The sequence below is a fragment of the Tamandua tetradactyla genome, chromosome 8 (genome assembly GCF_023851605.1).
Source record: "Tamandua tetradactyla isolate mTamTet1 chromosome 8, mTamTet1.pri, whole genome shotgun sequence".
Lineage (NCBI taxonomy): Eukaryota > Metazoa > Chordata > Mammalia > Pilosa > Myrmecophagidae > Tamandua > Tamandua tetradactyla.
The window spans coordinates 19,411,829-19,532,702 of record NC_135334.1 but is presented as its reverse complement, the minus strand read 5'-3'; the positions used below and the strand labels follow the sequence as shown (position 1 = coordinate 19,532,702).

Sequence of the window (120,874 nt, the reverse complement as noted above, 5' to 3'; positions counted from 1 at the left end):
AAGTTAGCATTCTTCCTGATTAAGTGCATGCAAATCTAGGCACTTGTATTCAATGCATTCCAGCCTGGTGAGCCATTCATATCTTCTATTTTATAGGCCATCTTGCTTTGGGACTCTGTAATCTTTAATGATCAGTAAGTGAGATTTCATCTCTGCAAAAGAAGTTAACCTGTATATTTTATCCTTCACTTGTTGCAGCTGAGTGCCCTTGGAAAATGATGGATGAATAGCCCTGACAACCTCTGTTTATTGTTTAGAATAAGCTTGACTCGGAGTTGATGGTTGCCTACCAGTAAAATCTGAAGAAAAATTACTAGGTGCTATAGTGTACCTGGCCCACTCCCCACCCCGACCCCTCCTGCCACCACTGCCATGCCACCATCACACAGTATTGCTCATGCACTAGGAAACAAGTTAGATAAGGCCAGCTGTGAATTTTTTGTTATAATGGTGTACTTAGAATTGTTATAAATTCTTTTGCCAGAGATATTTCAGTTGCTTTCAGAAAATATCTTTGAGGCCTCATTTAAATTTCAGAGATGGTCATCTTTTATTATCAATCTCTTTGATTGGCAAACATTGTTGGTCAGTTCATAAGTATTAATAAGTGTCATTCAATGTGGTTTTCAAAGAGCCAATGCCATTTTTCTCATAATTAATCCATATGTATTGGCATTAGCCCAAATCCAGTGTCTAGAATGAGTAAGTCCAGTGCAGAAATAAATATAACTAAAAGCAAATAATATTAATTACTTTCAAAAAATGGGCTCTAAAGCCTTTTTTTTTTTTGGCAATCTAATCTCCTGATGCACATAGCTTATTGTTAAATGATTATCGTGATAGCAATAAATATGAAAAATTTTAGAAATGTTACATCAGGGTTTTTTTTACAAATCTGTTTTCGGGAATGAAAAACTAACAGACTGCACAAGCATCCCATTTTATGAAAGTTAGCCCAAGTGTCCAAGAATGGAGGTCCCAAGGTGGCAAGAGAGGCAAGCTTCCAGATGTGGTGCTCCTAAGAATTTTTTCATTTTTCATGTCTTTACTGCATGTTCTGATTAAGAAAAGTTTTCAGGAACGTAACTACTTGTTCTACATCCACCCCATCTGTTTCAAGGATTCTGCTGCAGATAACGTTATTGAAAGGAAGAATGCAAACACAGCACAGCCTTAGATGCAACCACCTTAGTGAGTGAGATCTAGGAGGTTGGACATCATTCAATCCGTGGATAAGTGGTAGAAACAACTCTGCTACAGAAATATCTGGAATCTCCATGGTAGACCATGCAATGAAACAAATGATCAGTTGTAGAGAGCTTATAAATGTATTGATGTTTTGTAAAACCAAAACACTAATACCACAGGTTCAGTTCTCCAGGAAGCAGATGCCAGGATAAAGTTGGGAGTGCGAAAAGCACATGTGAGAGTAACATCAGTGAAAGTAAAAGGGAATTAAGTCTGGGCAGAAAAGGCCATCAGACCATGAGGCAGACCTGACAGAATCTGCCAGCCCAATAGGATGCTCCACAGCAAAGATTTCTCGTTAGAGAACTACCACCTGGGGCAGAATGGGCTTTTTGCCACTGCTTTTCTCAGTTTTTGATTGGAGGATGCAAGAAGAAGACCATGATTTCAGCTTGAACACTGAGGCAGATGCTGAAGGAGCCAAAAGTTGGAAGCTGCTAGCTAATCACACTCCTTGTAGCCGGGCAAATCTGTTCTTGAAGGTGAATCTGAGCCGTACATCTCCATGTCTGCCACAGATTGCCCCTTGCAATTTGTAGATTCAATTCTCCATGCCTGCTCAGAGAACAGTTCCTCCAGGGCTGTGGTGGGCCTGTCTTCCTGAGAGGAAACTTAGAAGACAGAGGTGAGGGGATGAACCATATCCACTGTCACTGCAGCTGATTTCCAGACTACATCTGGTACCCATTGCCTCCCTCCTCCACTATCCATTCTGAATTTCCCTCACCCTTAACAATCACCTTGCTGGTCTTGGTAGCTAACCTAGTGTTGTCACCCAAACTTTAAATCCTGTGTAGTCTGAGTTCTTGATAACCACCTGGTTCTGATGCTGGGGTTACTACCCTTGCCCATCATAGTCACAGTTGGGCAAGTAAGTCCCAAGAGACCACAAAGTGTGTCAGCTGAGATCCACACGTATTATCCCTTGCACCCATTGGGTAAGCAGCCCTACCTCCTCCTGCTGATCAGAGTCAGTTATTTCTAACAAGATTCATGTTGCCTGCTGGTCTTTGGACACAAGAAAACCAATGTGCCCAGGCAGCATCACAGCCATAGCTTATAGCCCAATGGGACTCTGGCTATGTGCCCTGGTGAAGAGTATGCTCTCTTGAAGACCAGAACATAAAACATCCAGAGATGAGGAGTCTGGAGCCCCCCAGCAATCACTGGGAGTGGCTGGGAGTGATCATTGCTTCCATATCTGGGCTCCCAAGTAATGTATCCTTCTTCTTGAGGCCACTGCACCATACAAAGGTCTCTGATTCAGTGCATATATAGCATCCTGTAGTATAGCTCTGCATCCTCACAAGGTATTTGTCTTTAAGATGGGACTCAGCTGCTACTGCAGTAGGTCATTTCTGTGCTCTATCAGGCTGGCATCTTCTATGTCTTACTAGTCATGCTCTAGTCAATGGATCCTATTGTCACGGGCCCACTCTCACACCTCCTTTTCTGTAAAGTGTCTTCCCTCGTCAGATGCTGTTTTGCATGAAATTTTAGAACTAAGGATCAGGTATTCTATAAGCCTCTCATTGGTGGTACAGGCTGAAGCCCTGTGAATGGAAAGACATACCTATAATAAGATGACAAGTCCATTCCTGAGAGAAGGAATTCCTGGCCTTACCAGGATGAATATGGTCCAGTGGAGTCAATTTGCCACTTGTGGCCCATTGGCCTCCTTTAAGGAGCAGTGACATTCTAAGGACTCAGCTTTGGACTCTGCTGTTGGCAGGTGCGTCACTCAGAGGCAACAATAGTTAGACAAACCTTGCTTGGGGGAGTTCATGCCACTGGATCCATGCATAGCCTCCATCCCTGGTGCTATGGTCACTCTGTTCTTTTGCCTGTCATGTCAACACTGATAAAAGCTGCTTCACATCAATTGGCCAAGTCACTTTGTCTACTTGGTTGTTTGGTCCCTAATCTATAGTCCTGGCTTTCTGATGCATTTTAACATGTGATGCAAAGATCGTCACACTTTGTGCCCATTCCCATCTGTCTATACACATGTCTTTACCCCATGCCTTCTTGTCACTGATTTTCTGATTTTTTTTTCCTTCCAGACTCCTGTCTTGCTGGTCTTGTGATTCACAAGTGCTATTCATTTTCTAACCTTAGAACACTTCTCTGACACAGTTTAGATGACCAGATTACCCAAAACTCCACCCACGGAGACAATGTTCCCTTGCCACTGTCTTTTAATTCATCCCTGAGTCAGCCTATATATAGCCACCATTTGATTTCGGTTTGCAACTGCATGCCAAGCCAACCCATTCCTTACACTAAACTTAGGTGTTTACAGCTAGTCATACGCACCCCCCCACCACCACCCCTGATATAACTATGGGTTCAATCTAGTTTGGGCGTCACTGGTGCCGTGTGATGGGTGATATGGAGTCTGGGCTGTCTGCTCAGGCAGCTTGCTCATTGTCATTCCCAGATATACTATTTCCATCTTATAATAGACTGCTGCTGAGTCCACCTGTTTTGTGACTTGCTGGGTCCAACAGAACCCAGCTCATGTTCAAAAGTTCTGGGCACATGGTCATATGTCTTTTGATCAAACATTTATTTCTAACAAGGCCCAGTAGTATGCCAGGAGTTGTTTTTCAAAAGACATGTAATTATTTGCTGCAGATGGCATAGCCTTGCTCCAGAACCCCAGGGGCTTGTGGTCCACCCACTAGAATCTGCAATAATCTCCACACTTCATCTTGCCACTCCTCCTCCACCCCCCCCACCTCCCCCCCACCACCATATCTCCAATGTCAGAGTCTGATGAACTGAATGGCCTGAGTGGCAGGGCTGCTTTCATCACAGCCTGGACCAGCTACCAAGTTCTTTCATATTCTTTGCCAAATTCCATCTCACCTGGGATATGGGCTGTTTTTTATAGGCATGGAATGTGTTGCCTCCAGAACCCATAGAGGTTTACCAAGTGCTGTGCTTCCTTCTTTGGACAGAGGCTGCAAGATGCAGCAATTTGTCTTTTGCTTTGGAAGGGATGTCCCAGCATGTCCCTGACCACTGGATCCCTAAAAACTTAAAAGTGGCAGACCACAAATCTTTGTAGTATTTATCTCTCACTTTCTAGAGCACACATGTATTACCAAAGCCTTCTGGAGCATATGTGTCTTACATGTTAGCCACCTCTCTCTCATCCTCCCAGGTCTGCATGACGTCAACGATGTAATGAATCAATGTGATGTTCTGCAGGATGTCTAGACAGTCCAGACCTCTTGCATTATATTATGAAAGAAGATGGGAGAGTTATCATGGCCCTGGGGCAAGACGCTAGATGCATATTGATGTCTGTTCCATGTGAATCTGAACTATTTCTGATCCTCATTACTGATTCAGATAGAAAAAATGCATTTGCCAAATGAATGGCCACATATCATGTACATGAAGCCATGTTAATCAGCTCTAGCAAAGATTCATCAGCACAATAGGTCAACTGGGGCTACTACTTGGTTTAGCTTGCAGTAGTGTATGGTGATTCGCTAGGATCCATCTTGGCCAGTTAGATAGAGATATGATAGAGATCACCACCCCTCTTAAATATGGCACTAATTTTTACTAACCTTCTCCCATCCCAGGATGCCATACTCTTTTTGATTTACCACCTTGACTAGAGTTGGGGAAGAGTTTTAGAGGTTTCCACTTGCCTCCCTCACTCTGACAGCTCTTAATCCACACACCAAGAACCCAGTGTGTCAAACACCTATATATTTGGGAATGGGAACATGACATACCTAGGTAATTCTGAAGTCCCTGTGGATCTACTGTAGGCTGGCCTTTGGCCAGGAGTGCCACTCAAACAGGGTCTTTGAGTATCAACATCAAATCAGACTCCTTGCCCAACAGACCTCAAAATGTCTAGGTATTCCTCTTTACCCGGTCTGCAGTCACTTAAGTAAATGGCCCTAGGTCTTTGGGGAAGAGAAATGGGAGAATCATTACTCGCATGGCGTTGCACAGTCCTTCCTTTTGGGAACCTGGTTACCTTGTCAGTTTGTAAATTCCAGACTTGAAAACTGACTCAAAAAATGAGCAAGGGACCATGACTCTTTTATTGGAGCAACTGCCCTCAGCCTTTGGTTCAACCATCCCTGCACTTTTTTATTATATATATTAAGCAATACCTTTGTTGTCTGCCATCTACTTTGTCCCTAGGCAGGCCATGCTCTATTAACTTTCTCTATAACTCTCTACACATCAGGCCCTTTGGCTGGTACTCTGACCTTGTCTGTCATTGTGAAAATTATGACTACCCACCCCTTTCCCCCAACCCAGCTCTGGCAGAAGAGTGCCACCTCCTGGCCTCAACAGCTTCAGGAGCCCCATCATCCCTATTGCCAACAGAGAGCCGTGTTCTGTGACCGCCTCAGCTGCCATCAGCCCTGGCCTGCAGAGGAAGCCACCACTAAGCGCCCCACAATGCTGGGATGCCCCCTGCCAGCATATCCCTGCTGGCCTTGGTGAGGGGTGTTTCTTCTGGACCTTCCCATAAGACACAATCCTCTGGTGGTCTCTCTGCCATGCATGACACAGCTATGCAACTAGGCTCAACTTCCCTGGGCCTTTTAATCCCTGTCTCTACCATCTACCACAGTAAGTCAGGCATTTCAACCTCACTCAGTATGGGCCATCACTTTTTCCAGGCTTCCAGCCGTTGTTTTAGCCATGAATTCGCACCATCCACCAGGGTCCTTGCCATGGTGTTAAAACTTGACCTTGCAGCTCCTTAGGGTTACAGTCCCTTTCCCCCATTCTCAAGCCCAGCATGGCCCTGGCTGTGTTATGAACAGCTAAATCCTGATTAAATGCCCAGCAATCAGGGGATGGGGAGGAGGGGCTTCTAATGTGGCAGCTGTTGCCTGATGAGGAAAAGCCCTCTCTATTGTCCTCCTGCACTGGGAGACATTTTAGCTCTCAATGCAGAGAGTGAAACATGTCTGAAGGCTCAGAAGGTCTGATGAATCTGAGGAGTCGAAATTGTTGGCAGCATCTACCCAAATATCTCCATGCCCTGTGTCAGGGTCTTCAGCACTCTCTCCTAGGCCTTGGACTTGGGCAGAACAAAGCTACCTCAGTGAAGCACCTGACAAAGTCCTTGTCAGCTCAGCAAGGCTTTCTGGAGCAGACACAGCCCATAAGAGGAGTGCTGCTTTGGGTGGACATTGCCAGGCCATTGGCCAGGGGGCTGCCCAATAAAAAGGGGGACCTGGCTCACACACGGAGGCTCATGGCTGGAGGCTGGAGACCAATAGGCTTCCCTCATCCTCCTTGAAGGGGGGATCTGAGTGGTGTGTCCCATGTCTGCCACAACCAAACTAACTCAAATCTCAAAAAGTCTAAGAAGCTTGAGAAAGCAATGAAAAGCATTCAGCCTTTAAAGTCCATGCTACTCATTTTTAGGGAAGTGTATTGTCAAATGACTATTTTCTTCCAAGAGACACGTATTTATAGAGGGCCATATATTTGGGGAGCTGTTTTGTTTCTGTTTGGGGAGAGGGCTGTCTTTCCTCCGGTCTAAAGGAGGAAATCTATTCCACCTTTATAAAGCACAAGTACGGCAGATGACCAGCTCCGAGCCACCCCTCCCCCCCCCCCACCCCGCCCTGGTCAAAATCCTGTCAGAAACCTGTGCTCTCCTCACACCGACAAAATAAGGCCTCCCCCCTCCGCCTACAAGGCATGAGCAGAGATTTTTGTCATTTGTCCACCTGTGATCACTGAGTGATCACCCAGAACACGTCTCGGCTGACCGGCCTCCCAGCCCAACAAGCAGTGGGCCAGGTCTGGCTCTTGTCGGGACCCTCGTGCCCGCTTGCACCCGGATTCTGTCATTTGGCCTCGTTTGTGCCACCATCCTGTGTATCCATTTATGCTTAGACGACATTCATCCCCGTTGCAGTCCAACCTCAAGGGGGATAAAGCATTTAATACGCTAAAAGGACCGAGATATAAATATACTCGAGAGCATGAAGAAAGAAGACCAAAGCAATTTTTATTACACCACTAGCAGTTTTTTAAATAGAACCAACTATTTTGCTTCAAGACATTTCAGTTGACTACTGGACTAAAACTTTAATAAAGATGAAGCAAGGCTGGCGCGTCTCCGGCTGAGTCTTGGATTTGAGTGAAAGTTTATTTTAAAGAGGCACCTCCAAACTAGATTCTCAGCTCCATAAATGTGTGCCTCTTCGAAGAAAATAGTCATTTGACCTCTGTAAGTAAATATATGTGGAGGATTCACAATTGTAGTGAGGGAGTAAAATCAGTGTGCCAAACCTACTTACTTGCATTATCACAGATTTTAAAGGAAAGACGCTGAGTAATAGAGGCTTAAAAATGTGTTTGTCTCACTTCAAAATGGACAATTTGCTCAAAATTGGAATTAATGTGTTTCTTTACAGCCAGTATTTAAAAGTCTGGTTAGAGAAAGATTGGGAGTAATTTAAAAATTCTGATCTACAGAGGAGTTTTTTTTTTCCCCCTGCAACATTCAAATGATTTCTTTCCTTAAGAGATTTTATTGTAAATATTTTGAACAATAGACTTAGTTGATGCTTTAGCCAATCTGCCTCATTCCGTGTCCACAGGATGCTTGGCAGCTTTGGCCTAACACATTTTTACCTTGTACACAATATCTTTTATGTTATCTACTTACTGCAGATTTTCGTAGGATGGGTCTGTCTGCCTCTCCCTCTGAGGACCCTCCCTGGGCACCCATGGAGGTTTACAGGGCATGGTTTGGGTTTTCCCTTGTGGAAGCATCATGCCCTGATCTGGCTGCCTCACTGGCGTTTTCCCAGAAGGGGCCTGGCTCATCACGCTGCCCAGCGGTGCATCAGAGAGAAAAAGGAAGGACTAAACCTAGAATAGTTTGGGAAAGTTTCTTTAAATACCTCATACATACCTGTGAAAAATTCGAGTAGGGTCTATCTGTGGCAGCTGTTCAAAACCAGAGAAACAAAAAAGGACTTTAGTAGAAAACCAACTTCATTTAAATGTCGGAGGCAGCGCTTTGTTTGGAGTTTTAGTCCCATGCCGGCGGATGCTAATTCTGTAATATTATACAGTTGCCTTTTTTTGGGTACAAAGGTAGAAGGGGGGGTTTCTTTTGTGTTTTTCAGTGCAAAGTGATTCCGATCAGAAAGGACCAAGGTTTCAGCTCCAAGCAGCTGACATTTCCATCTGAATCTACTTTTTTTTTTAAGGGGCGAAAAAAGGTCTAGTTTTTCAGGAAAAGAACCTCCCTACGCAATCCTGAAACTGATCTTTAGATTTACTTTTTCTTAATCAATAGGAAAAAAACTTGATTGCAACTCAAAACTTTTCTGACTCTAGAAGCGCAAGACTAACTGAATTTTTGGTTTTGAGAGTAAGGGATTCAGACATCATTTCAAGAATCAGAAATAATTGGCAGCAAGTGGGGGAGAAGTGACATGAATTCTTGTTTTGCCTAATTTCATCCTGGTTTACCAAGATTTGGCTTAATATTTCTGACTCAATTCCTCCAGTCTCTGCAGAGCAGGTTAGTGACATTTTTCATAAATACGAATGTTTAAATGAATCCTCCTTCTTGCTCTCTGAACTATTTCCCTGGGGCTCACATCTTAAACCTCTGCTGTATCTCCTTTTGCTAAAGCCGTGTGTGATCTCTGCTAAAGTCTTAGTACAGCGTTCAGTGAAAGCGACAAATATTTCATACGTGCTTGAAATGTCAACGTGTATGTTGACAACCGAAGTTTGGCATTATAATTCTCACTGCCTTTTCGTGGAAGTTTTGGCTAAGGAACTGAGACAACTTCAATAATATCGGAAGAGTTTTATTTTTAAGAAGAACATCAGGAGCCAGCATCCTGGTCTCTCCATGCACGTTGGTTCTTACACAAGTGTACGTATAAATTAGAGCTTGCATCGGTGTTTGCACCTCTGCTTTGCAGAGCGGCACAGACTTTGCTGATGCTAACGGAGGGTAGAGCTGCCGGTTCAGCAGATCGTAAACTAGAATGCCTCCGGGTTCATTTTGTTTTGTTCCTTCTTCAATTAATTCGGTGGAACAAATTGCTCGCTTCATGCACTGGATTTTATTTTTATTGTAATTCCAGGGAGCAATCCTGGTGTGTGTTTTTCAAATTACCAATGTATGTATCTCTCATTTCACTGCGGAAAGTCAATGGACAGAGTCTTATAGTACCCGTGAATCTGGTCAGTACTTAAAAATGTTGGCTGGCGCTGTGCTCGAGGAAGGGGAAGACAAACTCGAAATCCCCCTACCCTGTAAAAATAGGTTGCATTTTCATCAATTTTATTTGATCTGAATGGAGAGTGGTTGTGAAAGTCAGGAGAGCCAGATCTCATAGAGGGCTCAGCTTCTGTTCCAGAGACACAGCGCAGGGCGTGCATCTATAGAATAACTGAGTTCAACTTTTCAATGCTTTTGTAGTTGCAGAGTAGGTATGTCTTCCTCTTACTCACTGCTGCTCTCACAGATTCTATATAATCATCTGACAGTTTGAGTGATCTCATTACACTTCCGTCCTGGCTTCTTTTGGGCATCTAATTTGCCCTTGAAGCTTGAACTTCCATGGCGCTGCCAGCTTTCAGGGAATTTCCCCCCCGACCCAAGATCCTTGATGTTGTTGTGTGAATTTGTTCTAAGATGGTTGTGATGTGTCATGGGATTTGCTACCAAACACACCTGGTGTTCTATTTACTCTGGCAATCTGGGGACTTTTTTCTTTTTCTTTTTAAAATTCCAGGATGAATTATTCATCACTACTTAGAATTTGGGTCTCTTTCATCTTCGCGCTTGTGTGGTACCAAGGTGAGTACTACCGAATTCCATAAAGCTCTTGATTAGCCAGCTCTTGAATTTATAAAGAGGCACTTTTGTTGGAACCGTAATTGTAAGGGCAGGTGTACATGTGTCTGCAGATACAAGAAAAATGTAAATTAAATTCTGTTGTCAAAAGTAAAATATGTTAACTTGGAATGACGTTCACTCGTGTTCCCACTTTTTCTTTATGAAGTTTGAATCTAATTCGTATATACCAGGCTGCCCTATTTTCATGTAAATTATTTTGTAAATAATGTAAATACTTTTTTTAATGTTTCTTTTTTAATGTCATTCTGTTGAGATGTTCACATACCATATAATCATCCAAAGCATGCAATCGATGGTTCACAGTATCATCATATAGTTGCGAATTCTTTTCTTTAAAGTAACGTGAATTATTTTCACCACATGCATATGGGTAGGTGTGTGTGTACCGCCTGCACGATGATGGATTCCCAGAAAGGCATTTAACTTGTGGCACAGAGTTCAAAGAATTTACTAGTTGTAGCCCAAACTCAGGAAGTTACAATGGCATTGAGGCCAATGACTTGGGTTTTTGTGGCCTTTTATAAGGCCTCAGATCTACAACTCCAAATGAAATAAGAAAATAATCCCCCTTAGTGATTCCAATTTTTTTTTTTCATTATCTAGCATTGGCTTCCTGGTCAGTGAAAGGCCACACACATTTCTTTCTATTGCTTTATGTTGTTGTTGTTTTGATCCCAGTTTTGCTTTAGATTTTAACAAGAAAGATGGGAAGGTCTATGCAGATTTTAAGCATCTATGACCAAAATTTGAAAGCATCTTTGTTTGTTTGCTTAGTTAAGCTGGCACATGATAGAAGTCTAAGATGAACAGATCTGTAAGACACATGGAGCCCTAATACTTTTCCAGGGTTGAGGAAATGTAAGCAATTGTAGCCGATCAACCATAGTATGAAAATGCCATAATAATTAAGAGTCCCACACACTCCAACCTCCTGTCTATGCCCATAGCAAGTGCATTTATTTGGTGAAAGTAAACATCTGAGAAACATGGTTATATTCACTATGAAATTTCCGGCCTAAAGGCAGCATGTGAAGGAATATTTTTTCCTGCACTAAATCTGATGCTTTTGATAGGCCATGCTGCTAACGAGTCATATTTTAATAACAGTACTGGTTTCTGATGTGGAGTTTATACCTACTCCCTTTTATTAAGCAGCCCTTCTAATTTGTTTATTCATTCAACAAGTACTTATTATTCACCATGTTAGGTATCCTTCTTATTTGTATTATTCCTGGGATTGATCATTTTTAACTGTCCACTCAAAGTAACCAGCTAATTAGGATTGCTCATGAACAGAGAATCCTGCAAACTTGCCTCATCTTTGGAGCAGAGAGAGAAGTTAGGGATGGTTCCCCTGGCCATGGTTTCCTGACTGTTCCTTTAAGAGTCATAGGTTTTCCATTTCCTAGGCAAACTGGTCAACACTGCCCAAAATACCAATTAATCCTTCCACTAGAGTGATTACAACTCAGTGTGAATTAAGCTCTTATTCACACTTGGCCGTGATGCCTAAAAAGTGACCCTCTACCCATAAATCCATGATGGGTTTATTATTATTAATTTAATAAAATTCATCACCATACACATTTAATAAGTTCTTGGGTATAATGCTATGATAGAAATTATAAAGAGATTTTTTTTTGGGGGGGGCATTCCTACCTTCTAGGAATTTGGAATTTGTTGCTTTGGGGTACAAATACAAATGTTAGAAAACCCTTTCTCGCCTCTTGATCATAATATCAATAAAGCACATTGGCCAGCTACAGCACCTTCTGAAGGTGAAAATTTGGTCGGCTTCCCAGAAACTTCAGGGGTCTGGGGCGACAATGCTTACACACTAATGGCCCGACCGGTTTCCTCTGCTCTCCTCGGACGCCGAGCACTTGGAAACAGATCAGCCTTCCAGCCTGGCCGGTCTTCCCCTGCTCCCTGCTCCCAAACTAGAGAAGTTTGGGGCTTTGCCAGACACTGCTGTGATGCCTTCTAGCCTCTCTGTGTTCTCTTTCACCTGAGCTGTTGTCTGCTCGCTAAAAGATTTCCAGAGAAACAGGAAAGTCCTTGGCCAGTTGCTCAGCTGCCTATCGGCACCATCAGCACAGAGTGAGGACTCTCCCAAGAAGAGGGTCCTGAGCAGAGAAGGGGTGCAGCAAGCAAGTACCCTAAGAACTGTGGCCAGAAGCCCCAAATGGATTTGACACTGCCCCTGAAAACTAACGAACAAGATTTTTAAAACAAAACAAAACACATCAAGGAAGAAAAAAAAAAAAAAAGATGCTCTATTTTCATTCAAGAGAAGAGATGAAAGACGCAGTGGAGAGTGACACCCAGAATGCAGATCATTTCGGAAACTCCCACTGGGCTTGGTAGATGCTGGGGCATTGCTAAGTTCTCTGGCCAGACTGGGTCAGACCTCATGAGAGTCTGGATGGGAAACTTCTGAGAAAAAGCTGAGTGGCCAGGAGAGGGGGTTACGCTGTGGCAGAGTAATGCCCTGTCTGTATCGTGACTCTTGCCTTTTGACCAAGAAATGAGTCCTGAGCTGCTGCCCCAAGAATTCTCAGCGCCCCCAACTTGCCAAGCCCCAGGGGAGCTCATGTACATCTTCTGTAAACAGGAGTTGGGCAGAGAGACTTCTTACAGGACGACACTCAATCCAGGTCATGCCAAAGCCAGTAACCACAAACTCCCTCCTCCCACTTTTGTGCAGGTTCCAGAGATTGTTTATTTCCTTCTGGGACCTGGTATCTTCTCCCTGTGCAGAGCAGGAGGGAGGGGACTCCTCTGAGCAAAAGACACGGTAGCAGAATTCTTGAGTTGCTTCAGAGCCTTGGGCCGTCTCCTCCACACCAGGCCTTCCAGTGAAGCCCTCCTAAGCCATCCCAGACCAACAGGCTGCGCCTTCATTCTCTGAGAGCTCCAGGCGGGGGTGATTTCGCAGCATTCAGCCAGTCTTAACCCACTCCTCTCCCAAAAATACACAGATGCACAGAATTGAAAAACAGGGTGGTTTCTCCTAAGGGAAATGGCATCACTCCCCTCCTTGGTTTTCCCAGAGACAGAAGATAATGAGCAGTATAGATTAGGTTTAGGATCAATGAAAAGACAGGGTGACTTGCATTTCATTTGCAAGATTCGCCGAAAGAAGCTGGCTTTGGTAGGTGGGAGATTAGTTGCCTCCCCAGTGGAAGAGGGAGCTGCCACCTGCCTAACCACTGTGTCTCTTGACAGCTCAGCCCAGGGAGCTCATGTATCCCTTTTGGCAGAACGACACCAAAACTCCTAAAGTAGACGATGGAAGCTCATCTGAGATTAAGTTGGCCATCCCAGTTTTCTTCTTCGGCATTCCTTACCGCACTGTCTATGTAAGTGGAGAAGCAGCCCAGCCGTCGCTCTGTGGCTCTTCCTTTTGTTCGTCATTAAGGAAAGCATTTTAAATACCTTCTTCCAGGGTTTTGGGAATGGGGGTCTCTTGGCAGTGAAAATGACAACTTCTGAGATTTCATGAGCTGATAGGTTTTATGATTTAGAAAGTCACAGGTATATTTAATGACTGATGTTCACAGTAGAGGAGTGTACTGGGCAATAAATTGCTTCTGTGGATGATTAAACACAGAAGTGAAGCAGAGGCCCCAATGCCAGGAACGTTCCTTCTGCTACATGACAAGATAAAAAGACACAATGAACCATAACAGGAACAATGTCACTCTTCTCTCCCTTCTGGGGGTGTGAAAAGTTTAGGCATCTGCTGTTCTTGGCCGCCCTCCCAATTCAGAGCCGAATTCAGAGTAGAGAGGTGATTATAAATTATATGACCAATTATATTAAGTCCCCTCATCGAGTCTGTCTGTAGAAATGTCAGAGGACCCCATCATCAAACCTGCACTAAAAAATAAAAAGATACCATTTGCTGTCAAAGGTCTCCTGGGCCCCTGAGTTCTCTGGTTACTTTCTCAGGACACTGGGTTTGCTTCTAGTGAGATCGTTACATGTTGAAAGGAAGGTTCCAGGCAACTGAACCAGTCTTCATACTTGACCTTAAAGAAGTGGGTGAGGCACGTGGAGATCACACGAGATCCCATCCCATTCTGTGCCCTGCATGGGCACAGAATTCAAGCACATCTACCTCTGCCCTTCTCTGTACCTGGGCACTCCATCTCTCCCAACTTTTGATTTATAGTTCAGGGCTGATTCCCATTAGAAAATTCCTTCTTCCTTTATCTAATAGCGGTTCTTGAAGTGTGGTCCCTGATCCTGCACCGTCAGCATCCCCACTGTTAGAGCTGCAACTTCCCAGGCTCACCCCAGACTTCCTGAATCAGAGAGTATGGGAATGGGGCCCAGGGATCTGTGTCTAACATGTCTCCAGGTGATTCTGATGCCCACAAAAGTTTGAGAAACTCCGATCTTAACTACAGACTATCATGCAAACACAAGTGAGTCCTTGCCAGCTTCCTCCGATAGCCCTGTGTGTTAATTACACCGATCACTCCCTGGCAAACACAAAGCTTGGTTATCCTGAGATGCTTTTTATACTCTACTCACAACAGACCTCTGTGTCTGTAATAGCTGATTTTAAGTTCTGGAATGAGTTGATCTGATTTGTAAATGAGAGGGGAATCCAGGACTTCCATCTAGAAGCCTCAGTCTCTCAGGCTTTGAGGATAAAAGTTTTTTAGTTAAGTTCCATTGCACTGAAGAATTCTTGCCCCTGCAAAAGGAAGGTCCTAAGTTTGAGGCAGAGTTTCTACTGCTTTGAGCAGCACCGTCTTTTCCGAGCCTAATCGGCTTTTATTGTCTTTATAGCTCGGTCTCCAGCTTTCTTTTCAAAATCCCCACTCTTTCTTCTAAAGCAGGTTGACGTGCCCTGGGCCCAGGTTACAGATAACTTACCTCTAGGATCTGGGCCACTGTTAATATCCATAAAATTATTGATAGTATGCACATAACATATGATTGGAAGGTGTGGGAAAATTATCTCAGATTCCCTGTATTGAGGAATTGCAAGGATTCCCAACACAGGAGTTTCTGCTCTTGAACCCATACAAGCCAAGGGGTTAATTGGCCTTATCTGTCAACATGTATGGGTGCAGGTGCAGGCAGACAGAACTATTTACAGATTTGGTGTAAACTGAGTATATGTATAGGCCTTCAATTTGCAGTTTAATAATTTAATAAATTTGCTAAGCCATTTACAAACCATGAAGCAATCACAAGACAGGCATTTACATATATAATGTGAAGTATTCCTGTCTCAATTCTAATGCAGCGACTGCACAAAGAACCCATCAGACTGAAAGAGCAGTAATGGAATTAGGCATCTTAGGTCTTAACCTTGTCCTTGCTCTAAGTACTGAAGTGTGGTGTGGCATCAATAGAAGCCCTTTAAATGTTTTGTCCAGAACAGGGTATTGTTCGTCCTGCAATTTAAGTTTGATGATGAATGGAGTATTTGATTTAACTTTCACTGACGGTTCTCTTTTGTCATATGGGTCAAACTTTAATAGAGAGCTCCTCAAAACATTTTTTTTATTCAACCTTTTGCTCCCAGGTGTTTTTCTTTTATCTTTCTGTTTATTTTACATCTGGGACTCTGGATCCTTATTGCTCGCTTACCCCCTGCCCAGCCCCAACACCTACCTACACACGCCATGCTCAGTACTCTCTCTCTCTTTCTTTCATACGTGCGTATACACTTTCTCTCTCTCTCCCACATAACCCAGTAGCATTTGATAAGTGTAAACAGCGATAGGACAGAGAACATGAGAATGAGACTGATTATTAATAAGAAACAAAGCTGAGGACAAATTGAAAGTGAAAGAAGACCAATGAGTGCCTGGAAGTAAACGAGCCTCCTCGCTTTAGCAATGGAAGCCGGTGTTTGGGTGTTCTAATTCAGTAGCTCGAAAGTTGTTTTCATTCATGTGATTAGGCGGACGTCTCTCTTGGTTTGTGACTCCGAAGTGGTGACGGTTTGGAGCTCACTGTGCAGAACCTCTCTTCTTTTCTGTAGGTCAATAACAATGGTGTTGTTTCCTTCAATGTGCTGGTGAGCCAGTTCACGCCGGAGTCCTTCCCCCTGACGGACGGGCGGGCCTTCATTGCCCCGTTTTGGGCAGATGTGCACAATGGAATCCGAGGCGAGATCTATTACAGAGAGACCATGGACCCTGCCATCTTGATGAGAGCCACCAAGGACATCAGGAAGTACTTCAAAGACATGGCAACCTTCTCTGCCACTTGGGTTTTCATTGTCACGTGGGAGGAAGTCACGTTTTATGGAGGGAGCAGCACCACACCTGTAATAATTCAAATTTTCCGTTTTCCACTTCTCAGCCCGACGCCTAATTCTTGCCCATCTTCATTGCCATGAAGGCGCCTCCTCGGTAGGGCAGAGCAAATGTCAGTGTCCTTGGGTGAGAGCAGTGAGTTTTGCCCTCCCCTTTCCAGGAAACAGGGAAATATCAGACCTCCTAGTGCAGTTAGCTGTGACATTTCAGGAGATGTGTTACCTAATAACAGCTCATTATGACTGTCTAAAGAGTTATTTCCTTGCAATTGGTAGCATTCTTATTTAGCAAGAGGCACTGAGATATATTCTAGGACTCATGAGTAAGAACCCATCTAGGAATCCAAAGGTCCTTTCCTCTTGTCAGAATCACAAATGCCTCTCCACATCGCTGATTTCCATTTTTTTACAAAACCAGATAGGAAGAGGAAAATGGAGTGCTGGACCTTGGCACAAATGACCTGCCTCATTTTATTATGTGATGCCCTTTTTATTATTATTATTATTGTTATTACCAAGGGCGAAAATTATTCATGTTTGATGTTAATGAGAGTGGGCAGTTAAAGCACTTCGTGAATAAGGTTTCAACATCTGCTCTGAAATCCCAAATGAGCAGTCAAATAAGAAAGATTATCACTGGCATTATTGTAGAGTTAATCGACTTTCTACATAAAGGGACAGATCACAGTTCTCACGAAAGCCTGCAGCTTGTTTGGGTGACTTTGGAGGTGGAGGTTTTTGAAATAGCAGATGCATCTTCACCGGCGTAATTTCCAGTAAACAAAGACACTCAAAAATCTGCCCTCTGCTTCCTTAGGATTATTTCCAATGCCACCTGTTTCCCAGTTTCCTTGGCCATGAGTCAGTTGTTTAAGGGTGGAATAGAAACTACTGAGTTAGAGGCAGAGGAGGAAAAGTGCTGGGCTTGCAAATCATACCTGCAATCCAGTAAGCATGCTGTGTTTAAGCACTTTCTGGCCAGAGCATCAAGAAGCACTTTAAACGTAAAATGTTCTGTAGAACAGAAAGACGCAAGCTTAAAGAGTGGATGCATTGGCTAGAAATAACCTCTGAAGACGCGTACATTTCCCTCTGTTGTGTTATGGATTGCTAACGACTCCTTGGGTGATGTTTTATGTCCTTTAAGCCTCATACCTTATAGCGTTAGAATGCAGGATGCCAGCAATCAATAAATTTCAGTGTCGGTGGAAAAAAAAAAAAAGAAGAAGAAATGCCCATCAAATGCTGACCACCATTTTAAAAAAAACCTATACTGGCAATAAAAATGGCAACATAATTTAGATACTTTCAAGTTTTACTTTGAAGTGAATTTCTGGACTAGGTGAGAACTCTTTCTCTGAGGATGAATGGGGTAACATCTAAGTGCTTTGCACTCCTTGGAGAAAAAGACCATACATTCCTCCAGAGCTGCATTGTCCCTGTTCTTGGAATTGGCCCCACCTTTCCCACTTCTCATTAACCTGGGCTTCCCCTTCTGTATAGGAACACCTGTCATCAGGCAGACTGAACACTGGGCTTCAGAGATCCTTAGAGGCACAAAATGTCATGGAAGCCCAATAGAAAGAAAAGGGGATGGGGATATGTTTACTTCAAGGAAGGAAATCCCAATATTTATTGAAGGATTACTCTGCTCCTGGCACTAATAGTCTATTTTTGCGTGTCAATTAGCCTCACAAAAATGTTCTGCCATTAGCATTATCTTCACTTCAGAGGTGAAAAGCAGGCTCAGAGAGGTGAAGTAATTTGTCCAAGGGGCTCAAAGAGGGGTTCAACCCTTGCATGACGCAGAGCTGGGTTCAAACCAAAGTTTCCAGTTCCAAGTCCTGAACCCCTTCCCCTGCTGTCTGCTCGGAACGCCTCTGAAGCAGGAAAAGTTTTTTCTAGAATGAGAAGGGTGGTTTTAGAAATACAAACCCAGTAGAGTCTTAATACTAAGGTGCAAGAAGCCTGTAAGTGTAGGTGTGGGTGCACGAGAGAATGAGCGTGTGCAGGAGGGCTCATAAGCACGCATGTCAGTGGTCAATGGTGGTATCGTCACGTTCTGGAATGTTACAAGAATGGCTGGCCTGTTTTTGTTTGTTTGTTTGTTTTTTGTTTTTGTTTTACATGGGCAGGCACCGGGAATGGAACCCTGGTCTCTGGCATAGCAGATGAGAATTCTGCCACTGAGCCCCCATCCTGGCTTGGTTTTAAGATTGATTTGGGGGATCAGAAATAGGTTGCTCTCAAGACCTACAGGCCAAAGGAATTCAAGAGCAGGGATTCACTCCCTGCAGGGCAACCCTGTTCAACTTCAGTCCTTGCGTGACCTTGACTTTGCACCTGTCCCTTGGGCCTCACCCTGCTCATGACCTTATAGTAGTCCTGAGCTGGTGGCTCACCCACCTCTGTGTCCCGCTTTCCCCTGCGGTTGAATGGGGCCAAAGAACGACAGCATATACCTGGGCAGCTTTATCATCAACGCCATCAGCTGCGGCAAGAACAGAGCTTGGGAGAAAGTTCTCCTTCACAGAAAGGGCTTTTCTTTTCTCGCGCCTTGTCTCTGCCCCTGGAACTGTCTAGGATGAGGAGATTTGGGGCTTCCAAGATCCTCTACCCCAGTTTGATTACACAGGATAGGGATTTGGGCCTTCCTCTGGGCAAACAGAATGCTCACCCAGGATGGTGTCAGGTCATGGGGAAAGTGCTAGGTTTGAATGGGAAAAGGTCAATACGGCCTCTCCCTTTACCTCTACTTTTCTTAAGTTTCCTGAAAACTTCTGTCAAGGGGAAGGGATGAGCGAAGGGAAGTAGTAAAAGGAGTTTGCTAGAGCTTATTTCAGAAAAATGTGTGTAACAGTTTTTTGAATTTATATTATGTCCAGGGCCTAAAAAAATCTTCAGTTCAGCCAATGTGTAATTCCAGTGCACTGAGGGAGGGGCTGGGAGCTCTGGCTGGAGTCCCCTCTTTTGTTGCTGAGTCTTTGCAAAATTTGCAGAAACTCATGCCCCTTTGTCTCAGTTTTCTTAGCTCTAAGGTGGGAATGGGCCAAAAAACCGCCCGACTGGGGTTAGTCCAAGGTACAGAGGAATGTGGAGCTCTTTGCTGATGTAAGTGGCACATTAGTGCCCAAGGAGAGGAGCAAATTTCTCCCCACAAAGCGCTTCCTAGAAAAATCACGTTCCGACTCCCGTTTAAAAAAGGGAGGGCATCTCATCAAGATTAGCAGTGTTTTCCGGGAAGAGAGAAAGCACCATCCAGGTCTCCACTTCTGTCATACCAAGTAACATTTGCCCCTAACCCACCCCCACCCCTCTGTGAGAACCAGCGCCCGCCTCCTTTCCCCAGCTCGGCTCTTTCCCGTAGTTTATTATCATGCTGCCATCTATAGGTGCTCTCGTAGCATTGCATGAGAATTTTCTGTCTGGTGGAGAAGTCAGAGACGTGAGAGGGACGCTGAGTCAGACTCCGGGCTCTTCTCAGGCAGTTTCTCTTTCACGTGCACAATCCCACATGCCTCGCTTTCCCCACTGCAGGCGAGAACAAATTCAGAGAGGAGGCAGAGCAGGGAGGCCGGGCTGCGCACGGGGCGGGTCTGGGAAGGGATCCCCAGGGAAGCGTGAGTCAGAGACCCTCCCCTCCCACGCTGCAGGTGAACACGTTCCAGGCCGTCCTGGTGTCTGATGGCTCCTACACATTCACGCTCTTCAATTACTATGAAATTAACTGGACCACGGGAACGGCGAGTGGCGGTGATCCCTTGACCGGTCTTGGGGGAGTGATGGCACAGGTAAGGTTGCTTCTCCATCCCATCCTCCCACGCACTTTTTAAAAACAGTTTTTAATTGTGAAATATAAAATACATACAAAAAAAGCAATAAATTTCAAAGTGCATTGTAACAAGTAGTTAGAACAGATTTCAGAGCTTGGTATGGGTTGCAATTCTACAGTTTTAGGTTTTTCCTTCTAGCTGCCCTAAGACACTGGAGACTAAAAGAAATATCAATATTAGGATTCAGGAGTCATACTCATTTGTTAAATCCTATCTTTTCTGTTATACTCCTCCTACTCCTTTGATCTTTCCCCAATCTTTAGGGGTATTTGGGCTCTGCCCATTGTAACTTTTTCATGTTGGAAAGGGTGTCAATACCATGAGATAGGGGGATGGAACTAGTTGGTGCTCTGGAGAGACTGGCCTCTCTAGACTTCAGGACTTATCTGGTCCAGAACATATCTGGAGGTTGTAGGTTTCTGGAAACTAATAATAGTGTGTGAAACTTTTGTAGACTCTCAGAGAGAGCCCTAGGTGTTCTTTAGGATCGACAGGAATGGTGTAGTTGGGGTTTGGCAAACCATGGTAATAGCAATATCCAGCTGAAGCTTGAATAAGAGTAGCCTCCAGAGCAGCCTGTTGACTCGACTTGAACTGTCTCAGCCCTGATATCTTATTTTGTTACATTTCTTTTCCCCGTTTTGGTCATGAAGGTATGGTTGATCCCACAGTCCCAGGGTCAGACTCATCCCTGGGAATCATGTCCCATGGGGGCGGGGGGCAATGATTTTACTTTCCTGCACATTTTTTAATCACTGCATCTGTTGACACTGCTCAGCATCCTGGAGGGAATCCTGCCAATAGCATTTGTTAGAGAAGCATACCAGATCTTGTTGGTGGACCAAGAAGGCTAATCTTGCCCATTTTTTGCCATCTTGACCCAGGTATGGGATGGACTGGGCAGGTATTTCTCACCCAGAGTGATGGCTCCAGTGACCCCAGGTAAAGGGGTCTCTCTTTCTTCAGGTGTGCTGGATTCTGAAAATGAGGACACATTAATCAACGGGGGTGGCCTATGCACTCCAAAGTCTCATGTTGCTTCTGTGCTCCAGGCAGGATTTAATGGTGGAAACCTCACCAATTTCTTCAGCCTCCCGGGGTCAAGAACTCCTGACATTGTGAATATCCAAGAGACCACAAACGTCAATGTTCCAGGCCGCTGGGCATTTAAAGTCGACGGGAAGGAAATTGATCCAGCCAATGGCTGCACCTCCAGAGGTAACGGCTTTCCCTCTTCTTGGTGGTGGCAGAGCAGGGTTGGTTTAGTTTTGATTGACAGGCAGGCTTTTACGCTGCGGGGGTGGACTCCTTGTTGATGCCTTCCTCTTTTGACATCTCTCAGCTGGGTAATGGAGATCAAGGTAATTTTAGCAGGCGCATTCTTCACCCCAGGAGCTGAGACCCTGCATTTGTGACACTATGGTTTTTTCAGTCCCCACCCAGGCTGTGAGCAGACAGCTCCCTGTTCTCAACAGCCCCAGAGGGGACCTGGAGCTTGAGTTGTTTCTCAAGCCAGAGGGACAGAAGGAAACCCTCCTGTTTAAAATCATTTCTGTGGTTGCTCCTGCCATTTCCCCCTTTAAATTTTTCTCATCTTTCCTCTTGCTCCACCATCTGCACTTCGTAGTTCCACTGGAGTGGGCGAATTTGGAACATCGCCAAGCCCTGTGAGGGTAAATCAGCGCTTCCTAGTACAACTAACTCCAAAGAAAGGAAAAAAAAAAAAGAGCATCATGTCTTTGGGGTAGCTTCTCTCCTAAAATCATCTGAGCAGCAGCTGAACATACAGGAACTAGGGGAGAATCCAAGTTGGCCTAAGGTGAACCAGCTGTCGCTCAGCCCCAGTGGGTTTCCTCTAGACCAGCATCAAAAGTTTGGTGCCATCTCTAAACTATCAAAACCTCTTTGGATGTGCAAAATAGCCCAGGATTCTCACAGGAACATCTCGGTTTATGAGATTCCTGCTTCTTACATCTCCAAAAGTATTCAGAAAATTGGGTTTCTGTTAATATTTGTGCATCCAGGAGTGGAGGCGATAGCAACTAGAAATAGGAAATTGTTCATCCATCCATCCATCCATCCATCCATCCATCCATCCATCCATCCATCCATCTATCCATCCATCTCTCCAATGGCCATTTTGAGAGCTCCAGTGAGGTAGCAGCCACTCTATTGGGGTGCTGGAGATGAGCCTACATTGTCACTACTAGAGAGGAGGCATCTTCAAGAACAATGAAGACACGTATTATGATGGACCCAATAGACATGAGCTCCGGGTGCTAGGGAAGTATAAAGGAAGATGCAGGGAAAAGCGTATTTACTAGATGTTTCCAGATCTCTAAGAAAGTGTTGGATTGGGAGGAAGGTTTCAGGACATCTCTTTCTCTTACCAGATAGAAAGTGTGGCCTGGGGGCCTGCACACCTTGACTTCCCTCTTGGCTCAGCTGTAATTTCTTTAATATACAGACATGCCACATTCACATGGTCTGAAGGACCCACACCTTCTGCCCCCTTTGCCTACCTGTGATCAGGCTTAAGAACTTCGCTCTAAGCAAAGGTCATTTGTGAAGAGGGAGTGCCTGGGCATCCCTGCTTCTGTGCACTCAGTGAGAAAGTCCCCCATGCCTAGAATAGCAAATAAATGTTTTGGAGCTAAGCCGGCATTAAACTGGATAGAAAAGAATTTGGTTCCAAAATTCACCAGGATTTCAAAGATTGTGTCCTCCCTTCTGCCAGACTATAAATACAGCCTCACTGAATGTCCATGAAAGAACCAGCCAGGGGTGCTTTATCTTTCTCCCCTCCATGCCTGAACTAGGGACCTGATAAGTTACAGAGTCTTGCCCAAATGCCTCTCCCTCTTTGTCCAAGCATCACCCAGCAGAGTAGCTGTGGCTGTGCAGCATGATTGCCCAGTGACAGCCTCTCACCTGAGACCAGGGAATGAAATGCTGTGAAAATGGAAAACATTGTCTGGCAGAGCTGAGGAGTTGGTCAGGTGCCAGCTGTGTACAAAGTCCCCATTTTGACTTCATTCTTTTCCTCCTGAGTTATGGGCTTGGGTTTCATATAAGGGACAAATTCAATATCCTTATACAGCCTGCGATGCATTTTTATGTGCTTCTGGACATATATCAATCTAATGAGATTGGGATCTGGCCTGGCTTATTACAAGGCAAGTGTTGCATAGAGGTGGTTTATTATATTATCATTTCACAAACAAAATTATCTCAGAGAGTCTGCCTTTTGGTCAAACCTCCTCTATTCAAAGGCATTTCCTCTCAATTTATTGGAAGCCTGGAAAAGTGGGACTGGAAATGATCCCAAGAAGAGGCTGTTATAATCTATGTGGCTCTGGACTAGTGCCCAAAAGTGATGAGGCCTGAGGGGCTTCTTCTAAGGGTTGGTGCTTATGATCCACTGGGAATGTGACTGAATCTGTTATCCCATTTTTGGACCCTATTCTCAATGGGTATGAAACACTTGCCTATTGAGACATACTTGTTCCTGTTGGCAGATACAGAAAGGACCACTACTGAGGCACTCATGCCATCTGCTTGGGTTAACTTGCAGCTTGGTATTCAACTCTATAAAACCCTGAGAAGTCTCAGCCAACCCTACAAACTACGGTCACTCTTCGTGCATGACATTATTGATTTTGTGTCTTTGATAGCTTTCTCTTTGGGCTGCCTTTAATTTACAAATGCTTCTACCTCTAATAAGCATTTGCCAGTTTTGTATAGCATCACTGTTCTCCATGAGACAAGGATGAGAAAACAGTGTTATCCCCGTTTTACAGATTAGGAAAACCAAGACACACAGACATCGTCACTTGCCTTGGAAGGTGATTGTGACTGTTGTCCACTTCTCTTGAGGCACAACCCAACCAAGAATCAGACCACAGCAACCCTATTTCAATAGAAGGTTGATGTTATCAACTAGAATCTTAGTTTGCCTGAACTACTAGCACAAATGCCACACAATGGATTGGCTTAAACAACAGGAATTTATTGTCTCCTGGGAAGCCTCCTGGAGTCTGTAGCATTGTGGTACTGGCCCGACACAGTCCTTGGAGTCCCTTGGCTTACATCTCTGCCTCTTGTCACATGGTGATGTCCTCTCCTTTCTTTTCCGGGTTCCTGCTGACTTTTGGCTTCTCTCTGTGACCTTCTCTTTAGAAGGCCACTGTAGTAAGAACCACTCTCTCTCAGTTGGGTCACATTTTAACTAAAATTAACATCTTCAAGAGGTCCTATTTCCAATGGGTTCACACCCATAGGAATACAGATTAAGAACATGTTTTTTCCTAGGGTACATGACTCAATCTACCCCAACTAGCAAATATCAATGTTTTTCGGTCTTGTTTAGTGGAGGGGGAAGTTCATTTATTTAGGGAATTGTTTTTACAGTTGGAATGTCTACCAAATAAGTAATAGTGACTATTTTAAAAATGAGTACAACCCTTAAAACAATTCTACGCCCCACTCCTACTTCGTTTTCCTATTGACCTAATTTTGTCATATTGTGTCCAAAGAGAGAGAAACAGTGGCCTTGAGCAGGGCCTGGAGTGGAAGAGAAGACAACATGCATAGGTGTGAGCTCTGCTTATGTAGCACTGCAGGAGCTTTTGCAGGGAAGGATCCAGGGTAGAGGATACAGGTATTTCTGGAGGTGCCAAGCCAGGGGTCAGCCCTTTCCAGCATCTTCCCAGGGAGCCTTGGAAACAAACTTCTGTGTCTGACTCCTGATTCACACTTCTAATCTTTGTTGGCACATATAAGCTCCCAATATATATTTTGTGAATGAATGGATGAATGGACAAATAAACAAATGATAAACAGTTTTGCTAAGTTACCTCTGGGTAAGCTGGATCATCCTCAGAATACCCTCCCTCCTATTCCTGATAGTGAGGAAATAATTCCTTCCCCATGGATTAAAGACAACATGTCTTTCCTTGAATGAAGGTTTGCTCACCAGCTGTGGAGACAATAATGCCAAGAGCTTGGGTTTTGGATTCAGACAGACCTTGCTTTGAATCTTGGCTTCACCATTGACTTGCTGAGGGAAGTTGGAAGGATTACTCAAGTTCACTTAAACCTCAGTTTTATCATTTGTAAAATGGGGTTGCAATACCTATCTCATAGGGTTCTTGGGTGGATTGAATGCTGCAATGAAAAAAAAAAAGTCCTTAGCCCAATTCTTGGAACAAAGACTAAGTGCTCAATAAATGTTGGCTCTTGTGTCATTATTTCTCAGGACAGTTCCTCCGGCGAGGGGAGGTGTTTTGGGATGACCTGAACTGCACCATCAAGTGCCGCTGCCTGGATTTCAACAATGAGATCTACTGCCAGGAGGCCTCCTGTGGCCCCTACGAGGTGTGCGAACCCAAAGGCAAATTCTTCTACTGCAGTCCCTTGGAGACCAGCACGTGCGTGGTGTTTGGGGAGCCACACTACCACACTTTTGACGGCTTCCTCTTCCACTTCCAAGGCTCCTGTGCCTACCTCCTGGCCCGACAGTGTCTGCAGTCTTCCAGCCTCCCCTTCTTCAGTGTGGAGGCCAAGAACGAGCACCGAGGGGGCTCAGCTGTCTCCTGGGTGAAGGAGCTCTCTGTGGAGGTGAATGGCTACAAGATTCTTGTCCCCAAAGGAAGCTATGGAAAAGTCAAGGTGAGGCCCTCTCTATCCTGCAGGGGCAATGGAGAAGCTAAAGATGCTTCAGCCTGGGGAAGAATTTCCCAGATTTGCAAGTTCCGCTGTTTGTCTCTCCACAGTACCAGAGAGATGTGTGGCTCTTTCCTTTTTCATGTAAACTTTTTAAATTGCATAATATAACATATATATAAAGCAAAGAAATAAAAAAGCAATAGTTTCCAAAGCACTCTTCAAAGAGTGGTTACAGGACAGATCCCAGAGTTGGTCATGGGCTACCATACAATCCTCTCATGTTTTTCCTTCTAGCTGCTCCGGAATATAGGCGGCTAGAGGGCTTATATTTTTTTATCATCACAATCGACTTTTTTTCCCTTCTTTTTTTGTGAACAATAACATATATACAAAAAAGCTATAAATTTCCAAGCACAGTACCGCAATTAGTTGTAGAACATATTTCAAACTTTGACATGGGTTACAATTTCACAATTTTAGATTTTTACTTCTAGCTGCTCTAAAATACTGGAGACTAAAAGAGATATCAATTTAATGATTCACATTCATATTCAAGTCCTATCTTCCATGTATAATTCCACCATCACCTTTGATCCTTCCATACCTCTCATTGGGGTTGTTTGGGCTATGGCAATTCTAAATTTTTGATATTGGAAGGGTCTGTCACTAATATGGGGTGGGGAGATGACACTCTCTGATGTTCTGGAGAAACTGGGCTAAGTTTCAGGACTTATCTGGACCAGGGACCCATCTATAGGTTGTAGGTTTCTGACAAGTTACTCTAGTGTGTGGCTCTTTCTTGCTTGCAAATATAGTATGAAATGCTTTACTAGCCCAAATTTTATCTAAGCAAGAGCTAACCTGAGTTCTGTGCTCCACATGCCTATCTTCCTTGTAACTTAAAGTACATTTCTATTTCCTCATAAACCCTAGTATATACATACACTCTCTCTCTCATACACACACACACACACACACACACACACACACACACACACACACATGCATGGCTCAGAAGTAACTGAAAAGAGACATAAGTTCAGCTTTCTGTGGTCCTGGCTTGCATTAGTTGGAACCCTGTACGACATTCAGGAGATGGTGTGACCAAAGAACAAATCCTTAATTCAGTTCAGACTTTGATTTGCAATCCTTACTGCACTTCACCTTTGACCCTATTTTCCCCTAAAGTGACTGTTTCTTTCCCAGAGAAATCTTCAGATTGATGGATGCTTCCAGAGGCACCAGCTGTGCAGGGACTTGGAGGAGGAGGGTGACTTATTTAGTAAGCCCTGAGTGAGAGGGTCTCATGAAACCTTTGTCCTTTGCCCAGAGCAGAATTCTCCTCTCCTGGCTGGAGTAAGAGAGGACCTGGGACTCTGCCAATCTGTTTAGCCTATACAAATGATTCTCGTCATTGCCCACCTGGATTTCAAGCTCAGGTGTTGACAAAAAAGGGAGAGCAAAAAGCTACAAGCCATTACCAAATTTTTGCAAGCCCCAATTTTTGTAATGTTAACAAAGAGCTTGTCGTCACCACATATTTATTCCAGCATCAACCCCATGCAATCCCTAATCCTTATGAATGGAGGTCATTGCAGAGATTACAAACCAGGACAGACGCCAATGCAGGGATTCCTTTCTTTCTTTTCAAAATGTGTATTGTAGTTTTAATTGATGTAGTGTGCCCAACAAAAGGCAGGACTGAGGAACTAATTCCACTTTTTCTGGCTCTGCCTTTCATAGGTCTGTGCGGCTTATCAGTCTCATAATTAGAAAAGTGAGCTTTTACTGTGGCTGACATACCAATTTGCTTGTTGTTTGGTTAGTCTCTCTCGGGAGAGCGCTGCATATCAATTCAAAGCAAAGAGACGGGGTACAGAAGTTTGGAGTTTTTCCATTTCAAATTTATACTGTGCTCTTGAGCACTATACTAATCCTCATAGATAGATGCTAACATCTCAAGCTAGGAAAAGCTTCACTAGCTCTCCCGTACTTGCCAGTAGTGTGGGGATGATGTGGATGATTTTGTTTGTAGATGAAAAGGAAAGCTTTGTGTTTATCCCTATTTTCCATTTTGATTTAAATTATTTTTTCCCTCACAGCCAGACTGTTTTGCTTCTTAAAAGGAAAGGGGCACTGTCTCTTCTTTCAGGCTCAGCCACTCTACTAATTTTGTGTGGCTCTTTCCAGCGTCCAAACTTAGGGCATGGATTCCTCAATTTTCTGTAGCGACAGGGAGATGTGGATGTGAATATAAATGTTTCAGAAAGAAAAGGTTATGCGATGCCAACTGCAAACTAACAATGCCTTCCTTTTCCTTTTGCCGAATGGCTTCTAAGTGTCTCTGAATACACCTACTCTCTACTGGGGAGAATGGCTTGATGGTTGGCACAGCCGCCACCTGAGGTGAAATGAGGGCAGGCAGGGGAGAGGTATGGGAGGCAGGAAGGAGCCCAGGATCCCTGTGGGGCTGCTGAACTTTTTACATACACTGTGTCTTTCCAATGACAGGGACCCTTTCTCCATATGCTGATATTAAGAGCTGGGTTCTGCATAGAAATTTCCCCCTTTGAACTGTTCTCAAATAATAAAAATAAAGTTTGGGATTCCATATACTAATGAGAGCCAAAGAAAGCCAGAGTCCCTAAAATCTATACATGTAAATGCCTCCTAACTAAAACTTAGCAGTTTTAATTTTACTCCTCCAGGTAAAGGTAAGTAGTATGGGATTCTCCAGTGAGAAGGGTTGCTCGGTCCATCATGCTTTTGAAGAGCTCTGACTTGGGGGTCAGACAGGGTTAAATCCCTGTGTCACCAGCGCGATGGAGTGGCCTCTTAAGCCTCATTTCCTTCATTTGTAAAATGGGGTCTTTGTGTCCAGGGCACTTGGGCTGCAGCCTGGCCTGGCCGCCTCGCCTCAGCGCTGGGACAGAGGCTGCAGGGAGCAGTGGTAAGGGCATGGCTTAGGAGCCTGGCCGGCGGCAGCCAGGCCTTGTCACTTATAAGCCATATTGGTCCTGAACCTCAGATTCCTCATCTGTAAAAGGTGAAGCTGATATGGACCTTCCGAGGCTGCCATGAGGATTAAATAAAATAGCCACATGTACGATGCCTAATGCAAAGCACACAGTAGGTGCTCAATATGTGCGGTTCCACCCTGCCATTCCCCAGGTTCTAAGCCCTCCACTTCTGTGATTCTACATCTCTCCTCAACCCATGCCCCTCCCACAGCCTGGGAGAAACACTTGAGGAAGGAAATAAGTAGAATACAGAAGAAGGGAAAGCCAAGGGGTGAGGCTAGTCCAGCTTTGGCTAACCAGGAGTATATGGTTCTGATTGAAGGTGGGACTGGAGGAATAAAATGAGGGAATGAGATATTCTTGTTGGGATAAGAATTCTCCAGCAGCTCCTATTCTGAGCACTGTGGGGTAGAGTACAATGACTGGATAACTTGTGGTTCAAACTGAGATACTTGTGAGAATGGAGGAGGGTGTTATGACCAACTATGCCAGGGAGAAAGCGGTAAACTGGGACTTCCTGCACTGGGGTCAGCCTAGGTACAAGGTCAGTCTGAGCAGGAAAACCAGATGAGCAGTTGAAATATCCAGAGACAGTCTACCTCCTGGCTTCAGCTTTGAGACACAGAAGACTTGGCTCCTTCTTGACAGGAGGTTAACTGAAAGGAGAGGAGAGAGGCTGATGTGTCCAGCATTTAAAATTATACCAATCTTGAGGAAGATTTCATTTCCCACATTTCAGTATAGAATGATACATAATAATTGCCTAGTACCCTTGGTAGGTGACCTTCCATATAGGCGGGCTTTTCTCACCCTTGTTGGCTAAGCCTCCTCTTAAGAGATGAGGATGAATTAATCAACCTCTAGGTTTTTCTTTCTAGTTTTGGCTCTTGGCAGAAAAATTTATTTCCCCAGCCTATTTTTCTTGTCCTCTTCTCCATTTAGTCTTATGAATCTCTAGAGACAGAAAATGACACATGCTGTCTGCCTCGGTAGTTCTTGGGAGAGATGCTCAGATAATCTACTGTCTCCCCACCTAGACATTTCCAAAAGAAGGAAGAATGGTCTCAGGAAGAACCCTTGCCCTTCCCAGGTTCCAAAAATCCTTGGGTCCAAGGAAGTCAGGAAAACATGTGTACACCTACAATGAAGCCCAGCTAGGACTGTTTTAGGACTAACCATTCCATTCTAACCCACAAATAGGAGGGCCTGTGGCTGATAGGTATGTTACGTATGGAACCAGAAAATTAGCACTCCCTGTCAAGAGACTTGTCAAGACACCAGTTCACATGAGACTCTTCCTTGATTATTCTCTCCTCTCTGACACCCCACTGCAGAAAATCACCAGGTCCTGATGATTGTTCTCTGTAAGTTTGTGCCTTCTCGTCATGTCTGTATTCAGTTTAGGCTCATTCTTCATCACCCACCTGGACTCCTGAGCAATTGCCTCTCTGGTTTCTCTCCTTCTAATCTTGTCATACTTCAATATGCCCTTAACGCTGGACTTTCTAAAATGTAAATCTATGTCATTCCTTTGCTTAAAACCCGTCAGGGGCTCTCCCTAAAGAATAGGACTCCGAACTGTTTCTGTTTTGATTTGTTTCTAATATGTTTCTAAAAGGCCCTCCAAGAGCTATTCTCAACAGAGAGGCCAGAGTAATTCTTTTAAAACAGAAGTCAGGTCCTGCTGATTCTTTGCTCTCAACACCCACTTGTCTCTTAGTCTCGCTCAGTGCCAAAGCTGGGAAGGCTCCATGTGCCAGCTGCTATTATCTCTCTGACGTCTTCTACCACGCCTGCCACCCCCCACCCCCCGCCTTGTTCTCTCTGCTCCAGCCACACGAGCCTGCTCGATTTCCTAGGAGCAACGGTGCACACTCCAACTTCGAGCCTGGCTGGACCCCTTTGTGTGGATAATGGTGAGGCTTGCTTCCTAGTCTCAAAGTTCCCTTCCCAGGGAGGTCTTCCCTAACCACCTATTCAAGATTAGAAACCCTCTTCCCTGGCACTCCTGATCTCATCGTTTGTTTTCTGTTTCTCCATAACACTTCTCTGGTATATTTTCCTTTTTCATTTTGTCTGCTGTTGGTCTCTCCAGCTGGAGTATAAGCTCCTTGAGGCAGGGATTTGTCTGTTTTGTTCATTGCCGATCCCCAACTCTTAGAACAGTGCTTGACATGCAGAAAGGGCCACATGAATCTTCGTTGAATGAATGGACCTTGCCTGTGTCCCCTTGCCTATGTCCCCTCGCCTGTGTCCCCTCACCTGTGTCCCCAGCTTTGGCTTTGGCCACTTCTTCCCTCTGCAGTCCAGTAACATCCAGTGGCTGTCCCCATACACACACCATTGTTTGTAACCATCCCAACTTTATGCTCTTGCCCTCGAATTCCTTGCCCCCTACTCTTTCTTTGGTCACTTCTTTAAAGACTCAGGTTAGACTTAACTCCTCTTAAGAGCCTTCCATGACACCCACAGTAGGAGTTCACTTACTGGTCCCCCATTGCTTCATTGATTAATTTGTATTTAAAACAGTAAATACATAAATATTGATTTGTATTTCTTTTCCTCAGTAGACTGAGAACTCCTCCAGGGACAAAGGCAATTATTTTTTCATCCTTTATTTTTCAGCAACTAATAAAAGTGCTTGGCACCCAGTAGGTGTTCAAATGGTATTGCTGAATAAGCGATTAGATGACATAGTGCTGCTATCAAAGAACTCACAGGGCGGCACACTCAGAGAATAAAACCAGGGCAGCCTCAGAAGCTAAGTTGTGTCAGACCATCCATAGTACATATTTCAGTTGGGAGGAGCGGTCAGTGGGTGGGAAAGGCAGTCGAGGGATCATGGAAAATTTGTGACAAGTTGAGACTTAAAGAATAAACATAGAGGAATAAAGAGGAAGAATGAAGTGACTAGTCTTTCAAGAAAAGACCTGAAGCAAGCTCTAGGGCTAGCCAGGAAGGGTTGACGACCACCTGGTCCTCAGAGGACTGTCTGGTCTGGGATGTCCACTAGTGGCACTAAAAATGCCAAGTCTACTGCGACTCAGATGCACAGTGATCAGGCTGACCCACCACCAGCCTGGGCTCCGGGACTTCCTCCAAGTCTCTGTTTAAGTAGGAGGGAAGCACCCTGGAGCCTGGATATTTGGGGTGGCCCTTCTCTCTGGAGCACTGAGTTGTCCTACCTCCCTTGCCTGACATCTGCTGGAAACCATGGCCTTGGCTCCTGCTCACCTGCCTTTTACTATTACTGTTGTTGGCAGGTTAATGACCTAGTGACGTCTTTGCCCATCACCTTAGACTTGGGGGCGGTGAAAATCTACCAGAGTGGCATGTCTACTGCCGTGGAAACGGATTTTGGGCTCTTAGTGACGTTTGACGGCCAGCACTATGCCTCCATTTCCATCCCAGGCTCCTACATAAACTCCACTTGTGGGCTCTGTGGGAACTACAATAAGAACCCACTGGACGATTTTCTGCGCCCGGACGGCAGGCCAGCCATGTCTGTCCTGGATCTCGGCGAGAGCTGGCGCGTCTACCACCCCGACTGGAAGTGCGACTCCGGCTGCGTGGACAACTGCACCCAGTGCGATGCCGCCACCGAAGCCCTCTACTTTGGCTCCGACCACTGCGGCTTCCTCAACAGGACGGACGGCCCCTTGTGGGAGTGCGGCACCATCGTGGACCCCACAGCCTTCGTCCACAGCTGCGTGTACGACCTGTGCAGTGTGCAGGACAACGGCACGCTCCTCTGCCAGGCCATCCAGGCCTACGCCCTGGTGTGCCAAGCCCTCGGCATTCCGATTGGAGACTGGAGAATCCAGACCGGGTGTGGTAAGCTACCCCAGAGGAAGGGGGGCCGGGGGTGGGTTTCAGGGCTCTTCAAAAACGTCCTGATTGAGACAGAATGCCCAAGAATGAGCTTAAGCACAAAAAAATTCTGTACTTCAATTAGTATTATAGTAAAGTTAATTTCTTAGTTTTTTAATTGTTCTGTGGTCATGTAAGATGTTAACATAAGGGGTAGGTGTGTGAAAGGTACACAGAAACTCTGTACTATTTTTACAGTTCTGCTGTAAGTTTAAACTTATCTCAAAATAAAGGGCTTTTAAAATGTGGTGACCTAAAAAAAAAAAGAATGAGCTTAAGGTTGAAATACTACAAGTGAAAAAGAACCAACTATAAGAGGATCCTGACACACACACACACCCAATATTATAGCCAAAAAACAAGGAACCGTTGATTAATGCTCACAGTCTGGAAGCATGGAATGCCTGGCAGGAAGTGTATGGCCGTGGAAGGCCCCATACCAAGGGGTGGCAATCCCACAGTTGAGTGAGGAGGTAGGGTTTTCAAATATGGAGGGGCCACCTTTGTGGCTGTGAAGCGTATGCAGAAGCTAGCTGGGTAATCAAAACCAGCCTTTGGGAGAATAATTCACTTTCCAGGTATAGAACCTGCAGCATTTCTTCCTTGGCTCTTTCTTCTCCATTTTTGGTTGCTTTAGGGTTTGTGCACTTTTCTCTGAAACATTTCAGCTTTCGCTGTTGCTGGTAGAAGAAAGGGTTACTGCAGGGAGTAGAGTGTTCCAATGAGAAAGCCCCTTCTCTGAAATGCTGAATGGTTAGGAAAAGCCCCAGCAGTGTGTATGTGTGTGTGTGTGTGGGGGGGGTGATGGCGGGAATCAGGTTCTGTTTGTTTGTTTGTTTTGGGGGTGCCTGGTCAAGGAATTACATCCAGGTCTCCCGCATGGAAGGCGAGCTTCTATCACTGAACTGGTTCTTTTGAATTATACTTTTGGATTAGTAATGGTTTGAGACCATTTAGTTGTCTCATTTTTTCCCTCTATCTCTTTGAAATCTATCTCTCTCTCCCTAATTATGTAAAACTTAAACAAACAAAAGGCAAAACAACAAATAGCTTCTCTGAATTTTGTTTCCTTTCTGGTCCTTGACTTTCTCCATATGAGTATGGAGAGTATCCAGATAATTATAATCCATGCATTGGAGAGTGTTATAGAGATAAGAAGATATACGTTTCTTTAAATTCCAAGGCCTGAGGGAATTTTTTTTCCCTATTTGTAGAGGCAGGACTCACATATATCATCATATATCAGATTCATGCTAATTTTTAGAGTATTTGGTTAATCTACAGAAAAGAGAGTATGTTTTCTTCCTCTGTGTCAGACCAACCTTTATTCTGCCCTAAGCAGATATGGAATGTTCCTGGACATGTTCCAAGTTGATATTGAATGTGGCTTCTCTTTGATCCTCGTATAATCCAATAGCATCCAAATTACCTAACTACATTCTTACCTTTAACCATTTCAATTTTTTTTCTAGTGGTACTTTCCAATCTTCCACAGTTTTCTCCCAGGCTTTGCTTCTCTCTCTCTCTCTCTCCCTCTCTCCCCCTCCCTCTATGCTGTTATGTTCGTGGGATGCATTATATTTAGTTCAGAGCGCTATTTTACTAGGTCCTCGAGCCCCTGCATGTTGGCTTCAACCAGACCCAAACATTTACATAAACTCGGATGTAGTTAAAACGAGAACAGAAGATCCCTAAGGCAAGAGAGTCCTTCAGGAGGTGTCTAATTCCGGTCCAGTGCCTTGGAAGGAAGGCTATCAAATCTTCTGTCAGCTTCTGCAAAGACCCGATCAGTTCAGTTCTGACTTTAACTAGAGCCCAAAGGGTAAGGATAATCCTCTTTAAGATAATCCTTCAGGCACAAGTCATGAGTTCGGGGCCCTGGCCACCTATAATTCTGACTATCTGACTACAAATTTGAGGGTTTCCACTACCCTCTTGGGTTTGATAACTCACTAGAATGACTTACAGAACTCCCTGAAAGCTCTATATTTACAATTATGATATTTACTTTGTTACAGTAAAATAAGAAATCCAAAGAAAAGATGCATGGGGTGGGTAAAGTCTGGGAGAGTCTCAAACAAAAGCTCCCATGTCCCCTCTACATGGAGTCAGAATGCATCACCCCTGGCACAGCAGCCATATATTTTCTCAATCATGGAAACTCATCTTGGCTTTGAGTGTCCACGTGCACACGGGTCTCAATCTGTAGGCATGTCTGATGGACTCAGTGTCCACGTGGTTGAACTCAACGGGCAGACCTGTCTCCTCCCAGAGGTCAGGGAGGCAGGGCTGATGTGACACATGATGGAGCGTGAAGCCCCACCCCCCTAGCCACCTGGTTGGCCTCTCTGGTGGGGTCGCCCTGCCCTGAGACTGCAGGTGTGGTTGGCCCCTCCCTATGATCTCATTAGCATATGACCTATCAGGTGTGGCCGCGGGCCCACCAGGAAGAACAGAAGACACTCCTGTCACAGGAAATCCCAAAGACTCAGATGTTTTGCTTCCCTAGAAACTGAGGACAAACACCAGCCAAGCTTTTCACTATACTGCAGGTTGCCCCCTAGTATTTAGGTATAGTTCCTTTATCTCACACACAAATCAATTCAGACATCCAGGGTTCATTTTTATTTTTAATATTGCAGGAATTAATTTCCATAGCCTTCCTTGGTAGGCTTTGGGTATTTTAAGTACTTCCTTGTTAGAAATTCCACGTTTTCTGATTACTCCTCTGACAATTAAATTTTTCATTTCTTCTGAAATTTGGATTTCATTTCCTTCTAAGAAGAAGCCATGTTCTTTTAGATCAAGTCAACTTACATGTCCATCAATTGAAGTTTCTAGCTTGCTAAATCACCAAGCCTTAACTCAATCTTGACTACTCAGTCTAGCCGAATTAGGAAAGTCACCAAAAATTCAATTTCGGTCAAGACGATCCAACTAGAATAAAAGCTCACAATTCAATTATATCGCTCATTGGCCATTAAGGATGCAGTTGGGCTCATTTTCACAGATGTGACCTTAAGCCTATCTTCCCTGAATGAGTGGCGGCCACTCCGCCCTCACTCATGGCGCTCTCTGATCTGGACAGGGCTGTTCCTCCGGGGCTCGGTGCGGGCGGATTCTGGACGCCTGGCGTTGGTCCGTAGCCCGATTCTGGACGCCTGCGTCGGTCCGTTCCCTCATCACGCTCTGTTCCTTTTCCCCTACGTCAGTGTCCACCGTGCAGTGCCCGAGCTTCAGCCACTACTCGCTGTGCACCAGCAGCTGCCCCGACACGTGCTCGGACCTGACGGCCTCCCAGAACTGCCCCACGCCCTGCACGGAGGGCTGCGAGTGTAACGAGGGCTTCGTCCTCAGCACCAGCCAGTGCGTCCCGCTGCACCAGTGCGGCTGCGACTTCGACGGTCACTATTACACCATGGGCGAGTTCTTCTGGGCCACGGCCAACTGCACGGTGCAGTGCCTGTGCCAGGAGGGCGGGGACGTGTACTGCTTCAACAAGACCTGCCGCGGCGGGGAGGTGTGTGCGGTGGAGGACGGCTACCAGGGCTGCTTCCCCAAGCGCGAGACCGTGTGCCTGCTCAGCCAGAACCAGGTGCTGCACACCTTCGACGGTGCCGCCTACGCCTTCCCCTCCGACGTCTCCTACACCCTCCTGAAGACCTGCCCCGAGCAGCCGGAGTACCTGGAGATTGATATCAACAAGAAGAAGCCCGACGCCGGGCCGGCTTGGCTCCGGGGCCTTCGGATCCTGGTGGCCGACCAGGAGGTCAAGATAGGAGGAGTCGGGGCCTCGGAAGTCAAGGTAAGGCTCCTCGCTGCTTTGAGGGTTTCCCGTGCGGCACACCAAGTGAAGGCGCTTGCCGTTCTCTTCAGTCGGCCTTTCTGCCTCCAACCAGGAGAGGGCGACAGGTGGGAGACGGGAGCACTTTCTATCAGACCCAAATAGGAGTCTGTCAGGTGGAGAAATGGACTGAAGCTGATTGTCTCCAATTAGATAAAGCAGGAGTAGCTCGCCATAATAGCAGATACTTAAAGACCACTTAGTATGTGCCAAGCACTGCTCTTAGCCCTTCGTAGGTATCGGGTATCACATTTAATCTTATGAGATAGATATTATCCTCATTCTACAGAAAAGAGGACTGAGATAAAGAGAGGTTTAGTACCTTCCCTGGGGACACACAGCTATAAAATGAGATTCAAACCCTGGCAGTTTGCCTTCAGAATCTGTGCTCTTTTATTTATTTATTTATTTTTGCTATTTTATTTTATTTTATTTTTTATTAATTAAAGAAAAAAAGAAATTAACACAACATTTAGAAATCATTCCATTCTACATATGCAATCAGTAATTCTTAACATCATCACATAGATGTATGATCATCATTTCTTAGTACATTTGCATCGATTTAGGAAAAGAACTAGCAAAACAACAGAAAAAGATATAGAATGTTAACATAGAGAAAAAATAAAAATAATAATAAAAATAAAAAATAAAAATATATAAAAAAGAAAAAAAACAAAAGACAAACAAACAAACAAACAAAAAACTATAGCTCAGATGCAGCTTCATTCAGTGTTTTAACGTAATTACATTACAATTAGGTAGTATTGTGCTGTCCATTTTTGAGTTTTTGTATCTAGTCCTGTTGCACAGTCTGTATCCCTTCAACTCCAATTACCCATTATCTTACGCTGTTTCTAACTCCTGCTGGACTCTGTTACCAATGACATATTCCAAGTTTATTCTCGAATGTCGGTTCACATCAGTGGGACCATACAGTATTTGTCCTTTAGTTTTTGGCTAGACTCACTCAGCATAATGTTCTCTAGGTCCATCCATGTTATTACATGCTTCATAAGTTTATCCTGTCTTAAAGCTGCATAATATTCCATCGTATGTATATACCACAGTTTGTTTAGCCACTCTTCTGTTGATGGACATTTTGGCTGTTTCCATCTCTTTGCAATTGTAAATAATGCTGCTATAAACATTGGTGTGCAAATGTCCGTTTGTGTCTTTGCCCTTAAGTCCTTTGAGTAGATACCTAGCAATGGTATTGCTGGGCCATATGGCAATTCTATATTCAGTTTTTTGAGGAACCGCCAAACTGCCTTCCACAGTGGTTGCACGATTTGACATTCCCACCAACAGTGGATAAGTTGTGCCTCTTTCTCCGCATCCTCTCCAGCACTTGTCATTTTCTGTTTTGTTGATAATGGCCATTGTGGTGGGTGTGAGATGATATCTCATTGTGGTTTTGATTTGCATTTCTCTAATGGCCAGGGACATTGAGCATCTCTTCATGTGCCTTTTGGCCATTTGTATTTCCTCTTCTGGTAGGTGTCTGTTCAAGTCTTTTTCCCATTTTGTAATTGGAGTGGCTGTCTTTTTGTTGTTGAGTTGAACAATCTCTTTATAAATTCTGGATACTAGACCTTTATCTGATATGTCGTTTCCAAATATTGTCTCCCATTGTGTAGGCTGTCTTTCTACTTTCTTGATGAAGTTCTTTGATGCACAAAAGTGTTTAATTTTGAGGAGCTCCCATTTATTTCTTTCTTCAGTGCTCTTGCTTTAGGTTTAAGGTCCATAAAACCGCCTCCAATTGTAAGTTTCATGAGATATCTCCCTACATTTTCCTCTAACTGTTTTATGGTCTTAGACCTAATGTTTAGATCTTTGATCCATTTTGAGTTAACTTTTGTATAGGGTGTGAGATACAGGTCCTCTTTCATTCTTTTGCATATGGATATCCAGTTTTCTAGGCACCATTTATTGAAGAGACTGTTCTGTCCCAAGTGAGTTGGCTTGACTGCCTTATCAAAGATCAAATGTCCATAGATGAGAGGGTCTATATCTGAGCACTCTATTCGATTCCATTGGTTGATATATCTATCTTTATGCCAATACCATGCTGTTTTGACCTCTGTGGCTTCATAATATGCCTTAAAGTCCGGCAGTGTGAGACTTCTAGCTTCGTTTTTTTTCCTCAAGATACTTTAGGCAATTCGGGGCACCCTGCCCTTCCAGATAAATTTGCTTATTGGTTTTTCTATTTCTGAAAAATAAGTTGTTGGGATTTTGATTGGTATTGCATTGAATCTGTAAATCAGTTTAGGTAGGATTGACATCTTAACTATATTTAGTCTTCCAATCCATGAACACGGTATGCCCTTCCATCTATTTAGGTCTTCTGTGATTTCTTTTAACAGTTTTTTGTAGTTTTCTTTGTATAGGTTTTTTGTCTCTTTAGTTAAATTTATTCTTAGGTATTTTATTCTTTTAGTTGCAATTGTAAATGGAATTCCTTTCTTGATTTCCCCCTCAGCTTGTTCATTGCTAGTGTATAGAAATGCTACAGATTTTTGAATGCTGATCTTGTAACCTGCTACTTTGCTGTACTCATTTATTAGCTCTAGTAGTTTTGTTGTGGATTTTTACAGGTTTTCGACGTATAGTATCATATCGTCTGCAAACAGTGATAGTTTTACTTCTTCCTTTCCAATTTTGATGCCTTGTATTTCTTTTTCTTGTCTGATTGCTCTGGCTAGAACCTCCAACACGATGTTGAATAATAGTGGTGATAATGGACATCCTTGTCTTGTTCCTGATCTTAGGGGGAAAGTTTTCAATTTTTCCCCATTGAGGATGATATTAGCTGTGGGTTTTTCAGAATCTGTACTCTTAACCCTTGTGCTGTACTGACCCTCTAACCCTTAGTTGGAGATCCTTGTGGAGAAACATAAGGAGTGCCTGCCAGGGTGCCTCCTGCCACTGACCTGGTCTAAAATATCCATCATTAGGCATCCAGGCTTATAGATCATCAGTTCTAGAAGGAATCATAGAAATCATCTAAAGTAACTCCTCATTCTCATATGAATATCCTAAAGGCCCAGAAGAGGGGCGGCAGGCCCCAACTAAGTAATGGCAAAGCTGGGATGGGGTGGGATTTCTCCCTCTTCTCAGTCCAACATGCATCTCATATCACATAAAGTCTAATTTGAAAAACATGTCTATACCCTACTGTATATACATCCACAAACTCAAAGAGTTGGGTTTTGATTCCCATTGACACATGGGCAGAGATTAATCTATTAAAAGGATAGGTGAAAGGTGCATAGGTGGATGGATAGCTAGATAACTAGACATGCACTCTGTTTCCCCAGGGGACTGAGACAAAGGAAAGGTAAGATTTGAAGGGAAAGGAAGGCTCCAGGAAGATTAGGAAACTGGAGGAGCTGACTATGAAAAAGTACCAAAATAGAAATGTCAGGCACAGAAGGAAGCCACACATCTATGACGTTTTTTTTTGCCCACATTTTAATTTTGTTTGAGGGCTACCTTGGAGTCTTGCACACGCACAAATAAGCAGCAAATATGTTCAATCAAACGGATCCAAAAAGAAACAGCGACGCCTGTGAGAAACAGCTGGTGTCTGCACATTTTCCATAGACCATCAGCTGCTTGACGCTCCTCAAAGCCATAGTTCTGAAGTAGAACCATTTCTTTATTCTGCAGCCTAGAAAAATGTGGGTGCTCTATGTGTATGCCGTATCGATGATAGTGGACGGTGTACTGACGATAGTGATTCATTTTTCAGTTGAATGGTCAGGAAGTGGAATTACCTTTCTTCCATCCTTCGGGGAAGCTGGAAATTTATCGAAACAAAAACAGCACAACAGTGGAGTCCAAGGGTGTTGTCACCGTCCAGTACACGGACACAGGCCTGCTGTACATCCGGCTGTCCACCGCCTACTTCAATTGCACTGGGGGGTTGTGTGGCTTCTTCAATGCAAATGTCAGTGATGAGTTCTGTCTCCCCAATGGCAAGTGCACGGACAACCTAGCTGTGTTCCTGGAGAGCTGGACGACCTTCGAGGAGATCTGCAATGGGGAGTGTGGGGACCTGCTGAAGGCCTGCAACAACGACTCGGAGCTGCTCAAGTTTTATCGGAGCCGCTCCAGGTGTGGCATCATCAACGACCCCTCCAACAGCTCCTTCCTGGAGTGCCACGGGGTGGTCAACGTCACCGCTTACTACCGCACCTGCCTCTTCCGCCTGTGCCAGAGCGGGGGCAATGAGTCCGAGCTCTGCGATTCCGTTGCTCGCTATGCGAGTGCGTGCAAGAATGCCGACGTGGAGGTGGGCCCCTGGCGGACCTATGACTTCTGCCGTAAGTTGGGGTTGCGTTATGGGGGTGGCTATGGAGCGTGGAAATAGATGAGTCCCTGGATCTGCCTACTCAGGGTTTCTTTTCCTGATGGAATTGAGCTATAGGACAATCTAATTGTCGGGTGTACCTTCTAGAGTCCGACCAGTCCCCTGAAAGATCCATCACCCCAAACCAGAGTGCTTCTCACCTTTAATTTTCAGTTATAGAACATCACTTCATTGCAGAAAAATCAGGCATCCATTGACTCATGGTTTTACCTAGCTTAGGGTAGAGACCTTGCCTTTTCTAAGGAGTAGTTGGCATCTCTGCACCATAGAAAATGAACAGAAACCTTTCTAGTGGCTCTGTAAGTGCCATCTCTCTTGGCAAAAAAGGGACCCATTCATTGGGACCTGAGGTGATCCATCAGGGTGTGGTTCACTGTGAAATGTCTAGCACCACTCCCCAGGGCAAACCTAACAGTGGCTATTTAACACAGTAAAAAACCATTTTACTGGGTATTCATTTCGTCCCCTGAGTATCTGACCCCATCCAGCAGGCCAGTGGCAGCACTTCTAGTAATTAGAATTGCTGGAAAGACCTCGCATGTAACACACTTGATTAGAAGAGCAAGTGGCTGAGGGGATGGGACTCATGCCTAGAGCAAGAAGCGTCTCACCTGGACTTCAGCAGGCGTTCCTCTCCCACCAAAAAGATGGGCCCTAAAAGAAAGCCCTGCCACCAATAGAATTCTATCCTCTGCATCTGTATGTCTGTCTTCCATTATATTTCTTCCTGTTTGAGTAGGTGTGCTTATTTTTTAACTTTTTATTTTGAAATCATTTCAAAATTACTGGAAAGCTGCAAGAATATCTATATACACTTTACCTAGACAAGCCTTATGTTAACATTTGCCCCATTTGTTTTATTGTTTGCTCTTCTCTCTTGTTCTCTCTCTGTAAAGACATGGATAAATATAAACCCTTTCAAAGGAATTTGCTTACATCACGCCTCTTTATCCCTAAATACTCCACCATGTATTTCCTTAGATTAAGGATATTCCCTTACGTAACTACAATATACTTACCAGACTTGGACATTTAACATGGATGAAATAACTTAATATCCATATTCCAATTTGTCGGTCGACCCAGTAATGCCTTATATGGCTTTTTTTGTAGGGGAGTGGGGTTGGGGGAGGAGTTCATATAGGATCTAGTCAGGATCGCATGCTGCATTTAGGTGAAATGTCTCTTTAGTCTCCTTTACTCTGGAACAGTTTCCTAGCTTGCTTTGTCTTTAATGACACTACTGTCTTTGAGGAATATAGCCACCCTCCTTCGAAATATGATGTCCATCCATTTGAATTTGGTGCTTCTCGTGATTAGATTCAGGTTTTGAATCTAACTCACCTGGTCAAGAGGCTGTTGACTTTCTCTACAGGATAGTCCTTATCTTGTTCCCTTGCAATTAACAAGCAGGTTGTGGAGGAGATACTTTAAGACCACGAAAATATCCTGCTCCTCATGGAAACTTCCCTCGTAGACATGGTGCCCACCAATGATTTTGCCTGTATCAGTCTTAACCATAATGGTTGTAAAATGATGGTTTCCCAATCCAGCACTCAGAGCCCTCCCTTCTCCCCATCATCTCTATCTCTCTATCTAATCATCAACATGGATTTATAGATTCCTATTTTTATCATGGTTTATTTTGTAAAGATTAACTTTTTTTTTTTTTCCTGACTCTGTCTCCTTTATTGAGGCTGCCCTCGGCCTCAGTTTCCACACCTGAGAAGACGCGGGACCCAGCCCGGAAATGCCCGGGAGGGCGGTACCAGGCCAGGGGCGGCGCCACCGTATTAACTTTTTTGGTATTAAAATTATTTCAGATTTGCCTGTGGCAGGCCTTTCAAGCTGGCCCCTGTGTCCTTTTGGCATGCCTCGTTCATTTTTTTTTTAAACACTCTCTTATCTTCCGGAATAACAAGATGCTTCACATTCACCTTTTATCTTCCCTGGCCCAGTCTGGATTCAGCCATTTCTCCAAGATGCCCTGACTTCTTTTGGTGGGAGATGTTATTAGAAGCCAAGATCTGAGTGTGGTATACTCATTGCTATTGAAATGCCTTTGCTTTGCCTCGATGCTTTTTCAATGGACAGAGCCAAGAACTACACACACACACACTCGTGCGTGCACACCTATGCATACTTGTCTTGCCTTAGTTTTAAAAGCTCTTAGCTTGGGAAGTCAGAGAAGCATGTGGAGGGCTTGGTGGCTGTCATTTCAGGGAAGGGTGGTTATGGCCCTGGAAGCTTTAGCCACACTCAGGAAGAACTTCTTCCTGCTGGAGGGCCCCATGCTCTTTACTTTTTGAGCCCAAATTTCAGTCATGGCTCCTGACCCTGCAAGGGTGGCATCTTCAGGTATGAGGTGGTTCATAGGGGAGGAGAGGAGAGGGGCTGTTGAAGTACACCCAGCAAAACTGATCAAGAGGCAGAGAATACACCCACAAAAATGGAGCAGATGCTAAGAATCAGCAAGCTGGAATTCAGGGAGCATAAAGCCATCTACGGGAGGAGAGAGGGCCCAGCATTTCTCTTGATCACCACATCTAGTGAACGCTTATAATACTTTCCCAAAACTTTCTGTTTAGCCCATCTCCCAGCTTTCTCTTCTGTCCTGTCTCCAGCTTGCTGAACGTGATTCCTGTTCCTCCTCCATTCCCAGCTGTCTTAGTTGTGTTTCGGTCACAACACAGGATCACCGAGCAGCCTCCATACCAAATCCATTTTGTTGCCAGGCCGTGTCAGTGCCAACCTTTTAGGCTACTGACTCCTAGCTGGCAGGCAATGTTTCTGGACTGTTTTTGTACCGCGCCGACCACAGTTTGGCAGCAGTGTGAGCACCAAGCAATAGCCTCCTGATGGTGCTGATTACCTCTCTTCCTTCGTGCAATAGCTGCTGAAAATAGCTCCTCACCATTCCTCTGCTGGACCAGCAGAACTGGAGGAAGCTCTTATAAGTGCCTTTTTTTGGAGAGAGATGTGGGTAGAAGCCACGCAGAGCATGGCTTCCTCAGGCGAAGGGCCAGGGCTTAGACTTAAATCAACCCCCAGCATGCCTCATCCAGACCTTATGTGTGGGTCTGGGGAGAGGGACTTAGAACCTTCGCATTTGTTTAAGCAAGTCTCCAGGTCCTAAGGGATTGATTTGGTTGGGGGGTCTTGGCATGGGCAACAGCTACAAATCAGAATTCAATCTTCTTTGAACCTAGAGAGAGACAATCACTGTCTCTCTGTTCAGACATTTTTAACCCACCCTCTTGCTGGCAGAGTCAGGCTGTCCAATTAAGCAATTTTGCAGAAGCATTTGAGGGGCTGGGGGATGTTTTATTACTCTATGTCTGTATGTTCCAGACTTTCAGACAATTCAGACAACACAGTAAATCATAAAGTGAGAGCCATTTAAATAAGTCATGTTATTTGCTATTACCATAAACCTGCAGTCAGTGTTACAACATTCATAATTTAGAGAAAAATGTGAAAATCTCTCCATACAGACATATTTAATCAGTGCTGAACTAGCCTTCAACTCCAAAGCTGTATGGTGCTATAGTCAATGGGGAGGGCAGTGGGGAGTGGAGATGGTCCTTTAGCCAGAGAAAAAAAACATTTGCTTCCAGTACACAGTGCAGAACTATTGAGTTGGTACTTGTGGGCAGAGCCGTTATTGCCTTGCAATTTATTTCTCTGTAGTGTCCTTCATGTCCTTGAATTGTAAAATACTGTTAAGGGGCAATGGGAGGTCTAAGAGCCAAAGAAAGTTTTAAAGGCAAGATCTTTTTCTCCCACGAGACGGGGGGAGATCAGAGCTCTAGACTTCACAGACTTGAAGGAAGATTTCTTCTGCACTCTTGGGATCTGTCCTTGCCCTTGAAAATGTTGACAAACCAAAGTAATAGAAATGGGAGGCAGGTGGCCCGCACGCGTGAGCAACACGTGATGTTATAAATTGGTGTGCTGGGCTTTTTAACTCCGAAACTTGGTGTATCGAGAAAGGATTCCTGATGGAAGTTCTATTTGAAATGACCCCTTAAAGATGGGTAGGATTGATTTGGCTTTGTGGAAGGACATTCCAGGCAGGGGAAAGAGTGTGGAGAAGACAAGGAGGCAGAGCTGAGCCTGGCCCAAGCAGAGGGTGGGGAGGGGATGGAGGAGGATACAGGGCACCCATGGCAAAGAAATGGAAGACAAAAGAAAAGATGATGAAACAAGTCAGAGAGTAAAAATACTTGCATAAAGCCTGGGAAAATCTGGTAAATCTAAAAGAGGAAAGGACACAAAGTCATTGAGCCTCTACCACGGGATTATTAATCTTCAAAGCAACCCTGCTAGGTATCTTCCTTATCTTAGGAAAGAAAGAAACTGGAGCCCAGACTCATTAACTAACATGTCAAAGATTCGTGGCATCCCCGGGCCTCCCTGGGCCCAAAGCAGGTGCTCTCCCCAGTACATCCCCCTGACTCTCCAGAACTCTAAGTTTAGAGTCCAGAGACCTTCATTCAAATCCCAATTTTGCTACTTATTAGCTGGATTAAGTTAAGTCACTGCACTTCACTTTCCTCCTTTCTAAGACAGGGATAGCAGGACCAACATTACTCTCCATGTTGCTGAGATAAGGTGGGCAAAAGTGCCAAGGATGATGCCTAGCAGGTGGCAGGTGCCTGATGCATGCTCACAGAGTGGAATCCACTCTGTGCAAAGCTAAGTGCACTGGAGGAGCACGTGGTGAGGGGCTCGCTGGGCCTCTGATGGCCCTGATGGAGGATGACAGTGACACCAATCGCGTATCATTCATGTGCCCCTATGCTGTACAAACAGGAGCATGTATGCATGTGCAGACATACGCACTCACAGATACACACACACACAAGGCATACCCATGCACACTCATGCATGTGGATGTGCACATGCACCCCCACACACTCCCATCTCTGACTTCTGTTCCTTTCTCAAGCCTGCCTTCTCTCTTGCCCACCCTCAGCTCTGGAGTGCCCTGAGAACAGCCATTTTGAGGAGTGCATGACGTGTATGGAGACCTGTGAGACCCTGACGCTGGGCCCCATCTGTGTGGATAGCTGCTCCGAGGGGTGTCAGTGTGACGAGGGCTACGCCCTGCAGGACAGCCAGTGTGTCACCCGGAGCGAATGTGGCTGCAACTTCGAGGGCCACCAACTTGCCACCAATGAGACCTTCTGGGTGGACCTGGACTGCCAGCTCTTCTGCTACTGCAACGGCACCAACAACAGTGTCTACTGCGAGACCCTCCCCTGCAAGGATGACGAATACTGCCTGGAGGAGGGCGGCCTGTACTACTGCCAGGCCCGCACCGATGCCTCCTGCATCGTCTCAGGCTACGGCCACTACCTGACCTTCGATGGCTACCCCTTTGACTTCCAGACCAGCTGCCCCCTCATCCTGTGCACCCCGGGAAACAGGCTGAGCTCAGACACTTTCCCCAAGTTCATTGTCATGGCCAAGAATGAGGACCGTGACCCATCGCTGGCCTTGTGGGTCAAGCAGGTGGACGTGACTGTGTTTGGCTACAGCATCGTGATCCACCGCGCCTACAAGCACACCGTGCTGGTGAGTATCTCAGGCCGGACCTCCAGGAGTGAGGCACAGGGTCCCGTGTCAACTTACCAGGCTGGAACTCAATCGGGTTGCCCCTGAGTCCAAGGAAAAACCGTGAGCTATTAGAGCAGAGTTTCCTGGTAACTTTCTATCACATTATGTTGCAGAGAAGGAAACCTAGGCTCAGAGAGAAAAATGATTTGCCCCAGTCACAGGCACCTAATTAGAAGCAGAGCTAGCTCTAGAAATGGTGCCTTTTATTCTGCAGCAGAATACACTGGAGAGAGCACAGACTTTGGAGAGCCCAGACCTTGGTTTGAGTTCTAGCTGGGCTACTGCAGTGTGGCCTTGGGCAGTCATTTAACCTCCTAGCTCAGTCACTTCATCTATAAAAGAGAGCTCATGCCTTGCACAGGTGAGGCATCTAGAAGTTCACCTGTAAACGCTACTGTTGTCCTAATCCACCTCCTCCCTTTTCCCTCTGCCTCTTCCATTCTTCACTGTTATTCCTGCAGAATCACGGATCCTCACTGAAGCCCTCAGAAACTCTCCAACACTCTCTTTACCCACCTGGACCTTCAGTTCCTTCTTCATGCCCCTTTCTACTCTTTCAGCCAAAGAGAATTCCCTCTGTCCTCGAAGACACATGCAAAACAGGGCTGAGGAGTGCCATGGAGTCCCTGCCGTCCAGCCTGAGCACACCATTCTTAGCAGGTCCATCCGTTCCTCAGCCAATGCCTGGCTCTGAACATAAAACACTAGCAAGCGAGCCATCTGCCTCTGTCTTCAACTTTTTGGGTGAGCTGATTTAGGGTGTTAGCCTTCATGCCATTATTCTCACAAGTCCATGTCATAATTTATCATCTCTAAAGGGACTGTTTCATCTTGCATACATGCTCTTTAAAAACCTAGGATGTTATTAAAGAGTTCCCTGGGCAGTGACACTGATTTCTGTCCTTCCTTGGGACTTCCTTAACACCATTCTCTCCCAAAGAGGCTCCTAAGCTTCTTGAACTGTTTTTTCTTTCACATGCATTGGGAAATCTGCCTTCTTGGCACCTAAGGTCCTGTTCCGCTAGGTCCATCGTTCCTCTTCTTGAATATCATGACTCTCTGTGTTTCTCATAACAGTTGGTTCCTGTAACCATTATTGCATTAGCTGTGCTGTATTTTTTCATGAGGTATATGTCTAACTCCCTTAATATTAATCACGGACTTTTCAAGGGAAAGAGCCATTCATAATTCATCCTCATGTGTGCACATAGTATATGCAAAACATTTTGCCAAATAATACATAAGTGAGATGACATCGTAACCCCTTTCTTCCAAGGTCCTGTCATTTTCGTTTTGCTGCTGGTCACTTCTGCAGCTATCTTAGAGATTAAATTGCCTTCATAGCAAATTAGGAATGAATCAAATGTTTTGTTTTTTAGCCTCATAAGATTTCCCACAGGTGTCTGGACCACTGAAGATGCCCATGAGAATAACTTTCCTCCATTCGATTAACAGCATATGTGTTCAAACTAATCTGTCAATCATTTTGTCCATGTGGCTTGCATCATTGTTGGCCTTTTCTCCTTTTAGCCTCATCTGATGTATTTCCACTCTTAGATTCGTAAATTTGCAGTTACATATCCCCTTGACATTCAATGCTCTTTCCCCTTTCTATCTTAACAGGTTTTTTTTTTTCTTTTAAAATATAATCTGTTCATAGGTAATGCCTATGTGGTTTATTATGAAATACCATTTTCTGCCTTGGGTTTCCTGCTCTGAGCATTTACCTGTATAGATATCTGATGCTACATGTGCTGTTTTCTGACCTTTCCCCGAATATTTTCAAATAGAAATCATCAGATCCCTATGCACACTTATTCTTTTTGTGATGCTATCCTTTCTCTCTCCTTCCTAGTCACTGCTTTCCACGCTGGGTGTTTCTCTCCCTTCCCTTCCTCGTTAGGAAGATCAGTTCACCTTCCAAGTTAGCATCCCCCTTCAGTCTCGTAAGAGGCTCTCGTGGCTAGAGTCAAACCGTAAGACCATGCGGTCAGTGGCTTCCTCACAGGAGATGGAGAGGGAGCAAGTAATTAGAGAGTACTGAGCATCACGGAGGACAGACCCCTTGCCAGGACCCTTCTTTCTATGCTATCCAGATGCCCTCAGTGCTCGAGCTGGGAGCAGAATAAGTAGCTTTCAAATTGCTGACAGGAAGACAAAGTTCAGGATGCACTGGAGATGCTTTCCTTTGGGGGCCTAGGGGAGAGATTTAGCAATCACTTTGAATTATTAATATGCATGACAGGATCTGCTTATTCAGTGATTTGCATTTGTTTTTCCCATGATGTTATTATTAGTCACTAACTCTCCCCAAACCTTGGGAATAATGGCTGTGAGAATGACACTGTGAACTGAAGTGTAGGGCAGAATGCAGCCAGAGCCACAGGTCATTGCTGGGGCACTCGGCAACAGGGGGTGACATAGCAGTGATTCCTTGGGACACAGGGTCCCTCTAGGACCCTGCCCTAAGCAGCACCATAGGGTGTGGGAAATCCATGAAGACAAGGGCAAACAGAAATCAATATGCCAGCCTTCTAGCAGGGCAGGATACAGGGTTGCGTGAGAGAAAGTGAGCTGCTCCCGAGTACAATGCAGGAGCCACGACTCAGTCTTCTCAGCCCAGCACTCGACAGAGACAGCCTCTCTCTTGCCATCTCCCTCCAGGACCAGTCCAGAGTCCAGTGGTCCAGGCCAAGGGGGAGGTTTGCAGGAGCTTCCTGGCCTGTCTCCTGTGTCTTCACCACCTATTGCCAGTGCTGTGGCCAGGAGGGAAGGGTGAGGTTTTGAGCCTCACTCTAGCTGTTCAGTTTGACAAGCTTGTACTGACACCTCTCCTGAATCAGACCCTGGGGCGTAAGAATGAATCAAAATACAGCTTCTATCCTAAGAGAACTCAGAGTCTAGGAGGAGAGACCGCATTTTAACAAGTCATGCCCATGTAACATGAAGTGCTACAAGAAATGTACATACAGTGTTCTGAGAAATGATCACGGCGATGACTATACAACGATGTGATGATACTGTGAGCCATTGATTGCACACCAAGTATGGAATGTTCATGCATTAAGAATGTTCGTGTGTATGTTGATTGATTTTATTAATAAAAACTTAACAAAAGAAAGAAATTTACATACAGAAGGGCTGTGAGGAGGGCACAGGGAGAGGTTGCCTGAGCCAGCCTGGGGGGCTTCAGGGAAGGTTTCCTGGAGGAGACGGCGCAGAGCTGAGGCCTGAAGGAGCACATCGGACAGGCTGAGGATGAGGGAAGGGTATTTTAAGAAGAGGAAACATCAGTGACTAGTCCAGAGGGGTACCAAAGGGAGGGGTTTGAGGAGACTTCCGAACAGTTCCTACCAGGAGACATAAAGCAGGAGGCTGCGAGTGGCGGCCATAGAGGCTGTTGAAGCAGACCTGGGCCAGGGGTTCAAAGGAAAACTCTCTACTCAAAGTCTAACCTGCAGCCTCATTTCTCATACTTAGACATTTTGGTACCTTTCCCACACTCATCCCCTTTCGTCTGTGCTTTTTCTCTTCCTCCTCCGCAGCTGCCTCCTCCACCATCGAGCTCCGTTTCCATACCAACCTCTCCCTCTCTCCCTGACCCCTTCTTCATCCCTCTCTCTCTCTATCTCCACTTCTCACACACGGAGAGAACCGGGGCAGGTACCGCAGGATGGAGGGGGGATACCCGGGGCTTCAGAGTGGAGAGAAGCCGAGCCCACCTGCGTGAGTTGGGGAGGGGCGCCATTCTTTTCTCAGGGTTCTCCTTGGCAATGACAGAATTCACAAGCCTTTTAGCTTCAGTTCACTTATATCACAATATTGGAACACGGGCGACAAGTAAAGAGATTCTTCAAGAGTCAAGACGATGAGACTCAGAGCTGAGGCAGTGGCAGTGGGTGAGGGAGGCGAGAGACTAAGGCAGTCAGGAGGGAAGGTGTTGCTGCTTAGAGAGCAACCTTAGTACACCCCACAGAAGCAGCCCTCTACTTCTCCCAGGTGAAACACCAGCTCTCCTCTTTGCCCTCGCTGCAGTTCTCAAAGTGGCTGAGTGGGGAACCTCTTCTTTGCACTGGGTACTAACCCAGTGATGGTCTATAGGATTTGACACCTCTGAATCAAAATATTTCAAGGGCAGTTCCAGAGTTCAGCACTAGGGGACTTTCCTGTTGTCTGAATGTAAAATAGATGGGAGGAAACACACGAGGAAACACGCATCAAGTGCCTTCTCTGAGCGAGGCATTGTGCTGGGCTCCAGCTGACAGCGAGGAGAAGGTAGCTGTAAGCTCCATGAAACTTGGTTCCTGCCCTCAAGGTGCTCTTCAATCCTGTGGGAGAGATAGAAATGTACATAGCCAACCCTAACCTGAGGCCGGCCGGGATGTGTGCTTCAACAGTGCAACTGAACACATAATGAGCTTGGCTCAAGGTAGAGATGAACACAAGAGAAGTAGAAATCATGCTCTTCAGCTGCCAAGATGAGGGACTGATTAATTCTGACCACAAGCTGGGAAAATCCTGCTTCACAGAAGAGGTGACATTTGCACGGGTTCTGGAGAATGAGAGGGAAGATGATGGGTTGAAGAATGGCATTCTAGAAGGGGGAACGGCAATGTCAAGTCATCCTTTCAGGGGGAAAAGAAACCCCAAAGGAATTAATAAGTTGGGACTTGCTTACAATAAATCCACAGTAGAGCTGGAAACAGAAAACACAGGAGTTCTAGGCATTTTCGTCTAGATGTTAATTGAATTCTTATTACCCTTTCATTACCTTGGAGAAAACAAGTTGAACTCCTGGGGGGAAATTATGCTATGTAAACAGAAGGCGCTGAAGTAAATAGGTGTATTAATGCACAAAAGACAGTCGTTTAAGTCAGTTCAATTCCTAATAATAACAGTTGACTGACAGTCAGAACACTAAATGCGCAGTGTTACATTCAACCTACCTAAGCCCCCCCTCTGGGACCGCCTCCGGAGCCACGGATCACCCCAAGAGCTGGGAAACTTCTGGGCCAACTGTGTTTCTCCCCTCAACCCTCTCTCTCTCTTACAGGTCAACAATGAACGGCTCTATCTGCCCCTGAAGCTGGGACAAGGGAAAATAAATATATTTTCGTTTGGCTTCCACGTGGTGGTGGAGACGGACTTCGGTCTGAAGGTGGTGTATGACTGGAAGACCTTCCTGTCCATCACTGTCCCCCGGGCCCTGCAGAACCGCACCCTCGGCCTCTGCGGCCGCTATAACGGCAGCCCCGACGACGACCTGGAGATGCCCATGGGCCTGCTGGCATCTAGCATCAGTGAGTTTGGGCAGAGCTGGGTGAAGAGGGACACCTTCTGCCAGGTGGGCTGCGGGGACCGCTGCCCTTCCTGCGCCAAGGTCGAAGGTTTCTCCAAGGTCCAGCAGCTGTGCAGCTTGATCGCCAACCAGAACGCTGGCTTCGCTAAGTGTCACAGCAAGGTCAACCCCACCTTCTTTTACAAGAACTGCCTTTTTGACTCTTGCATTGATGGGGGCGCGGTGCAGACTGCCTGCAGCTGGCTGCAGAACTACGCCAGCACCTGCCAGACCCAGGGCATCGCCGTGACCGGCTGGAGGAATTACACGTCCTGCGGTGAGTCCTTCCTTCCGTTTCCGTCCCAGCTCTTTACATCTTCTCCTCATGCTTGATCTGTGCAGGGAGGCCAGAGTTCCAACCCCACAGAATTCAGAGCAAATCAAGTGGAGCACTTTAATGATATGCACGTGGTAAGTGTGTTACCTGAAACAAGCTATGTAAGCCTCCAGGACTTCCAGAGCTTTATCTCTAAAGTGGGATTAATGCCACTTATTTTTTCACTTTGGGGATGAAGTAAGATCATGTATTAAAGCCCAGAGCCCCATGCATGATATTTGGACTCGGTGAATATTCAATAAAAAGCTGGCAAAAGAGTAATGAGTTTAGTTAGTTAATAGTCAATTCAGGAACCTCATGGGCCCATCATTGTGCCAATAATTTACATACGTTTTCCAAATAGGTTATTCAGTTTGATTCATGTATATCTTGCATCAGTTTTTGCACTTTTGAACAGAGTAGAATGTTAAGAGCATTAGAAAAGGGATTAGAGCTCCTGGATTCCAGCCTTAGCCCTGTCCTTAAAAATCTGTGTGACCTGGGAGCAATTCACTGTTCCTTCCTCGTTCTGAGTTTACCTCTTCACAGAGAAGCAATAAAACTGCTACACCATTTATGCTACAGACACCTTAGGAGGATCAAATTAGGCAATTGAATGCATAGCTTACACCACTCCTGCTAAGTGCTTTTGTGGTTATATTAATGGCTTGCTCTGAGCCAAGTCCAGTGCTAAACACTCTCTCAACATTCTCTCGTTTAATCTTCTCCATAACCCAATTAGCCAGGAGACACTGAGACTCAGAGGAGTTAAGTACCTCGCCTAAAGTCATAAAATCTCAGTGGCAAAATCAGGATTTGACCTTCAAAAGCCCCAAACCCAAAGTCTTAATCTATACACTATACTGATGAACCACGTACTGGAATAATTTGCCTGTGTTTTAGCACATCAGAATAGGAAAAGGTTGGGAAGAGAAACTGCTGTTGGTCTTTGGTCAACCTTCCTGGATCTATTTTCCCATGTCTATCTCATTAACTATAGCCAATTTCTTTTAGAAGTTCGGACTATATAAAAAAGGCTACAAATTGGTGCTGAATTCATAGAGCTCAAATAAAGGATTCAACAGAGATTCCAGAGAATAAACTTCCTTTTCCTCCTAGAAAAGGGAGATTTGAGTGAAAAGCCAGAAACGGTGTTGTGGTTTAATGTTTACAGTTAGTTCGCATTCCACATAACTGGATTCATGTAGATTGGGGAGGGAAGAAGTCTGTTGGGGGGAGGGAATGGAAGAGAAGCCAATGCCATTTCATCCAGGCTTAGTCCCTGAGTGAAGAGCCTGGGGAGGTGGGGTGGGGGGGCGTAGGGCAGTAGGGGGTGGCTGTTCAGATTAACTGGCCTCTGGTGACTAAAATAAAATAAATAAGCCTATTAAAAAAAGTCAGTTGCTGGATAAATGCCCAGAGCCTCTCTGGATTCATTGGGGTCAGCACAGTAGAGATGGAGAACTTGCCTTCCTCTAAATCAGGAAACCAGGCTCTGAACCCAGAGTCTAAAACTGGTGCAGGGTGGGGAAACCATTTTGGAAAGACAGACTCTGCCTGTTTCCTCTTGAGTCCTACTACAGGGAATTCTCCCTCTTCACCCGGAGCCGTGCCCTGTGGCTACCCCACTCTTGAGGGGTAGCTATGAAGGTGCATAGTGTATGTCAGAAAACATTGCTTCTAGCTTCAGTGAGCAGGGGATGCAGAGGGGAGAATCGCTCTGTAGAGGTGACGAATGCCAGGACACTACTTCAAATTATAGGTCTCCATTTCTGTCACTCATGGAGGGATAACGAATCGAGTCAGCAGGTCCTGTAACCTTTACCTCCACGAAAGAAGCTTCCCCTACCCCTACAGAGCTCAGTTAGGGATAAGGGAGATGAAGAAATGTTTCCTGTCCTCCTGTCCCCCTATAAGTAGCCCCTTTCTCTCACCTCCTCAGAGTTCTGTCCAGAGTTGGTTGCCTTCTTTACACATAGGCTTAGACAAATAATGGGGGCCTCTATCATGATACTCAGGGACCAGTCTGTCCTGCCTCATCCTAGCTTGGGTCCCATCCCTGCCTTAGACAAGGTGCTGAATTGCAAGTCTTAGCCAAACTGCACCCTAGCCAGGGCCAGCAGGAAGCGGAGAACCATTCCCATCCCAAGGAGGTTTGGCCTTCCCCTACCTTGGCATTTCAAGACAGGGCCAAAGATCCAAAAGAGAGAGTACCTGAGGAGATGGCGGTAATGAATGGCAAAAATAAAAGTCAAAATATGGAAAAAAATTATATACTTTCAAGAGGGCATGTGGATGGGGATGGAAGATAAGGCACGACTGGAGGCAGCTTAGTTTTCCATCTTGGATTTCAGAACCAGAAATGGCTGTGGAGACTGATTCCTAACCCAGCCGTTCAGCCTAAGATGGGTGAACCCAGAAAGCCTCACTTGAATACGGTTTTTGGCAACCTATTTGACATGACTTCCACCTCTGAGAAGTGAGGGAAGGTCTCCTTCACTCGTCCCATCTACAAAGAATTAATCCAATTAAATACCCACATGTTTGAGGTGCTTTCAGGAGCAAAAGGGGTTAAACCAGAATTGCCCACTAAGCTTGCACTTTATTAGTAACAAGGCAGAAGTCTGGTGTCTTTCAATGATATTGGCTTTTCCTATCAATGGGATAATTTATTACTCAATTACCTTATTTGTAACTACTTTGGAAAACCTCCTCACCCAAGTTGAACAAATGGGCTTAGAGGGAAAAGGGGGTGGTAAATTGTCTTAATTACTCACCCCTCTTTAAGATTCTTTCAGCCCCTTAATGGGGGACTTAAATCAGAGTAATAGATGCTGACGGTGCAGTATGAGAAGGAAATAATAAAGAATAGTCTATGTATGTGTGTATGTGTTTAATACTTATTGGCCAGGCACTATTGTAAGCGTGGTATAGGTAGAGATCCGTTTCTTCCTCACAGCTGCTCTGTAAAGTCAGGACAATTAATAGTCCCATCTAATAGACGAGGAAACTGAAGCACAGAGAAATTAAACAGCTTTCCCAAGGACCTTTGCATCTTAACAAGTACTTGATGAGGGAGATAATATCTTTACATATGGGGAAACAGGGGTTTAGAGAGGGGAAGTAACCTGCCCCAGGGGGCACTGCTAGTTAGGGGCAGAGCTGGGCGCAAGCCCAGGCCAGACTGATCCCAAATCCCACACCTGTTCTATTGCCCACAGTGTTTCTTGGGGGTACCCACTCGTCCTCCCATCTGCCCGGGGCACAAGTGCACGGTCTGTCTCCTGGCCGCAGTGAGAGAATCCTTCACAGCCATAGTGGAAACCTATGTGGGAGCCCAGTCACCATTCTGCAGTTCTCAGTCCTTCATTTGGGAAAAGGGAGAAGGAGAAAATCAGTATAAGGAATTTGAAAGTTTGTCTTCAAGAATCATATGTTTACTTAATCATCTGCTTATGTGTTCAGCACAGAAGCAGGTGTCATGGAACAGTCAAAAGTCAAAAGTATAGAGCTAAGAGTCTAGTTGGGGAAATAGGACGAAAATCCCTGAAATGGGCATCTCTAAATCAGAAGTACATCTTCCCAGATGTTAAAATGTATTGTGGAGCATCAGTAAGCAAAGCAAGTTAGAACTGGCTCATTGACAGACAGTCCAACCAGTGAAAAATGAGAAAATAGAGAAATAGGCCCAAATCCTAAACAGACATTGGTAGAAGGTAAAGTCATCATTTCAAATCATTGGGGGAAGACGTATTATTCAATAAATAATAAAAGGACAGATGGCAAACCAGCTGGAAAAATATATAGCTGAATCCTCCTCATTGCAAAATAAAATCCAGGCAGGAGAGAGATTAAATGTAAAAAACATAAAATGTACTAGAAGAAAACAAGGGAGGTCTCAGGAGTCCACTGTGTGTAAATTACTGATTTAGGATAAGGTTCCATAGGAGTTCAGAGATGAAGGTGAGTGGGGGGAGAGCTTTTGGAGAAGGTGGGACACCAGCCGGGGTCTGGAAGGATGGGGAATCCCGGTCAGCCGGGCATGGAGGGGCAGGAGTGAGGGAGGTCAGTAAAGGCAGGAAGGGGTGTGGTGGACCCCAGAGAGGCCATCTAGCAAGGCGCCTAACCGAGGCCTAGACGAGTGCTGGGAGGTGGGTTTAAGGCTACAGATAACAGAGGACCTCCACAAATAAGATTGAGGAGAGCCCAAAAATCACGTGAGGAGCTTTGGGCAACCTCCATCCGCCCCACGGATCCATCTTAAGTAGTAGAAGTCAGAGGCTTTCCATCTGCAGAGAGGAGGGTCCTCAGGGACACCCCGCCCCTCCATCCCCGGCTCTCCCTGAGTGGGTGAGCAGTGAGTGACCCAGAGACGAGCATTTGCAGGGAGACTGATCCGTCTCTTGCGTTCCAGCCGTCACCTGCCCCCCCAACAGCCATTACGAGAGCTGCGTGAGCGTCTGCCAGCCCCGCTGCGCCGCCATCCGCCTGAAGAGCGACTGCAACCACTACTGCGTGGAGGGCTGCCAGTGCGACGCCGGCTACGTCCTCGACGGCAGGAGCTGCATCCTGCCCCATGGCTGCGGCTGCTACGCCGACGGCAAATACTACGAGGTAGGGGAGGCCAGCCCCGCCCTCTCTTCCTTGCCCATCATCGCGTTTCTCCCTGCCTCACACAGGGTGGTCAGAATCGACTGACCTTTCTACTTTGTTCACGGAGACTGGTGTTTATCTGCAGCGAGGGGTCTGGGTGGGGGTGGGGGCGCGCACGGGGGATGGGTGAAGGTCCGGTGAGGCTCTGGCTGGCCCAGGATCAGATTCAGGAAAAGCACTTGAGCCTTCTCCCTTTCTTCCCTCCTGGGCAGCCCCTGGGTCCCCAGCACTCTGCCTCTTCCCCTCAGTCACTTTTGTGTTTCCCTCCTCACCAGGCCTTTCTGATTTCCTACGAGGTAAATCTTAGTTTGGAAGCTTCTGATGTGGCTGTAGTTGGGAAATACGGTGGCTATGAATCTGCCGTTTTAGTAAGGGCCATTTTAACCGGAAAATATGGAACTTGAGGCTGGAAGGAGTGGCCTTCCCTCTACTGGCTATTGAAGCTCTGTTCAGTGGGGTAAGGTTGCCATCTCCACATGTGCCATTTGTCCCTCTGGTGTCGCTCCCAGAGAATGCTGTCTGGGTCACTTAACTCTGTAGCCCAATATCCTTGCCTTCTGCTTCTCCGTCTTTGGAGGCTTAAACATAGATCTGATAAAGATATCCTTCTTAGATGTCTCTCAATAAAACTTACTAGCTCACTAAATTGTTTGCTTTTTGAACTTTGTCTTTCATCTTTCTTTATGTGCCATGATACTTAGCTAGAGTACAAGGTGTCTGGGTCATGGATCTCCCTCAAGCCCATTCTCTGTTTAAATGACATCGAAACTCTGTGTTGATGAGTAGACAGTTAACAACTGCACATATTGAGCATCTGTTATTTGCTACTGTGAAGAATGAAAAAGCATCCCCTGCCTTGAGGAATTTAAAGATCTATTCAGGAGAGAAAAATCATGCTCTTTAAAGAACAAGAGAACAATTACATAATAACACATCAACAAGTAAAACATACTACCCCCAGAGCTAATCAATTTTAAATGTAAAATAATAGTAACATTTAAAGTCTATTGAAAATGTCCAAATTGGAAATAAACTGGGCAAAAAAGAAATAATGTTCCGTTTTTTGCAAAGATGTATTGACTTGCTCGAGAATAACTAAATGGCCTTTACTTTGAGAATAAACAAAAGAAAATGAATGCAGAAGTTGCCCTCAATCTCCTTTTTAGTAGAAAATATATCTTAATTTTGTGTTAGAAAGACAGGGAAGAAGTAGAGCAAAATAATGGTACTAAACAAAGAGGACTTCTTGAAAGAGGTGGGTTTTGAAGTTAACTCCTAAAAGTTTTGATTATTTGAGGGGAAAGGACAGAAACGTGGGAGGAAATAATGAATTCCATTTCCTCACAATCTGGGAGAAGAGATAACCAGGCTTAAAAACGAAAAAGCAGTCATCTAAACTGTGCTTCCCTGCTGAAGACTTAGCAAAATGTATCCATCTGTTGAGTGTCACCTGCACCCCTCAACAGGGATCCTGAGTGTCAGTGGAATACGACCTGGGTTTGACCCTAGCCGTACCACCGCTGGTGGTGTGACCTTGAGCAAATTGTGTCATTTCTTTGAGCTTCTCTTTCCCCGTGTATGAAATGTGGACAATGATGCCAATTCAGTAGGATGTGCTGTACATTATCAATGCCTAGCACCAGGTCTGGTACCCAGCACATAATAGTTACCCAATCATAGGAAGTTGTGGTGGAGAGGGTTGTCATTCCCTTGAGAAACCTTTTGTACATAAAAAATCCAGGCATGTTGATGAAATGATGCATATAAAAGCTGATGGAACTCTCAGGAGAGGCATCATGCTGCTTTCGGCAGTTATTAATACTATAAACAGTATTATCTGCTCTGCATCTGGAAGTCAGTGGGTTTGGACATCAGCTTTCCTCTGGGGAATAGCAAATTCAGTGAACAAATAATCCACAATCCGAACAATCTTAGAGGCTTGTTTACACAACACATTTCTTTGGAAATAAAGAGAGGATGCCTGGAGCCTTTGGCATGGAGGGTTGTCATCCAGCTGTCGTTGCCACATCTAATGAAGGGGAAGAAAGTGGTATCAGCCCATTCACTTTCTTGGATGCTTGTTTCTTGATCAAGTTCTCCTGTAAGATGAGTCATTTATCCTTGATCATATCTGTATACATCAGGTTATTTTTCTCTTTCCAACAATATAATGTCTGACTTCTTATGGGAGAGAGGCCAGACCATCCACTCAATTATTCTGTAAATCTGATAAGAACAACAAAGTCAAAGTGTGAGGCTGCTGGTACCGAGTCTTTTATAAATCTGAAAGAAGAAGAAATTTGGTTTCAGGAGCGACTTCAATTCAGGGATGAAAGAAACAGCAGTGGTGCCTTGAAGCACACTGAATTGTAGAAACTTTCCCTGGAACATCTCCCCCCTCGATCTATTCGCCCTCGTAATTGAGTCATATCCGCATCTAGGGTTTTCATAAGACTGAAGGTAAAACAGAAAACTGACTAAGCTGAAGTGGAAGGCCTTTTTGTGCCATGAAAGTTTCTTTCTGGGGCAGCACTGTGTTGGTAAATTGAATTAATGCGCTGAGTGCCCACATCTCTATGACATGGTCCAGCTGCACAGTCGTGACTAATTTCGTTGAATTACTTAGTCTAGAGCAAGTGAAAGGAGAAGAGTGCAGGCTCCGCCAATTAGCATATACATCCTAGGTAATTTTTATTATGGTACCACCATCTGAAAGAGGATGAATGATTTATCTTACTTCATAACCACAGCAGCTGCTATTTATTTAGTGCCAAGAAATGTGCTTTACATGTCTTATTTCATTTAATATTCATACCTGCTAGGATAGACATGATTATTATATCCAGTTTAGAGAGCATGAACTGACACTCTGGAAGGTTAAGTAACGTCCTCAAGATGACAATCTTAGGGTTGCAGGGCTGCTACTGAAATCCAGGCCGTCTTATCCCAAAGCTTTCCTTTCACAGAACCTCACTGTTCACTAGCTCTCTTGCATTCAAGACACACACAAATGGAAGTACTTACAATAGCAGTAAGTTAGAAGTAGACTAGATTCAAGGGCAAATTTGGAATTGTGAGTATTGCAACGCTTGAATGCTTAATCATAAGAATTGGGCCATCTCTCTCTCTCTCTCTCTCTCTCTTTTTTTTTTTTTTGACATATTTAAGATCTGAAGGGCTGATATATCATTCTTGAGTGAATTTAATGTTAATCCTTGAAGTGAAGCCAGTATTTGTTACGAGTGTGATTCCTTGGTATGGAATTTCTACCAAATAGATTTTCTTTTCACCTAGTTCCTCTAACAGTGATACTGCAAGCACGGCACTTTCCAAAGAAGGGCCCGCCTAACTCAGTGCTACAAGGGAGAAACATTTCTCTCAGTGTGAAAGTGATTTATTGCAAGTGCACTTTGCAAGGAACTGGAATCATCCCCAAACCATTTAAAGTGGGGATGTGAGTTAGGGTTTTTATAGGTAAAGGGAAGGGTAATGTCCACATGGTTCATTCTTGCAGATCAGCTATGACATCGGACCTTTGTGAGGAGGGCATGAGCAATATCTTAATCGTGTTATCTCGACATGTTCCAGCATCAGTGATTAGCTTTAGATATTGATGTGCAAGCTCTTACGTGTAGGATCTTCATGGCTTCTTTAAAACTTTTGTCTTTTGAGAAGCAGGTCACTGATTCACTGGGCCACAAGATCGTCTTGATGCTATTCTGTTATCTCATTCCTAAGCAGAACTGAGAAAGTCTGATTAATGTCCCGGGAACTAAGTCCAAAGAGTAGATGGCTAAGCTCAGCTAGTGTAAGCATAGTCTCCAACTATCACAGCTGACACATCCAGGTTGGCTGTGATGAGATCTACCACCCAGCAATAAAGATTTGTGAACTCTTGATTGAAACTAATAAAGTCTAAATTGCAGGTTGTTTGGCATCTGAGCTACATGACACCGATTTAAGATTTGAATTGCAGCAGCCTCCCCCACAGCTCCCTGTTGCAAATTGCAGCCCCGTTAAAGACAGGACAGCCCCTCCTGGCAAAGGGTCCAGATGGACTGGGCTTTGGGGTCCCCGGCTCTGACCGTGGGCTGAGTTTAACGCAGAGGGGGCGTTTTCTTCCAGCCCAAGCAGCTGTTCTGGAACAGCGATTGCACGCGGCGCTGCCGCTGTTTCCGGCGCAACCTGATCCAATGCGACCCGCGACAGTGCAAATCAGACGAGGAGTGCGCGCTGCGCAACGGGGTGCGCGGCTGCTTCAGCACCAAGACCTCCTACTGCCTGGCGGCCGGAGGCGGCGTCTTCCGGACCTTCGATGGCGCCTTCCTGCGCTTCCCCGCCAACTGTGCCTTCGTGCTGTCCACCATCTGCCAGAAACTGCCCGACATCTCCTTCCAGCTCATCATCAACTTTGACAAGTGGTCGTCCCCCAACCTCACCATCATTTCGCCCGTCTACTTCTATATTAATGAAGAGCAGATTCTCATCAACGACCGCAACACTGTCAAGGTAACCTGCCCGCCCCGAAGCCCGGGCCTGGGTAGTGGGCTCTTTATTATGGCTTTCCCAGAGAACCGGGTTTGAGGTTAGCAGGTTGTTTCTTCATATGTGCAGTCCATAGGTGATCAAAGTTTATGAGTAAGAACTGGCCCCATTTATCTCTTCAGTGATGATTCCAAAGGCCTCCCAGGAGACCTGCCAAGTCCTGGTGCAGTAATACCCACTGTGAACCCTAATCGAGCTTCAGATGATAAAATGGTAGATAACTCAGATTTCACTTTGGAATTATTTCCACCAAGCATCTCGTTTGTTTTTATGGGTTTTTCAAATTATTCTCAGCTCCTCCCACATGTACCAAAGATCTGCCCCTTCACGCAGGACCATCCTTTCTGGTAGTGTCCACCTGTCTATAAGTTAAGAGATCACAAGCATTTGCCTATTGATACACTAGCTAAATAACCTGATGACATATCCCCAACTCTCAGAAGGCCTCTTGATGGCGTTCCAAGTGAAAGAAAATGAGAGGCTGGATGTGGCGACTTTCTCTTAAATGTTCATTAGGCTTGTAGACCTGAACTGAATTTGAGCAACTGTGAATCCCCACCCCCATCCTGCCCCCGTACGCAGTATGGCTCCCCCTCCTCCCATAACGAATAGGGCCTCCCCACCCCCACCCTTTCCCTGTAATTAATTAGGCTCTCCCATCCCCACCCCAACCCCATAACAAATACGGCTTTCAGACATAGGTTTCTGCCACCTCTTCCATTTAAGAAGATAACTTGCCTTGTCACACCATTGACATTGACCCCAGGCCTTTCTGGCTAAACCAGGCTGCTCCCAGCAGGTAAGGCAGGAGCAGGGCTCCAGTGGGGTGAACACGGTTAAAGAGAGACCAGGATACAGTGAGGACATGTACGTTAGTTAACATTTTTCGGAATTGAGTTCTGCGTGTATGTCTGCTTTCCGTCAATGGCTCAGATAACCAGGCAAGCATGGAGAATATCGTTATTTGAAGAATCATCATCAAATAGCTTAGTATCCAGTGTTAGGCAAATGACTGGCAATATTTTGCAAGCTTAAAACAAAGAATCTGGATTTAAGTAATTTTCCGACTTCAATGAAAGCTGCTGCTGTTTCTGTCATTCCACCACCTTTTGCAAATTGTTCCATGTAGTCCCAACTGCACTGGTGCAGAATTCAGGCGCTAGACAGTGAGAACGAATGCCTGAGAGAGCAAAACTGACACTGCTGCTGAATAAAATACCCCAAGCTAACCAAAATAGCAAAAAATCATATTTTTAAAAGAGGTTTCCACTATTTTTAAGAAACAAAAGTTACTAATAACCTGGGGAGAAAACAATTTATTTTGTGAGAACAGGAAAAGGATGCTATATTCTTTCCCAAGGGCTAAGAAAAGAAAATGTTATAAAGCAGGAAAATGACAAATGGAGAAGCTGCTGTGCCTGTAGGACCTCTGGGGGACCTTCATTTTGAACGTTATAAACAAGAAAACAATAAACATATCAACAATCCCTAGATTCATTTAACCATGTTAGACTCTCCTTAGCACTGTATTGGGATTTCATTTTCAGTAATTGGTTTATACTAGGGAAAGTTTTATACAAAAATCCAGCCATTGGTGTGGGTTATACTTTTCTACCATTTTCTTATCCCTTGGCACCCTCCCCCACTCTTGCCTCCATATTTTGCTTCCTTTGGGGGAATTGGGGAGAGTGAGACAAATGATTGTCCTTAAACTCCAAGGCAGGGTCAGCAAACTACAGCCTGCCAAATCCATTCAATTCCTGGGTTGTGCAAATAAAGTTTTATTGCTACACAGCCACCACTCATATATTTACATATTGTCTCTGGCAGCTTTTGTGTTGCAAGGACAGAGTTGAATAGTCGCAACAGAGACCATATGAGTCTGGCCCTTTAAAGAAAAAGTTTGCTGACTTCTTTCTAGGGTAAATTACTTCTTTTCCTTCCCCCGCCCCCATACAGGTAAATGGCACTCAGGTGAATGTTCCGTTTATAACTGGATTGGCAACCAAAATCTACAGCAGTGAGGGGTTTCTGGTGATTGACACCAGCCCCGATATCCAGATATACTACAATGGTTTCAACGTCATTAAAATCAGCATTAGCGAGAGGCTGCAGAACAAAGTGTGTGGCCTCTGCGGGAATTTCAACGGGGACTTGACTGATGACTACGTGACCTTGCGGGGGAAGCCGGTGGTGAGCAGTGTGGTGCTGGCTCAGAGCTGGAAAACCAATGGCATGCAGAAGAGGTGAGGGGGGGCAGATCCTTCATGCCACTAGATCGGAAGCCCCAGATTCTACCGCGGGCATGGGAGATGAGAATGAGGAATACCCGTTGCATAGCCTCATCCTTCCTCTCCTACATAGAGCAGAGCCAAAGGTCTTTGGAGTTTTGATGATACAAATAAGCACAGCAGAGTCCAGGGAATTTCTTGAATGCAGAGGAAGGAATTGGGCTTAGATGACGTAACTCTGAATTCTCACATCATCTGGCCCTTGGCTAACCAGGAGAGGAGATCCATGATTAGAACTTGGAAGCCTGGACCAGCTGCCCACCTGAGACATAGACAGTTCTGCTGGGGATGGAATTAAAAGTTGACTCAGGAGTCATTGAGAGTGTTCTCCCTAGTGCTGGATCTAATTGTGCGTCCAAGCCAGAAGGTTTGGTTGTGGTTGTGGCGTAGAGGTTGTTGGGAATGGGTGGGAGCCTTTTTTAAAACAGATATCACGGCAGTTACTGTCAGGCCCGTATCTGGCCAGCAGAGATAGAATCAGTTAAATACTCCAAAGGTTTATCATTTAAGGCCCATCCAGGCTGTCAAAACTGTGTTAATACCTTTCTGGATCTGTAGATACACTTCTCTTTCCTGGGATTTCTTTGTTTATAAAATGCCCCATCCCTTTGTTCTTTAACATACCAAAATAGCTAAATGCCCAGATGTGGAAATGATGTCCTGGACCTTCTCTGACCCTTCCAGGCATGAACTGAATAGTGTATCATAAATTAGACTATCCCATTTATTGTGGGACTCAGAGCTGGAAAGACTCTCAGGCAATTTTGGGGTCTAGCCTCTTCCTTTTCCAGATGAAACATAAGCTAGAGCAGTTAATGACTTACATGAGAAGGCCCGTTAACTGGTAAAGGCAGGACTAGATTCCTACAGTCAGAGCAAAGACAACTCTGGGTATTTAAACCATTCTGGGGCTCCTTTCCTCCCAAGGAACTGTGATGCTCTCTGAGCTTCCTCTTTCTTCCTCCCTCCCTCCTTCTCTCCCTCCCTTCCTTTATTAACGCTCAGCTGCTGAGCCCCAATTTTCTGAAAGTTTGCTTTTGGTCTCTTGTAGCTAAACTGAAACTGCTTTAGAAGGTGTCTGGGCTTCCTTCCAAATTGCTAATTCTCCCAGTTATTATAACAATTATTGTTGTTAATGATTATTACATCTGCCCTTCATATGGCAGCTTGGCAGCAATCCATTATTTTATTTTACCTTCCCTGTATCCCAGTGATATGAACATAGAACCACTTCACTTTTTTTAGATGAATAGCTTGGGACCAGTAGCACCTGACTTTCCCAAGGTTACACAGCTCATTAGAGGTAGGCATCAACCTACTGCCCTAACTTCTGAGTGGCAACACAGGTAGCGGAAGTGACCTCACCCACCCCACCCCACCCCCGGAGACCTTGGCTGGTTGTTTTACTTCACTGAGTCTCACCAGGCTTCTTGCCCCACAGCTGCAATGAGCTGCAGTTTTCCCAGTATGCAGCCACGTGCGACAACGTGCACATCCAGATGATGCAGGGCGACGGCTACTGCCTGAAGCTCACCGATATGAAGGGCTTCTTCCAGCCCTGCTACGGACTCCTCGATCCCCTCCCATTCTATGAATCTTGCTACCTGGACGGCTGCTACAACCACAAGAAGTTCCAGCTGTGTGGTTCCCTAGCCGCCTACGGGGAGGCCTGCCGCTCCTTCGGGATCCTCGGCACCGAGTGGATCGAGAAGGAGAATTGCTGTAAGAGAATTATTTTATTTCCGCCGATTCCTTCAAAGTGAAAAGAGCAGCGGGGCAGGAGGCCCTGCGTTGTCTGGGGGTGGCTGGTCCTCTCCATCTTTACTCATAGATCTGCTTCTAGAGTTGATGAGGGGCATTTCAGTGGAGCCTGGCCCACCTGTCCAGGTATAGAATTTGGAGAACAAACTTGAGAAGATGAGGCTGTCTGAGTTGGAGGAAAATAGAGGGTCTCCTGAATGATTTCTGTTCCCAAACTCAGCCTGACATCAGCTCTTCCAACAATGGTCCCAGCACATTTCGGAAAGGGAAGGGCATATGGGGAGCATCAAGTGAGCTTGGAATCAGCCTGTGGCTGGCTGTATTGGCCTGGGTTGACGGGAAGCTGGGGTTGGATTTATAGAGGGATTACATATAGGGAAATTAGTTGGTTAAGTGAGAAGCTATAGAGACTTGTATTTTTTTTCTGTAGTAAAAATTATTTTGATGAGTATTTCCACGATTCTATTTGTGCATTTTCTTGCTATGTTAATCAGAGATGGAGCAAATAAATAGAAATGCATATAAATACATATACGTATAAATGTATCATACACATATGTGTGTCCATATACATATATGATTAGCCTGTTTCATCAATGTGAATGATATATGGCCAACAGAATATGTGTATGGTCCTTTGCACATGCACCAACTCACTGTGTCTACAAGTACACTGAGGAAATGGGCCTACGTTTCCATATGTCCAGGACTATGCACATCAGTAAATTTGCACACCAACCCTGACCAAATGTACACTTTATTCACTTAATTCAATACAATTAATTAAAATATGTATTAAGGAAGTTCAGAAACCGTTAACAAGCAAATGAGTAGTCTGTTGGAAATTAACAAAAATGGTTCATTTGATAACTTAGCATTTTATCTTGCTGCATTAATTAGCCATACTTTAAATAACTTTATCATGAACTGTTTTGAACTTTAAATACTGTCTGGAATTTTAAATATGTCAGTCTTTTGGTTGGATTTTTGTTCTTTTTTTAACCTCAAGGCTTCCTTCCCTCCATCTAAGGGCATTTTTTATTTATCAATTGGCAAATGTACCAACATTTGTACATGTCAGTCAACCCCAACATCTGCTGAGGGGGTGCTGTGTGCTTAGTACTCCATTAAGTACTAAACACACTGGCAAGTGAAAGGGTGTTTATAAAAGACAACCTTTTAAAAATAAAGATATTTAAATGATGCTGGTGTCTTTCCTTCAGTCATCTTTCCAGGAATTGACACTTGGCCACCCCTGTACTCCCAGGAACATGGCAGCTGGGGCTGTGGGATAGCTTGTTGTTTTTGTTTTTAAATTCTTTGAAGCAAACTTGGCTCATGCTGGGATTGAACAGTTGTTTCTTTCGCACTAATCATCATATCCCGTGATGAATAGGAGGATTATTACATCTTAGTGGGGAGAGAGACTCTTTAAATAAAGAAGCAAGTCACCAAAAGAAAATGTTCTAGTTTAGTGGCTCTGAGACTGAGGTTGTTATAGATCTTGGAGGGAATCTGCAGGCTCAGACTGTGTAGAAATACTGTTTGTAATAATGGGATGATGATGATACTTAGAATTAGCACATACATTTATATATATAAAACCTTACGTTTCAAATTCTACCCTTTTGGCAAAACAGTACCACTAATCTAAGTCAGTGCTGGTGAGCTGTGTGTAGTCTGTTTATCCATTTTTTTTAAATCAAGTAGAAGTTTATGGGAAGGTGGACCATGAATAAATATATATATATATATATATGAAAAGTCCTGGTTTGGGAGACCTCTGCAGAATCTTACAGGCCCTAAAATTCCATCTATTCAATGAATATTTGTTTTGTACTGACTGTGAGGTGGCTGGGTGTTAGGAATGCAGAGATAAATCCTTTGGACCCTAGTCTTCAGCTAAATCTAGAGATATAAATGCAAGTAATCACAGCGCTGTGTGTACGTGCTGTAAGTGTGTTTGTTTTGGTGGTACAGTGGTCCCGTGCATCCTGCCTCCACCACTCCCCTTCACCTGTGACCTTGGGCAAGCTTCGGCTTTGAAGCAGGAGTTCGGATACTTACCTCAGGAGTATCTGTGAGAGCTAATGAGATAATGAGCTAAAGCATGAAGCACAGGCCCAGGCGCAAAGCCAAGCCCAGGTGGTGCCTGTTGCCATCATTTTCTGGAAGGTCCCCCTCTCTGTGAGTGTGCGGCTGCCATCCTGACCATTTCCAAGGTGCTTAGAGTGACATGTCCAGACTGTGACCAAATGCTGCTGTGCATCGGTGTGAAAGTCAAGTTGTGTCTGTTTCTGTTTGTTTTCCCTTTTAGCAGGAGTGGTTGAAGACCCCTGTGTCGGGGCGGACTGTCCCAACCGCACCTGTGAGCTGGACAACGGCCGAGAGCTGTGCGGTTGCATCGAGCCTCCCCCCTATGGGAACAGTGAGTGACGACCGCGACTTCCTCACCCAGAAAGGCCCAGGGCGGGGGTCCTGGCAGTGGCAGAGCAAAGCTCCAGGGGCGGGACCACAACTCCACACCATGGTTTAGAAACTCCCAGAGCTAAGCTTTCACAAGTCTTTAAGCAGAACAAGGAATCTACCTGACCTCTTCAAAGTAGGCTAACACTTGTTTCTCGTAGCTACATCCTTATCACTGTTAACTTTTAACACGCCAAGTTGTCCATGAATGGAACCAACCAGGTCGGTCTGAGGCTACATTCACCATAAGAGAGATCCAAACTGATCTTCAGACTCACAGGGAAGTCCAAGTGGTTTGACACAAACAAAGAAGTAGGAGGGAGTGCCAGCTTCATTCTTAAGACTCCTTTAAAGCCAACCTTATCTGGTCCAAAGCTTTTCATCCCTGGGGATACAACTGAAATGTTTGACACAAGCAATAAGTACTTGGACTCCAGGTCATGTTCCTAATTGTAGCTCCCTGAAGGTGGAAATGGCCTTGTCTGCCAGCCAGGCCCACAAGGGATCATCAGCTTGAAAGGGAGCTCCTTGGCCTTCCGCCTCCACAGGATGCCCTTTACTGAATCAAGTCACTCAGATGGCACATGCTAAATTTAATGTCCTTAGAGAATGAGAGCCTAATTGACTACAAGTCTCCATGGGAGGGGACGACGTGTGCCGTTCAAGGGCTTCCCAAGCAGATTCAAAATGTTTCTCTCTGTTTCTGTAGTGCTTATTAGCCTGTGTTTACATACCTAGCCAAAATGTCAATTGGCACATCACCGTGTCCAAAAGCAAGAGTTTTCTGTGCTCTCCTGGGGATCGCTTGGGGTCCTTGCTGCGCTGGATTCAGCTGGGGCCCTGGGTGAGGCTGGCCAGTGGTGCTCTCACTGGGTTATGCTTCTTAGACCGGCCACAATATGCTGGCATCTGCCTGTCACTTACAGACATACTGTGCAGGAGAAAAGCCTGGGCTTATGCACAAAAGACAAAAGGCGCTTGCTTGGCATTTTCATTCTTTAAAGGCTCTACCAATGCCCAAGTCATTTCTTTGAACAAAATCATAAACTGACTCAGTCTGATCAAAGCTTAGAAATGCCACAGCCTTTGAATAAAGCTCATTAGCCTCTTCTAAAGGAGACTGGAATGGGATGTGTCACCTCCCCTCTTTTACAGCAAGGCCACCTCCCACTGACTGCCTTCCGTAATAACTGTTCCCCACAGACTCACATGACATTATTGACGCAGAGGTGACCTGCAAGGCGGCCCAGATGGAAGTGTCCATATCTAAATGCAAACTCTTCCAGCTCGGCTTCGAGAGGGAGGGCGTGAGGATCAATGACAGACAGTGCTCCGGCATCGAGGGGGAAGATTTCATCTCCTTTCAGATCAACAATACCAAAGGGAGCTGCGGAAACATCGTGCAGGTAAGAACACTGGGCAGGATAGGGCACCTGGCAGCGGTGGTACAGGCTCCTGCATTTGCACATTTGCTGTTCTGAAAGCCAACTTTGGGGTGGTCTACTTAGAAATACATGCGGTGGAAAACAGGATGGCAGGGACGAAATGAAAGACGGCAGCGAGAATAACTGTTTGGCACAAAGTGGATGATAAACTGAAAGCATAATAAATGACATGCTTCTTTCCTTGATTTGTTTTGTCTGCTGTCAGAGTTTTCCCTGCATATTCTATGTGTACATATTTCCTTCTTCAAACTACTTTAAGACAGCTTTAAAATCAGTGTTTGAAAGATGAAGGACACTTTCTAAAATATCTTGCCCTAGTTCCACGTTGTTCTTGACAACAATCTTATTACCTCTTTTATACTTCTGTTGTTCGTCAGGTAAATGCAGCTGGATTCACCTAACTGGGGAGGGAAGGGTGCCCCAGACACCGCTTATCAGTCGGCTGCAAAAGTAAATAGCAAGGCCCCAATGACTAGTGTCTTATTATCCAATTTACAGATTAACAGAGCATCCTGCTTTCCTTCTTCTTGTCCTTTCCTGCCACCCATCATTTATTATTGACTTTGTTTATTCATGCTTTCCTCCGAGTGTGAAAGAAATAAAGAAGTGAAACTTGAATCTGTTCATTTTGGTCTTTGAAGGCATGCTCGACCAAGGATTTGGTAGAAGAATGATTTTGAATTAAGGACTGAAAGAGAAGATTTACATTACGTCCTGGTGGCAATACATCATGCTGTCCCCTAGCTTGGGTTCCCACAGATAACCAGGGGCTGGCTGTAGTTAGAATCCAGTGGTACATGAAATCACCTTCTGTGGACCCTCAAGGTTATCAGACTGGAGGGTGCAGTTGGCAACAGTAGTAATACTGGTTTTTTTCCAGTAACTGCTGAGACTAGCTCTGTACTGATTTATACTGGCGTCTGGGTCATGTATGGAATGAAACCATTTCTCCACTTCAGGGCTGTTGGCTTGGAAAGCAAGCCGCATACTTCCAGATTTCCCGATTTCTGACACCCCCTTTGTTCCACAGTCCAATGGCACTCACATCATGTACAAAAACACAGTCTGGATCGAAAGTGCCAACAACACAGGCAACATCATCACCAGGGACCGGACAATCAGTGTGGAATTTTCATGCGCTTATGAGCTGGACATCAAGATCTCCTTAGATTCTGTTGTGAAACCCATGCTAAGGTAAAGGATCCCATGGGCTTTGCACCTTGCTTTGTCTTCTCCTTGACAGGTAAGGTTAGCATAATCAAATTGCTGGCATTTGTCTTTGAAGCACTCAGCAAAAAATAATTCATATTTTCTGAACTGAAATGCCTCTGACCATGGATGTTCAATAGAACTTTTGATAATAATGGAAATGCTCTCTATCCATGCCATTCAGTACAGTAGGTACATGTGGCCATTGGAATATGGTTGGTGGGGCTAAGGAATTGAATCTTTAATTTAATTGCTGCATGTGGCTCATGTACCATATCAGACAGCACAGCCTTACATGTTACTGCTCCCTGCTGCTTTGCCTTCCCTCTGCATTTTCAGCTTGAGAAATGGTGGGTGATTAAATGAATACAGTTGATTTGGGTTCCCTGCCTTGTAACTGTTTCCTTTTTAGTGTCATCAACCTGACAATCCCAACCCAAGAAGGCAGCTTTACCACCAAGATGGCCCTTTATAAAAATGCCTCCTACAAACATCCTTACCGCCAGGGGGAGGTAGTGCTGACCACCCGAGATGTGCTGTACGTAGGGGTCTTTGTGGTTGGAGCTGACGCCACACATTTGATCCTAACCCTGAACAAATGCTATGCCACCCCCTCCCGTGACAGCAATGACAAGCTGCGATACTTCATCATCGAAGGCGGGTGAGTAGCTCTCTACCAGAGGACAGTCTCAGAAACACTGTATTTGCCCAGTGAGTTTTTAGTTATATTATCAACAATGATATTTGTTGGCTGCCTACAGTTCCAGTATTTTGCAACCATTAACTCATCCGAATCTCTTAACAACCTGAGAAGTAGATATTGTAAACTCCATTTTATAGCTGAGAAGGCTGGGGCTTAGTGAGCTCAAGCAACGTGCTAAGGTTACAGGGCAATTTAGTGGTAGATCCCCAAACTCATATGGTATTAACTACATGATGCTTTATTTTCTTTTTTTTTTTTACATGGGCAGGCACTGGGAATCAAACCCGGGTCCTCGGGCATGGCAGGCAAGCACTCTTACCTGCTGAGCCACCGTGGCCCGCCCCATGATGCTTTATTTTCAGTGTGATCAAAGAGGGGATTCTGCCTTGCCTACTTTGATTTTCAATTTGAGAGGAAGGTGGAACATCTGTGAATGAAAAAAACCCCAAATGTAATATGAATAACTAAAAATTGGAGACTAGGACATCCATCAAAATAAAAAATACGTTAGAATAATAGCTTACACTCCAGAACAACTGTTTCCTTCTTACTCACCACTTTATGCCCAGTGCCTAGTTTATATAGAGATTGCTGTCAAAGAAAAATTGCATGGGACAGTGATGAACAGACAAGGACGATTACTCAGAGCTCCTTGAAACAGAGAAGACAGAGTATAAGAGGCTATAACAATAGAAGAGAGAGAGAGATGAGAGGCTCACCTGCGCTGATGCAGAAGGCAGGAGGGTTTGTAAAGAGTGGGGTGAGCTAATAGAAGGTACTAGAGGGGAAGTCAAGCAATGGCGCATGTCCATGACATGATGTTGTCTCCTGAGTTGACTGTGGAACCAGGTAGAACATGCTCTATCCAGATTCTGTGAGGGCCAAGGTGAGGGAGGTCAGGGGCCTCAGGACATGAAGAAGTCTGTCTAAAGCTTAATCAAGCTCAGAATTTCCAGGATCACAGGGGTCAGATAAAATCCAACATTATCATTATTCAGTAAAATCTACTGAATGAAAAATTTCTAAAAGGCTAACAGACCAAGCAACAATGATTTTTTTAAACACTTATTGATTATGTCAGCAGTTTACACATATGATCACAGACTTTACAATAACTCTTTAACAGCTTTCTTGTGTACATAATTTTTATTTAAAAAATTCACTTGCTTTTAGTGTAAAATCCAATGCTATTTTGTAAATTTACAGAGGACTGCAGCCATCACCATAATCTAATTTTAGACTATTCCCATTATCCCAATATAATGACTCTTAGAGCCGGTTCTTCTTTTTTATTTTAAAGAATAGACTTTGTTTTTAGAGCAGATTTAAGTTTGCTTAAAAATTTCCCAGGAAGTTCCACAGAGAGTTCCTATACCCTGCCTGCCCCCCGCATGTGATTTCTGCTATTCTTAACATCTTGCATTACTGTGGTATGGTTGTTACAATTGATGAACCAATATGGATGCATTAATAGCAAATAACTGAAGTCCATGTTCTTTCTATTATATTTATGCTATAGATGGCAAAAAATTCTTTCTATTGAAGTGGTAGAGACCCAGTCAAACTATCTTATGCAAAAACAAGGCATTTAATGGGCACTAAACCAAATCACAGGGGTGCATGTGGCTTCAGGGCCAGGTGGATCCAGATGCTGTCAGAACTCCTTCCCTCACCCTATCCCTGCCTCTGCTTCTCCCTTCCTCATCTCTCTGTCTTTCCCGGTCTCCATTCCCTCCCAGTCTCTCTCTCCTTGACTTCCTAAGACAACTGGAAACCATGTACCTCCATTCTTACAGCATTATAACATTGAGGAAAGGGGGTCGTTTTGAGTTCGAATTCAGAGAATCATAGGGAGGCGCATGATTAGTCTGTCTCAGATCATTTGCTTTTCCTTTGACTGGGGAATATAATGTCATAGTTGCCGGGCCTGGGTCAGCACCTCCCCCCTCCATGGCCCCATGGATACTGTAATTGGCAGCCCCCACCTGAGCTTTATGGTAAGAGAAGCAGTTCCCCAAAATAAGAGGGGTATAGTACTGGACAGATAAACAATAGATATCCGCTATTTTGCCAATGAACCAGGCTCAGAGAGGTTAGGTATACACCTCACCCAAGGCCACCTAACTAGCAAGGGGTAAAGAAAGAATCCATGTAAGATATTTGGGCATACTGACTGTCTAACCAACCGGACGTGGCATGGGCCATTGATGTACAGTGTGGAATTTTCTTCTAAAGACCTCATTAAGGCATTTGTCTTTCTGAGTTGGTTTTTAGCCTCTTGGAGGCAAAGGGAAAGACTCAGTGACTACTTAGGCATCCTGCAAGCCTGGATACAGTTAAAGTCACACTTCTCCCTTCCTCCAGGTTTCTTCCCTCCTTCCTTTCCCAAAATAAAAGGGCTTTTACTATTTTATGATCTGATCCACTATATGAATGCAAACACAGATTGCAAGGCTTGTGTCTCCTTTAAAGGATGCCTGACATTTAACATTTTTAAAATAGTATTTAATAGACTTGATCCAGAAAATGAGAGAGCAGGCAACCCTGTTCATAAATCTCGCTCACCGAGGATGAGAATAAAGGCCTCCGAATAAGCTGCTCTTGGGTGTGGAGTGATTTTGTCATGTGGGAGAATTTTAATTCATCAGACCTTCTGACCTTTCTTGGAGAGATGTGGTTATTGTTTTCTCCAGTGAACTTATGGGGAAAATGATCCACAGTACAGTGAGGTCCTCTGTCAGAGACCCAGGTGTATGAGCAGCAAAATGGATCCACTTCAGTATTTGGGGGCTAAGCTGTTCCTCGCCAGCCACGGGGATGACAGAAATGGCACCAACTTCCTCCAGAAGTCAGGAGACATGCAGGTTACTTCTCTTTTTTCTTCATGTGCCTGGACAGAAGAGGGACAGATGTTCCTTTGTTGGTAGGCAAAGGATTTGAGTGTTTGACTTGTTTGCTCACCCTAAGGCAAGTGTCCAAATGGATGCCTCTTCCCTTCAGCTCCATGTTTTCTAATTCCTAAACCTCAAGCCGTTTCTCTGGGAGAGAGTTGGTGATCTGCCTATTAGGGAAAGTCTGTGTGAAGACTGGAGGGCTGCTAACATTTTAGAATCCTTGGACCAACTTAAATTATCCAGATGATTAGCAGTGACAAGGAAAAATATGACATGTACGTTTTCATTTCAACACATTTAAGAGACTATCACCTTGAAAAGCAACAAGAATTTTGCCTGGAAAGCTAATTAAGAAACTTAATCGGTGTGCTAAAGGACAAATTCAGTTTTTAATTTCCCTGATTGCTAAACTGTTTAATCCCCTGGGTTATGGAAAGGAAACGTAATAATAAAAAGAGTCACCATCCTTATCTTTATCATTTTAAAAGAGCTTCTTGGCTCCAGTGAGTCAATAGTGACCATGGCAGAACAATCCATCCATCCATCCATCCATCCATCCATCCATCCATCCATCCATCCATCCATCTAACAAAGATCTTTAAATACTTACCATGTGCTGTGCAGTGTATTGAAGACACAGTAAGCATGTTGACTCCTGTTCCCAAGGGGCTCAACAAGGGCACGTTGACAAATCCAGGAAAAGCCACCGAGTTCCTGCCTGGTGTGGTGATGGCGAGGTGATGTTTATAAAGGAGGGGCTATCCTACCCTGGTGTTGGAGAAAGAGCAGGAATGATACTTGGGGAGAAGAGCAGATGCTGGGACATGGGAGACCGTGATGCATTTAGGGAACTGTAAGTGGTCGAGGCAAGACATCTGTGCTTGAGGAAGAACCTAGCTCTCCTTGCCTTCTGCTCAACACCACTAGGCTGAGAAGGAGTTGCAGAAAGAGGGGGTGCTCGATGTTAAAACAACTCTACAGCTTGGCCTTGACTGCTATAGAGCGTGGGAAGGTTTCTCAGTAGGGCTTGAATCAGGGACCCCTCCCAAAATTGGTAATTAACTGAAGAAAGTACCAAAGAAGTGAGGACTAATCTTGTGTTTGTTAAATTGATATCAGTGAAACATAGCCTTGTGTGGGGGCGGTGTGAGAAGCTGAAGCGTAGGGAAATTGAATGCAGTCCCTGTAGTCATGTTGTTGTTGCAGTTAGAATATTAATTTGAGGTGGTATCTGAGGCTTTCAAGACAAACTATGATAATACAGGGGAGTGATGATAAATGGTAAACCCAAACAGTGCAGAGGTGGTTGTTCAAAGACAAAGGCATGTTTACAAGGGCGTTTATGATGGTTTTCTGTGAAATACGAAATTCTGAAATGAAGATGAGAGTTAAGGTGTAAGGGGAAGGATTGCTTTTTCCCTGAGCAGGTGTCAGAACATTAAAGATAACACCATTGGCATTGAGGAGAACGGCGTCTCCCTCACCTGCCGCTTCCACGTCACCGTCTTCAAGTTCATCGGGGATTATGACGAAGTTCATCTTCACTGTGCAGTGTCACTCTGTGACTCAGAAAAGTACTCCTGCAAAATAGTAAGTAAGAGTGCACACCCCCCATGCGTAGCCTTATTTCCCATCACGGCGGTCAGGAATGCCCGTGTCCTAAAGGACTCTGTGGGACCTGGAAGTGGCTGGATTGGAATCGTCCTCAGATGCTTAGGAACAGGAGGTCAACTTTTGTGGGACATTAAGAGAGTAAACATGATGGAGTGCTGTCCGTTGACTCCTCTCTCTATCCCTGAAATGTTCATTGGTCATTGGCTTAACATTAGGCCAGGATTTCTCAAACCTCAGCACTACTGACAGTTTGGAACAGTTAATTCTTTATTGTGAGAGGCTGTTCTGTACGTCATAGGATGTTTAGCAGCATCCCTGGCTCTACCCACTAGATACCAGTAGTACCCCCCCCATAACATCCCCAAAATATCTCTAGATATTGCCAAATGCCCCTGGAGGGCAAGATCGCCCCTGGCTTGGTGAAGACCACCGCACCAGTATCTCAGGGAGCATCCTGAGCCAGATAGCCAGAATTACAAATGAGCGGTAGAATCAAGCTCCGCTCCACAAGATAATGGAAATCTTGGGACTAGGGTACAGCTTATCCACGTGTCCTGCAGACAGGGGTTAACCTAAGGCTCATGCAGATCACACCAGAGCCTGAGGTTTTGGAGGGGCTGGTAAGAAGAGGTGACTAACCAACCACCTCTTCCATGACTGGCTTACATGCCCTACCATGGCAATGTCCCTAAAATTTGATGGCACCGGTCCCTAGTCCTAATCTTTAACAATTCAGCTTTATGCTTACCTTATGCATACAGCACTCAGATGTGAATTATGGTCCCAGAACTACTTACAGACCTTGCTGCATGCATTAGCATCCAGCATGATGCAGAAATCCTCATCCTCAGGCAGGACTCTAATTCTAGTGTGGAGAATATATTTAATTCTCTTCAATATAAAGCCTAGAGTCCCAGCGGGCTCAGTGAATCAAGAATGCATTGGTTCTAATTAAGCAACAATAAGGCTGAAGACGGAAGCCACTACCTCGTCTGGAGGTGGAAATAAGGTGAAGAATAAGTTAGCAGCTTAATTGTGTAAAATATTCCCTCTGGTGTTCTGCCTTTCAGAATTGCCCACAAAATTCCAGGATTGCCAGCGACTATACAAAAGAACCCAAAGAACAAATCATTTCAGTGGGACCTATTAGGAGAAAAAGTATGTATGTTCCCTAAAACACACTGTAAATTATTAAAACAATGGGGTTTGAAAGCCTGGGTTCGATGTGCTTCACCTATGAAGGGAATCTGGTGAATGAGGAAGTCGGTCTTGGGGATACCTGCCCAGTCCCTTAAGGGACTCTTCACATCGACTTTCTTTTTGGGGAGAGGTGTGTGTGTGTGTGTGTGTGTGTGTGTGTGTGTGTGTGTGTGCACGCACGCGCGCGCACACATTCCTGTACATGGGTCAGGAATCAAACCCGGGTCTCCCACAGTCAGGCAAGCATTCTACACTGAACTGCCCATGCACCCTTCTGCATTGATTTTTGAAAGCTCACAGCAGGGGTTGCAAGGGTAGTTCAGTGGTAGAATTCTCTCCTGTTTTGCGGGAAACCCAGGTTCAATTCCCAGCCCGTGCTCTTCCCCAAACAAACACAAATTCAACAAATGGCGCTGCAATAATGGGATTCCCACATGGAAAAAGAATGAAATGTGGCCCCTTTTTATGTAGCATACTGAAAAAAAGCTCACGGCAGCACTGGGCTTTTATTCTTCCTGTTCTTTCTTGAAAGAATTAGGTATGAGCTGAAGAATTGAATCGTCTGTAGGTAAGCTGACAAGCTGCTCCTTTTCAGGGCTGGACTGGTGTGAGGACAACGGAGGGTGTGAGCAGATCTGTACCAGCCGGGTGGACGGGCCTCTGTGCAGCTGCGTGACAGGGACCCTGCAGGAGGACGGCAAGAGCTGCAGAGGTACGTGTACCTCTGCTACGAGGGGTCTTCCCCAGAGCAGACCACTAGGGGGCACAACACATGCCATACCCTGAGAAAGAGAAATTAAAGTTTGAAGGCCCTTCAGTCTGCAAACAACCTAGGAACATTGAATTCCAGAAAGGAAGAAGGAAAAAAAGCTGGGGAAAATGCCCAAGTAATTCTAGCACTGCTTTAAAACAACAACAACAACAAAACTTTGGGTCCCTGCTCACACCTTCATCTAAAAGATGAAGGTGAATTTTTATATATGGCAATTAAGGGCCACGTATTGGTCTTCAGCTGGGCCAGCCCGGTCCCCTTGGACTGTAATGTAGGTTGTGATGGCAGGGCCCCAGCAAGCGCAATTTCCTGCAGTAGCCTCAGGACAGGGTCCCATGGTACCCTAAGAGGTGAGCAGGAATTTCTTATAGGCTAGGTTGATTCTGCTTCTAGTGCTGATAATTTAGATAACATGGTTTCTTGGGCATAAAATTTCCTTTGTGTAGTTGAGTACTGCAAAGATGTCTGATTCCTGTCAAACAGGCTTTTTTAAATTTTACAACACTTGCTCTTTCCCTCTCTGTTCACAGCCTCTAATTCTTCAGTTGAACTTCAAGTTTGGACAATTCTTCTCATCATGACCCAGATCTCATTATGGCATTTCGTGTATAAATCAGGCACAACCTCATAATTAACTCAAGGTTGCTATGTAAAGTACTGTAATTTACTTAACTCCAGCTCCCCGTAGGATAAAAAGTGTGTGCCCTTAAGTCAAAACCTATTTGAAAGTGTCCAGCACCACAAAGTGGTGGCCTGCCTCAAATGGTCGGATCATTCAGAAAGGGGTGACATCACAAGCTACTCTCAGTATACAACGGGGTTTTTAAAAGCCGGTTGTGGAAAGCGTACATCTTGCCTAAAATTTCCAAGAACTTTGGGTCCCATGAAAAAACCGTAAAGAAAAAAAAATTGCAGGTTGGAGAAATCTTTCAAGCCGGTGATGTTTCTGGATCACAGTTTTTACGAAGAAAGAGTCTGTTGGGACGATACGGAAGCAATGCTTGGAAGGTTTGACTCCCTCTAAGGATCCTTATGACGTTTGGAAGTGCCTGATCTATGAGATGCACATGTTGCTTCTTTCCGTTTGTGTTGAGCTCATTCCCTGACCACCATGTCTTCGATCTTGCCACGGCAGGTTTGGTCACTGGAAATATATTGTTTGCAGACCTGGGAATTCCCCACCGCCACCCCCGCCTCCCACCACCATGCCCTCAAACTCAATCCCTTCTCTTTTGCAAATCAACCAAATACTTTTCATGTGTTTGATGCTTAAATAAACTTTGTGTTCAAGTATTCTCATTACCTAGTGGCTGGACTCGTTCTTGCTGTTAAGCCTTGCACGCTCTAGAGCAGGCCGTGAGTGAAAAAGCAGCAGCAGTAATTGGGCAGGAAGGCACCGTGGACAAGGGCGTGAGTGCATTTTGTTACATCACTGTTCAGTATGCTGCCAGAGCATTCACTGGACAAGAGCAGCAGGCAGGCTCCTCTTTTGTAAGGAGTATATGCACACACATTGACTATAATTAACATCAGAATGGGAGGTCTGCTAAATATATCCCTGCGGTGCCTCTCTTTTCAAAGTTAAAAACAAAATAAAATCCACTTCGAGTTTATTTTAAAGTTGTTTTGGATTTAAGCTTATGGTATTTTTGTATTTTTCTGGGAACTCTTTGAAAGCTATGAGTAAGAACCTTAGCATCCTTGAATGTAATGGGGATGCAATTCGCGGTCACCTCCCATGTCACATGCAACGGGTTGTAGACCGAGTCTGCAGCGAGCCACTGGCTGCATTCCCCCAGCTTCCTGCATTCTGCCCCCTGTAAGGGTCAATCAATTCTAGATTGTCATTATGGCAGACTCGCATGCTGTGTGGCTCGGAGGACAATTGGCATAACTGGAGGAAAAGGTGCTTCTGTTTCTCCTTGGACATTTTTAGATCTTTGGGGAAAATGTTGAGCATTGCAATGGCGTAAGGTATCCGAGCATCCATTTCTAGGTGAGACATAATACTTCTCCCTCCTCTTGATAGAAATTGATGTTATGTGCGTGTTCTTCTCTTACCCAAGAACATCAACTCCAGACTATCCAAAATCTAAATCTTCTATCCCTGGGAACAGAAGATTCAGATGAGCTTAAGGCACTATTTTCATTTACACAGTTTAAGGTTAGGATTTAAATATCAGGCACATTATGAGTTGATCACAACAATATCTCTTTTTTTTTTACTTGATTTCCTTAGATGAATTTTAACTAAAAAATACAAGGTGAGACTACAGTAGCTATTTAGTAAGTTACTTTTATTGATTCTCGGTCTCATATCAAAATCACTAAATTATTCAATTTTTTCTTTTATTTAAGCATTTTAATCACACTCTCTTGCCACACTTTTATTCTGGGTTTTTGGTTGCCTAACTTGTTTGATATTTTTTAAATGTCAGAATAAGTTGGGTTCTGGTGCTATAACAGAAAACCCCAGAATCTTAGTGGCTTAAACAATAAAGGTACTTTTCTTGTTCATGCAAGGAGGCCCTGCTCCTCACTGCCACCCAGGGACAGAGGCTGAGGGAGGCTTCCTTATCTTTTTCTTTCTTTCTTTCTTTTTTTTTTTTCCATGGGCAGGCACTGGGATTTGAACCCGGGTCTCCGGCATGGCAGGCAAGCACTCTGCCTGCTGAGCCTCTGTGGCCTGCCCTCTTTTGATGACACCCTTCAACACAAGACTTCAGGGCCCACCTTGAAGGGAAGCAAGGAAAGAGAGCATGGAGAATCCTAACCCAGCTCTCACCTGCTTCTGCCCGGAAGTGACACGTAGCCTTCTGTTTCCTCTCCATCGTCCATGGCAAGTTACATAGCAGGAACAAACTTCCAGAACAGGGAAGAGCGTACTCTGTGTACCAGGAAGAGAAGAGAACTGGGAATAGTACGAAGTGGCGGCAGCTTTATCTTTGAGTTAATTACATCCTTCTGTAGTAAGGAGATACACTCGTTTTTACACAACTAAAAAGACACAGATCCCTTAGTTGAATATCTAGAAGGCAGAAGAAATGGGAGATGATCCTGACCCTCTGCTAATTCACTGCTTGACATATAAGTCATTTGCTGTCTCAACACCTTAATTTTACCGTGTGTAAAATGAGAATGTTGTCTCATTTTGAATCATCTTCTGTTCAGTGTAAGTTCCTTAGGAAATTACTGACACTGAACAAATGTAAGCCATATAATAGTATATGCTGAGATCACTCCAGAACATTGCCTTTTTCTGCTCGTCACAAAGATTTGCCTCATGACAAAAAAAGAAAAGGGAAAAGCATATGCTTAGCAAAGTTTAAAAACAAAGTTCCTTGGGAGTCTTGTTGACTTAGTATTTGATATCAAAAGAAACAACATTTCGGAGACTGGCATTTCTGACATTTGGGAATTCTATAATTAGTTTCTTAACCGGTAGCAGATATGTACTACACTAAAAACCCTAATGGCAGAACTTGAGAGCACTAATTGTTTAATATTAATATTCTAGCTATGTTGGAACCATTTGACATTCAGTAAGAGCTTGAAATCTAATAAAATTTCTTTCAACCAAAGGAATTAAGCAATTATCAGAAGATGACAATCATGCAGGACTAGGGTAATAAAGAATTACTCCTTTACTAATTCTGAATTAATTAAGTGTCTACCCCATTTTGAACCTTCCAGCCTCTCTTTCAGAACCTGGGCGATCCCTACTCCCTGTATTTCATTGCAATTTGATCCTGGCTAAAAGAATTTGATGGTGTTTTTCTGTGCCCTGATGCACTGACATCTGCAGCACAGCCCAGTGAAAAAGAAAATCAAACAGCTCCCTCTCGTGTCCTTTTTTTATTTTTGCAGCAAATCAAAATACATATCAAACCACACCAATCAAAATATGATCCCAGCTTCCCACCCCACCCGCCAACCTCAGCTCCGAAATCTCAGATGCAAAACATAACCAGAATATAGCTTTAGAGAACACATAAAATGCCAAGGACGTTTTCTGGAGAACAGTGTGAGATTTATTTTTATGCACACAGTAAGCATCATTCCATGAAAATACCAGCTCTTGGCATCCCATGCAAATTCTGCCTTTAATATCTATTTTTTTAATGTATTGACAAAAATAGCTGTCGAGAAAAATTAAGTGTCTCTTTAAAATGTCAAGAAATAAACAATCTGATCAAGTAAGACCCATAAAATATTTAGTAATCTTTTTTTCTCCCCCAGCAGAACATGAAATATTTTCATATGCATCTAAAATACAACAGCAATAACTTTGGTCTGACTAATGCAAGGCGCTGTTTGTGATGGTTTAATTATGTTTGCTGAAATACAACTCATATAAGACAATATCTCCATGGCAGAGGGACAGATCTCTGTTTCTATAGATAGAAATAAAACACAAAAGACTCATCCTTCCATGAAGAACTCGGAAATCAAATTCCATTTGCTAAGGAAACAAATGAAGGGAGACCGTTCAATGTACATTTTGCTGCATGTTTTTGTTTGCTTATAGCCTGTAGGTTAGCTATTGTTTTATTCGTTAGCATAAAACACTGATTATGAAATATTTTTGAAACGATAATGTTCTCCCATTAGATGAAATAATACCTTATGCTAATGCAGCTTCTTCTATAACTGATGCTTTACCACATGTATTTAATATTATTCAACCCTAAATCATGCTGCATTTTTGACAGGGAAATTAGAGGGAAAGTAAGTTGAAGTTGTGTCATATATGGCATAAAGTACTAATTAAAGAAGAGCACAAACCTACCATAATGTGTGTGCCTACGTGTAGAGGTTTATGTAGTAATTTCAACTTCTAATGAGGCGTATTAGAATGATAGTAGCCTGCTACTGAAGAACAAAGAAACCTTGAGACAAAATTCTTGATCTCCAACCCCCACCCCCACTCTTGATTTCCCAGTTGAGGATTCAAAAATCCACTGATATTGTCATATGTTAGGCCAGAAATATATTATTTTACTGAAAGGGCTAACATATTCCATTATTTTAAAATCTCAAAAATCTTTGCATCGTATCCACCCAGAATCTTTGCATTTGAAGATTATATCTACAGAGAAACTTGCTCCTATGTTAATTATCTGTTAACAAAGGCAGGTAATGCATGGCCCCCAGTACATTTTCCTCTTACCTGCCACAAATATTAATAATGCAACAGACCATCTTGCTTCTTAAATGCGGTTTACATAACTTCCTGGCTTGTTCAAATCAAGGAATTAACATGTGTACATTCAATCACACTCTTCGTAAGTGTTTGCATTGATGACTGCAAAATGCTGTTAAAGAATATCTGCATCCGTGCAGAGGAGGGAGTCTGCTCTCTGAAGAGTCACGATCAGAAAGCAATTTAGCAAACTAATTCGACGAGAGAAAATGATTTAACATATAATGTAAAAGCTTCAAGTTGTCACGTCAGAAGATTCAAGGCATAAAATAAGAAGAGCTGTGGCTAGCGCAGAACGCAACTTTGCCCTTAAAGAAAAGCCCCAGATTCTAAATGCTTAACTCTGAACCTCCAAGAGAGAAAATGTCGAAGTGTTCTTAATATTATTTGAAGATTACTAAAAAAGCAGCAAGTCTAAAGTCGGCTGCTGTAGATTGTGTTCAAGTCTTCCAGGTATTAACATTTTCTAAATTACTTTAACCTGATCTTTTTCAAGAAAAAATGCTTTCATGAATTAATTTTGAGTGAGATCCAAGAACCAAGCTGACAGAGGGAGAGAAATCTTATCACCTTTGTCTTAAACATCCCCCGGACCACACAGAACAATTTACCCAACAATTGCAACTAATTTAACTGTAGCCTATTTAAGCAAATTGCCTTGAAGCTTAAATTTAGGCAGCTTCAGGCTGTCTAAATCATAGGGAAGCATGTATCCATCAAGCAACTCTAAATTTTTTTATTCTACTGAAAAAAGTTACATCAGCATGAACTATTTCTACTTTCCTGCCTTAGAGTTTTCTAGACTTTGTCGAGAATACGAAACGATAGAACATAAAAATGCATGGTGACTTGAAATGTTTCATAATAGATTGTATGGGTGCATTTCTACATCCTCTACAAAAGGGCATCATTATGGGGTGCCCTAATGTCACAGAAATGGGAACACAACAACATAATTCTCCATCTTAGAGGTGGGTTCTTTCCATGCCATCATCCAAAACATAAACTTGAGTCACTGACCGCTGGTGAAGTCTGTTCTATAGACGTACTGGAAAATGAAGGCATTTTCACCAGTCCCTACATTATTTATTCTAATGCTATTGTGAGCTTTTCTCTCTCACCAGAAGAATGTAAATGCATATGGGTAGGAAAAAAAAAGAGTGGCTGAAGCTTTAAGTTTGGTGAAGCTAGGGCAAGCACATTTTCATTAAGTCAAATGTATACAAAGGGCAGCTCAGTGTGATGGACAGCAGGTAGAAGGGCCAGAGCTGTTGGCAAGCTCCCCTCTTCCCCTTATTTCTCAGGGGACCTTGAGTGAGTCAGCCCCTCCCCAGGGTTCTACCAGATGCCATCGAAGGTACCTCCCCCTCCAAAAATTTTAAGAAAAGCAAAGTTCACTTCCATTGAAACTCCAAAGTGGATTTTGTTAAAAGGTAAAGGAAATGACTTTAATTCTCATTCTGAAATATTTGGAAATACTATAAGAAGAAGAAAGATTCCCTCAGATTTCATTCAGTGAGTACAAATCTAGGGAATTAAGAATTTAAAAAATGCAATATAAAAACAGAATTGCCCTGAGGAAGAAAAGTTGAATTTAATAAAACAATACCTGTAGACACTAAACTAATGTAAAAGAAAGAACAAAGGGTCTTAATAATATTACCTTTGGAATAAATTCATAATTTCACAAATGCAAAAGATCAGACAGATTACCTCGAATGAGCAGTAAATAAACATTGAAGCCAATCCATAAGATACACAGAAAACCAGTATTTTTTTCATCCAAAATGGTGTAAAATTATTCCTTGAGTGGTCTCTTTTTCCCAAATTCCAGTCGTTACAGCTAGGATTCCATTTTATTTTTATAATTTGTGTGTGTGTGTTTCAATAAATTTAAGTCCCCAGGGTGAGTTGCATGGAGAGAATCTCATTATGATGAACCATTAAATTTTAGTACTTAATTCTAAACTTTTTTCCTCCTGACCATGTAAATATTTAGCAGAAATTATGTTTAATTTTCCCTAAGTTAGATGGCACTAGAAGTTTATTGTTCAAAATCCATTTATCTCCATTTATTAGGCTTTCAAATTCTGAAAGAACTTCTGTGCCATCCTTGGCCAGTTTGTCTAGTTTTGTCATGATAACATCCAAAACCTGAGAGATGGAAAAGAAATTCTTGTTTTTTATGAAAGAAATATGGTCATCTCAAACTGATCTCAAAGAAAAATGAGACCCCAGACTTCCATTAAACCACATGAAATAGGGCACTTGGCAGGTACTGGATAACGAAGTCCTTAGAGGCGAAAACAAAAAAGAAAGCAATTCACATCACCAAAAATCAGTGTTTGTTTTTCCTTTTTTGTTGTCAGTTTTGGCAGACTCAATGAACTGAATCAAACTTCTCTTTTAAAGTAATTTAGAAAATAACAGGTCTGCTGCTATATTCCTCGTGTAAAAAGAAGCTATGACTTAGTGGGAAATGTAAACTCATGAGCCAAACACAAATTCTATGAATGGCACCAACCTCAAACTGGGATTGGGACTGGGACTGTCCTTGGCAAGAGTTGTGAACTGTAACTCAGTGGAAATGGAGAGATTTAGGGTCTGCCTGTGGGTTTCTAAGACTCTCCTGTGGAGGCAGCTGTCCTGCCTATCTCTTCTCAGCATCATTAGTCTTTGATGACTTGGCATGACCAACCTGCTCGTGTCAAAGTTTAGAAACAGTTGAAGAAGAAACCTTGATTTGTTGACCCCAAATATTAGAATTTTCCCACTAACTACATAATCCATAGAGTCAGGAACTAGAGTACAGATTACCAGTGTCCAGAATGGGGTAGGAATTGGGGAGTTAATACTTAAATTGTACAGAGTTTCTGTTTGGGGTGGTGGAAAAATTTTGGTAATGGGTGGAGGTGAGGGTAGCAATGCATTGTGAATGTAATTAATTCAGTGAATTGTATATTTGAATGTGGTTAAAAGGAGAAATTTCAGATTTTTTTAAGTTACTAGGATAAAAAAGAAAACACGAATAGGAAACTCTAATGTAAACCATGGACTATAGTTAATAGTACAATTATAATATTTGCTTATCAGTTGCAACAAATGCACAACACCAGTGCAAGGTGTTAACAATGGGGAATATGTGGGAACCCTGTATTTTCTGCATGATTTTTCTGTTAACCCACAACTTCTTTAATTAAAAAAATAGTAAAAAAAAAAAAAAGAATTGACTTTTAAAAAAGAACCATTATGTTTTGTTCACTTTCCGTATACTAAGCCCTGTGGTGAGAGCTTTGTTTCTTATTTCCTTTAATTCTCTTCAATGATTTTATGAAACAGCTATTTCATTATTTCATAGATGAGGAAACAGTACCTAGTGAGGCTAAGGTCATTTTATTTGACATCACAAGATATTTAATAGTTGAAAGAAGCATTGCAAGGGATATTGTCTGGGCATTTTAGTAAACAAAAAAACAAGTGTGGTATAATTTATGTTATCCAGAATCGCTGTTGATTTGGTGGATGGTGGTCAATCAAGTACTCTATTATCACTGGAGGGTCATCGCATGGATTACCATATTTTGAAAGAATTTTAGATGTTTGTGCTAAAATTTATTTCAGACTAAAATTCCACTAAACATGAATTAATCTTATTTGTATCATAATAGTATAGACTACAAAATCTGGATTCAGACAGACCCAGGTTGGATTTTAATTTCACCACTTACTAGCCAGAGGAGCAGTTCATTCAATCATTCATTCACTCATCAATACCTTGTACTAGGTATTAGACCTAAAATAGTAAAGGAAATAGATGCAGTATGTATCCTCTCAGAATTTATAGTTTAATGGGGCAAAGCAATAAAAAAGATACACAAGCTGATAGACACATGATAACACATAGATAAAAGTCTTATGGCTAAAACAAATGGGATGTGATTTTTTAAACTGCGATGGGGATGAGGGACTAATTTTGACATGGTGGTCAAGAAGGCCTCTCTGAACTGGAAACATTACATTGAGATTGGAGGGAAAAGAAGGAACCAAGAAAGGATGAAGGTGGAGGTATCCAGGGAGGTATTCCAAACAAAGGTAAAGGCAAGGGCAAGCTCTATGGCTTGACGCATATTTGCAAGGATTAAGAGAGCCAGGTGGTTAGAATGTGCTAGGTTGGCATGAGCTGGGGCTGGAGATATATGCAGAGACAGATCATAAAAGGCCTGGTCAAGTCTGAGAAGGAGTCTGAATTTTATTTCAAAGACAATTTGACAATTTCAAGGGTGAGGATGTCATAATTTCATTTACATTTTAAAAATAATTCCAGATGCTCTATGGAGAATGGATTTGGAGTGAGAAAGAAGGGAATGAGAAGAAATGGTTATTGTATTAATCCAAGACTGGTATGCTGGCAAAGGTCTGGGAACAGAGACTGTGGGAAGAAATGAACGGCTTTGAGCTTTATTGTAGAGGAAGAATCTATGGGACTAAGTCATATATTGAATTTGAAGAGAGGAGAAACAGAGGAAATCTAAGATGTTTCTGGCTCATACAACTGGGTGGATATAATGTTGTTTATTGAGTTGGGAAAGATTTGGGAAAGAAGTAGTTTCAGGGAGATAAAAACCAAGTGTTCGGTTTTGCACATGTTGAGTTTGAGATACCTGTAAGATCCAAATAGAGGTGTCAAGTAGACAGGAAGATATATGACAGGAGCTTATCAGACTAGTCTGCGATAGTGACAAACTATATATAGGAATCCTATACATATAGATAGCATTTGAAGCTTAGGATAGAATTGAAAGACAGACAGAATAGAAGAGCCCTAAGAAGCTCCAGGATGAAAATTTAGAGGTCAGGGCAAGAGGGAGAAGCTATGAAAGGAGATTGGAGAATAGCTAGAAAGATCCAAGGAAAACTCAAGAAGAAGGTGTGAGGATACCAAGGGAAGGGAGAGTTTGAAGCAGCATAAAGTGGCCAACCACCTTGAGTACAGCAGATAGTTAATGCAAGGTAGTCTTGACCACTGGGTAGACTCTTTCCTTTTCTATAAAATTGAAATAACACTACCTATCCCCTGTATATGTTCAGAGTATTCAATGAAATGCAAATCTTAAGTCACTTTACACAAGGCTGTTTATGGCTAATTATACAGTAGGGTTTTTTTTTTTTTTTAGATATTTCACTACATCATGAATTATCATTGTATTGCAAATGTAAGAAGTTTGGCAGTGAAGAATTTAGTCTATAAGAATACCAATTAAACTGGCTTTTTAAGCAGTATCATTCCTTACTATTTTAAGTGATTTAAAAGGTATTAGAATACATATACTCATAGCAAAAACACTACTTTTCAGTGTCAGTGAGATAGTATATGTCATGGTCAAGCTCATGTGTCAAGTTGGCCAGGTGGTGGTATCTGGTCACCTGGTCAGGTAAGTGCTGGCCTGTCTGTTGCTATGAGGACATTTCATGGTCTTAAATCATGATCACGTTAGCTGCATCCACAGTGACTGCATTTGTAATCAGCTAAGGGGAGTGTCTTCTGCAATGAGTGATGCTTAATCTAATTACAAGAAGGCTTTTAAGCAATTTCTTCCTGTGGGATCCATGGAGGAGGCGCCCATAGCTCGTGGAGTACTTGGGCTACGTGCAATATGTGTTCACTGAAACTAAAGTTCTCCTGTAGAAAATTTAAACTCTGAATCGGCACTTGGTTTAATTTTGTGTATTTCCTTGGAAAGATAAAATCAGACTTCCGGAGAAGATGGTGGCTTAGTAAGACGCGCGGATCTTAGTTCCTTCTCCAGAACAGCTACTAGGGGAGTAGAAACAATACAGAACAGCTCCCGGAGCCACGACAGAGATCAAAAAGACAGCATACCCCATCCTGGAACGGCTGACTGGCTGGGAGAACCCGCTCCGGTGAGATCGCCGAGGGGGGCAGGCTTCCCCGGGCAGGGGTGGCAAGCGGCTGGAGTCCCTCCCTTCCTCCTTCCCGGGCCAGCTGGGAGAAGTGGACAGGTGGTCCCCTCAAGCTGCGGCGGCTGGCGATCCCCCCACGCACGGCCCCCCGGACCAACTGGGAGAATTGGATCAGAGATCCCCAGGCCGCGGAGAACGGTGCCCGGGGTCCCTTCCAGACACATGACTTCCCGGTCCGGCTGGGAACAGTGCACTCCCCCGCGCCAGGGCGGCTGGCGCCCTCCCGCCACACTTGGCGCCCCGGGCCGACTAGGAGATTCGGACGGGCGCTCTCTCGGGCTGCAGCGGCCAGCGACCCTCCCTGTGTTCAGATCCCTGGGCTGGCTGGCACTCTTCCAAGACGCTTCGGCTGGCGAACCTCCACCACAGCGAGAGTTTTCCAAAGTTAAAGGACCCACAGCACCTTTTACTGGTGGGACCTGCAGACAAACATGTGCCACGAGCACCACCTACTGGGCAGGATAAGAAAAACAGAACCCAGAGATTTCACAGAAAAATCTTTCAACCTGTTGGGTCCAACACCCAGGGAAATCTGACTAAATGCCCAGATGCCAGCAGAAGATAACGGATCACGGTCAGAAAATTGAAAATATGGCCCAGTCAAAGGAGCAAACCAATAGTTCAAATGAGATACAGGAGCTGAGAACACTAATGCTGAATATACGAACAGAAATGGAAAACCTCTTCAAAAACGAAATCGATAAATTGAGGGAGGACATGAAGAAAACATGGGCTGAACAAAAATAAGAAATAGAAAAACTGAAAAAACAAATCGCAGAACTTATGGAAGTGAAGGATAAAGTAGAAAAGATGGAAAAAACAATGGATACCTACAATGATAGATTTAAAGAGACAGAAGATAGAATTAGTGATTTGGAGGGTGGAACATCTGAATTCCAAAAAGAAACAGAAACTATCAGGAAAAGAATGGAAAAATTTGTACAGGGTATCAGGGAACTCAAGGACAATATGAACCACACAAATATACGTGTTGTGGGTGTCCCAGAAGGAAAAGAGAAGGGAAAAGGAGGAGAAAAGCTAATGGAAGAAATTATCACTGAAAATTTCCCAACTCTTATGAAAGACCTAAAATTACAGATCCAAGAAGTGCAGTGCACCCCAAAGAGATTAGACCCAAATAGGCGTTCTTCAAGACACTTACTAGTTAGAATGTCAGAGGTCAAAGAGAAAGAGAGGATCTTGAAAGCAGCAAGAGAAAAACAATCCATCACATACAAGGGAAACCCAATAAGACTATGTGTAGATTTCTCAGCAGAAACCATGGAAGCTAGAAGAGAGTGGGATGATATATTTAAATTACTAAAAGAGAAAAACTGCCAACCAAGACTCCTATATTCAGCAAAATTGTCCTTCAAAAATGAGGGAGAAATTAAAACGTTCTCAGACAAAAAGTCACTGAGAGAATTTGTGACCAAGAGACCAGCTCTGCAAGAAGTACTAAAGGGAGCACTAGAGTCAGATACGAAAAGACAGAAGAGAGAGGTATGGAGAAGAGTGTAGAAAGAAGGAAAGTCAGATATGATATATATAATACAAAAGGCAAAATGGCAGAGGAAAATATTATCCAAACAGTAATAACACTAAATGTTAATGGACTGAATTCCCCAATCAAAAGACATAGACTGGCAGAATGGATTAAAAAACAGGATCCTTCTATATGCTGTCTACAGGAAACACATCTTAGACCCAAAGATAAACATAGGTTGAAAGTGAAAGGTTGGGAAAAGATATTTCATGCAAATAACAACCAGAAAAGAGCAGGAGTAGCTATACTAATATCCAACAAGTTAGACTTCAAATGTAAAACAGTTAAAAGAGACAAAGAAGGACACTATATACTAATAAAAGGAACAATTAAACAAGAAGACATAACAATCATAAATATTTATGCACCGAACCAGAATGCCCCAAAATACATGAGGAATACACTGCAAACACTGAAAAGGGAAATAGACACATATACCGTAATAGTTGGAGACTTCAATTCACCACTCTCATCAATGGACAGAACATCTAGACAGAGGATCAATAAAGAAATAGAGAATATGAATATTACTATAAAGGAGCTAGACTTAACAGACATTTATAGGACATTACATCCCACAACAGTAGGATACACCTTTTTCTCAAGTGCTCATGGATCATTTTCAAAGATAGACCATATGCTGGGTCACAAAGCAAGTCTTAACAAATTTAAAAAGATTGAAATCATACACAACACTTTCTCGGATCATAAAGGAATGAAGTTGGAAATCAATAATAGGCGGAGTGCCAGAAATCTCACAAATACGTGGAGGCTCAACAACACACTCTTAAACAACGAGTGGGTCAAAGAAGAAATTGCAAGAGAAATTAGTAAATACCTCGAGGCGAATGAAAACGAAAACACAACATATCAAAACCTATGGGACGCAGCAAAGGCAGTGCTAAGAGGGAAATTTATTGCCCTAAATGCCTATATCAGAAAAGAAGAAAAGGCAAAAATGTAGGAATTAACTGTCCACTTGGAAGAACTGGAGAAAGAACAGCAATCTAACCCCAAAGCAAGCAAAAGGAAAGAAATAACAAAGATTAGAGCAGAAATAAATGAAATTGAAAACATGAAAACAATAGAGAAAATCAATAAGACCAGAAGTTGGTTCTATGAGAAAATCAATAAGATTGATGGGCCCTTAGCAAGATTGACAAAAAGAAGAAAAGAGAGGATGCAAATAAATAAGATCAGAAATGGAAGAGGAGACATAACTACTGACCTCACAGAAATAAAGGAGGTAATAACAGGATACTATGAACAACTTTACGCTAATAAATACAACAATTTAGATGAAATGGATGGGTTCCTGGAAAGACATGAACAACCAACTTTGACTCAAGAAGAAATAGATGACCTCAACAAACCAATCACAAGAAAAGAAATTGAGTCAGTCTTTCAAAAGCTTCCTAAAAAGCAAAGTCCAGGACCAGATGGCTTCACATGTGAATTCTACCAAACGTTCCAGAAAGAATTAGTACCAACTCTCCTCAAACTCGTCAAAAAAATCGGAGCAGAGGGAAAACTACCTAATTCATTCTATGAAGCCAACATCACCCTCATATCAAAACCAGGCAAAGATATTACAAAAAAAGAAAACTACAGACCAATCTCTCTAATGAATATAGATGCAAAAATCCTCAACAAAATTCTAGCAAATTGAATCCAACAACACATTAAAAGAATTATACATCATGACCAAGTAGGATTCATCCCAGGTATGCAAGGATGGTTCAACATAAGAAAATCAATTAATGTAATACACCATATCAACAAATCAAAGCAGAAAAATCCCATAATCATCTCAATCGATGCAGATAAGGCATTTGACAAGATTCAACATCGTTTCCTGTTGAAAACACTTCAAAAGATAGGAATACAAGGGAACTTCCTTAAAATGATAGAGGGAATATATGAAAAACCCACAGCTAATATCATCCTCAATGGGGAAAAATTGAAAACTTTCCCCCTAAGATCAGGAACAAGACAAGGATGCCCATTATCACTACTATTATTCAACATCGTGTTGGGGGTTCTAGCCAGAGCAATTAGACAAGAAAAAGAAATACAAGGCATCAAAATTGGAAAGGAAGAATTAAAATTATCACTGTTTGCAGACGATATGATACTATACATCGAAAACCTGGAAAAATCCACAACAAAACTACTAGAGCTAATAAATGAGTACAGCAAAGTAGCAGGTTACAAGATCAACATTCAAAAATCTGTAGCATTTCTATATGCTAGTAATGAACAAGCTGAGGGGGAAATCAAGACACAAATCCCATTTACAATTGCAACTAAAAGAATAAAATACCTAGGAATAAATTTAACTAAAGAGACAAAAAACTTATACAAAGAAAACTACAAAAAACTGTTAAAAGAAATCACAGAAGACCTAAATAGATGGAAGGGCATACCGTGTTCATGGATTGGAAGACTAAATATAGTTAAGATGTCAATCCTACCTAAATTGATTTACAGATTCAATGCAATACCAATCAAAATCCCAAAAACTTATTTTTCAGAAATAGAAAAACCAATAAGCAAATTTATCTGGAAGGGCAGGGGGCCCCGAATTGCCTAAAGTATCTTGAGGAAAAAAAACGAAGCTAGAGGTCTCACGCTGCCGGACTTTAAGGCATATTATGAAGCCACAGTGGTCAAAACAGCATGGTATTGGCATAAAGATAGATATATCGACCAATGGAATCGAATAGAGTGCTCAGATATAGACCCTTCATCTATGGACATTTGATCTTTGATAAGGCAGTCAAGCCAACTCACCTGGGACAGAACAGTCTCTTCAATAAATGGTGCCTAGAGAACTGGATATCCATATGCAAAAGAATGAAAGAAGACCCATATCTCACACCCTATACAAAAGTTAACTCAAAATGGATCAAAGATCTAAACATTAGGTCTAACACCATAAAACAGTTAGAGGAAAATATAGGGAGATATCTTATGAAACTTACAATTGGAGGCGGTTTTATGGACCTTAAACCTAAAGCAAGAGCACTGAAGAAAGAAAGAAATAAATGGGAGCTCCTCAAAATTAAACACTTTTGTGCATCAAAGAACTTCATCAAGAAAGCAGAAAGACAGCCTACACAATGGGAGACAATATTTGGAAATGACATATCAGATAAAGGTCTAGTATCCAGAATTTATAAAGAGATTGTTCAACTCAACAACAAAAAGACAGCCAACCCAATTACAAAATGGGAAAAAGACTTGAACAGACACCTATCAGAAGAGGAAATACAAATGGCCAAAAGGCACATGAAGAGATGCTCAATGTCCCTGGCCATTAGAGAAATGCAAATCAAAACCACAATGAGATATCATCTCACACCCACCAGAATGGCCATTATCAACAAAACAGAAAATGACAAGTGCTGGAGAGGATGCAGAGAAAGAGGCACACTTATCCATTGTTGGTGGGAATGTCAAATCGTGCAACCACTGTGGAAGGCAGTTTGGCGGTTCCTCAAAAAGCTGAAAATAGAATTGTCATATGACCCAGCAATACCATTGCTAGGTATCTACTGAAAGGAATTAAGGGCAAAGACACAAACAGACATTTGCACACCAATGTTTATAGCAGCGTTATTTACAATTGCAAAGAGATGGAAACAGCCAAAATGTCCATCAACAGACGAGTGGCTAAACAAACTGTGGTATATACATATGGTGGAATATTATGCAGCTTTAAGACAGAATAAACTTATGAAGCATGTAATAACATGGATGGACCTAGAGAACATTGTGCTGAGTGAGTCTAGCCAAAAACTAAAGGACAAATACTGTATGGTCCCACTGATGTGAACCGACATTCGAGAATAAACTTGGAATATGTCATTGGTAACAGAGTCCAGCAGGAGTTAGAAACAGGGTAAGATAATGGGTAATTGGAGCTGAAGGGATACAGACTGTGCAACAGGACTAGATACAAAAACTCAAAAATGGACAGCACAATAATACCTAATTGTAAAGTAATCATGTTAAAACACTGAATGAAGCTGCATCTGAGCTATAGGTTTTTTGTTTTTTTTTTGTCTGTGTGTTTGTTTGTTTGACTTTTTTGTTTCTCTTTTTCCTTTTCTTTCTTTTTTTTTACTATTATTATTATTTTTATTTTTTTCTCCATATTAACATTCTATATCTTTCTCTGTTGTTTTTTAGTTCTTTCCCTAAATCGATGCAAATGTACTAAGAAATGATGATCATGCATCTATGTGATGATGTTAAGAATTACTGATTGCATATGTAGAATAGAATGATTTCTAAATGTTGGGTTAATTTCTTTTTTGTTCTTTAATTAATAAAAAAAAAAATTACAGATCCAAGAAGCACAGCATACCCAAAACAAAACAGATACAAATAGACCTACTCCAAGGCACTTACTAATTCTCAAATGTCAAAGACAAAGAGAGAGTTCTGAAAGCAGCAAGAGAAAAGTGATCCACCACATACAAGGAAAGCTTGATAAGACAATGTGTGGATTTCTAACAGAAACCATGGAGGCAAGAAGGCAATAGTATGGTATTGTTAAGATACTGAAAGAGAAAAGCTGCCAACCAAGAATTCTATATCCAGTAAAACTGGTCATTTTTTTTCATTCTACAATGAGGGAGAGTTTAAAATATTTTCAGACAAACAGATGCTGAGAGAGTTTGTGAACAAGAGTCCTACTCTATTAGAAATACTAAAGGGAGCAGTACAGGTTGATAGTAAATACAGGAGAGAGAGGTTTGGAGAAGGGAATAGAAATGAAGACTATTAGTAAGGGTAAAAAGAGAGAAGAAAAAAAAGATGTGACATATAAAATCCCAAAGACAAAATGTCAAAATAGTATTACCTTTACAATAATAACATTATTGTTAATGGACTAAACTCCACAATCAAAGGACACAGACTATCAGATAGGTTAAAAAAACAAGACCCATCTATATGCTGTCTATAAGAGGTTTAGATCCAAGGACAAATGTAGGTTGAAAGTGAAAGGTTGGAAAAAGATATTTCATGCAAACAACAACCAGAAAAGAGCAGGAATAGCAATACTAATATCTAGCAAATTAGACTTCACATGTAAAATAATTAAAAGAGACAAAGAAGGACACCATGTATTAATAAAAGGGACAATTCACCAAGAAGGCATAACAATCGTAAGTATTTATGCATCAGGCTAGAGTGTCCCAAAATACATGAGGCACACACTGACATCACTGGAGTGAGTAGACACCTCTACAAAAATAGTTGGAGCTTTCAATACAACACTCTCATCAATGGATAGAGCATTTAGACAGAGGAACAATGAGCAAACAGAGAGTTTAAATAGTATAAGTGAACTAGACTTAACATACAGTTACAGAACATTACACTCCACTAACAGAAGCATATACATTTTTCTCAAGTGCTCGTGGATTATTCTCCAGAATAGACCACATGTTGCTCACAAAGCAATTCTCAATAAATATAAAAAGATAGAAATTTTACAAAACACTTTCTTGGATATAACGGAATGAAGTTGGAAATCAATAACAGGTGGAAGGTAGGAAATTTCACAAATATATGTAGGCTAAACAACACATGCTGAAACAACCAGTGGTTCAAGGAAGAAATTACAAGAAAAATCAATAAATATCTGAAGACATATGAAAATGAGAAGACAACACATCAAAACTTATGGGATGCAACAAAGGTGCTCTTGAGAGGGAAATTTATTGCCCTAAATAGCCTATATTAAAATAGAAAAGGGGGGTGTGAGGGTAGCTCAGTGGTAGAATTCTTACCTGCCACATGGGAGACCCAGGTTTGATTCCCAGTCCATGCACTTCCCCAAAACAAACAAATAAAAATTTTAACAAATGTTGCTGCAATAATGGGATACTCACACAGAAAAATAAGGAAAAGTGACCCCACTATAGAGTATACAATAAAAAAAAATAGAAGAAAGTGCAAAAATCAAGGAATTAACTATTCACCTGAAGGAACTAGAGAAAGAACAGCACACTAACCCCAAAGCAAACAGAAGGAAAAAACAAAGATTAGAGTAGATAGATATAAATGAAATGGAGAACATGAAAACAGTAGAGAGAATCAAAGAAACCAGAAGTTTGGGTCTTTGAAAAAATCATAAAATTGATGGATGCTTAGCTAGACTGACGAGAGAGAGAGAGAGAGAAGATGCAAATAAATAAAATCAGAGATGGGAAAAGGGGCATACCCATTAACCATACAGAAATAGAGGAGTTAATGAGAGGATACTATGAGCAACCATATACTAACAAACTAGACAACTTAGATGAAATGGGACAACTTCCTACAAAAACATGAGCCACCAACATTATCTCAAGAAGACATAGAAGACCTCACCAGACCAATCACCAGTGAAGAGATTGAATCACTCATCAAGAAGCTCCCAAAAAGAAAAGTCTGGGTCAAGATGGCTTCACATGTGAATTTTACCAAGTATTAAAAAAGAATTAGTGCCAATCCTGCTCAAACTCTTCTAAAACTTGAAGAGGAGCGAAAGCTACCTAACTCATTTATGAAGCCAACATCACCCTAATACCAAAGCTAGACAAAGATACTACAAGGAAAGAGAATTACAGATCAATCTCTTTAATGAACATAGATGCAAAAACCCTCAACAAAATACTTGCAAATTGAATTCAGCAGCACAGTAAAAGAATTATACAACATAACAAAGTGAGTTTTATTCCAGGTAAATCATATTTTTAGCTATTCAGGGCATACTGCCCTTCTAAATAAATTTGGTTATTGTTTTTCATATTTATGCAAAGTAAATTTTTGGGAATTTAGTTGGCATTGCATTGAATATATAAGTCAATTTGAGTAGAATTGACATCTTAAGTACATTCAGTATTCCAATACATGAATATGTCATGTCCTACCATTTATTTAGTCTTCCTTGATTTCTTTAAGCAATTTTTTTTTAGTTTTCTGTGTATAGGTCTTTTGTGGCCTTGGTTACATTTATTCCTAAATATTTGATTTTCGGGGTTGCTATTGGAAATGGAATTTGTTTCTTGATTTCCTCCTTAGATTGCTCATTTCTAGTGTATAGAAATATTACTGCTTTTCTTTAACTTTTTTTTGTTATGAAATATAAGAAATATGCAAAAAAGTGATAAATTTCCGAGTACTTTTTAACAAGTAGTTATAGAACAGATTTTAAAGTTTGGTATAGGTTACAGTTCCACAATTTTTCTTTTTCTTCTAGCTGCTCCAAGACACTGGAGACCAACAGAAATATCAATATAATGTTTCAACAGTCATACTCATTTGTAAATTCTATCTTCTCTGTTATATTCCTCCTTCTCTCCTCTTTAAATAACATATATACATAAAAGCAATACATTTCAAAGTACATCGCAACAATTAGTTGTAGAGCAAATTTCAGAGTTTGGTATGGGTTACAATTCCACAATTTTAGGTTTTTATTTCTACCTGCTCTAAGGTACTGGAGGTTAAAAGAAATATCAGTATAATGATTCAGCACTCATACATATTTGTTAAACCTGACATTCTCTGTATAACTCCACCATCACCTTTGATCTTACTTCCACTCTTTAGGGGTATTTGGGCTATGCCCATTCTAACTGTTTCATGTTGGAAGGGGCTGTTGATAATATGGGATAGGGGGATGGAACTAGTCGATGTTCTGGAAGGGCTGGCCCCTCTGCATTTCAGGACTTATCTGGTCCAGGGACCCATCTGGAGGTTGTAGGTTTTGGAGAGTTCTCTAGTGCATGGAACCTTTGTAGAAGCTCCTCCAGGGGCATTATCCTTCTCCATCTCCAAAAGTCTCTGGCTGCACAGGTTCTTCTCATGGCTTTTGTCATTCTCCAAAAGGGGCTCTCTCCAAAATGCTTCCTCTTTTGAAGGATTAATGAGTGGAGTCACAACTCCATGGAAGCTATCTGATCAAAAGTTACCACCCACCTTTGGGTGGGTCACATCTCTGTGGCAACAATCAAAATGGTCTGAGCCAGCAATATTCAATGAGGATTAAAGGACATGGCTTTCCTGGGATCCACCACAGATTCAAGCTGGCACAGACTCATTGGACAGATAATTATTTAGCCTTTGAAATTTCAGTCAGGATTAAAATAAATTTTCTAAGTTCAAAAAAAGAATTCAAGGTAATTTGAAGGAGGACTGAAATTCTCCAAATTAAAGACTTAGTCTTTATTCGGAGACTTATCATTCTCCAAATTAAAGACTTAGAAAAATTTCACAATTAATTGAAATCATGTATCTCAAAACTCTTATGATACAGTGGAGACCACTGTATAAGCAAAAATAAGTAGTAATTAGGTGTATAAGCAATCATATTAATTTGCTAGTATTTACCAAGTGGTTATAACATTAGTGGATAAATATCCATGGAAGATTGTAATATGTACTGGAAACCTGAACTCTAATTCTGGTGACTGCACTAGGCATAAATGAACTTGAACTGGCCAAGAACTTGGGTCCATATCAGTCTCATGGACCTGTCATCCATGTAACTACTCACTCACTCTCTTTTCCTTCACTTTCTCTCACTGTGTTCCAACAACTATTCAAGGCAATGACAGAAATACAAAATATTTTTATCTAGGTTATCTACAGATAAGTAAAACATATGAATTAACAACTATTCAAGGCAATAACAGAAATATAAAATATTTTTATCTACCTTATCTACAGATAAGTAAAACATATGGATTAAAAATAAATAAATAATAGGGGGAACAAATGTTAAAATAAATTTAGTAGATTGAAATGCTAGTGATCTAGCATCAAGGAGTATGGTATGTATGAATTTTTTTCTGCTTTCTTATTTCTTATTCTGAAATGAGGCAAATGTACTAAGAAATGATCATGATGATGAATGTACAACTATGTGATGATATTGTGAGTTATTGATTATATATCAAGAATGGAATGATCATATGGTAAGAATATTTGTGTTTGTATGTTGTTAAGTTGAACACATAAAAAAAGTGCAAAAAAAAGTACTGACAAATAATTTCTTGCCTAAATGTTATCAGTGATCATTTGAAATTATTTGGTTGTTTAATTTATGGCTATGTGATAATTGAAAACACTAAAGGAAGATGATTTTATAGCTAGTTTATATTAAAACAGTGGCCTTCTAAGTCTTTAAAAGATCATTGCAAATTAATATGATAAATCTGCCTGCAGGTTTTGATTAAACCCATTTTCTAGGTATTCCATAAATTTAATTTTGAATAGTCATTATCAATATTTGAAAGTGCAGCCTGAATTCATAGTAGCATCTTTCAGAATAAATATCTGTAACTGATTTCACTGGCAACTTCAAATTAAGAACAAAATAAGATGTTTGTACTTTATTTCAGTATCATCCATTAATACTCATGAGAACATTTGTTTTATTGATACTGTTTTAAATTACAACCTTTTTTTATTCTTTCAAGTTCAAGATTATAAGTTCAGAGATTTTGATTTTCTTGTCCTTAAAGTGAAAAAAGTTAAGTTACCAACAGAAGTATATTAAACTGTGGTTCTTATAGATTTGATATATATTAATAAATATTTAATATGTAAGAAAAAGTACATGTCAAATTCTACATAAGTGCTAGAGATGGGAGACTAATTTCTTCTTTCTGTTCTAAGCTCTCTAGCAAACAGTGCAAAGAGGAAGGCAGTAAGTTCCTCAAGTTAGTTTCTACAGGGTAAAAACAAACAGCTTGGGATAACTGGTAAAATAGGTAGGAAAAACGATTATAATCACTTAATAAAACCAGCCAATGATTCACTTCTTCGTTGGGATCTGCATGTCCGTGGGTGGTACCTTTTGTCAGCTATGACAGCCATTAAAACTAAGTATCAAAATAAATTGAATGTAGAACTAGACTGTCAAATTGCTGAATTACAAAGAATAGCATAATTATTCCCTATTAAGAACAGAAAGAACTTGCTTCTATCTGTTCTCATAAGGACAGTGTATTGTAACAATGAGAAGTCACGAGTTATCGAGCTTTCACTGTGTAACAGGCTATATGATCTGCCCTACACATATATTACATCATTAATAATATGCTTATTTTAGCTGCTAGTATGAATTTTAAAGGACCATTTCTTTCCTATGAAGTCCCTTCATAGAGGTCACTGGCATCCTGCCAAATTTCAATTCAGTAAAACTGTTCTGCATATTCTGGGGACAAAGCTCTCTAAAGATGTGGCTTAACTGTGGCTTGTGTGCTACTTGCATCAGAATCTCCTAGAGTGTGTATTTAAAATGCATATCCCTGAGGCCCTCTCCAGACTAACAGGATCAGATGCCTGGGGGGTTATGTACAGGAGATAGCATTACATTTTTCATTGTGGCATCACATATATAACACAAAATTTCTCATTTCAACCGCTTTTTTTTCCCAACCACTTTTATAAGTGTGCAATTCTGTGGCATTAATTGCATTCACAATGTTGTGCTACCACCACCATCCATGCATTACCAAAACTTTTTCATCACCCAAAACAGAAACTCTGTGCCCATTAAATAATAAATCTCCACTTTCCCTCCACTAGCCCCTAGTAATCTCTGATCTGTTCTCTGAATAGCAGATATAAATTTGCTCCTTCTAGGTATTTCATATATGTGGAATCATACAATGTTAGTCCTTTTCTGTCCAACTTCTTTCACACAGCTTAATGGTTTTAAGCTTCATCCGTATTCTAGCATGTGTCAGAACCTCATTCCTTCTTACAGCTGAATAATATTCATATACATATGAATGTATATGTCACATCTTGTGTATCAATTCATCTGTTGATGGACACTTGGAAAGCTTTCTATCCTTTGGTTCTGCAAATAGCGCTGCTATGAACATTGGTGTTCAAATATCTGTTCGAGTCCCTGTTTTCAATTTTGGGATATATACCAAGTGGAATTGCCAGGTCACAGAACCAGCAAACTGTTCCCCACACTGGCTGCACAATTTTACATTCCCACCGTCAGGGCAAGAGGGTTCCAGTTTGTCAACCTCACCGACACTTATTTTCCATTAAAAAAAAATAAATAACAGCTGTTCTAGTGGGTGTGCGTAGTATCTCATTGCAGTTTTGATATGCATTGTCCTGATGACCAGTGGCGTTGAGCAGTTTTTCATGTACATATTGGCCATTTGTAAATCTTCTTTGGAGAAATGTCTATTCAAGCCCTTTGCCCCATTTTAAATTGAGTCGTCTTTCTTTGCTGTTGATTCACAGGCATTCTTCACATATTCTGGATATTAAACCTTTATCAAATATATGATTTGCAACAATTTTTCATGACACAGCATTGTTAATGTGTGCTCAGGTGAGTCCTCACCACCCTCAGTTTGAAAAGTGCCATTTGTTCGTATGCTGGGCAGAGGTTCTCCCAATGTTTCGTTTTTAATGTTTTTTTAAAATTCTGAAGTACAACATACATACAAAAAAGCAATAAATTTTGAGGAATCTTTTAAGAAGTAGTTGTAGAACAGATTTTAAAGTTAGCATGAGTTACAAATCCATGATTTTTCTTTTTTTTCTTCCAGCTGCTCCAAGACACTGGAGACCAAAAAAAAATCAATATAATCATTCAGCAGTCATACTCATTTGTTAAGTCCTATCTTCTCTGCTATGATCCTCCTTTTTCCTTTTTTGTGAAAACTAGCATATATGCAAAAAAAGCAATACATTTTAAAGTACATTGCAACAATAAGTTGAAGAACAGCCTCCCACTGTTTTAACTTCTCACCCAGAAATTTTGGAGCCTGTTTCCTCAACATAGTATTTGTGTTTATGCATAAATTAGATATCAGTACTAATATATTTTGCACTTTATAAAGCATACATAAAGCATTGAAAGATGAAGTTATAAATAATGATGTAACAATATCTTAGAAGAAGCAAAGTGAGAACCTATGCTTCATTATTTTTAAAAATCTTGGTACTTACCTGGTAATTCTGTAATTCTTTGCCTAATACTATCCAATTAATAAGGTTTTCTAGTGTTAGATGTTATTTTCACTTATCAATGTGAATTTTAATTTGCTAAAAATTTTTGAGAAGCGTGTTTGTAAATAAGCAAAGAAAGGGTGCTGGCCACGGTGGCAGGCACAGTACTGGTAATTAGAGTTCCGGTAATTAGAAGGGCACATCCTTATATTTTGTTCTTTTTTTCATGAGGGTCTTAGCTATCCCTGAGCATTTTTCCTTGCATATAAATTTTAAGATCAATTCATTGAATTCTCAAAAATAAACAACACTGAAAAAACTGTTGGGATTTTGATTGAGGTTGCATTGCATCCAAAAATCCATTCCAGAATTAACATCTTAATAGCATTGAGTTTTCCTAACCATGAACATAGTATTCTCTATTTATTTTGGCTTTTAACATCATTCCAAATATTTCTGATCTTTTTCTTCCTGATATTTTGCATATCTTTTGTTTAAAATCCTACATATTTTTGTTTTCATTAAGTAAACAGAATTTGTTTCTTAGTACATTTTCAAACAGTCACTGATGTGCTGAAATACAATTGCCTTTTGTATATGGAATTACTCTCTAGTAGTATTGATAAGATCTCTAAATCATTTAAATTATTTCTGGAGTCTTTGGTTTTCTACATACACAGTCATATTATCTGAAAATAATGATTTTGCTTTTTCCATTCCAATTCTTATATACTTTATTTTTCTTGTCTTACTATATTGGGTAGGATATCTAGGGAACTCTTTAATAGGAATTATGGTAGGTATCTTTGTCTTGTACCTGGTCACAATAGAAGCTTTCAGAGTTTCTCCATTAAATACAATGTCTACTTTCAATTTTTTGTGTAAATACCCCTTATCAGTTTATAGAAGTTCTCTTATATTTCTAGTTTACTAATACTTTTCATTATGACTGGGTGTTCTCTCAGTTAATTATATGATTTTTTCCTTTAACTTATTAATGTGCTGAATTACTTAATCGATTTTTTAATATTATGCCAACTTTGAATACCTGGAATAGCCCCAATTTGTTTGTGAAATATAAACTTTTTTTTACTATTTTTAATTGCTAATGATGTTTACATTGGCCTGCAGTTAGTTTTTTTTCCTCATACTGTCCTCGCTGGAATTTCATACCACAAGTATGTTACCCTTATAAAATGAGTTCCAGAATATTGACTTTTTTTTTAATTCTCTGCAACTTTTTGAAGATTGTAATGATTTTTTACTTTAGTATTTTGTAGAACCCAGATAGCCCTGAAGTTTTCATTGTAGAATAATTTTAACTGTGGATTCAATTTCTTTAATAGCTATAGGACTATTCTGGCTCTCTATTTCTTCTTAAAAGTCGATTTTAATGTTATATTTTTCTAGGAATTTTTCTGTTTCATTAAAAATTAAAAATTTTAACACAAGGTTATCTATATCTGTTTATTATCCTTTTAATGCCAAAAAAATGTAATATCTTTTTAAAATTCCTGATATTGATTATGTGCCTTCTCTCTTTTTTTCTCAGTGAGTATTCCCACAGATTTGTCAATTTTATTGATATTTCAAATAGTCAACCTTTGGTTTTGTTCATTATTTCAATTGTATTTATGCCTTCTATTTTATTAATTTCTGCTCTTATTTTTCTTATATACATTGTTCTACTTTCTTTGAGTTAATTTTGTTATCGTTTCTAGTTTTTCAAAATGTAGGCTTAGTCTAATTATTTCTGAGTGATTCTTTTTTCTTACATAAGAATTTAAGGCTATAAATTTCTCTAAGAACTGCTTTAGATAGATCCTACAAGTTTTGATATGTAGCAGTTTTTATTAACATTCATTTAAAATGAATGCTAATTCATTTAAATTCATTTAAAATATGTTTTAATTTCTATGGCAATTTAGTACTAAGTACAGTGAAGTTTCATGACTTTAAAAATCATAAAAATTCTGCAGGCTTATTTTCACATTGTGAATGCTTAATTTTTATCTAATAATTATTTCGTGCTTGTGCTTTTAAGGTTACTGTATTTTATCCATGATTTCTTTGTAGAAATTGTTTTTAACTAGATTCATGTGGAAACCATAAATTTCACTTAGCATAAATAAAGTATCTAGGTTACAATATGATGAAAGATCACAAATGACTGAATGTATCATTGTTAAGCTTTTCACATTGTGGCATATATATATATATATATATATATGGAAAACAAAAGTATCTATTTCTTTTATAATACAGTAATCACACAAAAGAAAGACTGCTTGGCTGGTGGAAATTTACAGGGATGCAATGATTCTCAAGAGGAGTATGCATCATATCTACTGGAAGAGGTGAAAGAATTTTATATTTATCACAGGAGGCTCTGGTATTAAAAAGATTGAAGAAGCATTGATCTAGATTGAAGAACGGCCAGACTACATACCTTTCAGCTTTGTCTCTAAGTGTTTTCTCCCCACAAAGCTACTGATAGTGTGTGGTAGATATCTGGAGGTCAGCTAGAGGCTATTGCAAATAAAAAATAAGCTATTAGAGTACCCTTCTCCACCACAGTTCCCAAGTTTTCCACCCTCCATTCTTTGTTGATCTTAATTGAAAATAGTGGGAAAAAATGGGTAGAACCAGCAACACCACAACACACCAAGAGCCATGAGGCACTGGGCAAAAACGGCTATTTTTTCAATACCTCATTCTTCAAAATGGGAGCTGTGTAAAATAATTTAAATTATTTAGGTTAGCAAGTTAATGAATGTTTGTAGGTATGAAAAATACTCTTATAGGTAAAATGCCATAACAGCTCTTATTTTCCTAATTCAGTGCCCGTAGTGGCAAGACCAAGACAAAACTGGGGTGCCCAGTTCAATACACTGCATACCTACTGAACGAGAAACTCTGAGGAAGTGGCCAGCAATCCATGATTTATCAAGTCCTCCAGGTGATTCTAATACACGTTAAAGTTTAAGAAACACTGCCATATAAAGTTTCACCATCCAAACAATTGTGCTGGATTCCTAAAGCAAATAACTCCCTAAACATACATATTAATGGAGTAACTAATTGAGTTGACAGCCTTGCAAAGTGCAAAAGGGACACATTCTAGGCTATATGTTGATGTTGCCCAAGACATTTAAAGTCTAGGTTGGATATTCGACTTCAGTGCCAAGAAAGGAAGGGAAGGTTGGCCTGGAAATAGCACGACCAAATAGAGTTTTCAAACTGTTCCTTAGATCCCCAGGATTCTTCAGAACCTCTGCAAGCTCTGCTGCAGATGAATAGATGGGGCTGCAGATCTCCTTCATGCCCATTGCCAATAGAGCATCTTCTGTTTATTTCTGTTTTCTACATTCAATTCTCCATATGATTCCCTGGGAATAAAGGATTCAATCTTTGAAGCTAAAAAAGTATTTCAAAATCACTGAACAGGTAGAATCACTTGCTCAACTATTAAGAGGCTTGTTAGGTAACTCTATTGCTTTTAAATAATCAACTATCAGGTGAATCACAAGTGATTTTTTCCAAACAAATAAGTTCTCACTGTGAGAAACAGAATTGGTTGCTAATCTATGTTATCTCAAGTGTTTTCACAACTGCCTTATCACCTCGGGGTTGTTATTTCTACTTTATAGATAAGGAAATGTAAACATTGGGGTTAAGTAACTTTCCCAAGTTCATATTGTTAGTACATAAATTCTACCCACTCTGGCTCCACAGACTATGCACCAAAAGGAAAATGAAATGTTGCTTTCTAGTTAAAGTGCTAAAGTTTCCAAAGCGTCTTTATATTTAAAGGCACACATACACACATGCACACACTCATACATATTTATAAATTAGAAGGGATTCAGGGAGTCCCCGTAATATCATTTTTAGTAACTAGTATTCAGGGAAAGAAGAGAGTAGCATTATAGCCAGAATGCTGAGAACTGTCCTGACACACAGCCCAAGTTCTTATCTGCAGTAGATCACAGAGTCACCACTACAGATGGGCAGCTAACTGATCCGATGATTACAAATTATTGCAGTGCATGACTTCCAAATTTGGGAGATGTTTGCCAAAATACGAATGTGTCCTTGAGTATATCTCAAACATAAGAGAAACATTTATCAAGTGCGTCATAGCAACCAAAAGGCTGAGAACTGACCACTGCTTTGGAGAGTGTGCATTGCTGTTGTATGTTGATTCAAATTACATACCAATCAAAGGGTGGAATAAGATTCTAAAATATTTGAAAGCTGGGAATCTTAAAAAGAGGCAATGACGTACAAGAGGTTTTGTTGTGTGAGTTGTGAAGTTGTTGAAAAAGAAAGAAAAGGGAAAAATTTTAAAATGAGAGTTGGGCCTCAAGTGGTTAGATGTTGTCATGACAGAATTGAGTTTTCCAGAGCAAAATATTCCTCAGTCATCTTGAATGGCCATTCAGGCCACTATAATTCATAATAGCATCCCCCAATTTTTATTAATGAATCCTGAGGAACATGGATGTTTTTATTTCACTTAACACATAAACAAGCCTCTTTCCAAGCTGATATATTTATACAGCACTAGCCACATAGACCAATTACAGAATCATGAAGTAAATTAAATTCACCATTCACTCCTTACCTTTTCTTCAATATCCCATTGCACAATAAAATATTTAGCTATGGAAAGAGCTACATCAATATTCTGTATATAAACTATAAACAGTTTAAGCTCTTTCTCAGTATTTAAGACACATGGGACAATTTCATTTCAAAGGCAAAATATCTAGACCTTAAAAGGCCATAAAAAATTATGACAGTGAAAGTCACAGTAAGGATATACAAAAAATCTGTTCCCCGTTAAAGTAATAAGAACACTAGCAAACATTGCCAGAATCAACTTTTTCAGAATCCTGGAAATTAAATCAAATATTTTGTATACTATTAGTATTATATAGGTAATAATTTTTGTAGGTAATAACTTGGGCTAGATTATTTTAAGGTGAGATATTAATTACATTTCCCAAAGCAACTATTAAGAAAATAACTCCAAAACATACTAAGAGAGAGAGAGACAGTTGACAAGGGAATGAAAATGCTACATGAGAAAATATCTACTTACCACAAAAGAAGAAAATAAATGGGTGAATAGAGGAATAAAAAGAAAGATATTAGACATTTAGAAGGTATATATATATATTATATTTTCTGAATATATTTTGAAATGGCAAAATGGCAGACCTGTCTTATTACTAATGTAATTACTAGTGTTATGGCTAACTTAATTACTAATTACATTAAATATAAATGGATTAAACACCAAATAAAAGGCTAGATGGACAGAATGGATTTAAAACTGTGACCTAACTATATGATATCTATAAGAGACAAACTTTAATTTCTAATATGAATACTGTACCCAATAATAGCAAAAATACATATTATTCTCAAGTGTAGAGGAAAGTTTGTTAGACCAAGTCTCAATAAATTTAAAAGGATTGAAATCATACAAAATATGTTCCACTACCATGATGGAATGATTATAAATCAATAAGAAAAAGAAATTTGGGAAATTCAAAAATATGTAGAAATTTAAAAACACATTCCTAAGTAACTAATGGGTCAAAGAAGAAATCACACAGAAATTTAAAAATACTTTAAGATGAACAAAAGTGAAAACACAATGCACCAAAACATATCCATACAATTAAAGCAATGCTAAGAGGGAAATTTATGGCTGTACTTGTTTATATTTAAAAAGGAAAAATATCTCAAATCAATAACCAAGCTATCCATCTTATGACACTGGAAAAAGAAGTGCAAATTAAATTCAAAGAAAGCAGAAGGAGGGTAATGATCAAGATTACGGTGGAAATTAATGAAATGCAGAATAGAAAAATAAGAGAGGAATCCCCTGTGCTTTACCTATTCAATCCTCCCTCCACCTCTAAACCCCTGGAAATGACTGTTCTTTTTATTGTCCCTGAAATTTTGCTTTTTCTATAATGTCATTTCATTGTTTTCATACAATGTATGTCCTTTTCAGACTAGCTTCTTTCACATAGCAACATGCACTTAAGATTCATTCATTTATTTTCATGGATGGATAGTTCATTTCTTTTAATCACTGAGTAACATTTCATTATATGTATATATCAAAGTTTGTTTATCCATTCATTTATTGAAGGACGTCTTGATTGTTTCCAGTTTGGGGCAGTTATGAATAAAGGTGCTATACACATACCACATGAAGTTTTTTGTACGGACATAAGTCTTCAAATCAGTTGAGTCAACTGATCAAGTAACTATGAAGAGTTTATGTAAATGATACCAGCAAAGCAAAAATATTGAATAGAATAAGCTAAATTTCTTGTGCAAAATTGTTTATTTGCATTTTCTTGGTTTGTAACTTATCTGCAAAATGTTTCCCCCTACTGTCAAGAACATGCATGCATAGTAATTAAGGTTTCATCCTTTACATCTTCTTCTCTTATCTAATGTCATTATCCTGAAACCTATTTTATAAAATTGACCAAGTAATGTGTTGCATGTGACCTACCCTAGATATATCAAAACCCTTCTGCAAGTCTAAATAAACTTAAATGTAGGTGTCCAAATGGGGGAACATCTGGGTTATGACTTTTAAAAATCTTTTATTTTGGTTACAACATATACATACAACATTTGCCATTTTAACCATTTTAAAGATACAATTCAGTGTCACTGATTACACTCAAAACATGGTGCAACCATCACCTCCATCTATTTCTAAAACTTTTTCATAAACCCAAACAGAAACTATATACCCATTAAGCAAAACACCATTTCCTCCTTTTCTAAGTCCATGGTAACCTCTAATCTATATTCTGTCTCCATGAATTTGTCTATTCTAGATATTTCATACAACTGGAATCATACAATATTTGTTCTTTTGTGTTTGGCTTATTTCACTTAGCCTGTTTTCAAATTTCATCGATATGGTAACATGTATCAGAACTTCATTTCTTTTTGTGGCTGAACAATATTCCAATGTATGGATATGTTACATTTTGTTTATTCATTAATCTATTGAGTGACACTTCGGGTATTTCTGTCTTTTCCTATTATGAATAATACTGCCATGAACATTTGTTTTTAAGTATCTGTTTGAGTTTCTGCATTCCGTTCTTTGGGGTACACACCTGGGTCATCTAGTAATTCTATGTTTAACTTATTGAGGAAATATGACACCGTTTTCCACAGTGGAAGGATCATTTTACATTCCCATCAGCAGTGTAGGATGGTTCCAACTTCTCTACATGCTTTCCAGCACGTGCTGTTTTCCATTTTTCAAAAAAAAATAGCCATTCTCAAGGGTGTGAAATGGTATCTCAATGCGGTTTTAATTTGTACTTTGCTAATGACTAATGTTGTAGAGAAACTTTTCATGTGCTTTTTGGCCATTTTTATATCTTCTTTGGAGAAATGTCTATTCTCCTCCTTTGTCAGTTTTTAAATTGGGCTCTTTTTCTTTTTTTTTTTCCTTTGTCTCTTTTTTTTTTTTTTTGCATGGGTAGGCACAGGGAATCGAACCCGGGTCTCCAGCATGGCAGGTGATAACTCTGCTTGCTGAGTGGGTTCTTTGTCTTTTTGATGTTGAATTGTAGTTTTTAATATATATTTTGGATATTAGACCCTTATCAGATAGACGATTTGCAAATGTTTTCTCCCATTCTGTAAGTTGTTTTTTTTAACTTTTTAACAATATTCTTTAATGTACAGTTTTAAATTTTTATGAAGTTCAAATTATATATATATATTTTTCTGTTGTTAATGCTTTTGGTGTCATTTTTAAGAATCATTGCCAAATCCTATGACATGAAGATTTTCCCCTATGCTTTCTTCTAAGAGTGTTTTGATTTTAGCTCTTTTATTTTCGTTGTTGAACTATTTTGAGTTAAGTTTTGTATATGGTGTGAGACAAGGATACAACATCATTCTTTTGCATGTGAATATCTTAAGATTTTTTAAAAAGTGGTCTTCTTTAGCAACTGTCAGTTAAAGTTGGAATTTTAACTATGGGCAACTGAAGTGGAATTGCAACTATGGGAAGCCAACCATATGTACTTAAAGTTGCACCATTGCAAAATAGGTGCATATACATGAACTTGCATACAATTTTTTTTTAAATTCTGCTGGTCTTATACAGAGACATTTTCTTGTATTGTTGCTTACTTTTTAAACTTTGTTTAAACCACTCACAGAAGATCTGCTTATGATACCATTTTCCTCAAATCCATTCTAAGTTGTACATTTGTTTTCCAATAAAAAAGTATAATTTACCCATAGGCTATTTTAAATTTGTAATAAATTACCCAATTGTCTTCCAAAGTGGCTATTCCATTTTTGTCTTCCCACCAGCAATGAATGAGAGTTGCTGTTACCCTCCATTCTCATCAGCAATTGGTAATATCGATTGTTGTTTTTTTTTAATGTGAGCCACTCTAATAGGTGTATAGGGGTATATCATTGTTGTTTTAATTTGCAGTTCTGTCATGACAAATGATGTTGAGCATCTTCTCATATGCTTACTTTCCATTTCCATATCTTCTCTAATGAGGTGTCTGTTCAGATCTGTTTCCCATTTTTAAATTGAGTTGTTTTCTTATTGGTGAGTTTTTAAGCATTGGACCAAGTATTTTGAAGCTCAAAATCCAACCAGTCGTCTCTTCTGTTTTGCCTTATCATCCTTCTCAGGGTAATAAAGTGAGAAAGTACCGGTTATTGTCTGGAAGGTTGAGCACAGGATATATGGAAGTAGTTATGCGGTAGGAATATAGATAATACTTATGTTAAGACCTAAAAAATTCTATCCCACTCACATGTGGATTCTGTGCCATCATAAAGGTAGTCTCGCTACTTTTTTCTCACTGCCCTTTATTAGTTTTTCTTCCTCTATTATTACTTTTTTTCTTTTTTACATGGGCAGGCACCAGCGGGAATCGAACCCGGGTCCTCTGGCATGGCAGGCAAGCATTCTTGCTGCTGAGCCACTGTGGCCCACCCTTTTTTTTTTTTTTTCTCTATTATTACCTTTAATGGTGATTTCTGTTTCTGGGTCACATCCTGTCACACTTTACCTGGTCTACATGTGCAATCTCACCCTTTCCCACAATTTCATCTATCACTTCCATATGACTACCTTTTCTCATGCATTATGAGCTCAGTTCCCCTTATGTCAAACCTAACCTCTACCAGACCCATATTTAAAAACCAACTTAACTAATTTGAAACCCCTTTCCTATTGCCATTGTCCTTGTTTACATCCCCCTGTAGCTCTCCCTTTCTGAATTGTCCTCCACATGGAATTCTTTTTCTAAGTAACTTTGCTCCACTGTTCAAAACCTCTAATGACCTGCCCATTGATATAAATAACATCAAAACCCTTAAACCCATTGTTCAATATTCTCCGAGTCAGGTCATTATAACTTCATATTCTTTGGAACAGCTTCAGAAGGCTGCTTTGTTAAGATACAGGTGTAAAGCCCAATGTCAGGTAGTGGCAATGGTAGGTCCTGTGGCAAAGTGAAGCACACATACTCTACCCTCCAACACATTTTTTTGACATTTTATTTTGAAATAATTTCAGACTTACAGAAAAAGTTCAAAAATAATCAAAGAATCCTCTTATACCTTATACCTTCCATCCACATTCCCCAAATGTTAACATACTTAGCAAATAAACCATATTTGCCTTATCATTCTCTCTTTCTCTCTCTCAAATGTTTGGACAGGATACTCTTGTACTATGCTTATACAAGAGAGGATGTCCTGCCTTCCCACCCCCCCATCACCCACTGCTGGCTATAATTAATTTTTTTCAAAGGTATACACCCAACCAAACCAGGCCCATCCAAATCCCAACATAGGATTTTTAACACTGGAGATGAGGAACAGTCAAGCCTCTTCTGTGGGAGAAAGCCATCAGAGGTCAAACCCAGGAGCTGGTGGGAACATTCCATGCCATGTGGAAGAAGCCAATATGGGAGAAGTGGCAATTATGCCCAGGAAGGAGGGCAGTTCCTAGAAGAGGTAGGAAGACACTTGGGACAGAAATTTCTGTGCATGAGTATTAGAGCTGGAGCTATTAGAAATGATCTCATGAAGAGAAGTGGGACTTAAGTGTTAAGCACAGATGTTTGAACATAACGACATTGATAAAATGGAGTAAGGGCATATTTTGGGGACACAGGTGTTTCAGAAAGAGGAACTTGAAAAGTGATATTCAGAATGGTGTGGAAAAAAAGTCCTGGCCACAGATACCCACCACCTAACAGGCTATTATTATTGTAGGTGGTCAGTTTGCCAAATGCTGAATATTTTTTGTTTGAAATGTTTCTCGAACTCATCATTTACTATTCACAGCCCTAATGAGAGCACCCATCTTAGCACCTGTTTTAGGTTGTTGATGCTGCCAGAAATGCAATACACCAGAAATGGGTTGGCATAAAGGGAATTTATTAAGTTACAAATTTACAGTTCTAAGGCCATAAAAATGGTCAAACTAAGCCATCCAGGAAAAGATGCCTTGATTCGAGAAAGGCCAATGGGTCTAGAATACCTCTGTCAGCTGGCAAGTCATGTGGCAGGTGTCTGCTGCTCCTTTGGCTTTGGTTTCAAACAGCTTTCCTGGGGGTGTTTGCTTTCTGCATCTTCAAATTTCTCTGTCTGTGTTGGCTCTGAAGCTTTTTCTAAAATTATTCCCTCTTAAAGGACTCTAGTAAGGATCCCACCCTGAATGGGTGGAGACAAATCTCCATGGAAACCACCAAATTTAAATGTCCCACCTACCATTGGGTGGGTCACATCTCCATGGGAAGAACTTAATAAAAAAGATCCCACCCAACAACATGGAGTCAGGATTAAAAAGATGGCTTTTCTGGGGGTTCATGACAGTTTCAATCTGGCACATTCCACCCTCTGGACCCCCAAAAGATATGTTCTTTCCATATACAAAATACATTCATTCCATTACAATATCACAAAGCCTTAAATCATTTTAGTAACGATACAAATACAATACAAAGTGAAAACCAGTACAAAATCTCCCTAAGTCAGTTACCATGGTCTGTCCCAAGACACAATTCTCCTCTGGCTTTGTACCTGCAAAACTCAGAATAAGTTATCTGCTATCAATATACAAAGGAGGAAGAGCCATAGGTTAGGTGACCCCATTGCCATAGGGGGAGTTTGGAAGAAAAACAGGGGTCACTGGACTCAAGCAGTTCTGAAAACCTGCAAGGCAAACTCCATTAGATTTCAAAGTTTGAGAATCATTCATCCTTGGGGCTTTAGAAAGCAACAGTTCCAGCCTTCCTTAGAGTCTGTGTAGCGGCTCTGTTCTCTCCAAACGCTGGGGTGAGGGTTTGCAACCTTAAGGAACTTCGAGGGAACTGCCTTTTTCTCAGCTCCACCCTCTCCAAGCATCAGAGCAGCACCCAGGCTCTCTGTCATCTCCAGGACACACATTCAACCCCCTTAGACAATAGGGCAGTTGCAAGGTTCTCCCTAGTGCTAAAGGAATGTGTTCCACCCTCTCTTAGGCCTGGGGTAATATCAAGGCAGAAGGCTTGCCCTCTGCCTTCAGAGGAAACTCACCTCTCCATTGGTGGGATCACTCTCTTGCTTCAGACCTTAGCTTCCATGGTTCTACCTTTGAAGCCATTTTCCTTCAATTTGTCCCTTTTCTATCCCTTTTAGGACAGACTGGCAGTAGTTCCGTTTATACAGAACCCACAACACTCTTGTTGGTTTTCTATGCAGTATACTGGAATTACACCTATCAGACAATAAGACTTCCCACAAATCTTTTCTGGATAATTCCATCTACAATCCTGGCTTGTCCTGTAATGGCCGACTGGTTCCATGTTTGGTTAAATCTTCACATGGAGCACTATTCTCTGAGGTCTCCCTTTCTGTAAGCCCAGAATTTTCCAGACTGTCAATTTCTGGTTCCTTTGTACCCAAGTGTTCAGGTCTCAGCTTATCTCTTCCCTGTTGCATTTTACTATAAGCTGCAAGGAAAAGCCAAACTAAATGAATTTTCCCTATTTAGTTTGGAAATCTCTTCTTCTAAATATCTGAGTTCATGGCTTTTAAGTCTGCCTTCCATCCAAAATCAGTAGACAATTTTGCCCAATTCTCTGCCACTTTAATACAAGGTTCTCCTTCCTTCCAGTATGCAATAACACATGCATCATTTCTGTCTAAGGCCTCATTGGAAGCACCTTTAGCATCCGTATTTCTACCAACAGTCTCTTCAAAGCATTCTAGACCTTTATCAAGCTCCTCAAAACTCTTCCAGAATCTTCCCCTTATCCATTTATAAAACTGTTCCAATTTGTTCCAAAATCTGTTTGAGTTTGTTAATTCTGCCAGAAATGCAAAACACCAGTAATGGATTGGCTTTTATTAAGTTACAAATTTACAGTTCTAAAGCCATGAAAATGTCCAAACTAAGGACATTTTTTTATTAGGGAATGATACCTGGACTCAAGAAAGGCCAATGGATCTGGAACACCTCTGTCAGCTGGGAAGTCACCTGGCTGGCATCTACTGTTCCTTTGGCTTTTGGTTTTAAACAGCTTCTCCAGGGATGTTTCCTTTCTGCATTCTCCAATTTCTCTGTGTTGGCTCTGAAGCTTTTTCTAAAATGGTTCCCTCTTAAAGGACTCCAGTAAGTGACCCATCTTGAATGGGTGGAGACACATCTCCAAAAAAACCACCTAATCAAAAAGTTCCACCTTTTGTGTGGGTCACATTCCCATGGAAAAAATTAATCAAAAAGAACCCACTCAACAATACTGAATTAGGATTAAAGAACATGGCTTTTCTGGGGTATGCAGCAATTTCAAACAAACACAGTACCCATCATGTGATCTTGTAGCAATTTGTTTACAGTTCTAGCTCACTCTATTAGGCAATAACCTTCACAAAGACCCTTGTATCTATAGCTCTTGACATGAAATAAGGAGCAGAGGAAGAGAAAATATGGCACATAATGTTTATGCATAAACTTTAGTATCAGCCAGACTTCAAATTCCATCTCTATCAACTTTTTAATAACTGTGAGGTTTTGTTTTTTGTGTTTTTTTGCATGGGCATGCACCGGGGAATTGAACCCGGGTCTTTGGCATGGCGGGCGAGAGTTCTGCCTGTTGAGCTACCGTGGCCCACCTTAATTGTGAGTTTTTTAATGCAATTTTACTGAGATATATTATATATTCACATACCATATAATCATCCAAATTGTTCAATCAGTGGTTCATAGTATCATCAGATAGTTGGGTATTCATCATCACAATCAAGTCTTAAGAAGAAGAAGAAAAGTAAGAAAGTAAAAAAGAACACCAAAAGCATCCCATACTCTGCCCCCCCATTATTTATTTACTTTTTATCTTTTTTGTTTTCTTACTCATCTGTCCATACACCGAATAAAGGGAGTGTCAGTCATAAGATTTTCATAGTCACATGATCACACCTTAAAAGCTCTATAGTTATTCAACATCTTCAAGAATCAAGACTACTGGATTACAGTTCAACTGGTTCAGGTATTTCCCTCTAGCTACTGCAATACTACAAAAACTGAAATGGAATATCATTATAATGCATAAGAATAATCTCCAGAATGACCTCTCGACTCTATTTGAAATCTCTCAGCCACTGAAACTTTGTTTCACTTCTCTTCCCCCTTTTGGTCAAGAAGGCTTTCTCACTCCCACAAAGCCAGGGCCAATAGCTGTGAGGAGTTACCAAGAACATCTACCATAATATCTTGATATTCAGCCTTAACCCTTCATCAAAGCATTCAATAAATGTAAAGCACTACTATTATAGCTTGTTTTATGCCTGGAACATAGTAGGTAGTCAACAAATGATAATTACTATCATTACACTTATTACTGTTTGGATTTTTATTACCATGATAAAAAAATATTTAATTTTTAAATATTTATTAATTTTCTTTTTGTGTGGTTGACCATTCATGTATTAGCTTCAGGGTTACAAAGTGCTTACACACAGGCACATACACAATACCATATCATTTCACTTATGATGCTTATCCCATTATATAATACATTTTTACGTGTGATTTTATACATTTATGGATTTTCCACTCTATCATGCTATTTGAAATTTCTCTTTTTATATAAACAACACATTTAAAATGCATTCTAATATCTGGAGGAATAATTCTTTTGTTCTTGTTTTTTAGATTATTTACTATCATCGTGGCCTGTCAATTTATCTAAGATAATTTTAGAATTATTTTATTGAATTCTATACAACTATGTTGGAATTTTGATTGGATTGGTTAATGTAATCTATACATTAACTTGGAGAAACTACTTAATTTCTCTATCAGTATCATGGTAGGCCTCAAATATTTCTTTCTATATCCCCATATAATTTCATGATTCTTCTTTTCATAGATATGCATATCACAGGCTAATTCATAATTTATAATTTTACTTTATTAGATTCTTGTTGTCACAAATAAGCTTTCAGCTGCTTTCTTTGGTCCTTCTCCTTTAAAAATTTTTAAATAATGACTTTTCATTGCAAAATTACTATTTTTGCAGTATAGTTTTAGGGAGAAAGGAAGGAAGGGAGTGAGAAGGGAGGTAGGGAGGGAGGGAGGGAGGGGGGAGGGAAAAAATCTTTAACCAGAATCCCCTAACTTTTAACACCTCGGTTTAAATCTAAGTCTTTTCTTGTGATATAATTTTATATATATATATGTATATATATAATTTAAATTTGTATATATATAATTTAAATTTGATTGTCCTTAACTATATCCTTTGGTGATTTTTCTGAATTTCATTATCTCCAAATTATAATACCTTTTATATGTCTTTCAAGTAAAAACTTCTCATAACTTTTTTCTTACTGTATTACATAACTTTCAAAGCAATGAAATAAAACAGCTATACAGAAATGAGAGGAGAATCTCTCTATTGTTCTAATTTGCTCTTGGGAGAAGACATACTTCTGCAACCTCCCTCCCTGCTGGGCCTAAACTAGTGGCTAACTGCATTGCTCATAGCTTAAGAGAGTCACTAGTACATGTTTTATCAAAGAAAGGGACTGCTCTATGAAAAGATGTGTATCTGTGCATATGTTCTCTGATCCAGCTTCTCTGCCTGACACAGAGGTGTCTGCTCTGAACACCCGACAAATCAAAGAGTATCAAGCAGCAGGTGTCACGAAGGTCCCCTGGTTTAAGCTGCATTCTACAACTCAGCTTATAGGTGTTACATACTTTTTTACTAATAAAGGAGTATTTCTGTTTCCTCCAGCTTCCTTGTTCTAAATGCTTAACACATTGGTACCTCTGTGGAACAAGCACCAGGGACTAGCATATAGAAACAAAGTTTAAATCTGCCTCTATCCCATATGGTATCTTTGTATGAGTCAGAAAAATACCTGTCAATTGAGACATATTAATGCTTTCTGACATGTTTCATTGTAATAAGTGGAAATGTTTGCTGAATACCGTATGAACGGTGCTTCCTTAAGTTGTTCAATGCACAACCTGCAAACTGTATCTGTATGTAGCAGCCGTGGCCAGGTGTGTAGATCAAGATATCTGATGACGATGCAGGAAGAAGCACTGACAGGCAGGAGTGGTGGCAGCTGATTTTACATTCAAAGTGGTAGCTGGGAATACATTGGCTCCTATTGTGATCACAAATGGATTTAGATTGTCGAAAATAAGGATTTAGTTTGATGCCAGAAAAGGCTTGCTTGAGATATCAAACTGAGCATGCAGAGTTCTGGTCTAAGGCAGAGAGCCCTTTCCTAAGAATCCTTTCCTGGGGACTTCAAATTACAGAGGCTGCTGTGGGTTTTGTGAATTTCAGAGTCCCCCATGGAGAGGACAAGGCTATTGCTACCATCAGTAAGGCAGCAATACCTCAAACAGCTTTGGGAAAGTACAGTAACAGGATATGGGATAATATGTACAATTTTGCAAATGTTGAGTATTGATAAGTGAAAATTAATAGATATATTCATTTTCCTTTTGTTGCTTCCTGTAGAAATGGAGCTCGAAGGATATTAAGGAATGATGAGAAAGAAAGGAAGGAGAGAAAGACAGAGATGGGCTCAGGGGGTCTGAAGCTTGAGTTTACTTCAGACAGACTTCAGACAATTTTATTCTTAACCAGATCCTGGTTATATACCACAGGATGACAATAGGCATCCATGCAGTTCTTATCTTTCAGTGTTCTTCCTTTGTACTTAAAATAACCATTTGGGGTAAGCAAACATTCTCTTCCTCCTAGACTGTCTTACATAAATCAGATAACATAAAGCAGCTTACTGCCGCCACCACCCTAATGCCATCTACTCCCAAGTAGTTCCGCAGGTCTTATATTAATCCTATCTCCTACATTTCCCTTTTTATTTTATAAGTCGAGGTGACCGCACCTGTCTTAGGTTGCCCTTAGGCTCTGAAGGGTCTTACCCATCATTGGCTGCCAGTCAAGCTCTCTGACTTTGATATATCTGTTGTTAAACACAGCTGAGGAGGAAGCAAAGTATAAACAGTCCCAAACCTAAGATTATTTAGCTCTTGGGTAAGTGATTGTGCAATTATCACCTCCCTAGGCTACATGTAAATTATTCTGAGATAATTCTAATACCCCTTTTTTGTAATTCTAAGATATCAGGACTTAGATCTGAAAGCCTTAAAAGATGCCTTTTCCCTTTTCCTATTCAATTTCAGACAGGCCATATGTTAAAAGAGGGTAATACAAAAACTGCTCTCATTCCTTTTACACTTTAAACTTTGTAAAAAATTTAAATTATACATTTGATCTCCAATATGAACTAATATCATTTCTATATCATTTAGTCTATTATTAATTTGCTCATCAATGAGATTGTCTATGCCACAGTTCACTGGTGTTTTTTAACAATGCTGCAATTGTATAGTTTGTTGCAATGCAGTTCCAGCGACTGCAGCCACTGTGATGCTTCCAATGATTCCAATGACAGCTGCAATAATGAATCCAATTAGTCTCTTAGTTCTTTTTAAATATTCCTTTGCCAAATGGATCAGTATATGTGTTTCTGGAGAGGATTGCAAAGATCTTGACATCTGCACCGGCAGCCAAATACCTCTTCTTCTCCTTGCTGCTAAAATCATCTCATTTTTCTGCAGTATAAATGCTTGGAGACAAGTGAATAGAGAATAGTTCTTATAATTAAAAGTTTGATTTTCTGTATGTATATAGTGTTTATGGTGGCTATTTAGAGAGAAGTTATAGTTACTAGAATATGCTGTAAAGATTGGTCCCAGTCCTAAGAAAAATTTCCCATAAATTTCTCTGACTAATGTATTTATCATCCCAAATTTTGGCACAAATCATCCTCTATGTAATAATTCTGGTTTAACTTGCCTATCCGTATAGTCTCAGTTATCTTCAACCCCATAGGGGAATCTTACAATTCCATAGGAATCATTAATTATGATAACTGTGTAAAGAAGGATTTTATAAAGCTTAACAGTAGCTAACTTTTCTTAGGTAAAGAAGGATTTTATAAAGCTTAACAGTAGCTAACTTTTCTTAGGTAAAGAAGGATTTTATAAAGCTTAACAGTAGCTAACTTTTCTTATGTAAAGAAGGATTTTATAAAACTTAACAGTAGCTAACTTTTCTTACGTAAAGAAGGATTTTATAAAACTTAACAGTAGCTAACTTTTCTTATGTAAAGAAGGATTTTATAAAACTTAGCAGTAGCTAACTTTTCTTGCCTAATTTAGCTATTTACATGTATTTTAGTTTCTGAATGATAGAAATATCTAGCAAAAGGATTTGTGTCATTTTATATTCACTACTATGCATTTGGTGTGAGTTAAGGATTGTAAAGGAAAGAGGTATGGGCCCCATCAGGCTAAGAAAAACAACTCGGGACCTTCCGGGGTGGTTATCTGCCTCTCCCAACCCCCATGACTCCTTGCACCAGAAATGCTTGTTGTGAAAATGATCATTACCTGCTTCTTGCATGAAGCAACACCTGTGACCCATGCTCGACACCCACCCCCCTCCTCCTCCCCCTTAAAAAGCTTCCCCAAACCCAGGCCAGGGGCTCTCTGTTCCAGCGTGTTCAGTGAGCCCCACGCATGTGTGGTAAATAAACCCCTTGCGTGTTGCATGAGAGAACGTCTCTTGGAGTCCTCCTTTGCGTGGAAAAACTCTCGAATTCTTACATTTGGAGGTCCCACCGAGATCGGCTCTTCA

At 41.8% G+C, this 120,874-nt stretch overlaps 1 protein-coding gene across 1 annotated transcript; it reads left to right on the top strand.

Annotated features, from left to right (window-relative positions):
- The first annotated feature begins 10,023 nt into the window (after positions 1-10,023).
- On the top strand, positions 10,024-79,061 carry TECTA (tectorin alpha). Its single transcript, XM_077112644.1, is given in 23 exon segments — positions 10,024-10,087; positions 13,376-13,509; positions 16,158-16,445; positions 20,087-20,224; positions 21,319-21,484; positions 25,524-25,936; positions 32,217-32,787; positions 36,036-36,628; positions 40,428-41,001; positions 46,027-46,628; positions 51,724-52,285; positions 56,739-56,938; positions 61,103-61,486; positions 63,482-63,768; positions 65,201-65,535; positions 67,892-68,002; positions 69,244-69,446; positions 70,516-70,679; positions 71,107-71,355; positions 75,719-75,881; positions 76,976-77,063; positions 77,701-77,817; positions 78,408-79,061. Coding segments are annotated over 23 exon segments (6,507 nt in total). The 3' UTR covers positions 78,509-79,061.
- Positions 79,062-120,874: the final 41,813 nt, after the last annotated feature.